Genomic DNA, 144,179 nt, shown 5'->3' with positions numbered 1-144,179 from the left:
AAATGTTGGGCATGGGACCCCAAAAACCTCCTGGTGTGGTACAGGGGATTGACTGTGAATTTGCTGGTTCCCATGGGTGTGAGGGAGAGGCTGAGAGCAGAGCAAGCGGATCCAGAGATGTCTTGCAGAACAAGAAGAACACTGAGTGACCACATACACTTGGTGAGCAGAGAATGGGAAGCAACAGCAGTCAGTGTGGCCAGAGACCAATGGACAAAGGCTAGATAAAGGGCATCCAAGACCAGTACTGGCAGTGGGCAGAGGCCACTAGAGGGAGAGGTAGGGATCCTTTCCTCTAATGCCTGCTGCTTCCATCTCTCCTCTGGGGATAAAGAAGGTGGAGAAAGGGAAGGAGCGCTGGATTGAATGGCAATTAACTGAGAAAGTCTGGTAGAGACTGGGTCTTCTATGAAATTAAGGTCAGCAGTGGACACAGGGTTTAAGAGCTAACCAAGGTGGGGAAATGAAGACACAAGTTTATCCACTGGGGTCTGGGTGTGAAAATTCACACCTCCTCTGCTGTGGGTTTAGCTTTACTGTTCTGAGGTAGATCTCCTCCTTACTCCAGACAGGGAGCTGAGGCACAGGGGAAGTTGCTTGGGGAAGTTGCTTACCCAAGGCCACAGCAAGTGGTTGGGCTTGGACTTGAGCTTACATCTCTGTGACTTCAAATTCCCTGTCCATTCCCTTGATCTCATTGTCTTTAGTCTGCTCTTTGGGGGATCCCAGGACGGCATATCCACTGTATCCCCAGAAAAAGACCCCCAGATCCAGAGAAGCACCCCTGGCCATGCCTGAGGCCTGGTTCCGCAGCTGCTCAGCACCATGGCCTGTGGACAGAGCTGGATAACATGGCTACAGGCAGCAAGAGGGCCTGAGCCCTTTCCTCCCCTTTCAGCCCAACACTGAGCACTGATTGGAGGATATTTCTGGAGGCTGCTCAAGGGCCAGGCTCCGTGCACAAAACACCCAAATGATTTGTCATCTGAAGACCTGAAAACATGATGGAGAAATCTTGATGAGCCGATCACGGAAGATGATGCAAATCCCCCAGCCTTTGGTGTAGACATCTTGAGCTGAAAGATACCACCTCCAGATGTGGTGCCCTCCAAAAATAGCAGGTAGAGTCATCTCCCCTGGCTAATTGTTCTAAGTGGTCCCTCAGTGCCATCTGGAACTGGGTCTTGTCAATGTACCAGGACGTCACCCCAATTATGTGTGCGACAGCTCTTCAACGCCAGCCCCACAACAGAGGGGCGGCAGCTGTCTCCACTCAGCCCCCTCTCCCGCCGGCACCCACTGTGCCTCCGATGTGCACTGCACACCCTCGCCCCACAGGTCCTGTCAGAAGAAGCCACTCCCCGCTGGAGGAAGATCCTAAGAGCCTCCAGAAGGCAAGATTCTGGCAGAATAAGGCAATTTCTCTCTCCCAGGCTGCAGGAAGGCAATTAGAGTGGGTGAGGATGGAGTCTGCTTTCTCTTTTCTTCACTCCCGGGGAAATGTGGGCCAGGTCACGCCACTGGCAGATGCTGCCGCTCTGAGTGCAGCATCCGCTCTGGATGGCTTTCCTGCCAACACCTCTGGCAGCCAGGATAGGAGATGTGTGTGTGGGCCCAACTCTCCCATGGGTTGTAGGCCTCTTAAGGGTAATGCCTACTGCAGGCAGGTCTGGGAGAGGCACTTGTCTGGGTACCTAGGCCTAGCTGGTTTAGGACTTTGGACAGGTTCTCCCCCTCTGAGCCAATTAGCTGGTCTCCTTGCCCTGTCCCCTGGTCAGAGGAAGGAAAGATGACAAAGTCCTCAGAGGTTACCTGGCTCATGAGGAAGTGCTGGGGGTATAAGTGCATTCTTGGAAGGGACATGGTCAGAAGAGGTTGGATCCAAGTGATGACTTTGAACAGCATGGAAGAGAAGAGGGGGAGAGGGAGCCCAAGCCCTGGCTTGGGGCCCTTTAGCTCTCTGCCTACCTGCCCAGCAGGTAGGGAACATGCAGTCTGGTGGGGTGGGTAGGAGCCGGGCTGATAGGGCCCCCAGATAGTGGCTGGTGACCATCACAGATGGTTCTAAATGTCAGAGCAGCCCAAGTAGGGAGAGCTGGTGGTGGCTATTGGGCTTGTATTCCAGAGGAAGGGGCATTAGTAGAGTTTCAACAGGCTGACGAAAGGCAAGGGTAATCCAAATCCTTCCTTAGAACAGCAGGGTCAGAGGCAGAGAAGCAGGAGCCTGCAGGGCACATTAAGGTCAGCGAAGTTGTGTTTAGGAAACCCAGCCATATGATTCCAGAGCCAGCTGAGTAGAGAAAGATAAAGAGGGAAGCCTGGTAAGCATGGTCCCTTGCATCCAGACTGTCCTCTGTGGAGGGGGACATGGGCCAGAGAGGCTAGCATGCCTGCCAGGAGCTTGGGCCAGACTGAGGGTGCTTGGAGTATCCCCATCCAACAAGCTTAAGCCCGACCCATGGGACAGTAGGCACCTTCCTGCAGGGCTGGAGTCCAGGCTGGACAAGCAGGAAAGCAGGTCCCCAGTACAATTCCACCTCAAGCTGACATCTGTGAGTGAACTTACCACAGAACTTGGATTCCTAGATAGCCTCTACAACCTTGAAAAAAGAATTTTCTGGGAGCTTTATGTACTGACATGGAACTCTTCCTAAGAAATGTTAAGTGAAAAAAGCAAGTCATAGAAGAACAACATATGTAGCGTGAAACATTTCTGTAAAAAACAACACACAGAAAACAAGTGTAGAGGTTCTTGTAGGCTTCTGTAAGTGCACAGAAAAGCTCTGGAAAGAGCCACAAGCCATCCAAGGACAATGGTTACCTCCTGGGAGGGAGTGGAATTGCGGGGGGCAGGGGGCAGGAACATGCTATCTTATGCTGTATGATGCACAATGAAGTTTGCAATGTATTTAGAATAATGTTGGCTGACACCCTTGGGACGAAAGCATGCTTCCCACCCTACCTTCTCACATCTCGGCACATGCGGATCCAGGGCACTGTGCACTGGAGCTGGGCTCCTGGCCCAGCTAATCCACTTGCCCATGGGGCCAAGCTAGGGAGGGCAGCTCCCTGAACCACCTTCTCCATCTGGAAATGGGAGCAATGGTGACGACAAGCTCTCCTCACTGGTTCATCTTGGCCATGAGGTCACATGTGAGCTTTGTGGGTGCCCAGAGATCTAGAGTCCCGTGTGACATGCCAATGACAAAGAACAGGCATGCTGCCACCCGCAGCAGCTCTTCTGTTGCTGTGGGACCACAACAGAGGCTGGTGGGGACACTGAGGCTTTGGGGTCAGATCTGGCTTCCGTTCCTGACACTGTTGCTTCCCAGTCACAGCATGTTGGGTCCCACACAGCCTCATGTTCCTCTTTATGAATGGGGAGGGCAACACCTCTCTCGACAGAAGGCTTTGTAGGGTAAGTAAGATAATAAATGTACATGTGCTTAGCACACAGTGGTGTCAATACATGGTTGTTTGATGGTTGAGGGCAGGCCTACATCTCCTGATACCCTGACTCAGCAGGCCCCCAAGTCATCGTCACACATGCTGGTCTGGGGGGAAAGCACTAACATGTTCTCCCCCATGCCACCCACTGTGCCCCTGCTCTAGTATAGAATGGAGCTCACCGACCTCATCACCACTCATGTGCTCCTGAGGAGCACCCCTGTGGCATAAATGGGAGGGGGCCTGGAGACTAGGCATGCCATGACCACTCAGGGGACTTATGGAATGCTCAGGGAATGCAAATGCTGACCTCTCCTGAAGCCCAGGAGGGCAAGCAGTGGCACAGACAGCCCCACGCTCTATGATGGACACCTGGGGCCCATCTGGACTCTGTTCTACTCCTATCTAGCTGTGTTACCTCCACCGAGTTGCCCATAGGTCAAAGTTAAACACTGGCCCAGCTCTGACTGCAGGTGACTCTTGAGAGGAAATGCAAGAGTTCAGACAGAACAGATGTAGAGCAAACTCTGCAGGGGTGGGTGGGATGAGATCTAAGGCCATACCTCCCTCAGGTTGCCTAACCAAAGTATGGGGCTAAGCCATGGGAAGGGTGTCTCCAGAAGTGTCTGCAGAAACAAGCTGCTGTCCCCTCTCCTTCCCTGGCATTCCAAGCAGCCTCCCCCCCGACATACACACACATTTTCTGGCCAAATTGTTCCTTGGTTTATCTCTGACCTCCACTGCAAACCAGGCTTACTCTGACAAGGCTTTGAAGTCTGATCTCTCCCTCTGAGGCTGTGCCTAGCCCAGCTGGACACAGGCTGAGCACAGGGCAGAGGTTGGGGTACACGTGGCTGGAAGCAGGAGCAGGGAAGACCCCAGGATGTGGGCTGTGGAAGTGGGTGGGTAAGGGAAGTGCTAGGAGAAAGGGGAACAGGGCTGGGGTCCACAGGATGGGGGCAGACGTGGTGAGTTCAGATGGCTGCAGGTTGTCAGACTGGGAGCTGGTGCTCAGGGCCTACCCCCAGAACTGAGTGGTGGGTATTTCTAGGCAGCCATGATAAAAGGCCACCACAAGACAAGTATTGGATTTATCCTGCCTAAGTGCCCTGTGCGGACCTTCCTCAGGGTTCTCAAACTCTGAGCCTGTTTCAGAATCGCCTGAAAGGCCTGATAAGCACATAATCCCGAAACCCCTCCCCACCAAGTATCTGATTCAGTGGGGCTCAGGATGGACATTTCTAATAGTTCCCAGGTGACGCTGCTAGTCTCGGGACCATCCTCTAGAACCACTGCCTGAAGTCCTTGGCCTCCCCACTCTCTGGGGAAGAGGAAGAGCCAGAGCCAGGCTGCATACATGAAAGGAAGCAAAGGGGGCCTCGAGATTCATTTTATCCAAGTTAACCATAGGAGTAGTAGCATTTGTTGAGGTTTTATTGGGTCTCAGTCTACCTGTATTATCTTATTGAATACTTACAAGGACCTTGCCAAATGGGATTAGCACTCCCATTTTAGAGGATAAACTGAGACAAAGTTGAGTCATCTCTGACCAGCAGCAGAATTAGGATTTGAAGACAGGCGGTCTGTCCCCAGAGGCTATGTGCTGTGTTATAACACTTGGCCCCTCAAGACTGGTCAACAGCCAAGACTAGGGGGATCCATTAGGAGCCTAGAGAAACCCCTGTTCATGGAAGGGTCAGGGTAAGCCTGGGTATGCCCTGGGGCAGTGCTGCCTTTTCCCACTGATGCAGCTGACCCAGGCCGGGGGCCTCCCTGAGGCCAGACAAACTGGCCTGAACTGGGGGTTCGACTAGTGCAGGGAAGAGGAAGAGTGAGCAGTGAAAAGGCCTGGATCACCCTCAGAGCTGCTCCTGGCCTGCTGGGCTCCTCTGACAGGCCCTGCCCCTCTCTGGGCTAGCCTCTGCATTTGTCTAATGAGGGAACTGGAGAGGGCCCCGTCTTGCCCTAACACCTAAAGGGCCTTTACACAGAGGGTAGCCACCTTACACCTGGCCAGGTTCCCGTCCCCTATGGGTCTCCTTCTGAAGTCAGGTCCACTCCACTCATGCTCAGGGGACCCATGCCTTAAAGGAACTGGGGACAGAAACCAGGCAGGCCCTAACTTTCACAGCAAGCCCCCTGCACCCCCCACATGGCTGGGCCCTGCTAGAGAAGAGGGCCAGTGTACCTCTGGAGAGAACAGCTCTCTGAGGAACAGGGCTGAGCCCCTTGTGAGCTCAGTCCTATCTGATAGCATCAGGAGTACTAAGATGTTGGCTTAGCTCCTTCCTTTTTTTTCTTCTTTTAAAGCTGTTTCAGAACCTCCTTAGCCTATATTTTATTTTTCAGTTGAAAGCAGTCCTTCCTCCTCCTCCAGTCCTCTTGGCCGTATAATGCCTGGACTGAACACGTTTTCAATGATGCGGGAATACGTGTGCATATCTGGGTGTGCGCAGGGACCTGTGGACGCATGTGGGGGGACTGTCTCTGAAGGGGGAGGGTGCCGTCGTGGTGTCTGGGTGCACACGCATGAGGTTCTGAGTGCACACCGCCCCCCTGCGCTTCCTGGATGGGCACTGGTTCCTAACTTGGAACACATGTGCCTCGCAGGGCCAGGCAGGGATCGCAGCTGTTTGGCTGCCAGAAGACAGCTAGTTCTGGGGGCCTAGGAAGGAGCCTGGAGCACCTTGACCCAGCAGAGGAACACCTTACCCTTGGTGCTGCTGCTGGCTAGGAGGCTTCCTCTCTCAGCCTGGGCTGCAGAGCATCGTGTGGGGGAGACAAGGCCGCCAAGCTATTTATCAACCCCTTTGAAATGATTGGGGGCTGCCGGCCAGGCCAGCAGCTGGGGCTGGGGGGTAAAGCACTGCTTTCTGGGCCTGCCTTCATGGTGACCTGGCCTCTTGCTCCTCATAGTCTTCTCTGGCCATTCAGCTTTCTATCCCCATGATGCAGTTGCCTGAGAAAGGGGCTTCCCTCCTCCCCACTCATTCCCCTACCTTTGGGGGAAGGAATAGCTGCTGGAGGATGGAGAGGGGTTAGGGAGGGCCTCTGTGTCCCAGGGCAGGCGTGAGAGGGAGGAAAGGATGGTCTTTCAAAGGCCTGGATTGGCTGCTCCTCTCTGTGGTTATGAGGCCGACCCGATCTCCCTCTAAGTCCAAGAAAGACCCCTAAAGGAAGAGTGGGAGGTTCTAGTGGATACTAGAACACCCCCGTGTCTGCCCACCGTTCCATGCCCAGTGCCGTTCCATGGCATAGCCCTTGATACATAGCATGCACTTACAAAATATTTATGGACTATTTCATAAGTATTGCAGAATGAAGAAAAGAGCTAGAAGCTTGTGGGTCAGGACTGGTAGAGAAAAAGAAGATGAAGAAGCCACCAGAGAAATGCCAAAGAGAGAAATAGAGAGCCCAGCTGGCTGTGAGGTGCCACCCAGGGAGGTCAGCAATGAGAAGAGAGAGAGGGAGAGGAGGGGGGAGGGGTAGAGGAAGCAGCCAGCCGTGAGGGCAGGGAGGGAAGATCGGCCCCCACGTTCCCCAGCTGCAAAGCCTGGGAAGCCATGGCCCACTCCCACACATGCCCAGGGGCCCCCGCCAGCAGGATCACCCCAGGCCAGCAGGCTTTATCTCTGTTTTCCTTCAGCACTGGGCAGCTTGAGAATGGGTGATGGGAACTTCAAGGCTGGTCTGGAGGTCTGGATTCTTTTTGCCGTGGAGGAGGTGCGGCTTCCTCCTCTGTAGCTTCAGAGAACGGCATCAGAATCTGACCTGGTCGGGTGAAGGTGAGGTGGGACGTGGGGCAGAGTGACCTTCTGGACGTGAAGGCTGTGCCTGCTTTTAGAAGGGAAATGCTTTCTTGAACCAGGTGCCTGTCACTCTGTCACCTCATCATTGTCACCACACGTCTGCTCTGGAGGATCTGTCCCTCCATTCTGCAGCTGAAGAAACTAAGTCTCAGAGAAACTAAAAGGTTTGTGGTAGGGGAGAGCAAGCAGAGGTTGGGAAGGCAGGGACCCAGATGTGCCTGATGCCAGAGCCCAGGGGTCAGGACAGGGCAGGAAAGCTGTTCGGAGGAGGTGGAATTTGATCAGCTGAGACTTCAGCGACAGTAAATTGCATTATCTGTAAGAACCAGTTGGAGAGAAGAAACCCCCTGTGTTTTCTCAGTCAGGAGAGATGTCCTGTCTTGGGCGGCCACGGCTGCCACCCTGCATTAGGCTGCCCCCGGGGGCCCCCCTGCTTGGAGTAGGGGAAATTAGAGCCAATCAAGGCGATTTCAAGGCAGCAGCTTCCTTCCCAGCAGCCCATGGCCATGCCTGTTAACCAGCCTGCAGCCCCACTAGCCTGATACCACAAGCAAATGGCCCCTAATGGGGACCAGACCTCCTTGCCCTCCCACCTGCCTGCCTGTGTGCAGAGCTGAGAAAGTTGCCCTGGGGGAGGCGTGGGAGAATGGTCCCGGCTGCAGGCCCTACTGGGCTAGCATGGGACAGGGCAAGGAGGGGCCTGGAGCCCTGCACGTGGCCCCTCCTCTGCAAGGGTCAGGGCCACTCCAGCCTGTGGGGAGGGCGTGGCCTGGCTCATCTCCCCCTCAGGCATTTGTAATGGGGTCATCTGGCAAGTCCAACCCCGAGGCCTTCCTCTGCCCAGCAGACGGTCCAGGAATGCTATCCCCACTCTTTATTAATGGGAACACGGAGAGGCTGGTGCCAGGCTGCTGGATAGATTCTATAGTATATGTTGCTTCTATCCATGTCCTCCTTGCAGACCCTGTATCCCTAGACTTGGTTTGAGTCCTTATAAGCCCTGACCTGGGCTTCCTGGACTCATCTTTATAGGTCTTCCTGCTTCTGATCCCTCTGCCTCCTGACTCCCTTCCCTCCCTCCTCTTGTTGAGAGATTTTCTAAAATCTATTCAATGGCATTACTTCCTCCATGGCTCCCTACTGCCTTCAGGGGGAGAGACAAAGTTCTGAGCTGAGAGGCTCACTCCTGGGTCCCCTGTCTTGCCTACTCCCCAAGCCTCCCCTCTTGAATGAGTTGGGACTATGGTGAGGAGAGTGAGAAGCTCATCTTCAGTGCAAAATATGAGGGGGTGCCCCAAAGCTCAGTAATCGAGATAAATATATTGTTTAAGTAAGTGTGGAGCCCTATGCAGGGCTCGAACTCACAACCCTGAGATTAAGACTTGAGCTGAGATCAAGAGTCGGATGTTTAACCGACTGAGCCACCCAAGCACCCCAAGATAAGTAATATTTTAATGCAGTCTGTTTGGGGATCAAAATTAATGCAAAAAAATCCGTGATAAAATATCAAAATTTTGAACAAAGACCTGGACCAACAGGGCCAGGGTTAGTGAGGGAAGCAGGGAGTTGCGCAAGGCAGGGTCAGATGCTGCCTTTATGGGGGACTTGCGCTGGCCGTGTCTGGATGTACCCACCTCATTCTCCACCATTCAGCTGGCTCGCATAATTGCTCGCCATCCCCCAAGAATCACTTTGCAGTGCTGTCCCCTCCTGGAATTCTCTCCCAGCTTCCTTCTCCATTCTTCTCCTGGATCCTTTAGAATGCCTCTGAAACTCAGCTCAGGCAGTCCCTCCCCTATCCCTGGGCCAGGTGAGGAGAACTTCTGTGTCTCCCCCACCCACACTGCCTGTCCTTTGGCCTCTGCTCCTTCAAAGTGGAATGTTGACTTGTTCATCTCTGCATTCTTAAAGTCCACGGTGGGGGCTGACGCAGATGAGGCTTTGATCGGCTCTGGCTTACCGATGAATGAATGGACAAATGAAAGAATAACAGGGCTATGGGTCATATGCCATTTCAACTAAAACTTTAATGACCAAAACCAAACAAGAGCCCTGAAGTCCCTCTGACCTAGATGGGGCCACATCTATGCTGCCAGCACCATAGACCACTGCAGTGTTTTGGCCCCATAAAGAGATTCTAGCAGTTTCTGAAATGCTCAGCGATGGAATCTGACCTATACTTCTTAAAAACACTTTTTTCTTTTTCGTGAATAAAGCTCTTCAGCTAAAAGATAACATAAGAAGAGGGAGACTGTGCTGGCCAATCCTCTCCAAATAAGGCAAAATCCAACTTTGCTTTATTTTTAGCAGTGATTTTCTCAGCTGCAAGAAGGCATGGTTCCATGAACCAGCCTTGCATTTTGGCCCAACAAACCCACCAACTTCCAGAAAAGTTTCAACAACTCATAAAGATTTGAATGTCCATGATAACCCATGATAACCCTCTTGGAGAGATGGGACCACCAGACAGAGCCTGAAAGATGAGCTGGGGCCCAGTCGCCCTGTCCCCAGGACAAGTCCCCAACCAGACTGGTTGGTGACACCCCCTGAGCAAGCCTCCTCACACTCCTGCAGAAATTCAGTTTTGCATTTCCTTCAAGTTTGGTGGAACTGACAGCAGAACACCCCTGGTGACCCCTGGAGAGCCCAGCCCCCAGCAGAGGAGGTGGAGGTAGTTAAAACACCTCACAATTACTACCTATACCCTCATTGTCCTCATCTCCACAGACTGGCCTGGTCCCCTGTAACCTGAGCAGGGGACACCTAGCACCAGGATGGCCAGAGGGAGATGCCTGGACCCTCCTCCTATCAAGCCAGGGACACCCAATAAGGGCCTGTGGACTCATCTGGAAAATGGGGATAACGTCAGGATGAGCTAATCGATATGAAAGCCAGAAAGCCTGCTGTCTTGCCATTTCTGTTTCCAATATGATTTTTATGGCCTCCAAGATGGTGCCTCCTTGTATTCTTCCTCTGCCACGGGCTCCTTTTTCTCCTCAAATTCCTCCGTGTTTGGCTAAGAACAATGTGTTTTTCCTACATTTATCAAGTGGCTCGAAATTCCTAATTCTCATTCATGTTCTTCCCAAGGATTAGCAGAACACCCCTTGCTCATCTTTCACCATACTCCCTCCGCATGTGGGCTAGAAACTCTCCTTGAGTAGAACCCTGGCTATCGATGCCCATAAAATGGAGACTTTGGCGCGACTCACTTGCATGGGGCAAAGTGGAAATGAGGCTGAAAAGCAGGCCTGAGTATCTTTAATGATGTGCAGAAAGAGAGGGGCCCCTGCCTGCCCGGGCAGATGTGCACAGCTGTTAATGGAGAAGCCCCTAATACTACAACCAGCGCAGAGTAACGGATACCCTCAAATGCTTCCTAGCGGAGTTAAGAATTTTTTGTTGATCGTGCCTTTGAACTAAGGTCATTTAAGTATACAACAGATGTTCCTCTGAGGGAAACAGACTTATAAAGTCAGGAACACAGAAGGGACCTAATGGTTTACTGGGGGTGGCGCATTAAGTTCATAGCAGTTTAACTCCTTTCAATGTTAAACAAAACAATGACGCAATTTTATGCACAATAAAAACCTGTCAAAACAATCATCCTGGGCAGTGGAGGTCCTTTCAGTCATTCTTCTTCTAAAGCTGAACTGAGGGCACAAGTGACGGACATTTCTGGCTTCTCTGTGTGGTGAAGGCAATCCATGTGTCAGCCTTAGCAATTCAAGGCTGAATCGTCGGAGATGGTCAGAGTCTGAAGCTTGGGGTGGAGGGAGGGAGGGGCAGGCATAGCATTCAAAGGCAGAAAATTCATGGTCTGTGTGGTTTATATGCCTTGCTAGCCTTCCACAGGTAGAATCCACAGTCACCTGGGAGGCGAAGTTGGCGGGGAGCTCAGCAAATCCTGTTCCCGTAGCTGCCTCCGTATGTCACACTCCATCATTAGAGCTTTATCAGTCTGACCCCAAATAGTTTTTGAGTGCTTGCTAAACATTAGGCACCAACACAGGGGTTCATCATTGACCCTTCAGGGTCCTCAATGGAAATGTGCTTTTCTCTGGGAGAGGTCCTAGAGCAGAGTGAGAGACGACTAGATTTGAATTCAGATCAGAGGCTAAAACCTAGTCCTGGCCTTTATTAGCTGTGTGACTTTGGGCAAGTTGCTTAACCTCTCTGAGTCTTTATATCGCATTTATGAAACGGAAGTGGTCATATGTCACAAGATTATTGTCAGGCTTGAGTAAAAGAAATGGATGAAAATTCTCAGTATGGTTCCTGGAACAGAGTGGAGGTTTCACTTCCCTTCTCAAGGAAGAGCCAGGTAGCATCCTGTCTTCGGGGAGCTTAGAGTTTCTATGAGCACACAAACTCCATGTGCAGAAGGCACTGATTCTGCTGGGCCTTAAGAAGCCTGGTGCTTTCAAAGTTGAGCAGAAGGCAGGGGGACCGGGGATGGTCTATAGGACCTGGAGCCTATGCCTCCAGGGACCAGGGATGGGTCGCTGGAGGCATAGGCCTTGAGCTGGGGCTGGTAGCCTGTGGAAAGAAGAAGAGTGGGCCTTTCAGTCAGGCAGAGACCAGCAAGTACAGGTGCACTGGGAACCCTGAAGGCATGTTGGAGGTCCACGGTGAGGCGGCCGGTCTGGTGGAAGCATATGGTTCAGTAAATACTGGTGGGAATTAGGGATGTGAGGTACAGATTGAGAAGCGCTTTGAATGCCAGCCTTGGCATATTCTGAAGCAGCCCAGACCACTGTGGCTCTTTGAACTAATGGACACTAATAACATTTATATTCCAAGATGTGTCTAGTTCATGAATAGGTGAAACCTGGCACACTCTCCTCTCTCCTGTGTCCATAGCAGACATTGCTAATCAATCTCAGCCCAGAGGCCAGGAGACACTTTGGGAGCTGCTGTAATTGTCTGTGTCTGTGGGGATGGAGGTGTATGCTGTGTGGATTTGTTCAGTTTCTTGGGAACACGGGGAGAAAAGACTCGCTGTGAGTGTAATGATCTTCATCTCTGCTGCTCCTGGGACGGACTCTGGCTCTGGAACCTTCTCAGCAGTCTCCTGGCTGTACCTCGTTCACCATGCTGAGCAGTCTCTGGTGCCCCCTGTTGGATCCCCAGCCCGGAGTCGGACAGCTGCCACTGCAGCTGGCGCCCAGCCACAGAGCCTGGCCGCAGGGAGAGGGGCTGGGGCTGGCAGCCTGGCCCAGGCACCCCGGGTCCGGGTCCGGGTCCGAGGTTCAGCAGTAAGCGGTGAGTTGTGGTTTCCCATCTGCGCCCTCTTTGGCAAAGACCCACATCTGAAATGTCTGACTGTTTGGGCAGGAGCTTGGCAGGCTTGGCCCAACTTTGGAAGGGGGGTGGAATTTTCCCAATGGCAAACCATTTAAATCTTTCAGGACTTTCTACAGTTACCGAGGTGCCAGAAATAGAAGGCAAGTCTGCTTCACATTGTTGTAATTTCCTTCTTGATTTGCATTTCGAGCCAATTTTGATCTACGGAGATGGCAGCTCCCAGAGCTGAGTCCTGCCTCGGCAGGAACGGGAGAAGTGTGGAGGCCGCTGGAGAGGAGAGGCCACCCTTCAGCCAGCCAGTGCACCCCCCACCTGCCCCCAGCATCTGTGTGGGCCTGCTGCATCCCACCCAGCCCCTTCAGAAGGGAAGGGCAGCTACTTTCTGCTACCTGGAGAAGCCTGAGCAGCCTGGGGAGTGGGAATGGCTGGTTTCAGTCCTCCCTGAGCATGGCAGCTCTGGCCACACTGCAGCCACTCTCTTCACCTCTCTGGTCACTGTCATGTCTCCTGGAAGACGAGAATGGCCTCCTCCATGGTCTCTCTGTCTCCTCTCTTGGTCTCCTGCCTCCCTGCACTGCCATTTCAGACAGCAGCCATGGTGGTCTATTTAAGAGCGATGCTAGTAATAGCAGAGACTGGATGGTGCTCTAGGTGCTTTGCACACAGCAACCTGGGGGGGGGGGCGGGTGGCATTATCACTTTCCTCATGCCCATTTCATAGAGCAGGAAACTGAGGCACGGGTATTTAATAACTCCCTCGAGACTACACAGCAGTGGAAGAGCCAGGACCGAAACCCAGCTTCTCTGGTTCCGGAGTCCATGCACCGTGTCCTCCTGGCTCTGATGATGCCTCAACTCTGCTTAAAGCTGATCTCTGGCTTCCTGTTGCACTTAGAATAACAGCTGTCCCTTGCCAGGCCCTGCAGGATCTGACCGGAGGCCCACCTTTGATCTCTCTCAGGCCATTTAGTCTCACTCCTTCAGCTCAAGTGAGCCTGGAAGAAGGTTCCTAGATAAAATAGAGAATGCCCAGTTAAATATGGACTTCAGAGAAACCATGAATACTTTTTCAGTAGCTGTATGTCTCATGCAAGGTTTGGGATATACTTATACTAAAGAAGTATTTGTTGCTCTCTGAAATTCAGATTTAGCTTTTGTGAGTGTGCGTGCGCGCGCACGCGCGTGTGTGTGCGCGTGTATGCGCACATGCTGTTAAATCTTGCAGCTCTGGCTTATTTTCCGTTCCTCCAGTTGCTGAGTGTGTGTCCCCTCAGGGCCTTTTCTGCACTTTCCCTCCTGCCTGTAGGGCTCTTCCATCACTCTGCCTAGCTGGTTCCTCTGTGTCAGATTGGGTGTCACCTCCTCTAGGACGCCTTCCCTGACCACCAATCTAAAGCAGGACTCCCTCATCTTCCACTACAGAGTGTCTTCTCTCCCCACGATTTGGAGTTACATGGATAACCTGCATTAAGCCCGCCTTCCCACCTGGGCTGTGAGCTCCCCAGGGAAGGGCTAATGCCCAGTCCCAGCAGCAGCCAGGGCCATGACACTTGCTATGTCAATAAATAGCTCTGCTTGTACCCATGCCAGTCCCTCCTCTGGAAGCCCTCTCCCCTCTCCTCACCCCACTCTCTATGTATTCGTACTCTCCTTTAAATTTGGTTGATTCAGTGTTACTGATGCACCTAGGTGTGTCTGGAGCCAAACTTGATAGGTCCTCGGGAGCTCAGTTCTTGTCCACAGGGAGTTCTTGTGAGTAAAGGGGACACATGGGAACAGTGAGCCTGGTGCATTGTGCTAAGTGCAGAGCTGAAGGCCTGGGTGATGTGTCGTCAGGGGCGTGCCCTCCTGGCAGGCTCCTGTGCCGCCTGCCTTCACCCTCATGCTGGGAAGTGCCAGTTCTCCTGGCCCTGTCTCAGGAGAGCTTTGTATAGACCTCAGGGGGTGGAGGGCAACCTGTTGACTCCCCTGCCCCTGCCTGCTGGAGGGTGGAATTCCTGCTCTCTCTGCTTCCTCCCTCCAGCTCCTGGTAATAGCCAACCACCACAAGTTGATTTATAGGTTAGAATGCTTTGGGCTGCAAGTGACAGAATGTATGACTCAGACTACTTAAGTCAATAAGAAAATGCAGTGTTTCACACTATGCGGAAGCCCAGAGGCAGGGCACACACACCCAACAGCTCGATAATGGCTGCAGGCACCCGGGAGTCCCTGTCTCTCGGCTCTGTTGTCCTCAGCATGGGTGCCACACTGGGGGCAGTTCCCTGAGATCAAGGTGGTCCTCAGGTCTGCGTGCCACTCTGTGGTCAGCCAGCAGGAGAATGAGACAGTCAACCAACCATGGCATGTCTGTGCCTAACCTCAGTTTCACAGGGACAGTGGCACACTCGGGACCACAGACAGGTTTCAGGGAAGTTCCTTGTTCTTATTTGCTTAGGGTGGAGGTTTCCAAACTGCCTCAGTGAAGGCACTGTCCTCCCAGAGAAGATTGGGTAACAGGTGCCTCAGGAATTTTCATGGCATCTTAGGCCAAAAAAATATCGTAACAGTTCTCTTTATTAAGTACTTAGGTACAAACTAATTAGGGGCAAAATTCATAGTAATTAAAAAATAATGCACATAAATTGAAAAAATCATCTTTTTATAGCATTCTTAATTAACCATAGTTCTTTACTAAAGGGATTCTCTGTCTTTGGGCCCTACACAACTTCTCCAATCCGGTAGACTGGACCCCACCATTCTTTTTTCCTATTTCCGTTGGTTTTTATGCACTACTTGATTCTTACGATGGCAACCCTGAAACCTGACTTTACCAAGATATGGGGTCATTAATGTTAAAATCATGAAGTACCTTGATCATGTGGTTTTTGTGATTCTGATAGATGTCACTGTGCTTCTCTTGAAAAACCAAAATATCACTTAGTGCTACAGTGAATTCAGGGATGCACCTTGGGGCACCTCACTGTGTGGTTTGGGAACCACGGGCTTAGGGTAATTATTGTGCCTCCCTGAAGTTGGCCTGAGGGAGATCAGTAACTGAACAAAATTAGGGCTGTGTTTTGAAAGAGACAGAGAGGGAGTGGGTGCCGGATAGGTAACAGAATCCACTGAGGTGGACATTACGACTGTCACCTGAATGTTGAATTTCAAGCCTTCAAGGAAAGGGAACTACCTTCTGGCAGCTACTTCCTGACACATCCACTGCTGTTGTATCATTCCTGTTACATGGCGTCATTTCACCTGGTTTCGTTGGGTGACTCTGTTCAACACATCAGTAATGGGCTTGGGGATTCTTCATCTATTTTGTGAGGGGCTGGGGAAGCCTCTGAGCCCTTCCCAGAAAAATGAGAAGGAGTAGACTTATGTTCACATGCTGCTTAACCCCTAACTCACTTTTGTCATTTTAGGCACATTTTCTGACCACTCTCAACCTCGATTTCTGGTTGAGATCTATGAAATGCCAATGGGCTATCCCACGTGGTCTCCTCCAGGACAACATCCTGCCCTGGCATCAGGGGCTAGCTGGGGTGCTGAGGATGCCTGTTCACTAGAGCCGTGACCCCACCCTCCCGAGAGCTGAAGTGTCCCCTGTGGCAGCCACCCATTCATCCTGGGTGGTTCTGGCTTGGCCCAGTGGCTGGCATCTGGTCACAGGGCCACATTTCTGATCATGGCCTCTTCTCTCCAACCTCAACCCCGAGAGAGGATTCTGTCCTGATCTCACTACCAGGCTCCACCACCTGCAGCCAGGGATTGGGCTCCGGCCTCACCAGTGCCCCGGAGGAAATGTCTGCACGCTGAGTCAGCGAGGCCCGCAGGTACAGTTTCTCTTGGCTGCTACACAGGCTTATCAGAGTGCAGTGTCCTTGTTCCCCAGCGAGTGAGTTCAGACAATCTTTTTCCGGAGATTATGTTCCCAAGCCTCTGTGCAGCCCGGGGCTTTGATAGCCACCTGGTGAAGTGGCCTTCAACTCCCCTCCCGGGGAAGCTTCGTGTCATGTTTCGGAGCTGCCTGCCTGAGGGGCGCTGTGGGGCCAGAGCTGGGGGTCAGATGTCAGATGAGCAAGGGATGGTTACCGCCTGGGCCAGACAGAGACAGGGTAAGGCTGCGGCTGGATGACTGGTACCCCCGTGGGCCGGGAGCATCTGCTCTCTCCTTGCAGTTGTGTCTGCCTTCTAGTCTGTCCTCTGCTTGTGATGGTGTTTATGCTCTACAGCAAGCAAAAGTGACCATCAGATCCATCAGATCTTCTGTGTCAGGCAACCTTTTTCAAATGTTTCAATGTGTAATTACATTTAATCCTCATCATAACTTATAGGGGTAACTTAATTTCCTTCTTTCCCAATTTGTAGATTACAAGATCTAGATGAGCCAGTTAGGTAACTTCCCAGGAGCATACTATTGGCAAGTGGGAAGGCTGGGATAGGTGCTGACGTGATTGGACACCCTGGTCCGGATCCCTGCTTCCTATACTGCCAGCCTCTGCCCTGGGCTGGGGGCCTTTGTATTGAGGTCCAGTGCCCTGCCTGACCAGTGAAGACCTGAGTTCACCCCACTCACTGACGGCAGAGAGTCTGAGACCTGCACTTCTAATCTCCTGGGCCCAGAGCTCTTTCCAAAGATGTTTAAGGTTTGTTGTTGTTGGTTTTTTTTTTTTTTTTAATTTTGTGGGGAAGATGGCCTTTGAGGGGTGGGGGAGACAGAGGAATGTTTGGTGCTTGGAAACCCCAGAACTGATAGTGGTGGCAAGATAACTGGATTCAGAGCAGCGAGGTCTGTGGTCGAGGGCTCCTCTCTCACTCGCCCCGAGCACAATGTGGTGAATTCTCTGTTTATCAAGTGTAAACTGGTTCTGTCCTCCCAGAGAAGATTGGGTAACAGAGACCAAGAACCCTAAAAATGTTCCTACACTTTACTCAACAGGGCCATTTCTAGGAATCTGTCCCAGGGAAGTCTTTTGAAATACAGGCAAAGCTTTTCAGGTCATTACTTTTGCAATACCACAAGACAAACAAACTCAGGGGAATGCTCACATAAACCCTGGTTCAGTCAAGGGAAGGAAGACCACGCAGCCTTAATAAATGGTGTTTAGGAAGGATGAAAGGAGAGAAATCCTGCTGATTTGAGGTTAAGCGAAAGGTGCGGGTAGGGGAAGGTGGGCACAGAATGACAGTGTTAAATACTTTAGCATCTCAGTTATTTTGAAAGAAAAAAATGAACAAAGGGAAACAAAACTGGAAGGAAAATCCTATAATATTGATTGCTCCTCTCAGCAATTTACTGTTTGTAGGGTTTCTACAGATTTAGCTTTACTCATGTAGCTGGAAAAAATAACCGACCAACCAGCCATAACAATAAATAGAAATGAACATTCTGGGGGGTTGATGCCTTTCTGGATCCGGAGGGCAAGGGCAGCCCCAGCCTTCTCTGTTCCTATAGTGCCCAAGGGAGGGCAGGGCTCAGGGACCATCAGAAGCACCATGCTGAAATGGCCCAGAAGCCTCACTGCCCCATTGTTGGGGGGAAGGGGTAGCTCCAGCTCACCCTCACTGGAGGGAGGAGTGTGCGCACCTGTGTGGGTTGGGGTGGCTCCTTCATACAGCCCAGTGAGCTGACTTTGCCTGTTGCTTGGGGAGGGCCCAGGAAGGAGCAGGCCCACTGAGGGGAGCCCCAGATGGCTGGCCAAGAGTTGATCTGTAGTTTGGCTTCCTTTCATCCCTTCTGCAAAGCTGAACAAAATCTGTGTTGCCATGGAAAGTGCTGCACATTGAGTGGGTGGGAAGAAGCAGGGCCTCCAGGCCAGAAGCGGTCTGAGTTCGGGTCTGGTTAAAAGTCCAGAGAGATGGCTGGAGAGTCAGGGGAAACCTCCTGCATGGTCCAGGACGCCCAGCAGAGTCCAAAGCTCTGGGCCGGGGTGGGTCCACCAAAACCAAACCACAGCTCCCCCTGCACACCCACCTCCTGTGGAACTGAGGGTCCAAATGCCTTGCCACTGGCTTGGGGAGTGAGTGGATAGAGCCTACTCATAGGAGACTGTGGCCCTCAGCAGAATGTATTCCAAAAGATCCCGCTGCCTCATTAACACTGTCACCCATCTTTCGAGCGCTTGTCTTGCCGTGGTGTGCCCTGCCCCGGCTACTCAGATGTGTACCCAGGCGTCAGTTGGATGAAAGCTGGAGCAGCCTGGGACCTGCCCCAACCCTTGGTCTGCTGCCTTGGGGAATCAACCATGAAGAGCGGGCCAGGGTCGAGGAGGAGGAGGTGGCCTCCAGAAGAGCCACAGGGTGCTGAGGAAGGCCCCTAAAAGGCCAGTGGAGTGATTCTCCGCGTGGCAGCGTTGACAGTGAGGCTCCCCTGGTTGGAAGCCTGAGCTCTCTGTGGCTCTCCCCTGTTCATGTGATTCCTGTGTTCTATTCATTCCTGAGCCTTTTCTCCCCCCACCAACAGACTCACCGCCAGAGTGGTGTCTCTGGCCCATGCGCTGTGCAGATGTGCACATGGGCCCCACGCTGCCCCCTGTTGGCCTTGGCTGCCTCGGTCTCCACTCTGGAGTCTGACTGACCCCCCCACCCCACCCCACACCCCACACCCCAGAAGTTGTCTCAGGTTTCCTTTGCTGGATCTTGTCGGGACTTCTCTCTTCGTGGTGGCTGGACTGGCCCGCTCAGCTATGCCTGGCATGTGTGTGGTCACAGGACAGTCACGGAGAAACTTGGTGCTAGTTATTTTGGTTTTGTGTTTTGTTTGTTACTGTTTCTTAATACTGCTTAGAGGAGACAGAGATGTGGTTATGTAAGAAGAGTAGGGACTTCTGGCTGTTGGTGGCAAGGAAACTCACAGTGCAGGGCTTCAGTCTTCCCACCTACTTTGTCATAGTAGCTGTTGTTTATTGAGTGCTTACTGTGTACTCCGTACACCCTCATCGTATTTCCCCTAATTCTCGAAACAATCCTACAAAATAGATGTTTTGGGATCACTCATTCACACCGCAACTCTTGGACTAGTCTTCACTGTCCTCTAGGCATTCTTACCACCCCTGTTGTAAGATGCAGTGACTTAGACTGAGCCTCTGGTTCAGTGACTCTCTGAAGCACTCAGGGCAAGGAATGAAGGGAGGTGAGGGAGGCCTGGTGGGAGCGGACCCAGATCTAGGGAGGCCTGTGTGTGCATCAGACTGGTGAGTTTGGGGATTGCTGCTGAGAATGGGACCCTCAGGAACATGACTTAGAACCAGCAGGTGTGTGTGTGTGTGTGTGTGTGTGTGTGTGTGTGTGTGTGATGATTTATTGAGAAGGAGTGTGGCTCTGGAAGATGATACAAGCACTGATTGATGAGCCTGGGGTCTGCTGGAGATGAGCCCACTTCATTTAACAGGGTCCCCAGACTTTCATTGAACAGAACGAACACAAAAGGAAGAGATGAGAACACAGGAACAACTGAGACTGAATTTGAAGTCATGACATTTGTTTTATTAGATTTGACTTTCTTAAAAGCTCCCTGTAAGGCTCAGATTACTCCCAGCCCCCACTTCCATTCAAAGGTCTTAGTGGACGCTTACCAGGTGCTTGGGCCTCTGCCTGCTGCTTTGGGGAGGGAGGGAGAGATTGAGTGAGCAAGTGTGGAGCCTGCACACAGGGGGTTACAGCCTAGGCGGAGGTGACAAAACCAATGTGTGTTTCCATGCACCACGGGCTGGAGGGGCCATGAAGGAGGTGGCCCCTGAGTTGGGCCTTAAAAGTAGGGTAGGAGTGGGTACCTGGGTGGCTCAGTTGCTTGAGCGACTGCCTTCAGTTCAGATCATGATCCTGGAGTCCCTGGATTGAGTCCCTCATCGGGCTTCCTGCTCAACAGGGGATCTACTTCTCCCTCTGACCTTCCCCCTCTCATGCTTGCTCTCTCTCATTCTCTCTCTCTTTGAAATAAATAAACAAAATCTTGAAAAAAAAAAGTAGGGCAGAAGGTAGATTGTTGAGACAGAGGTAAGGACACATGGGGAGAAACCACACCATGAGAAAGGAGGGGACCATTTTAAGCATGATTGTTGGGGGCCAGGGTCTAGCTTGAACAGAGTGGAGGAGGGCGTGTGTGCTTTTTACCTTTCCAGTAATTAAGATGTAATTGACATATAGCCCTGTGTAAGTTTAAGGTGTATAGTGTGATGACTTGGCTTACATATGTTGTGAAATTATTACAGTAAATTTAATGTTCATGGTCTCATACAGATGCAAAAAAAAAAAAAAAGTAGAAGAAAAAAATTCTTTTCTTTGTGACGAGAACTCTTAACAACTTTCCAGTATATCATATAGCATATAGTCATCTGTAGTCATCTTGTGCATTACCACCCTGGGACTTACTTATCTTCCAACTGGGAGTTTCTCCATTTTGCCCACCTTCCTGCACTGCCCCGCCCAGTGCTCCTGCCTCCTTCCAAGTCTGATCTCCTTTTCTATGATTTTGATTTTTCCTTTTTTGAGATTGCACATGTGAGATTGTATAGTGTTTGTCTTTTTCTGTCTGTCTTATTTCAGTAAGCCTAATGCCCTCAGAGTCCCTTCATGTTCTTGTTTATGGCTGAATAATATTCCGTTGTATGTATCTACCTCAGCTTCGTCATCCATTTGTCCATGGGCATCTAGTGGTTTCCATAGCTTAGCTGTTGTAAATAATCCTGCTGTGAGCATGGGGATGCAGATTTCTCCTTGACAGAGTGATTTCCTTTCCTTCAGATATATTTCCAGAAGTGGAATTGTTGGATCCTACAGTGGTTCTCTTTGTAAATTTTTGAGAAGCCACTATCCTGTTTTCCATAGTGGCTGCACAAGTTTGCACTCCATCAGCAGTGCACGAGGGTTCCCTTTTTCCCACATCCTCACTGACACTTTTATCTCTTGTCTTTTTCATGGAAGCCATTCTCACAGGCATGAGGTTTTGATTTACATTTTCCTGATAATTAGTGGTGTTGAGCACCTTTTCATGTACCAGTTGGCCATTCATATATCCTTTTTTGAGGGGAAATATCTACTTAGTTCTTCCTCCTTTAAAAAATTTGATTATTTGGGTTCTGTGTTCTTTGAAAGCTTTAATCTAAGATGTTCCTGCTGAGAAGGAAAAGCAGAGTCCTAGGTCTAATCCAAAGAGTAGAAAAAAACCTGTCTTGAATTTCTTGCCTCCCATTCCCACCTGGAAAATCAGAGCTGAAATCCTTTCTGGTGAACAGCCCCTGCTCATGCAATTACCTACAAAGTTTAAGAGGCATAATGACAGGGGCGCCTGGGTGGCTCAGTGGATTAAGCGTCTGCCTTCAGCTCACGTCATGATCTCAGGGTCCTGGGATCAAACCCCACATCGGGCTCCCTGCCCAGTGGGGCATTTGCTTCTCCCTCCCCCTCTGCCTGCTGCTCCTCCTGCTCGTGTTCTCTCTCAAATAAATTAATAAAATCTTTAAAACAAACAAAAAAGAGGTAGTATGACATAGTGGCTATGAGGTTAGCCTCCAGAGCAGAGACACTTGGGTTCTAGTCCTGGCTGAGCTACTTCTCAGTGCTGGGCCTCAGACATAAGATATTACATTGTTTAGACTCTCTGCATATTATTTTACTCAGCTGTTTAAAGGAGATGATGAGAATGTCTATTTCACCCAGTTGTGAGAATCAAATGAGCTATCATGCTAGATGTTTCAGGGTCTCTGTGGCTCAGACCGTGCAGAGTCACATTTGAGGAAGCCCAGTCTGAGAGCCAAAAGTAACTTTAAAAGTGTTTCAGTCTTCATGCATGTCCTGAAGAACCTCATAGGAGAGCCATTCTGCAACTCTCTAAAGCAATTCCCAAAGTCTCTCTCCTTTTCCCTCAATTTTCCCACACCTGCCACAAAAATCCTCACTCACCAAAAGGGCTTTTCTGTTCTTTTCCTAGTGATTAGCTGAATTGCATCATGACATGGCAAATGGAGGGAGTTTGTGAGTGCTCATACATAGTTTTTATTTTTTGCATCGTTACAGAAATAGTGTAGCACTTAACAAAGCACTTAGCACAGAGCCTGGCTCTTTAAGACCTCAGTGCATTCTGTTATTAATAGGAAACACTGTGGGGGTGTGTGGGGGGTTCAGGTGGTTAAGCTTCTGCCTCTGCTCAGATCATGATCCCAGGGTCTGGGTTAGAGCCCGGTGTGGGGCTCCCTGCTCAGCAGGGAGTCTGTTTCTCCCTCTCCCTCTGCCTGCTGCTCCCCCTGCTTGTGCACTCCTTCTCTGCCCAATAAATAAATAAATTCTTTTTTTAAAAAAAGGAAACAGTGTGAAAGCACATACTAATGGTTCAAAAATTGGAGCTCAAAAATATAATCAGCTAATACAAATAGTACTTTTTCTCCTAAAAATATTAAATAACTGAAAACTATTATGTAAACTTCCAAAAGTTCTTGAAAGTAATGCCCCTAATGCTTTAGTTCCACTGATGTGCTTCCTGAAATGGGGTCTGGATCAGTAAGGGAAATTCTTTCCCCCGGCCAGCTCCGGCAGCCTTTCCAGTTCCCCTTGCCACTCCTTGTCCCTGAAACCACAGTGGCACCACTGGAACTCCAGGGCGAGTTCAGGGAGCTCTGAAGCTGGAAGGGATTTGGGGGCTTCTTGGCCTCCAGAACAAGAGGGACCACCAGAAAGGAATTCTAGGTGGGAGTGGGCAGGCAAGGAGTCCGAGTGATTTGCTGCTTGTATTTATTGGAGTTGGTTGGAGTCTTAACTGAGAAGAACTGTGTGAGGATGGAGGAGAGATGGACAATACAGAACAAGAGCCATTTGTTCCTTCATTCATTCACCAGCCCTTCTCTGAGTAGCTGTTCATAACTGATTGCGGCAGACCATCTTTTCCAAAGATAGCGACATATCTATATATCTACCCCACCCTACATGTTTTCCTTACAGGGTGACTGTCTCTCCTTCCACTGAGAAGTGGCCACCTGTTTATTCCCCTTCAGTTTGGAAGAGTGTGTGTGGCTACCTTGATCAACAGAGTACAGCAGAGGTAATGTTGTATGACTTACAATTTTAGGTCATAAAAATGATACTGATTCCTCTTGTGTTTGTCTGTCTGACTCTCTGTCTCTTCTTGGATGCTTGCCCTTGGCACCCAACCACCCAGAGGAAGGCACGTGGAGGGGCCCAGCCAGTGCTTGATCAGTAGGCAGCATCAACCTCCAGCCATGGCTGGTTCTATATGCCAGCAAAGGCACCAGATGCTATGGGTACAATGTCCCTGCGTTGGTAAATTAGTGATGTCTGGAAATGTTGGACAGAAGAAACAACTGTTGCTATTTTGAGTCCCTGATTTTCGGGACAGTTTGTTTTGTGGCAATAGATTGCTAATACATAAGATGTGTAGGGAGGCTGGGCCCACAGAATGGGAGCGCTGTCAGGGTCTCTGGGAAGATTGCTAAGTTAACAGACAGCAGTCCTCTTGCTTGATAAGGCAGGATAGAGAGACACGCTGAGGGTGTTTGTCAAACCCCACTGGGGCTAGGGGTCAGGGCTCGGAAAGGCTTTTAGGAAGAGGTGACACTTCAGCTTCATCTGGAAAGGCAGGTAAGAGTTAGCCAGGGGGAGGATGGAAAGTGGGGGAAGAGTGTGGGGAGAAATTCCTGGGAAATGGCTGTCAGGGAGTTATCTGGCTTTTCTCAGTCAGTACATGCGTGACTGCTCTCTTGAAGAACTGACCATAGTGTGGGGCCTTGGACCAGGCACAGGGCCTGGCATCTGCCAGGGCACATCAGGGCGGCAGCTCCAAAACCCTGTCCCCAGACAGGCTCTGCACCCTGGCAAGATGCCAGGCAGTGGTCCTGCTAACAACAGTGGGGACTCCTCCTGGATTCTGAAGGGCCAGCTTCTGAAGGGACTGGAAACCAGCATCACGGGGGAGGGTCAACAACCACAGCCAATGCGGTGGGCTAGCATTGGGAAATTTCTAAATGGTACCCTGATCCTAGGTTGAGGGGGGGTGTTTATGAATCACAGCAGGATGAATGACTGGCTTCCTTCAGATGTTCCCGGCCACTCCTCGTGGTCCAGCCACACTGCATGAACTACCCTTCTCAGAACATCGTTTCTCCCCAATTTTCTTGGGTTTTGTTTCTCCTGCCATTTTCACCTCATCCTCACCTCAGGTGTTCCTCTGGGAGGAACTCGGAGATGCCCGCAGGCTCCTTAAGACTGCATGGCCCCCTCTGTTGCAGCCCTGAGATGTGATACCCTGGCCTGCTTACTCATGGGCCTCCCTGACTAGGCTTAGGACTGTGGGGTATTAGAGTAGGTGGGCTTGGTGTGTCTGTTAGTGTTCTGTGGTTTGGGTCTGTGTGTCCTGTCTAGGTATGGGTGCTGGCAAATGTCTCTGAGTGTCCATGTGTGTCTAATCCTGGCCGTGTCTGTATGTATCTCTGGGACTGCGTGCCTGTGTGTGTTGCGTGCCTGTGTGGGGATGCTCCCTCTGGGCTGAGAGCGGGGGGTAGAGACAGTCACCAGTCAGGAGCCAGCCAGCTCTGTCTTCACGGACTCTTTCGCCTGCCAGCCTCCCAGGACAGCCAGCCCAGCCCAGCGAGACACTCTGTGCCCTCTCTTCCAAGTTAGGAGGACATGTGACACAGACACAGCCTTGGACCTGCCCACCCTCCAACCCCCCCTTATCCCCGCTGGGTGGTGTGCGTGTAGACATGGCCAGCATCTCCCTGGTCTCTGTGCTGCTCAGTAAGGAACGGATTATAATTCCTGGGCAGGCTGCATCTGCAACCAACTTGAGGGAAATAATTGTTGAGCGAGTTGAAAGAAAAAAATCGTAGCAAGGAACTTCAATCCAGCCAGCCATCCGTGTCATTAAATTAGGCTAATCTAAATCCTCAGAGCCTAATTTAGCAGCCTCCAAGGCCAACTGAAGTCTTACCCTACATGGCTCTCTGGAGTTCCCACTGCAGTGTGTCCAGCAGAGGGGAGCTCCAGGGGATGGGTGGGAAGTGACCTCACGGCCCCAGGACATGCAAAGCCATGATGGACACCAGCTGCTCCTCGGGGACCTGCTATGCAGGAGGAGGCCTGGGCTGGGGGTGTGGGTGGGGTGCCTGTGCTGGCCCTGCCCCTGTGCCAGTGTCCAGGCACCCCAGGACTCATCTGCGCTTGCCCAGCTCACAGGGGCCACTAGCAACATGAACAGGGAGGGGTTGGCTTGGGGCTGAGGCCAAATTCCCTCAAAGTTACCTTAGTGTTGCTTCTCTGAGCTGAGAGCTGGGTCTTGTCAACACCACCCAGTCGCTGAATGGAAGAGAGAATACAAGATGAATCTGTGCTATCCAACACAGCTTTCGTAATGACTGCTGTGAATCATTAATTCCTTCACCCATTCAGACACGTGGGGACTCATTAATTCAACCATTGCTCCCCTCCATTATTCATTTTTTCCTAGACCCTCCCCCCTCCTCATTCTCTCTGGAGTACCCATTCATTCACTGACTCTTCCTGTCCTCCCCCCCTCCCTCCTTCCTTCTCTCCCTGCCTCCTTCCCTTCTTACTTCCCTCACTCCTTCCTTTTATTCCTACCTTTGAGGAATTGCCTGAGAGATGCTCATCCCAGTGGCTGGCCAGAAATGAAAAGCACTTGAGGCCTCTTGCCTCAAGGATCCATGTCTAGGCCAGGGTCCTGAACTTGCTCCTCTTCCTGGATCCTTGCCCGTGGCTCTCCACTGCCCCCTTACTGGCATTTGGGGAGAGGGGAATGGTGGGAGCTGATGGTGGGCTGTTGGGTGCGCCTTTGCCAGGGGCACTCAGGAGAAAAGGTGCCGAACTGACCCGATAAATGAACCAACAGGGATGTGTGGCCTGGCCCCCCTCACCCTTTGATCAAAAGCCTCTGAACCCCTGATGACATCCCATGGCGTATTCCTCTATTAATCAGAAAAGCCTTGACAGATGTAAGCAATTTGTCTTTGGAGAGGACTGGAAGGGGGGGGTGGTGTGTGGGAAGGGAGCCCGCTCCAGCCCCGTAAGCGTGGAGAAGATGCTGAGGGTAAGTCTTGAAATGGGGGCTGAATTCATGCATACTAAGAAGGCAGGAGAAGCAAGAGCCAGGCAGATCAGAAAGGGAAGAGTTTTCATTTCAAAGCATATTTCTTCCTTGATTGAATAGGGCCCCCCCCCACTACTACCACCAAACCAGGATGCTGGAATGAGGCTCGATCCAGGGGTTAATCCCACCCAGACCCCTTCAGGACTCAGATGCTTCCAGTGACAGGGACTGGCAGGTGGGTTTCAGGTGTGGATTTTCTGACAGAGCAGCAGTCAGCGTTTTCCTGGTGTCCCATGGTTGCTCCGGTTCCTGCCTGCCGCTGCCAGTGAAGCGCAGCCCCAAATCACAAGCAAACACCTGCCGAAGCCACTGTGCGGCAGGTCCAGCGCTGGCACTGGAGATGCGGAGAGAAGTAATGTCCACGTTCCAAAACACCCAGCCTAGACCACCAGACAGACACACAACCCAGGAAATGAGTCTTGAGATGCAGGTGGAGAAAGGAGGGAGTGAGTGTACCTGGTACAGTGTGGACAGAGAGGGGATCACGAGCTCGACAAGGTGGGGACACTTCCCAGAGGAGGAAACATAAGCTGGGTCTTCAAGGATGAGGAGATGTGCTCACATAAGGGCTTTCCCTTCTTTGTCAGGTTGGAGAACTTCTCCTCATCCTTCAAGACCCAGCTGGGCCTCCATTTATCTTCTCCTCTTTTCCTAATTCTTGAGTTCAGAAACTATGTCTGACTTATCTCTGTGTCCTAGTGCCCATCCCAGGGCCTGGCATAGAGTAACAACAAATGATCTCTGAAGTGAGTGGAACAGAGTTGCAGACAGTGGGAACAGCATGTACCAAGGCTCAGAAGGTAGGCAGGAATCAACATGGGGGTATAAGAGAACTACAGCCTGTGTTTAATTGGTGGGGCTGTGTCCACACAGGGTTCTGTATCAGTAGGAAACTAAACACTGATTTGCATTTCTCAGTTTTTATTTGGATGTCTGGCACCCTACAAAGGCAGCCCAGATATTCGGCTGCAACTGAGGAGTATATACAATCTTATTTTCACTGTGGTTAAAAAAAAAAAAAAAAAAAAAAAAAGAGTGCTCCATGAATCTGTTTAGACGCTTCAAACATAGATTTTAAAACTCACTTTTGCAAATTTCAGAGACCAGAGCCACAGCCAGTGTTTTGATCATTTGCCTCCTTCCCTTTCCAATAAACACCTAACATACTTTGCCAAGCTTTCTGTGGTCGGGATTTACAGATCTGTGACTCACCCAAGTGAGCCAGGGAACATGAAAAGATGTCGCTGGGGAGAAATATGTGGGAAGGATGGGAGAGGTCAGTGCCTCCACCAAGCAGGACAGACTCCCACAGCTTTTCCTAATAAACAAGTTTCCAGGGCCCTTTGAATTCTTCCGGAGAGGAGAGGAACGTTAGCATTCACATGGAGGGGAGGAACATCACGGACAGTGACCACGTGGGCCTGGATCCCGAGAGAGGAGGTGTAAGCTCGGGTTGGGCCAGAAACAGAACTGGGAGGTGGGTTGGTACCGGAGTCGTGGTAGCTGATAACTGTCATTGAGCACCCGCTGTTTGCCCATCCCACAGAGAAGGTGGATTGTCTTGTCTGAGATCTTGTGGCCTGTAAGCAGGGAGCTGGGATCAAACCTGGGTTTGTTGGTTCCAAAGACCCTGTTGTTGTGTATTCCACTGTGATCTGGGCAGTGTCAGGCCTCTCAATAGGGCTGGGACCCAGAGTCTGGGCCTGAACTGCCTCACCGGCAGATTGCTGCTCATTGAAACAAGTCTGAGGACGCTCAGTGATACTGAGGCTCTCAAGCGAGTTCCAAGGGAGCTTGGGGTAAGAGGATTTTAGTTAGGATTCACCCTAGGCTTAGGGTGTCCTCTGAATGCCCTCCAACCTGCAGGACTGGAACTGGAACTGTGCATGTGTACATTCTGTTCCCTGTGCTCACACTGTTCCCTCCAACAGCCTGACCCCCTCCGAGGCCAGTGCAGCATCCCCCTGCCTCCCCCGCCACCCCCCACACACAGCCCGCTTTGCCTCCTCTGGTCTCCATTTATGTCCTGGTCTCTAAGCACCTGACTGTGGTAATAAAAAGCTGTCCTGCTTACTCAGCACCTCTGGTTTAACTCCCCAACCCTGCCAAGAGGTAGGTCCCGCTGTCTTCCTTTTTCTGATGAAATAGCAAAAACTCTGGGAGGTTAAGGAACTGGCCAGAGGCCATCCAGCTAGGAAGTGATAATAGCCATCTGAATGTCTCATCTGTGTGACTGGGGAGCCGGCGTCCCCAGTGCCAGTGCTCTTCTGTCTGCAGGCCGCCTCACACACAGTCACTGCCTTCCTCTGGGCTGTCCCCGGCTCGGGCCCATCTCATCAACTTGGCTTCCCAGGTGAGGGGACTGGCCTCTTCCTCTCCTAGTGCCATTTAAACCCAGCTTTTCATTGTGTGTGTAAGGTGTCTTAGCACGTGGCTTCTGGAGGATCATTCTTTGCATGGGTAGCTTGTGGTCATGTGCATCTGTGCATGTGTATGAGACCACGTGTACATGTGATTCTGTGTGTGAGCATATGTGTGCATGTGAGTGTGTTGGTGGGCAAAGATGGGAGATAAGAACAGAGAGGAGTGGGAAGGAACTTAGGACATAACAGGTATATAGGAGATGAGAGGGGCCTCATCTTCCCAGGGCTCTCCGCTGCACGCTGCAGGGGACAAGAGCAGATTGAGTCTGGGGAGCCTAGCAGGGGTGCAGAGCCTGGAGCCCTAGGATGCACAAGGCCTCTGTGAGGCAGACACATTCCTCTATGATCTATGGCTTCCAGGCAGCCTGGCACAAACTTGTTTAGACCCATAGGGGAAAACAACAAGCTTCCTACAAAAGATGACCTGCCTTAATGATGAGGTATGAAGAAATAGAGTAATAAATGTCATTAGCTGAGCGCATCTTGTGTGTGAAGTGTGTTATGTGCATGAATGTATGTACCTCAGATCCTTGCAAGGGGTACATTATGAGTGAAGAAACTGCCCCAGAGAGGTAAAGAGGCTTGCCAAGTCCACACAGCAGTCTGATGAATATGGAAACATGAATCAGGACAAGGATGGGTCTGACTTCTAGTGACTGAAGCTGAGGGCCCTCCTGGGGGGCTGCCGGGTCTAAGCTGGTGGGGGTGCCCGGTGATCAAGGAGGACCCATGTGTTTCCCACCATTGGTGCAGAGCATGTGTCAGCAGTATGGACAGAACTTTGGAGAGCTTTGTTAACTGAGTCTCAAAGGTCAAGTAAGGCTCACCAGGGAGACCCCAGAGCAAGCACATGTTCTCACCAAGCTCATCCTGCCTCTGAGCCACTGAGCTGGCCTTCTCCTTCCTTTTCTCAGTCTGATTCTTATGTACTTACTGGGGCTGAGTTCCAGGCCCACCTCCTCCAGGAAGCCTGGCTTATCCCCAGGGCGGCCCCACACTGGCCTGTGTGCAGGATGGCTATGAGCCAGGTTGGGTGCTCCAATGTGGTGGAAACACCACAGCCTGGAGGCCCAGCAGAAGGCTGGCTGGCCGAAATGGAGAGGGAAGGAAGGCAATGAGCCATTGTCATCTGCTGAACAAACGCAGCGTTGGGGAGCTATCAATGGCCTCTCGTGTGGAAATAAATTCTAGTCAAAGAGCTGCGACTAAGAAAGTCCTTAAAGAGTATGGAGATGTGAGTATAACCAGCATACTATTTTTAAAATGCCTCTGAACATACACTCTAAAATGAATAAGCTGGCTTTTTTCTCTGAAATCCCACCTACCCACTGAGGCAAAGCCATGGGGTTTCAGGGGAGGAGCCTAGAAGACTGTGCTCCCTAGGGCAGGGAAGGAGGAAATGCTGAGAGGAATCTTTCAAACTTCAAGGGTGGGGGGTGGGGTGGAGGAAAACCTCTCATAGTCCTGGAAGGGAGAAGTAAAGAGAAAGAAGGCAGGGGATGTGGTCCTATGTCCTCCAGCTTTCCCTACAAGCCCTCCCCACCAAGAAACCTGAGAAATGTGATATAAGAAGATGCATAGAAGTCTGGGGGTATTTCTGATTTCAGGACTTATTTTATGGTTCTCATGGAGGTAGACAGAACATTTTGGTTCCTGCATCCAACATGGTGCCGCTGCCCAGAGGACAGAGTCAGCAATGGCTGGACAGGGAACTGTGCGAATAGTGGACAGTCTTCTTTGGTCTTCTATAGGAATCTGGAGTTGTTCACAGGTTCCCACTGGGAGATATAGGAAGAAGGGAGCAGAACATCTGGGTGACCGCCATGGTGAGGGTCAAGGGGTCCCAGAATAGAGACCGGGACGGGGAGTCTGAAATACAGGATGTGCAAGTGTCACTGAGGATGGGGCTGGGTGCTGAGGTGGGGAGCCCAGTGGGCACAGGCCATGCTGAAGGAAAGACCATGCGTTCTCAGCCCAGAGCTCCATCAGAGGACATCAGGAGTGGGTTGAGAGAATAATTCCAAGGCTCATCTCACTTTCCCGAGACCCCTCTCCCACCACAAAGGGCCACATAAGCTTCCCCTACTCTTAGAAGCTGTTTGGTAAGAAAAAGAGGAAAGCGGGAGAAAGAATATTTACCTGAAAGGCACTAGGATTCTTTCATTGTTAAGCTCAGTGGCCGCTGGCTTGCCTCTGCTATTCTGACAGAGGAGATCATTTATAGAAAATAAAAAGTCTCAGTCTGGGGCTTAGTCCAGTGTGTGAAATTTTTTTTATCATGAAACAAGATGATTCTCAGGTTTGGCCATAACTTTATGCTGAGGGCACAGTATCTCACATGTGAGAAATCTTTTCTCTCTCTTAGGTAATTTACCATTTATCATCTTGAGTACTATTATCATTTATTATTTGAAATACGTAGAACCAGAGGCCTTGGAAGACCATTATACCCCATTTCTTCCTCCCTTCAAATGGGAAAGTTCTTGCTATACTCCCTTCCTCTTCCATCCTAGTTCCTGTGTACCCTCCAGGGTGCATCCCTTCTGTGGGGGAGATGAACAAGGGTGCGTAAGTGTTCTCTAGCTCCCCAGCTTCGCTGGTATCCCACAGGGAGGAGGCCTGGCCAGCTGGAGTGCATATTGCCAGAAGGAGTGACAGATCTAAACTTTGTAGCCTGATAGTAAATGAAACCGCATTTACTATCAGCTTTTAGCTGCAAGTAGCAACTCAACTAAGGGTGACTTAGAAAATACAGATACTTAACAGAAAGACTGAAGAGAGGTGGCTCCAGAGTTAGTTCAGTGGCTTGAAGATGTCATCAAGTACCAAGGCTCTTTCCAGCTATTTTCCTATCCTTAGCACATCAGCATTTTGGCCCCCATGCATGTTGCCTCACAGTCACAATATAGCTGCCCTAACTCCAGACATCACATTCTCATACAAGTATACTCAAATTTAGCTCATATGCCTGTCTTTTCTGGTCAGAGAACTTCCTGACCAGGGAAGGGAGCTCATGTGCCTACTCCTCATACTAGGCTCTATACCCACCTGCCCTAGATCAAGATGTCTATTATTATCAGATAATCAAGGGTCTCTTAGCAGAGCGAAAGGTTGGGATGTGTTTAGGCTGGAAAGCCAGCCGTGTTTACTGGTGGTTCAAGTAAGGCCAGGCAAGGGGCAGAGCCAGGGCAGGAAACCTCATGAGGCAAAAGCTAAGAGGAGACAAAAAAGAGGATTTAGATTGGGTCACAGCTGAGTTGCCGTGTAGATGATGATGATTTGGTAGGGATGGAGCTACAAGTTCCAGAGCCTTACCATGTGTCACACTTGCTCTGCACTGTGCAGTCCATGCTTAATCCTCACAGCAATGCCATTGTTTTACTCAGAGGGGAACTGGGGTCCCCTCTGTGTGCTAGTGGTTGGGGGAGATGTCATTACTGCATGCCACCATGGCTGCTGGTGTGGGATGCTGGAAGCATTTCAAAGCAGCTGCTGTGTGTATATTCCTTCTTCCCTCTCCTATCACGTATTTAAAAATACCTCATGAGTCTCCTCCATTAGGCTCCTCAAAGGTCCTCACATTCTGGGATACACTGGAGAACAAGATTGACAAGGTTCCTGCTCTCACGGAGCTGCATTCCTGTGGGAAGCACGGGAGAGTGTCAGTCAGTCAACAAAAAAGATGCTGTGGTAAGGAAATTGTGACAAGTAGTTGCCACCAGGAGTTCCTGGAGAGAGAGCCCTGTATATACTGGTAGTTTAGGAAGGGCTTTCTGAGAGAGAGGAGGAGGTGGTTGGGTTGAAACTTCAGTGTGAGATGGTGCAGCCGCCTGACAAGCCTGACAATCTGCGGGAAGGGAATTCTAGTCAAAGGAACAGCAAGGGACCAGGCTTGGGCGTTGTTGGTAGCATTTGAGGAACAAAAGCAAATCACCCTGGCTGGAGCCTGGCTGGGCAGGGGTGAGAGTGGAGGGGAGTCTGGATTTTTTCCCCAGGTGATAGGGGACACAGTAGAGCATCATCAACAGGGCAATGTCTAATTTGAGTTACGCTTTTGGACATGTACTCCTGCGCACAGAGCTCTCCCTTTCCTGTGGGACGCTTTGAGCCTCCTTGGCCCGTGGGGATTGGTCATGTCTCCCTCAGAGGGCTGCAAGCTCTTGGAGATGATGACAGAACGATGCCACCTCCTGCACCTGCATGAAGCCATCAGCAGTGAACTTGTGACAGAGAAGCCGATGTTCCTATCTTCATCTGAGGGGACCTGACGGCAGCTGTCCTGGGTGGAGAGTGAGCAAGAAGGTCTCTGCTTCTCTGAAGTGTTGGGGTCCCCCCACTTCACCCAGCACAACAGGCTTGGTTGGGAATCTCTTTCCTCCCTGGGAGATGTTTCTTTAGGGTGCTGGGGGTTCTCCTTGATCTGGCCTTCCAGCACAAGCTTGGAAGCAGCCCTGGGTCTCATTAAGAGGAGGCTGTCAAATGATCTCAGCGTCCGGCAGATCATTCCCACAATGAGATCTGATAGGTAGCAGACATGTGTGCTGGGGTGACCTGGTGAGCAGCTACCCCTCCGCCCCCACCCGCCAGCCGGGGGCCTCCCCGGCCCTTGCAAGGTGCTCTCAGAACTCGACTCTGAATACACGAAACATGAGGCCATCCCCCTTAATCAGAGCTGACTTATGGGAAAATTAAACACAGAAGGACATGCCAGCTCCAGGGAAGGTTCCTTCCCTCCCTTCCTGGAGGCTCAGCCTGACTCTGAGCACCTTAAGGGGGAAAGGCTGACCCTGCTGTCAGCCAGAGAGCTGTGACCCCATGGTGGCAGTTGCATTGAGATGATGTGTTCCTATTATGGGAACAGGGAGGCTAGTAACAAAAGATGAGTAAAACGCAGAAATCTTTTGTTCAGAATGTTCTGTTACTCTCTAAGTCCTCGTGGCTGGATATCATTGATCTTTCAGAATTACTGAACTGAAGTCTCTTTAAGGTTTTCCAGAAGTGTCAGGTACAAATTATCTAACTCCTTCTGCAGCCGTTAGAAGGAATGCAGGTTCTGCGTGAGGCAGTTCACAATAGAGAGCCAAGGGGCCAGGGCAGAGGGACGGTCGGTGGGCCAGAACTGGGAAACCTGGAGAAATGGTTCAGGATGCTGAGCTCTGTGGAGGGGAGACAGATTTGGTTGTGACTCGACTTTACTGTCACTGTTTGGATGGAAGGACAGGCTCAGAGTCTTCTCCTTTGAGCCACGTTGAACTTGCACATGGGGCAACAGGGTGATCCAGAGCCAGGGGTCTTCTTCATGCACCCTAATTTGTCCAGAGAGCCCTTTGAAGGCTGCTGTGGGCTCCCTCTCCACTTAAAAAGACCCTTTCTCATGAGGATTTAAAGCATATGCTTGCTTGGCCAAGGCTGTCAAAATGCATCACAGAGATGGTCCCAAACCAACCGCTGAGCACCCCCCTGTCCTGATCAAAGCAGAAAAGGCAGACGTCCCGCTGCCCGTGGATGCTGGAGCAGAGCGCGGGGAGAGCCAGCTGGGACTGCAGGCTGACAGCCCTGCTAGTCATGGGTTTGGGAGTGGGGGAGTTGCTGTCCATGTGCTGCTGACAGGTTAGGAAGCCGGACGGCCCCTGGACCCAAGTTTCTGAGATGGATCAGTGGCTACTCATGTCCAAAGCCAGATCAGGGCAGCTAGGGTTAGACCAGGGAATCAGAGCCTGGCAGGGCTGGATGGGGAGGGGCCAGCCCCTACAGGAGCTGGTGGGAAAAAAAAAAATACAGATGGTGCTTGTTCCCTGGAGGTGGGCAGAGGACCAGAGGAGATGCCCCAAATCTGAAGCTAACTCTACAACAGCCACCTTGCATGAGCACCCGCTGTGCGCCTGGCATCATGCCAGAGCTATCACACCAATCCTCGCGCAGTCCTCCTACAAGGCCTTGGGGGTGGACATACTAGTGCCTCCCAGTTTGATAGATAACACAATGAAGGGCACAGAGACTCAGCGCTGTGACCAACTTCACCCAGCTAGCTTGTGGCACAGTTAGGATTTGAACCCATGGCTGTGTGAACCCAAAGTTGGAGCTCCTAATCCCCAGCTGTATCACTGCCCAGAGATCAGACAGGACATAGCCTCATCACAGAGGAAAGGTGATGGTCAGGGGGCTGAGAGCTTGGGGGTACAAGGGCTTCTCAGTGGGAGGCTGGCACAGAGGAATTCCATGGGTGGAGAACCCTAGCTCAGCAGTTGGGGAAGATAGAAAGAGGAAGATAAGAGAGATTTTGGGGGGACCAGGGGCATGAGTCCCAGCCTAGATCTGCCTGGGGATGGCTGGGGTGCGGGGGTGGGGTGGGAGGTTGCAGGGCTAGGTAAAAGCAGCCCATATTCTCCATCTCATCACTGTTCCTGACATCCTTGAGTCTGGGACATGGCCCCATTCTCTGCAAACTTCTGAGAAAAGGGAACTCAGAGGTGAAGTAAGTGTTGCCTGGTTTATGGTCATTACAACAAAGAGGCTAGTTCAGAAGAAAGCTGCAAATCAGCTTGGGAATGAACCTTCTGGGATCCTAATGGCCTTGCCTTGGCAAGACTTTAGGTGAAGAAGAGGTAATGTGTGTAGGAGAGAGACAAGACTGCATGGCTTCCTAGACTCTGCTTTTCTGGTTCCCCGGCTCAGATGTCTCAGGACATCAGGCCATTCTGGTCCTGTATTTTCTCAAATGGTCTATTGAAACCATTTGCCTATTTGAAAGAACTGAATTGCTTCCTTACTATTGAGTTGTAAACGTTCTCCACATATTCCTGCTGTGACTACCTCTGTGGTATCTCAGGGCTCCCTGTTGCCTTTCCAGTTCTATAATTCCTGGTTAGCAGTGCTTCTGTGAAACAGGCTCTGCCGAAAAGATTCTTTCCCTTTCCTGATGGAGACACTTGTTCTACCTGATGCCTCACGGGTCCAAAGCAGAGAATGACTCCATGTCCAAGTCATTGCAAGTACTCAGTGAGGAGGTGCCTGTGAAGAGCGTTGTGGTCAGAGACCTGGCACCCAGGGAGGACTCGGGCAGGGGAGCCCCAGCCAGGGGTCCCCAGTGCAGTGCCTTGTGTCTGTTTTAAGCTGAGGAAGAAGCAGAGTGGTTGAGTTTAAGAGGGCCTTAATGAGAAATCAAAAACTTCTGACCTCCCAAATGCGTTGTTAAGAAGCAGAAAGGTGAACTGGATGATAGGGGCAACTAATGAATGGTTGAAGACTACATCAAAAACTACTGATGTGCTGTATGTTGGCTAACTGAACATATTAATAATAATAAAAAGAAGCAGAAAGGCGAGGCCTAGCCTGGCAGATACTATATTCAATAATAAGGATACTAACAACTAAAAAAGGGCAAAAAATTTGAATAGCTACTTCACAAAAGAAGACATCTGAATGACCAGCAGGCACATGAAAAAATGCTGAGTGTCATTTGTCATAGAGAAATTCAAATTAAACCACAGTGAGTTATCACTACACCCCCACTGGGTTGGCTGAAGTTAAAAAGACTGACAATACCAAGTGTTGGTGAGGATATGGAGTAAGCAAAGTGCAGCTGCTTGGCTGGTGGGCTGCAAAAACACAGAGGCACTTTAGAAAACAGTCTGTCAGGTTGTTCTAAAGGGAGACAACACCTGCACAATGATCCAGCCATGCCACCCACAGCTGTTTACCTGAAACAAAGGCATCTCCACAAAGACTTGTATGCAAATCCTCGTAGAAGCTTTATTCATAAGAGCAAAAGCCTAAAAACAACCTCAATGCCCATCAGCAAGTGAAGGAAGGAAAACATTGTGACATTAGTGCAGTGGGATACTAACTCAGCAGTGAAATTAGCAAACACCTGGTGTGCACAGAGCACCGATAAAGGTCAAAATCGTGTAGAGGGAAAGAAATCAGGCACAAAAGAGTACCTACTGTATTTTTCCATGTGTATGAATCTCAGGAAAAGCCAAGTGGAATATATAATGATGGAAAACAGACTGGTGGTTGCTTATGAGCCAGAGGTGGAAGGGAGTCTCGGCCAGGAAGGGGCCCAGAGTCCTTCAGAGAGATTAGAATCTTCTCTATGTTGATTGTGGCAGTGGCTACATGGGTATATACATTGTCAAGACTCATCAAAACATAGACTTAACATGGGTGTATTTTGCTGAGTGGTGTTATGCCTCAATAAAGTTGGCTTCAGGGATATCAGACACGAGGCAGAGAGTCTTGATAAGACCGACCCTCAGATATGAGGCAGGGACCCATCACCAGAGAGAACCCCCACGTGGATCCCCCTTCAGATTATACCCCTTTCACAGCCCCCTGTGCTGTGTATCTGAGTTTGCTCCCCCACCCTCCATCTTGCTCTGTGTCCAAGAGGCTGACTGGAGTGGACTGCATGGAGGGCGCCCTGCCAGTGGTCTTTCTGTTAGATCTGCCAGGAGCAGGCATCAGCAGGAGCTCCAAGGGCGGAGGACCAGGAGTTGCTGCAGGCCTCCTGTGCCCCTGGACTGAAGGACATAGCTCCCTTATCCATGTCTGGATGGCTCTCCCTTCTGGGTTCTCGTAACTTTCTCATGCTTCTACCCTTTCTGAGCCATCCATTGATCAAACTGACTTTAAGTTCTCCTAATTCGAATGTGCCATCTCTTGCTTGAGGATGGACAATCCAATGGACAGAGCACATAATCTTTTTGGTAAAACAAAACAGAGGCTCTGAATCTAGCAGGAGAATTTGGGGTGCAGGTGGAGCCAGGGGGCCCCACATTTCCCATGAATGTGTGAGCTTTTGCTCCCTCGCCTATGGGAGCTGGCTGCGGGGACACTGTCCTCTTCCAAAGCCTTGGCCCAGGCCTGGACAGATTTTTTCCCTTGGTTCCCTACAGGGGTTAAGACTTCTTCAAATTAGTCCATTCCAAGGGACTGTAGCAGGCACAGAGACAGAGGGGAGGGTATAAGAGGCCTGCAGCACACAAGTGGCACAGAGGGTCCCCAGCAGCCCCCTACATGTGGTGCCTTGCACAGCTGAGTGTGGCCCGGTGGGCGGAGTTGCCATGCAGACCACCGCTCAGCCGGTGCTACGGCACGCTCTTAGCATGGCTGCCGTTCTCACCTAACTGCATCTTCTCATGCCAGCTCTGTGTTGGAGACACTACCGCTTCCATTTTTTACACAAGATCAAACGGATCTTCAACAAAACCAGGTAATCCATCCAGGGTCTTACCAATTACAGCTGGGAAGTCTGGCTTCGAACTCAGGCTCCCTCCTTGGTCTGACTCCTAGGCCACCTTGCTGCTGCCTCTGTGGTGGCTCGCAGATGGTAGCAGAGGCTCACAGCCTCTGTGGTGCTTTTCCCACCTGTAAACTCCAAGGACCAAAAGGATCAATATTCTGGCACCCTCCAACATGCCACAGAGAAGCCCAGGGCCCCAGGCCTTGCTGAGCAGAGAGGAGGAGAGGCAGGCCATCTCTCCATCTGCCCCCGCCCCACACCAGGGCCCTGTCAGAACCCACAGTGGAACAGAGCCCAGGACTCACCTCACTGCACAGGGCCCTTGTCCTTGGCAGCGGGAGCTCCTCCATGTCCCGATGTCACGGAGGAGCATTGATGGCATGTCTCTGAAATGCCTTGTGAGCCTGCCCCAGCCACCGTGCTGGTCCCCGGGCTCTCTTTGTGGTTGGAGGCCAAGGCTGACCTCGTCTGGTGGGCCTCCCCACTGAACCCCCAAACACCCAGCTGCACACTCTATGCTTATTTTTGGAGTTATAACACATGTATTTAGAGTTTACTATATAGATATCACTCTTGTACATTCCCAAGATCTGAGAAGCCCTATGTGAGCAGCTACCCCTCCTCCCTGGGACTAGGGTGTCTTAAGAGCAGCACTAGGACCCTTGGGAAATATAATTCCCAGGGAATGTGTTGGGGGCTGTCTTGTGCATTGTGGGATGTTCAGCAGCATCGCTGGCCAGTAGCACACTCCTACCCCCCACATTTGTGACAATCACATAGTTCTCCAGACATGTCAAATATCTTGGTGGGGGGCAAAATCACCCCAGTGGTAAAGCTCTCCCGTGGAGAAAACCATTGTGACTTGGTGACAGTTGGGACTTTGATTTTTAGAGTTGTAACACCCATGTGCACATCCCTAAAGCAACATGGTTTTGTTTTGCTCGTTCTAAACTTTGTTGGAAATGGAGTCACACGTAGGTGCTCTCAAGTCTGGCTGGGCTGCTTTCTGCCACTTCGCGTAGGCGCGTGCTGTGTGTTTTCATCACCGCGCAGTTTTGTCGTGTGAACATGCCACACTTGGCTCTTCCGCGTTCTAGCTCTGCCAGCCCTGGGCCGCTCCAGTCTGGGGCTGTGCTGAGCGGGGCCTCTGAGTGCATGCACCTGCCGCTTTCCTGGTGCACACGTGTGTTGCTTCTCCAGAGCACATACCTGGGAGTGGGATTCCTCTGAGGGGTCACAGAGTGGACGTTGTGTTTTGCGTAGTTGTAGTCAATCAGCCTCCCACTGGCAGGGTGTGAACATTCCTATTGTTTCACATCGCTGACAACAGTTGGGATGACCGTTTTTTAAACATTCATTAACTGAAGCACGCGTACATGTTATGTTCTTCTTTGCACCCCATTGGTCTGCACACCATTGGGAGCCTGCTCTTGCATGCTGTCCCAAGTGATCGGAGCCTTCCTCTGACTTAGCTCTCCCTGCCTGCATTGTCACTGCCTCATTTCAATCCCGTTTCTCTTGCCTGGGAGCCCCACAAAAGCAGAGATGTGTTTCCCAACGCCCCCAGCAGACTGTGTGTTGGATGAATGAATGAATAATTCTGTTGCAGGGGGGATCCACATATGTGTTAGCCTCTCCTTCTGACAAGAGGGGAAACTGCAGCCCAGCCCCGTGGGGAGAGGCAGGGGCCCAGAGCTCCATGGGGGAGGCAGGCAGAGGCTTTGGACTCTTAACCCCATGTTTCCCAGTGTGACCCATGTCCCAGCCCTCCACCACCCCCAGCTGCTACTTGGGCTGAAGGAACAAAAAGACCCTAGAGTCACCCTTCTTCTTATTGTTCTCTACCCATCCACATTCCCAAATACACTTTGTCCTGAAAGCCTCTTGGGGTCCCAACAGGGAGGCAGCAGGCAGGTTGGGGAGAACTGCCCTGCTTCCCTGAGGTGGCTGGATTTCTGGAAGGTGTTGGTTGGGGAGGGAGGGCATATGCCCATGGTGTGACTGAGGCACAGCTGTAGGGCAGCCTGTCTTTGTCTGTTTCTCTACTGCATTTGGGGAACAGTGACATTGTCATTTCCCATCCAGGAAGGTTCGGGAGAGGCAGATGGATGGACACTAGGGAGACAGAAGCTACTGAGGCCGGCAACCTAAAATCCTGAGAGTGTGGGAACAAGGAGAGAGGCAGTGAGGGAGAGCCTTCCTGAAGACAGAATGCAGGATTGATGGCGGGGGGGGGGGGGCTGCCAGACCTGGTGGATGGTGTGGCCAGCAGATGGTAGTGGTAACTAGCAGGTGCACTTACTCAGTACCTACTGTATGCCTGGCTCCCTATTAGGTACTTTACTGGCATCATCCTGTTTTCCTGTCTTAAAGCTAGGGTTGGCATCATGTCCGTTACACAGATGAGGACCCCGAGGCTTGGAGACTAGGAGCAGCTTGTCTGCAGGCTCTGCTTCTGCAACAGTTACACACTCCAGCCAGGGCTGTTGAGTGGACTTAAGACCCTCCCACTATAACATGTTCCTTGGAGGCAAAGCCACAACAAACCTAAGCCACATGAACCACAGAGAGCAGGACCCAGAACAGAGAGTGACTTCAGCAGCTTCCAAGAACCAAGCGAACCTCTCCAGAGTCTGGAGGTAGGTGGGTGGGGGGAGAAGGGCAGGTGTGACAGAAGCCGGGAGTGGGTGTTGGTTGGAAGAGCAGAGGAGCCCTTGAGAGATGAAGAGATCTCACTGGAGGGGGGGCATCCGGGGGGTTCAAAGTGAAAGACCATTTTGGTTGCTAAGGTTACTGTCTACCATCTTTCTAGAGTACCTTCCAGTGTGCATTTTCAAAGTGCGGACAGTTTTGAAGCCCTTTCACCCAGATGACCCCTCATAAAGTCTGAGGGAGTAGAGTTGCCAGATAAAACACAAGATGCCCAGTTAAATTTGAATTTCAGATAAACATCAAGTAATGTTTTAGTAGAAGTATGTCCCAAGTATTGCTTAGAATATACTTGTAGGAAAAGATTATTTGTTGATTATCTGAAATTCAAATCAATCTGGACATCTTATATTTTCATTTTTCCAAATTTGGCAACCCTAAGAAGGCGGCCTGGACTGGTGTCCCCACTTTACCTGGAAAGGAACGGAGGCACAGATAAGTTTTGTGGGGCATGGCTGGCACTGGCACCATGCACCCCGATCCCAAGCCTGGGCCCTTTTCACTCCACACAGCTGCCACCTCTGAGAGCTAATTGATGCACAGAGTTGCAACCTGACATCTGGGGCATGTGTCAGACCACAACAGAGCCTGTCTTCCCTTTCATCAGGCCCGGCCGGGGGAGCTGCCGGAGCCCTTGGAGGGAGGGAGAGCTGTAACTTCAAAGGCCGTGTTGCTGAGAATTCCAGCTACAGCCTTCCAGGTTTGCTTTTGGCTTCATTTCTTGGACTCACTTGGCTCTGGAGACTGAGGTTTTACTTATATGTACTGAGAAGATATTGTTCCTTTTTTTCCACTGGGGGGAAAATACTACCTTCACTAAATGGTGCATGGCCATTTTCCAAATTCTTTTACAGGGATCCATTCATTCTCACATCAACCCCATGAAATGCCTTCATGTACTGTTGTCCCCATATTGCAGATGGTATCATGGAACCTGAAGCACTCGGGGCTGTCCAGGGCGCACAGAACAGGGCTGGCTCTAGTCTAAAGGTTTCCCCGGGCCGCCACAGTGAGGGGAAAATTATGTGATATGGGAGTGGCTCCCAGATCTCAGAACTTAAATCTCACCAAGCCAGAACCCAACAAACCAAGTCATCCGAGATTCTGCCTTCTTTTCTGTGAAGGAGGCAGTTTTAGGAGGCATGGAAATAAACTAAGATTTGAACTTCTCTTCCAAAGAAGTGGTCCCCATATATGTCTTCAGGACAGGTGAACCCCTCCTGATGTCTTGCTCTTCTCCTCCTTCTGTGGGCTTTCTGTGGGGTTCAGAGTTAACATTCAAAGCCACCGGCATTGATGAGAACTGTGTACACTGATACTTCAGAAAGATTATCAGCCATCTTTCAAAACTGAAAGCAATTTTGAGTGTGACTTTACTCCCTAACAGAAGAGTCCCTGCCCCAGCCCTCTGGCCAGCCCAAGTGTCCCAGTTGACAGTCTCAAGGCTTGGTGATAGGGTTGCCTTTGGGGTGGATGCCATGCTGCATGGAATAGACCTCCCAGTGGCAGCACCTTCTCTTCTGGTGGGCAGCAGAGGGGATCAACCCTGCCAGCACACCACATGACCGGTTTGTACCACTTTTCTTCAGAGCAGAGGTGGTCCTGGCCTCCCCACATTTCATTTCTTAAGTGTATCTGCGTGTGTGTGTATGTATTAGGAGATGGTGCTGCCATGGATGCCCTAACCAGCTTCTCTCCTGTAAGCAGCTCAGACGGGCCTCGGCTGGGCTCCCTGCCTTGCTGGGAAGCGGGAGGTGAAGCCTCAGAAACACAATTTGTGGTATCGGTGCAGATGGGAACACATCTGTGTGTGTGCATGTGTGTGTACGCACCCACATGTTGTGACCTGGACAGTCCTGTCCTCCTGAGACAGAAAGGACAAGCGAATCTCCACTCTCAAGCCCATTTCAGCAGTCAGGACAAGTCAGAGAAAGAGCAGCCTTCCACAGTCACGGTCAAGAACGGGGTGAACCGCCACAATGACAAGGCTGCAAGTAGGTGTGTTGATGGAAGGCTATGCCCAGCTGCCTGGCCATCACCTCCAAGATTCCATCATGTTAAGTAAAGTCATCTTGTGTCCATCAGACCCAGCTTAAGCACCAGCTAGCTGAATACCACAAGGAATCTCAGCTGATGCCATACAGAATAGAAGGATCACCCAGCTGAACCCTACTTGAATTCCTAACTTACAAAATTGTGAGAAGCAATAAAACAGTTGCTGCTGTTTAAACATCTTAAAAAAAAAAAAAAACCAGGCTAAAATGCACACTGATTAAAGAAGCCTGTCGGCTGGCTTCTCACTATTCCATTTTCACTGCTGCCAGAGGGATCTCTCCAAGGGCTGCCCCTTGTGGGTGGAAGTTCCCTAACGGCTGGGGTTCTGGGTCTGGATGCAGCAGCCAGGCACTTAAGCACCACCACTGCCCTCCCACCCTCCCTCCCCCGAACCCAACCCCATCTGCCTCTGTCCTCTCTTCCAGCCTGTGTCCCAGGTTCCACTCACCTCACACTTTCCAGTCCCTGTGCTCCTGTGAACCCACTCCCCCTCCACCCTTAACCCTGCTGGCCTGGCTCAAGGTCTGTCTCTCCCTTCCACCCTCGGCTGGGCTCCATGGCCTTGCCCACACCCGCCATTTTGTAGATGTCCCAAGGCTGTCCAAGTTTGTTATCTTTTTGTGATAATCACATCTCACAGGTGCCTAGAACTTTCCAACAGACAAAGCACATTCACAAGATACACTCATGTATTCCTCATGGCATGTAATCCTACAAAGCCGGGATCACTCAGTCCACTTCGCTGATGAGCCTTAGAGAAGTTACCTGTGGATTCTGATTCTAAAGCCCCCTGTTCGTGAAAGCTGGGCTTGCTTTCCAGGTCTGACGTTTCCTGAGTCAGGATCTCTTTTCTACCCACACTGGAAATTGCACAGCAAAGACTTGCAAGCAAGGGTGAGGTTCCTAAGTACCAGATGGGAGGGGGACTTGGCATTCTGGCTCTGCTAAGCCCTTTTAGAAAAGCAAGTCTCCCCATAGGGTATGCAGAGCTTTATCATCAATTCCAGAATTAGAAAGAGGGGTTTGCATGCCTGGATCTGGGCTGTTGGCTTTTAGGAGGTAGATGGGGTCTTTGCAGCAAGGTCACTATCTCTCTCCCTATTGTCTGCCGTCTGCTCCCCACTACCCCTGCGTCCTGGGAGATCCCCTGCCTCTTTAGCTTTCTGTCCAAGGGGCGGGTGGGGAAGGAACCAAAGGCTGCATGAGAGGGACACGCTGTGCCTTTCCAGAGATGCTGACCACGGAAAGGCCAACGAGGGAGGTGAAAGGCACCTTCTGGGCTGTGTCGCTGGGCAGGACCAGACACGCTGCGGTCTGGGTCCTGACGGCGATCCCACATCGCCATCTTGTGGCAGCAGGAAGAACACGCGTGTCTTCACGTGGAGCGGCGCTCTGCGCAGGAACCCAGAGCACCTCCTAAGGACCAGAACCTGGGCCAGGAACTCCTGCACATTAAGTGGCTGGATCACCTCGTCAATCTTCCCACCAGCTCTGCCTGGCAGGATAAAGGGATCAGGCTCAGAGAGAGTAGGTGGCCCTAGAAGAACTTGGTTCCTTGCTGGGACAAGTCAGAACTGCTTCCAGCTGTGGTTCCTCATGTCCCTCTCTAGTGCCTTTAGCCCACAACCACCTGTGTCCTCTGCCACTTGCCTCCTGGATGATTATCTGCGCTATTCCCCTGTCAAGTCATTTCAGGGACAAATATAAAATCCCTTATAAAAGTAATAAGTGTCACTCACTGGGTACCTGCTCTGTGCCTGAGGCTGCTTAGAACTTTTTGTGTATTCTCACTAAACCCACAGTAACACTGAAAGGCAGGGGTTATCAATCCCATTTTATAGAAGAGAGACTGAGTCTCAAAGAGGTGGAGTAACGCATACAAATTCACCCAGCTGTATGAAACAGAACTGGGATTCACACCCTAAAGCCTCTAGGTCCCTGGTTTCCTGGGAGGACCTCTTGCTCTTATCATCATTGTCTTAGAGGAGCCTCTGCTGTGGTGGAAGAAAAAAATTTGCAACAAGAAAAAAAAAACAGTAAGTTTTCTACCAAATTCATAACCATTTTCTCTTCATGGCTTAAATGAAAATGGGCATCATTATTGTCACCATCATCAACATCACATATTCCACAAACATACAATGAACCCTGTCACTGTCACTGTCACTGCAGGAGTCCAGCATGAATGATGGCCCCATCTGCCCTCAAGGTCATCATCACTGCCATTCTCTGGCTCTGATTAGGGTGGGCTCTTCTCATCTCTGCCTGGACATCTGGACTCTTCTAATTCTGCTTATTATATGTACTCATGTGTTTTTTTACTCATATATTTAATGGGTGTTTATTGAGCTCCTATTATGTGTCAGGTACTGTGATGAATACTAAAGATACAGTGCCAAAAGGCCCTGACCTCACAGAGCCTATGGTCTGGAAGATAAATAGGTAATAACCAAGTAAACTAACAAATATTTGATGACAATCTTCATAAGCACTCTGAAGGCAGGACTGAGATACTACAACAGCATGTCATGGGATCCTACCTTAGTCTGGAGGCTCCCCTCTCTGCCTCACATCCTGCAGCCTACACTAATTGTGCCCTAGAGGAAATTATGCAGCCACAGGACACTCCATCTTGGATACTCAGTGACAATTCCGGTTTCCTGGGATTTCACTTGCTTTTTTTTTTTTTAAGTTGCCTCATACTTTGTATTAATTTGTGAGTCTTCATGAACTATAGTTTTTAAATCAGAAGAAAAACAACCCTTGACAGTCTAGGTTCAGAAAACTCATGTTCTACAATCTTGAATCACTCCCTAATAGTATCCTATAGGTGTTTGTGTCCTTCAGACTCCATTTAGAAGGACTCCACTTCCACTCAAGATAGAGGAACAGGGACTAGATTTACCTGAAAGAAACAAAAAAAAAATACAAGAATATACAAAAAATATACAAAATAAACAAAAAATATATAATTTGTTTATATAAATAAAAAATATATAAGGAATACCAAAAAATGCAATATATACACAAAATATATAAAATGATGGTTTTCAAAATACTAAACACAAGAAGGGGTGAGTCCTACAATTTTCACATCTTACTGACTTGAAAAGTTCTCCAGGCTACGATGTAGAGAAGGGGAACCCAGCGAGAGCCCACAAAACTCCCTGAGTTCAGGAGATGGACCTGAGAGGCTAGGGAGACCAAAGTGGCCAAAGTTTGTCAAATATCGTACCAAAGATGCAGAGAACACATAGAACTTTGAAGATCCACAAGCAGCTCCCTTCAAGTGTTCAGCAGAGTACTGGCATATGAAGTACACGTGTATGAAAATATTATCTGAAGTGGGGGCAGGCAGGGAGAGACATCAGAAAGGAATAGAGAACAGTGGGCAGTGCACTCAAAGGGCTGGAAATAGTAGCTGTTCTGACCAGCAAGAAAAAGTCACACATTTTGGGGCATTGGGTAGAATATTTGCAAAGGTCTTGTCTGAGTAATGTGAAATAATTAGCACTATGTGGAGCACTGTTCTAGACCCACCTAACAAATCATAAAAGAATATTCAGAAATATCAGATGTTTTCAATTCATTTAATTGAATCCCAAACCAAGGTACAAGAATATGTATAGGAATACTGAAATATTTGGCTCCCGACAAGATGAAGTTCACAAAGTGGGGCAATCAAATTACCGGGCATAAAAAGAAGCATGAAAACATTATTAATAACAAGAATAATCAGTCTGAGCTGACCCAAATATTAGACCTGACACAAACAGTAGAATTAGCAGAAAAAGACATTAACAGTGATTACACCTGTATTTCATCTATTCAGAAAGTTAAGACATTGAAGATACCAAAAAAGGCCTAAATCAAACTTTTGGAGATGAAGACAATGTCTGAGATTAAAAGTACACTGGGTTAGTTTAAAAGCAGATTAGACTCAGCAGAAGAAATAAAATTAGTGAACTTGAAGTCATAGCAATAGGAATTATAATGAAACACACACATAGAAAAAAATTTTTTTTTTAAAGAATAGAGGATCAGTAAATTAAGGGACATCTTTAAGTGACCTTATATATATATATCTAATTGGCATCCCTGAAGGAGAATGAGGGGGGTGGTTAGGCAGTAGACAGAAATACATTTGTAAAAGTAATGAACAAATCTTTCCACATTCACTGAAAACTATACACCTTTTTTTTTAAAGATTTTATTTATTTATTTGACAGAGTTCACAAGTAGGCAGAGAGGCAGGCAGAGAGAGAGGAGGAAGCAGGCTCCCTGCTGAGCAGAGAGCCCAATGCGGGGCTCGATCCCAGGACCCTGGGATCATGACCTGAGCTGAAGGCAGAGGCTTTAACCCACTGAGCCACCCAGGCACCCCAATTATACACCTTCTAATCCAAGAAGCTCAGCAGATCTAAAGCACAAGACACGTGAATAAAGCTACACCAAGGTACATGATAATCAAAGTATTCAAAACCTGATAATGAGAAAAATCTTAGCTGCCAGAGAAAAAAAGACACATTATGTTCAGAGGAACAACAACAACAAAAATGAGTACAACAGATTTCTTGTCATTAAAATGTAATCAAGAATACATATCTTTAAAGAACTGAAAGAAAAAATTGACAATTTAGTATTTTACACCTAGCAAAAAAATATGTTCCAAAAAATGAAGGTGAAATAAAGATTTGTTTTTCAGACAAACAAAAGATGTAAAAATTTGGTATCAGGAGAAATGAAGAATGCCTTTGATGGGCTCCTTAGTAGTCTAGACATGACTAAGGAAAGACTTTTTGAGCATAGGAGGACACACATATATTAAAAGTAAATGGATGGAGAAAAATGCTTCATGCTATCACTAATCAAAAGAAAGAGAGTCAGTATATTCTCCAGGAAGACATAACAATCCTTATGTGTATGTACCTAACAAGCACATCAAATATGTGAAGCAAAACCTCTTGGAACTACAGGAAGACTAGATGAATCCACAATTGTAGTTGGAGAATGCAGCAGCCTTCTATCAGAAATGGACAGATACATCAGGCAGAAAATCAGTAAGGAGACAGTTGAACTCATTAGCACCATCAATCAGCTGGATATCGTTGACATCTGTCAACTACTTCATCCCACAACATCAGGATTATGTTCTTCTCAAACTCACATGGAACATTCACCAAGGTAGACCACACTCTGGGTCATAAAACACACCTTAGCAAATTTAAAAGAACAGAAATACTGTGCACTCAGATCACAGTAGAATTAAGCTAGAAATCAATAACAGGAAGATGGCCAGGTACACACTGAACATTTACTAAGGTAGACTATATTTTGGGCCATAATACAGGTCTCAGTCAATTTTAAAAGCTTCAAGTCATACAAAATATATTCTCTGACTGCAATGGAATTAGATTAGAGATTTATAACAAAGATATCTGGAAAATCCTCAAATATGGAGAAACTAAATAAGCCATGGGTTAAAAAAGGGATAACAAAGAAAATGTAAAAGTATTTGATCTGAATGAAAATAAAAGCAAAAACACAACATAAAATTTGTGGGATGCTGCGAAAACAATTTTAAGGGGAAATTTATAGCATTAAACACCTATATTGGAGGAAAAAAAAATCCCCAAACAATAACCTCCACTTCCACCTTAAGAAAGAAACTAGAAAAATAAACAGAATAAAGGGAATAAATAATAAAGATCAAACAGAAATCAATAGAAAACACAAAAACAAAGCAAAATATGAAAACAAAAACTGGTCTTTGAGATGATCAATAGAATTGATAAACCTCTATCTAGACCCATCAGAAAGAAAAAGGAATATACAAGTTATTAATATCAGGAATAAGAGTAGTGCTATCTTTATAAAATCTACAGATTTAAAAGACTAGTTAATACTATAAAAAGTGTTATGCCAATAAATTTGACAACTTAGATGAAATGGACAAATTCCTTCACAGATACAAACTACCAGAGCTCATTTAAAAAAATAAAAGTGAAAAGGTAATCGAAAATTGAACTTCAATTTAAAACCTTCCCACAGGGACGCCTGGGTGGCTCAGTCGGTTAAGCATCTGCTTAACGATTAAGCATCCTGTTCAGGTCAGGATCCCAGGGTCCTGGGATCAGTCCCACATCCGACTTCCTACTCAGCAGGGAGCCTGCTTCTCCCTCTGCCTGCTCTGCCTGCTGCTCCCTCTGCTTGTCATCTCTCTCTGACAAATAAATAAATAAAATCTTAAAAAATAAAAACCTTCCCACGGTGAAAACTAAAGGCTCAGATAGCTTGATGGGTGAATTCTTCCACACATTTATGGGAGAAGCAATAGCAATTCTACACAAACTCTTTCAGAAAATCGCAGAGGATGAAGATTTCCCAGCTGACTCTATGAAGCCAGTGATACCTGATACTAAAACCAGACAAAGATTACAAGAAAAAGTAACTACCAGTCCTTCATAAAATAGAGTAAAAATTCTAAAAATGTTATCAAATAAATCCAACAATATGTATTAAAAAGAGAAATCCTTATCAAATGTGGTTTATTCCAGGAATGTGGGGTTGGTTTAACATATGAAAAGCAATCAGTGTAATCCCCCATATTAAGGCACTATTTAAAAAAAAATGCTATCATCATCTCAACAGATTCTAAAAAATATTTGATGAGAATTAAACATCCATCCCTGAGAGAAACTCTCAGCAAACTAGGAATAAAATGAATTTCTGCAACCTGACAAAGGACAGCTATGAAAAACAGCATTACACTTAATGTGCAAGACTGAATGCCTCTCCTCTAAGATCAGGAATAGACAAGGATGTCTCTTCTCACCACTGCTCTCCAACATTGTCCTGGAGGTTCTAGCAAGTATAATTAGGCCAAAAAAAAATAAAAAATAAAAAAAAGTTGGCAGCGGGGTGGGGGAGTTATCCAGATTAAAGAAGTAAAAGCTATCTTTATTCACAATGTGATTGTTTATGTAAAACATCTGAAGGAATTTACAAAGAAGCTATTAGAACTAAAAAGGGAGTTTAGCAAGTTTTTAGGATACAAGAGCAATACAAAAAAATCAGTTGTATCTCTAGACTAACAATAATCACACATTGAAACTAAAATAACATTTACAATAACATCAAACATATGAAACAGCGATAAATCGGACCAAAGGTATGATGTGTACATTGAAAACTACCAAATATTGTTTAGAGAGACTAAAGAGGACCTAAATAAATGGACAGATAAGCATGGTTAATGGGTCAGAAGACTCAGGATTGTTAAGATCTCAATTCTTTCCAAATGGATTTATTTGGAGAGAATACATTTGATTTTGTTGGAGATCTTAGATTTGATCTAAGATCTGATATAATTTTAATCAAAACTGCAGCAGGATTTTTTTTAAAGATTTATTTATTTGAAAGAGAGAGAGAGCATGCACATACCAGTGCAGGGAGGGGCAGAGGGAGAGAATCCCTGCTGAGTGGGCAGCCCAACATCAGGCGGGTGGGGCCTCCACAGGCTGATCCCACAACTCCTGAGATCATGACCTGAACCAAAAATCAAGAGTTTGATGATTAACCGACTGAGCCACCGAGGCGCCCCTCCAGTAGGATTTTTGTTGAAACTGTAAACCGATTCTAAAATTTATGTGGAAATGCAAAAAGGACATAAAATAGCAAAAACAACTTTGGGGGGCAGAAAGGAAAGGAAAACAAAATTGGAGAGCTAACACTATCCAATTTCAAGATTTATTATAAAACCACAGTAATAGTAAAACCATATAGTATTCACATGAATATATAAAAATAGGCCACTGGATGGGGCGTCTGGGTGGCTCAGTCAGTTAAGCGTCTGCCTTTGGCTCAGATCATGATCCCAGGGTCCTGGGATTGAGTCCCACATTGAGGACTGGGATCAAGCCTGGAATTGGGCTCCCTGTTCCCTGGGAAGCCTGCTTCTCTCTCTCCCTCTGCCCCTCCCACCCACCTGTGTTCTCTCTCTCTCAAATAAATAAATAAAATCTTTAAAATAAATAAATAAAATCCAGTGACCAGGTGCCTGGGTGGCTCCGTGGGTTAAGCCTCTGCTTTCAGCTCAGGTCATTCTCAGGGTCCTGGGATCGAGCCCCGCATCAGGCTCTCTGCTTAGCGGGGAGCCTCCTTCCCCCTCTCTCTCTCTCTGCCTGCCTCTCTGCCTACTTGTGATATCTCTCTCTCTGTCAAATAAATAAAATCTTTTTAAAAAACCGGTCACTGGAATAGAATAGAGACTTCAAAAGTACACCCACACAACACAGATAAAGATGGCTAATTTTTTCTTTTTTTTTTTAAGATTTTATTTATTTATTTGACAGAGAGATCACAAGTAGGCAGAGAGGCAGTCAGAGAGAGAGGAGGAAGCAGGCTCCCCGCTGAGCAGAGAGCCCAACACGGGGCTCCATCCCAGAACTTTGGGATCATGACCTGAGCTGAAGGCCGAGGCTTTAACCTATTGAGCCACCCAGGCGCCCAAGATGGCTAATTTTTTAAAAAGGTCCAAAGGCAATTCTGTGCAGAAAGGGTAGTCTTTTCAGGAAATGATTCGGAACAATTGACATACATATGCAAAAATATACTTCAACCCATTCCTCACACTATATTTAAAAAATAACTCAAAATGTACCATACACTTAAATGTGCAATATAAAACCTTTGAACCTTCTAAAAGAGAACATAGGCAAACGCTTTGTTATTTTGGATTAGGCAAAGCAAGCCCTATGAAAAAACACGTTGATAAATTGAACTTCATCAAAATTAAAAACTTCTTTCTTAAAGATGTTGTTAGAAGAATACAAAGGCAAGCCAACTTTACTGAATAACAAGAATAACAACAAAACAACCCAACTTTAAAAATAGGCAAAAGAGTCAACTATCATATGGTTTCACTTACTTGTGGAGCAATAAGGAGTAACACGGAGGATACTGGGAGATGGAGAGGAGAAGTGAGTTGGGGGAAATTGGAGGGGGAGAAGAACCATGAGAGACTGTGGACTCTGGGAAACAAACTGAGGGTTTTGGAGGGGAGGGTAGTTTGGGGTGGGGGGAGCCTGGTGGAGGGTATTGTGGAGGGCACATATTGCATGGAGCACTGGGTGTGGTGCATAAACAATGAATCTTGGAACACTGAAAAAATTAAATAAATAAATAAACAAAAAAATAGGCAAAAGATTTGAATAGACACATCACCAGAGAAGATCCGTGAATGGCAAGTAAGCACATGAAAAGATGTTCAAAATCATTAGTCGTTAAGCTAATGAGATTAAGAACCACAATGAGATACACGACACATACTGGAATGACAAAAATTAAAAAGACTGACCAGCATCAAGAAGATACTGAGGAAATAAGTCTCATATGCTGCTAGAGGAGATTTAAAATGGCACCATGACCTTGGAAAACACTCTGGAAGTTTCTTGAAAAGTTCAATGTACCTATCATGTGATTCAGCCATTCCACTCCTATTTTCCCAAGAGAAATGGAAACATAAGTTCAAAAACTTGTACGTAAATGCTAACTGGAGTTTTAATTTTAACAACCAAGTACTGGAAAGAGCCCCAAAGTCCCTCAGCAGGTGAATGGGTAACAAATGTTGGTACATCCATATAATGGAATATTAGTCAGCAATAAAACGGTACAGGCTATTGATACACATGACAATATGGGTGAACCTTAAAATAATTACTCTGAGTGGGACGCCTGGGTGGCTCAGTTGGTTGGACGACTGCCTTCGGCTCAGGTCGTGATCCTGGAGTCCCGGGATCGAGTCCCGTGTCGGGCTCCCAGCTCCGCGGGGAGTCTGCTTCTCTCTCTGACCTTCTCCTCGCTCATGCTCTCTCTCACTGTCTCTCTCTCAAATAAATAAATAAAATCTTAAAAAAAAAATTACTCTGAGTGGAAGAAGCCAGACAGAAAAAGAATATGTACTTAGGATGCGTTTTTGTCAGACTCTAGGATATGCAAGGTGATGTGTAGGGGAGGAGAGCAGTGGTCTCACAGATTGAGTGGGAGGAGGGGAATCCCAAGGGGCATGAGGAAACTTTGGGGTGATGGGCACGTTTGTAATCTTGATATGGTGATGGTTACATGGTGTGTACACAGGTTAAAACATCATATGCTTTAAATATCTACCATTTATTGTATACCAATTATACCTGAATGAGCCTGTTTGTTTACTTGTTTATTTATTTTAAAAAATCAACTGGGGATGCAGAAGGTGGCCAGCCACCTTTGGATTACTTTCATTTCCACAAGACATACCAGCATAGAAAGAAAACTCATCGAGCAAAGCTGCTTACTGGTGTGATATACCTGATGGGGAAATTGTGATTTACTGATGTAGCAGAAGTCCGGGGGCAGGAGGGGATTCGGTTTGGTTAGTCATGTCTCTGAACTGCTAGTTCAGGTTAGTTCATGTCCATCTGAAATGTTTGCCACCCTGGATGGGTTTTAAAGGAGACAGAAGGGGGCGCCTGAATGGCTCAGTGGGTTAAGCCTCTGCCTTCAGCTCAGGTCATGATCTCAGGGTCCTGGGATGGAAACCCCCTTCACCCCGCTTTGGAGGGGGTGGGGGGAGTCTCTGCTCAGCAGGGAGCCTGCTTCCCCACCCCCCCTACTCTGCCTGCTTCTCTGCCTACTTGTGATCTCTCTCTCTGTGTCAAATAAATAAATAAAATCTAAAAAAAAAAAAAAAAAAAGGAGACAGAAGGAATCCTGCACAGCCATGGAACAAGATGAGATGAGACCAGAAAAATGCTGATCAGTATCAGTAATGGTAATAATGCTCTCTACCACTGGGTGGACACTGACTGTGAGCCAGAGCTCCAATTGCTTCATGTCTGTTAACCCTCACTCTCAACCTATGTAGAAGCTGCTATCATGTCACCTTAGAGAGGAGGAACTGAAGGTGGGGAGTAGCAAGGGTTCAGACAGCTAATGAGTTGTGGAGCTAGAATTTTAACCCATATCTTCTCTGATCCCCAAACTCTTACCTTGAAAGTGCCCCCATTCCCAGGCCAATATACACATGTGAACACATGCATGTTCACATGTACACAGACAAGACCACGCGTGCACGCGCGCACACACACACACACATGCTCACTTTATATATGTGTGTGTGTACATGCATACGTGGACTTACATGCATGTCCATACATATTTGAAACATATGCACATTCACATGCATACAAAATGGCCACCTGTGCATAAACACATGCACGCATATATGTCCCCTGAAGCCACACACATATACACACACACATTTGCACGACACATACATATAGGCACACACGCTTAGAATGTCCTAAATGTTTGTATTCTGCTCTTTTGGTTCAAGCTTCCCATCGTCAGCAACCACTACATCCTACTGCCAGCCTCTTCCAGTCCAGGGCCCAGGAATCTTCAGGATGTTGCAGTCCTGAGTCTAAAGTGAAATTATGCTCAGGCCCCTCATCTGGGGACTGCATGCAAGTCAGTCAATCAGACGCATCTCATTTTCTCATGAATCAGATGCATCCCATTTTCTCTTGAAAGAAATTTCTGACAGGCTTATTAACCTTTGAAAATACCAGCTCTCTGTCCAAAGGATTCCAGAGTCCAGATCGAACTGAAAAATAATCTTGTGACAGACCACCCGGTTCTGAGCTGAAGGGAATTACTTTCAACCCAGGCCAGCATGTCCCTCTGACAAAATGTTCCACATACCAAACCAGACAGCAGCCAGCTCTCAGGGAGCAAGGGAGCCAAGTGTCAGCTATTATAGCTCATATCCACGAAGCCTGTGATATAGGGTGATCGCTCTGGGCCTCCATCATTGTGGGGGCATCTGGGATAGCAGGAAGGAGCTGGTCTAAGTGCCTTTGACATTTATGTTCCTGTGCTATAGGACAGAGTGTCTGCCTGTCATCACGGACAGATGTAGCCTTGGTCTCTGGCAATCGTTTTCTCTTTTGAGTGTTCAGTTTGGGGTAGAATTATAGTTCGGTGGGTGCTATCAGAAGCATAGAGAGGTAAAGAGACAGAGTGTCATGTGGAAAATTGGAGATAAACAGATTAAAGTCAAGGTTGGAGGAAGTGACTCATCCATCCCCATTTTCTCATGGTGGAGGACAGTCTTCTTACCTGCTCTTTTTGGGCCACCTTCTGGGCTCAGAAGACAGTCTGTCATTTTTGGAAACCTCAGTGTTTTTCCTTACCCATGAAGCACATGTGAAACAGCTTTTACACCATAATAGCTGCTAGGGACCCCAAATGTAGCTTTGTCTTTGCCTTGAATAAATTGGATGGCCTTGGGCAACACCCATAACTTTTGAGCTTCAGCTTACATATATAGAAGATGCTCATATTGATGCCTGTCCTGTCTGCTTCACCAATTTGTCATGAAAACCAGCAGGACTGATGAAAAGAGTGCACTCCAGTGACAGGGACAGTGGCTGTGCTTTGTCACATCTTTCAGCATCCTCATCATTGCTCAGGGTGTTTCTGCTCCAATGTAGACTTGCACAGGTTTCCAGGAAAAATGTTTTCCATCTTTCTCTAGAACTATCTGGGGACCCTGGAGTTTCCATCCTTCAAGACATTCCTGTGGCTTCCTGTGGATTGGCTGTTCAGTTTTCCCTTGAACTCTGCGAGATATTCAACATCTTTCCCATCACTTCTATCTCTGTGTTAGACAAGAAAGATTTCTATTGCTCATAACCAGATAATCTTAACTGATGAACATGTAACTCTCTAAAACTTTCCCTCTGAAGATCTTCAGAGAGGCACTGACTTGCTGCCACCCAACTGTCTTGCACCCACCCCTCTTAGGAAATATCAGGCATCAAGTCCTGAAAGTCCTTTATCTTCAAGGTCTGAAAGGTAAGTGCTCTCATCACACCCATTTTGCAGGTGAGGAACAGACTCTGAAAGATGTGGACATCTGTCCAAGGTTACAGGTAGAACCAGGAATCTTGGTTGACACATGTCAGTAAAACTTAGTGTAGTCCCAAGTAAAGGTGATAATGAAAAGAACAGGGGAAGATCTCTGGCCAAGAAAAAGTCCAACCTTTCCCCATCTCTCTCTTTCTCAAAGCACATAGTATGACATCTCTGCTTCTGCTCTGTCTTCCTGTCTTTTTCTGTGGACTGGGTTTCTCTGCTCAATCATCAGGGAGTATATTGCTGAGAAAGGGAGCTCCAAACCTAACTCTAAATAGTAATTAATTTCAAGGTTCTGCCTTCAACTATAGTTTTTGTGTTTCTTGGTTTGAATATTAAGAGAAAACCTGTTCGGTGCTTGAACAGCTGGGGTAGGCTGAAAAATAGCCTTCTTTCCCCAAAGATATCTACCTAATTCTTAGAACTTGTGCCTTATCTTATATAGAAACAGTCTTTACAGAAGTGATTAAATTAAGGATTTTAAGATGGGGAGATTATCCTGGATTATCAAGGTATGTTCTAAAGGGAATCATACATATCTTTATCAGGGTGAGGCAAAGGGAGATTAAGCACAGACAGAAGAGGTTATGTGATGATAGAGGCAGAGCTTGGAGTGATGCAGCCATAAACCAAGCACTGCTTGCAGTTACCAGAAGCTGGAAGGGACAAGTAACAGATTCTCCCCTAGAGCTTTTGAAGGGAGTACAGTTCTGCTGATACTCTGCTTTTGGCACAGTTATACTGATTTCAAATTCCTGGTACCCGTGACTGTGAGAGAATAACCTCGCCGGAGCGGCATCATTCTGGGGAGAGGCCTCGTCCTGGGAGCGGCCTTGTCCAGAGTGGCCTCTTCTTGGGAGCGGCCCTGTCCGGGGAGTGGCCTCCTGTCCAGGGAGCGGCCCTGTCTGGGGAGCGACCTCATCAGCAATGGCCTCAGCCTGGGAGCGGCCTCGTCTGGAGTGGCCTCGTCTGCGGAGCGGCCTTGTCCAGAGCGGCCTCATCTGGAGCGGCCTTCTTGGGAGTGACCTTGTCGGGGTCGTCGTCGTCTCTTCGTAAGAGATGGCCCCTACCAGTCAGTTTGATTTTTGATGCTTGGCTCGAAATAAAGCTTTGTTTGATTTTCGCTTTGTGTCAGTCTTGTTCCTTTGATCACGGACCCTAACAACTACCACTCCCTGACACCTGCTATCATGTAGAGGTGAGAAGCAGCAGCCATGTCTAAATGCAGCACCAAGACAAGGGCTCTCTCCTTCCCCACCCAAACAGGGAGTGTGTTCAGAGTCACCTCTTAATGGGCAGCGGTGGAAAGAGGAAAGGTTAGTGAGTCTACCTTCCAATTAATTCAAACGAGTGTTAACATCCTCCTTTAGCTAGGCCTTGTGATGAGTTCTTAGCATAGGCATCAAACTATAGGGAAGAGAAAGACCTACACATCCTGGACAGCTGGTAAGAAAATAACAGGATCATTAAATCATTCGTTTAGTCATTTATTCAACCAATGTTTCCTGTGCATAGAGATGTACCAGGTTAGGTGACGCTACAGTAAAATATGTAGAGCGATCGTCTTCATGGGATAAGAAAAATAAGCAAAATAATCATAAACTGAGAAAAGGGCTATGAAGTAAAGAAGTAAGGTCCTGAGACAGAATGAGGTGTATGAGTGGGTGAAGATGAAGACGGTTTTGATAATCGGGCTTTGGAATCAGGAGTTACATCTGTAGTGCGGGAGGGTCGGTGGCAAGTTTCAATGGGTAAGTCGAATAGGCCGTTGGATTTAAGCCTGGGGCTGGGAGAAAAGCTGTGGGCAGGAAATGGAAATTTATTAGAGCCATGGAAACGAAGGAAAGGTCCAGGAAAAAGAGCATTTAAGGGAGATGATGTAAGTTTTACCTTTGTCTCTATGCATACAGAGGACACGGGCATCCTCCACGTGTAAAGAAGAGGTTTACAAAAAAATTGTGACGTTTCAGAGCCCTGTCTCCTCCTCCCTCAACCAGACTCCATTTCCCAGAATGCTGCGCGAACCTCGCGAGACCCGAAATACCTCACGGTCGCTTCCGGCGCCGGTGGCCCCCGGAAAATCATGGCGACTGTCCGAGTGTCTGTGTCGCTGTGGAGCCTCCTGACAGGTTCCCGGAGCGCGGACCAGGTCTGTTTCCGGGCCCGGAGTCGGCCCCAGTTCCGCGCCTTGCTCCAGCCACTGCCCGGGCCCTGCGGGGCGGGATTGCCATGCCGTCGGCTTGCCTCTGAGGCGGGTAAGTGACCTGTCGGACGTCCACTGGTACGTTCTCCTGGGAGACCTAGAGCCTGTTTCTGGCTGGCGAGAACGACGAGGACCCCATCCTGCACTACCGTCCCCGGCTCTCACTAGGCCAGTGCGCCCTAGGCCAGCCGGCTCCCTTCTGTACGTTGTACCTGCAGGGTCAGTCATCACCTGCCCTTGTCATTCCTTAACTCAATGAACCAGCAGTGCCTGAGCTCGGTTCCTTGCAAAGGACAGTGCTACGTTTAGGGGATACGGCCAACTGAACTGGCTTGCCTTTGAGGAACTCTCGGCCCAGTGGGGAACTGACAATGCAGTGTGACTCAGGTCGCGATAGGGGAACACACATAAGAGTGGCACTCAAACTTGGTGGGAAGGACAGGGAAGGGTTCCTGGAAATTAGGACCAGAGCTGAGACCTGGCTAACCATGCTAGAGAGAAAAACATTTAACGCACGAGAAACATTTAAAACAGAGGAAACAACATAAAAGTTCAGCAATGAGACTGAAAACATGTAGTTTGAAAACACATGTTTGAGATAGGATTGATAGGCTTGGTATGGCTTTGGCTTTAAATTTAAAAGGAGAAATCAGTGTTGCTTCTCAGGTTTCTGGCTTGAGCAGTTGAGTGGAGGAGAGTAGTCCCATTTATACCAAGACAGAGAAGATTAATTGTAGGAACAGTTTGGTTTTGTTTGTACAGTTTGTTTTTGTTTGTTTGTTTGGGCGGGGGCGTGGAGGAGGGGAGGTGAGGGAAGAAAAGGCAGGAGTGGATGAGATTGGAAGGGAGGCAGAAGTAAACGTCTATTTATACACATTAAATTTGAGTGCTTTTGAAATTTGAGTGTAGGTACCCAGTTCGCAGTCATATCTAAAGTGAGAAACATCTGATAAAAGTGGTAACTCAATCTGGGTGCCTGGGATGAGTATAAGAAGTAGAAGACTAGTTCTGGCCTTTGGGGTAGGACAGTGTTTAGTGGGAGACACAGTGAAGTAAGCAGACTACCTTAGTTCCTTTTCTAAATATGGAAGTCATTGGTGAGTTTTAAGCATGACTCTTGATTACATTTAAAATTTTTTTCAGTTTTATTGAGATATAATTAATATACGGTATTGAATAAATTTAAGGTGTGCAGCACAATGATTTGACTTCATATGTCATGAGATTATTACTACAGTAAATTTAGTTTACATCTCTCCTCTCATGCAGGTACAAAGAAAAGAAAAAAAAAATTATTCCCTGTGATGAGAACTCTTAGGATTTACTTTCTTAACAACCTTCATATATGCTATTCATCAGTGTTATATTATCCTGTAGTATATTATATCCCTAGTTCTTTTATCTTTTAACTGGAAGTTTGTACCTTTTGACCACCTTCATCCAGTGCCCCTTCCTCTGGTAACCATAAGACCACAAGCCTGATCTCTTTTTCTGTGAGTTCTTGTTTGTTTGTCTTAAGATTCCATATATAGTTGAGATCATACAGTATTTATCTTTCTCTGCTTGATTTATTTCACTTAACATAATGCCCTCATAGTCCATCCATGTTGTCCCAAATGGCACAATTTCCTCCTTTTTTATTCCATTACACGCACATACACACACCCCACAACTATATTATCCACTGATGGACACTTAGTTGTCTCCATGTCTTGGCTGTTTTAAATAATGCTGCTGAATTCCTTTTCCTCATCCCTCACAACACTTGTTTCTTATCTTTTTGAGTCTTGCCATTCTGATAAGTGTAAGGTGCTGTTTCTTGTCATTTTGAGTCTTGCCATTCTGACAGGTGTAAGGTGTTATCTCCGTGTGGTTTTGATTGGCATTTCCCTGATGATTAGTGATATTGAGCAGCTTATGTGTCTGTTTGCCATCTGTATGTCGTCTTTGGAAGAATGTCTGTTTAGGTCTTTGACCCATTTTTAATCAGACTGTTTTTTTGGCACGGATTTCTATTAAGTTCTTCATGTACTCTTTAGATATTATCTGATACATCTGATACATCATATGATGTATCTTGTCTGATACATCACATGCAAGTATCTTCTCCCATTTAGTAAGTTGCCTTTTTGTTTGTTGATGGTTTTCTTTGCTGTGCAAAAGCTTTTTATTTTGATGTAGTTCCAATGGTTTATGTTTGCTTTTGTTTTCCTTTCTTGAGGAGATAGATCTAGACAAATATTGCCATGACTGATGTCAGAGAAATTACTGCCTTTTTTTTTTTTTCCCTAGGAGTTTTATGGCTTCAGATCTCACATTTAGGTCTTCAATCCATTTTGAGTTTATTTTTGTGTATTGTGTAAGAAAGTGGTCCACTTTCATTCTCTTGCCTGTAGGTGTCCAGTTTTCCCAGCACTATTTATTAAAGAGACTGTTTTTTTCTTGGTGGTATATTCTTGCCTCCTTTGTATTAGATTAATTGATCATGTGAATGTGGGTTCATCAGGGATACTGGCCTGTGATTGGTTTGTTTTCTTTCTTTCTTTCTGTCTCTCTGTCTTTCTGGTTTTGGTATCAGGGTAATGCTGGCCTTACAGAATGTATTTGGAAGCTCTCCTTCCTCTTCTATTTTTTTGGAATAGTTTGAGGAGAACAGGTATTAGCTCTTCTTTACATGTTTGGTGGAATTTATCTGTGAATCCATCTAGTCTTTTGTTTGTTGGGAGGTTTTATTGTTTTTGTTTGGGGAGGGCAAGAAAAATGGCGCCACCATCACTTTTGTTCCCGAGGAGTTTCCTGCAGATTCCTGTTCTCTGGCAAATGTCCTCAGATTAGTTATTAATCTCTTTAACATATGCCCAGGCACTTTTCCAACTGCTGCTTCCGTGCTGTGTCTGGGGTGTTATTTAGCATGCTGGGTCTTTATGGACAGTGTCTCAGGTTTTTCACCTCTGGCTCTCCCAGAGTCTAAAATCAGTTCTATCCATTTTCAGAGCCAGACCTCCTTTTCCCAGTGTGGGTCTCAGGGCTGGAGGAATCTAGTCTAGGGGTCTGATTTTCTTGCTCCTTTCTGCTTGTGACGTCCTTCTTGTTTATGGTTAGTTGAGTCAAGGGTTTGGTTCCTGAATATGTTTCCGCCCAGCCAACTCTTTTTGATATGACCTCCATTCTATGGCTAGCTGCAGAAGATCTGTTCAGCTACTTCATTTCATTTTCAGAGTTAGTGGCCATATTTGTAATTGTTGCCTCAGTGTGCCATGGGATGAGGTGAACTCAGAATCCTCCCACCCCACCATCCTCCCTTCATTCCTCTTCTTTGATTTCTTTCATCAGTGTGTTTTAGTTTTCAGTATAGGGATCTTTCACCTCTTCGACTAAATTTATTCCTAAGCATTGTATTGTTTTTGATGCTGTTTTCAGTGGGATTTCTTTCTTTCTTTTTCATATAATTTGTTAGTATAGAAATGCTACCAGTTTTTATTTTATTTATTTATTTAAAAAAAGATTTTATTTATTTATTTGACAGACAGAGATCACAAGTAGGCAGAGAAGCAGGCAGAGAGAAAGGAGGAAGCAGGCTCCCCGCTGAGCAGAGAGTCCAATGCGGGGCTTGATTCCAGGACCCTGGGATCATGACCTGAGCTGAAGGCAGAGGCTTTAGCCCACTGAGCCACCCAGGAGCCCCAAAATGCTACCAGTTTTTAAAAGTTAATTTTGTATCCTGCAACTTTAACTAAATTTGTTCATTAGATCTAATAGTTTTTTGATGGAGTTTTTTAGGATTTTCTACATACAAAATCCTATGGTCTGCAACTAATCAAAAACAAGTTTACTTATTCCTTTCCAATTCTGGTACCTTCTTTTTCTTGCCTAATCAATTGGCTAGGACTTGCAGCATTATGTTGAATACGAGACAACCTTGTCTTATTCCTGAACTTAGAGGGAAGTCTTTTAGTCTTTTATGGTAGCGTGGGTTTGGCATATATTATGTTGAGGTATGTTCCTTCCATACCTCATTTCTTAATAACTTTTATCATAATGTTAAACTTTGTTAAATGCTTCTTCTGCATCTATTGAAATGATTATATGATTTTTTTCTGTCAGTCTGTTAATTGTGATGTATCACATTGATTTGTGTATGTCAGACTATCCTTGCATCCTAGGGATAAATTCCACTTGATCGTGAATGATCTTTTGATGTGCTGCTGAATTTACTTGCAAGTATTTTATTGAAATTTTTACGTCTATAATTATCAGGTATATTGGCCTGTAGTTTCCTGGCAGTGTCCTTTTCTAGCTTTGGTAAGGGACTAGATTGGGTGCATTCAGAATGGTATGGTTGTAGAGTCTGGCTTTGGTATTAGGAAATGCTGGTCTAGTAAAATGAGTTTGGGAGTGTTCCCTCCTGTTTGTTGGAGGAGTTTAAGAAGGCTTGTTTGGTAAAATTCACCTGTGAAGCCACCTGTTGCTGGGCTTTTCTTTGTTGAGAGATTTTATTATTGCAGATTGACTCTCCTTAGTAGTAATTGGTGTGTTCAGATTTTCTGTTTCTTCCTCAGTCTTCTTAGGTTGCATGTTTTTAAGAATTTTCCCATTTCTTATAGGCTGTCCAGCTTGTTGCCACATAGTTATTCACATTAGCCTCCTAGAATCCTTTGTATTTCTGTAGTGTGAGTTGCAATGTCTCTTTTTTCATTTATAATTTTTTCATTTATGTCTTCTCTTTTCCTTGCTTAGTCTATCTAGCCAAAGGTTTGTCAATTTTATTATCTTTTCAAAGAACCATCTCTTAGTTTTGTTAATCTTTTCTGTGGTTTTGACTACATTTTAAAGAGATTTACTCTGGTTCTTCTATGGAGAATGCTCTACAGTGGTGTCAGAATAGAGCCAGGGAGACTGGTTAGGAGGTTAAGGCAAGAGATGAGAATGGCCTTGATCAGGGTAGTGGCAGTGGGAAATGGAGAATTAAAGAGAGATTTATGAGGTATAATAGACATATATAGTGTTTTAGTGTCCTTTCTTTGTAAAATGGGGATAATTGTATTTCTGGGGTGGTTGTAAGGATTAAGTGTGCTAAATATGTAAGGTACTTGGCTCAGTAAGTACTGGCATAGAGTAAATATCTAACAAATGTTAGTTGTTATTGTTGCTGTTATTGTTATAACTGCTGTTGGCTAGATGTGGAAGGTAAAGGAGAAGTCAGTAATGACTAAGAAGTTTCTGGCCCACATGGCCTGTTGGATGCTACTAAGATAAGGAACCATAGGAAAAGCAGGTTTGAGACAGGAGAAAGTTGATGTGTTCTGGTTTGGCAATACTGAAGTGCATGTGAGATGTACATGGGATAGGTGGATGGAAGAGAATGTTGACTGAAGATTCAGATTTTAGAGTCTCCAGCATATAGAAATAATTAAAGTCACAGGTTGGTAGGATATCATCCCAGAATGTAAGAAGGGAGAAAAGAAGGCTATAGTTCAGAATTTTTAGGGCCACCAGCATTTATAGGACTAGCAGAAGAAGAGGTGGTGGGGAAGGAATGGTACTTTTTTTTTCCTCCCTTTCCTAATGGAAGTGGAAATAGAGGAAGTTAGGCAAAGAGATGGGCAAACTGTGTTAGGCAGAGGTGATATCTGGGTGTCCTCACCTGTCCAAGGCTCTTCCATGACACCACATGGCCTTTTCAGTCTCACATTATGATCCAAGCCTGTGTTTCCTAGTTGCAGCCCCGTAGCCTGGAATTTTCTTTTTTTCCTCTGTCCTTTTCAGGCCCCATGGGAAGCCTTCCAGACCCTGCTGTTTTCGCTTTCTCTGCTCCAAGAGTAGTGTAGCACTTGCACTGGGGAGGACCAGGAAAGATTAGAGTTGATCTAGTATCTAGAAATAAACTTTGGCTTGTTTATTTTTAAGATTTTATTTATTTATTTGACAGAGAGATCACAAATAGGCAGAGAGGCAAGCAGAGAGAGGGGGGGAAGCAGGCTCCCTGCTGAGAAGAGAGCCCGATGCAGGGCTCGATCCCAGGACCCTGAGACCATGACCTGAGCTGAAGGCAGAGGCTTCTGCTTTCACCTGCCACCCATGTGCCCCTAGAAACAAACTTTGGTTTAAATCTTGACTCTGTCACTTAACAGCTAGTAGGTCTTTAGGCAGGCTCCAGTATCCTCATATATAAAATTGAGATATCAATATCTATTTTGTGGATTGTTATAAACATTCCTAAAAATGTATGTAATGTCTGGCATCTAAGAGACAACTCTGTAAATTATTATTATTATTAATGCTATTACATTAGTTATTTATTTTAAAAATATATTTATTTGTGAGAGAGAGTACACAAGCATGCATGTGTGCATGTGTGAGTAGGGTGAGGGGCAGAGGGAGATAATCCTCAACAGACTCCCTGCCAAGATCAGAGCCCTGTGGCGGGGCTTGAGCCCATGACCCAGAGGATCATGACCTGAGCTGAAATGAAGAGTCAGATGCTTGACCGACTGAACCACCCAGGCACCCCTTATTTATGTTTAAGATTTTAAGTACTCTCTATACCCAACATGGGGCTCAAACTTACAACCTCGAGATCAAGAGTCACATGCTCTACTGACTGAGCCAGCCAGGCACTCCACATTAATTACTTAAAAAAAAAAAATTATTGCGGCTGCCTGGGTGGCTCAGTGGGTTAAGCCTCTGCCTTCAGCTCAGGTCATGATCTCAGGATCCTGGGATCGAGTCCCACATCAGGCTCTCTGCTAGGCGGGGAGCCTGCTTCCTCCTCTCTCTCTCTGCTTGTGATCTCTGTCAAATAAATAAAATCTTAAAAAAAAAATAAAAATTAAAAATTATTTTAGAGAGGGAGAGAGCAAGAGCAGGAGGGGCAGAGGGAGAGAGCGTCTCAAGCTGACTCTGTGTGGAGCCAGATGCAGGGCTTGATCTCACGACCCTGAGTTTGCTTCCTGAGCCAAAACCAAGAGTTGGACAGTTAACTGAGCCACCCAGGTGCCTCTTAATTACCTTTTTATTTTTATTTATTTATTTGAGAGAGAGAACGAGCAGGGAGAGGGACAGAGAGGGAGAAGTAGGCTCCCTACTGAGCATGGAGCTGGGTGTGGGGCTCGATCCTAGCACCCCGGGATCATGACCTGAACTGAAGGCAGACCCTTAACCAACTGAGCCACCCAAACACTGCTTACTTACTTTTTTAGAATTTAATTTTATTTTTTTAGTGTTCCAAGATTCATTGTTTATGCCCACACCCAGTGTGGTGCAGTACGTGCCCTCCTTAATACCCATCACCAGGCACACCCATCCGTCCACTCCCACAACCCTCCAAAACCCTCAGTTTGTTTCTTAGAGTCCATAGTCTCTCATGGTTCGTCTCCCCCTCTGATTTCCCCCAATTCACTTTTCCTTTGCTTTTCCTAATGTCCTCCATGTTATTCCTTATGCTCCACAAGTGAGTGAAACCATATGATAATTGACTTTCTCTGCTTGACTTATTTTACTCAGCATAATCTCCTCCAGTCCTGTCCATGCTGATACAAAAGTTGGGTATTCATTCTTTCTGATGGCTGCGTAATATTCCATTGCATATATGGACTGTATCTTCTTTATCCATTCATCTGTTGAAGGGCATCTTGGCTCTTTCCACAGTTTGGCGATTGTGGCCATTGCTGCTATGAACATTGTGGTACATATGGCCCTTCTTTTCACTACATCTATATCTTTGGGGTAAATACCCAGTAGTGCAACTGCAGGGTCATAGGGCAGCTCTGTTTTTAATTTCCTAAGGAATCTCCACACTGTTTTCCAAAGTGGCTGCACCAACGTGGATATCCACCAACAGTGTAAGAGGGTTCCCCTTTCTCCACATCCTCTCCAACATTTGTTGTTTACTGTCTTGTTAATTTTGGCCATTCTAACTGGTGTAAGGTGGTATCTCAATGTGGTTTTGATTTGAATCTCCCTGATGGCTAGTGATGATGAACATTTTTTCATGTGTCTGTTAGCCATTTGTATGTCTTCCTTGGAGAAGTGTCTGTTCATGTCTTCTACCCATTTTTTGACGTGATTATCTGTTTTGTGTGTGTTGAGTTTGAGGAGTTCTTTATAGATCCTGGATATCAGCCTTTTGTATGTACTGTCATTTGTGAATATCTTCTCCCATTCTGTGGGGTGCCTCTTTGTTTTGTTGACTGTTTCCTTTGCTGTGCAGAAGCTTGTTATCTTGATGAAGTCCCTAAATTTTGCTTTTGTTTCCTTTGCCTTTGGAGACAGGTCTTGAAAGAAGTTGCTGAGGCTCATGTTGAAGAGGTTACTGCCTATGTTCTCCTCTGGGATTTTGATAGATTCCTGTCTCATATTGAGGTCTTTTATCCATTTTGAGTGTATCTTTGTGTATGGTGTAAGAGAATGGTCAAGGTTCATTCTTCTATACATAGCTGTCCAATTTTCCCAGCACCATTTATTGAAGAGACTGTCTTTTTTCCCACTGGATATTTTTCCTGCTTTGTCAAAGATTATTTGACGATAGAGTTAATGGTCCATATATGGTCCGTCTTCTCTGTTCCATTGGTCTATGTGTCTGTTTTTGTGCCAGTACCATGTTGTTTTAGTGATCACAGCTTTGTAGTAAAGCTTGAAATCAAGCAACATGATGTCCCCAGCTTTGTTTTTCTTTTTCAACATTTCCTTAGCAATTTGGGGTCTCTTCTGATTCCATACAAATTTTAGGATTGTTTGCTCCAGCTCTTTGAAAAATGCCAGTGGAATTTTGATCAGAATGGCATTGAAAGTATAGATTGCTCTAGGCAGTATAGACATTTTAACAATGTTTATTCTTCCAATCCATGAGCATGGAATGGTCTTCCATCTTTTTGTGTCTTCTTCAGTTTCCTGCATGAGTGTTCGGTAGTTACTTGAGTACAGATCCTTTATCTCTTTGCTTAGGTTTATTCCAGGGTATGTTATGGTTCTTGGTGCTATAGTAAATGGAATCGATTCTCTAATTGCCCTTTCTATAGTTTCATTCTTAGTGTATAAGAAAGCAACTGATTTCTGTGCATTGATTTTGTATCCTGCCACATTACTGAATTGCTGTATGATTGGAGTCTTTGGGTTTTCCATATAAAGAATCATGTCATCTGTGAAGAGAGTTTGACTTCTTTGCCAATTTCAATACCTTTTATTTCTTTTCGTTGTCCGATTGCTATTGCTAGAATTTCTAGTACTATGTTGAACAACTGTGGCAAGAGTGGGCATCCTTATCATGTTCCTGATCTCAAAGGGAAGGCTGTCAGCTTTTCTCCATTGAGAATGATATTCGCTGTGAGTTTTTCACAGATACATTTTATGAAGTTGAAGAATGTTCCCTCTATCCCTGTACTTTGAAGAGTTTCAATCTGGAAAGGATGCTGTATTTTGACAAATGCTTTCTGCATCAATTGAGAGGACCATATGGTTCTTCTCTCTCCTCTTATTAATGTGTTCTGTCACATTGATTGATTTGCAAATGTTGAACCTCCCTCGCATCCCAGGGTTAAATTTATCTGATATGAGAATCGCTACTTCAGTTTTCTTTTGAGGCCCATTGGCATGAAAGATGGTTCTCCATCCCTTCACTTTCAGTCTGGATGTATCTTTAGGTTCAAAATGTGTCTCTTGTAGATAGCGTATGGACAGGTCCTGTTGTTTTATCCAGTCTGCAACTCTGTGCCATTTTATGGGAGCATTTAAGTCGTTCATGTTGAGAGTGGTTATTGAATGATAAGTTTTTCTTGACATCATGTTTCCTCTGAAGTCCTTGTTTCTATAGATTGTCTCTGTAAATTTCTGTTCTGTGTCACTCTTGGGTTCTTTCTTCTTTTATAGAACCCACCCCTTAATATTTCTTATAGTGTCAGCTTGGTGGTCACATAATCTTTTAAACCTTGCCAGTCTTGGAAGCTCTTTATCTCTCCATCCATTCTGAATGTCATCCTTGCTGGATAAAGTATTCTTGGCTCTATGTTCTTCTCATTTAGTGCCCTGAACGTGTCTTGTCAGCCCTTTCTGGCTTGCCAGGTTTCTGTGGACAGGTCTGATGTTATTCTGATGGTCCTCCCTCTGTACATAAGGAATCTCTTCCCCCTAGCTGCCCTTAAGACATCTTCTCTGAATTTATGAGTCGTGAATTTCACAATTATGTGCCTGGAGGTCTTTCTACCCTTGTTGATCCCTTGTTGATCTTGGGGTTTGTTCTTTCTGCCTCTAGAACATGAACCCTTGTTCTGTTCCCCAGATTAGGGAAATTTTCATCCAGGATTTGTTCAACTATATCTTCTAGTCTTCTCTCTCTCCACCCCCTCAGGAATCCCAATAATTCTGACATTGGAATATCTAATGGCATCATTTATTTCCCTAATTCTGTTTTCATGGCTTCTGAGCTGTTTCTTCCAGGCCCCCTCCTGATCCTCCTTTTCTATCAGTTTGTCTTCTAGATCACTAATTCGATCTTCTGCCTCATTTACTGTAGCTCTTGGAGTATTTAGATTGGATCTTATTGATAGCATTTTTAAGTTCTGCCCAGATCAGCTCTCACTTCTGCCCATAGAGATTCTATGTTGCCACTAATGGTCTTCTCCCACCTGGCTATTGCCTGGATGATTGTTACCCTGAATTCTGTTTCTGACATATTGTTTATGTCCATATCCAGTAGTTCTGTGGCAGAGGTCACAGTCTGAATTTTTCCTCTGTTGGGTGTTCCTCCTCCTAGTCATTTTGGTGAGGGGTGGTCGAGGGGATGTATAATTGAATATATCAACCATGATCCTGGCAAGGTGCATCTCTTCACTGATGATTTTCTCCCCACTCCCCCACCCCCCAGATCCAGAAGTGTATAGTCTTACATCTCAGGCTGATTTCATGGGTGTTCAGAGTGTTCTGGTAGATATTTAGCTCAATTCAGGAGACTGGTTGAAACAGAGTCTCCTACTTCTCCACCGTCTTGCCCCCCTATTACTTTTTTATGTTTCTTTCTCTACTAGGTTTTGAGTGCCCTTTTGGCAATAGTCTCATCATTGTAAATGCTCAGTAAATTTTATCAAGGAATGAATGAATGGATTTCATAGATACTAACTTTATACATTTTGAGGTAGACACTTTGTTAATTTCCTTTGTTAATTTTTTTGTTTAGAGATCTTGTTGGCTTGTCATTTTTACCATCTTACTTACTGAAACCCATTTTAGCAGAATCTGGTAGCTCACAGAACAAGAAACCTACGTTTATGGATGAGGAGGTCCAAAACATACTCATCAAGATGACAGGCTTGGATTTGCAGAAGGTTTTTAAGCCATCTATACAAGAACTGAAACCACCAACCTATAAGCTGATGACTCAGGCACAGTTGGAGGAGGTACGTGAATACAAAAATACTGGTAGAATACCTTTCTTTAAAGGGTTAAACAAGATTTCCAAAGGTCCCTCAAGATACCAGTAGCTGCTTTTCCGTTGGCACTCATGGTGGAGAGTTCCAGGCACAGACTAAGAAATGGGAACAGGCAGGCAGAGTGAAACAGGGAGCATGGCCAGAATTAGACGGACTGGGGCCAATGGGTCAGGCCTCTGTGTCCAAGCAGAGCCTCCTCTGCTCCCAAACCTGCCTGAGTATCCATTCTTTGTCCTGCCTGGTTCAGGTTCCTTCCTTGAAAAAAGCTGCTTTGAGGATGATGTTTTGGTGGGATTATGGATCCTGCTGAACCACAGACTACTCTAGGCATCAGTCCTCCTGGAGTCATGGGTATGAGCGCTTTGTGGAAAATGCTCTAATGTATGAATAGGTAAAGCATTATTGCTCCTTTTTCTAATTCAAAGTAAATTACAGTCATAGCAAAACATTCAGATATACAGTAGTATATCACGTGAGGAGTAAAAATACCATTTTTACTTCTCAGAGGTAATCACTGCTAACAGTATGGCTTGGAGCAGTGTGGTCAGTGGTTAAGAGCATGGGCTCTGGAGTTGAGTGGCCAGGGTTCAAATCCCAGTGCTACAACTTCTTAGCAATTTACTTCACATGTGTGTGCTCCTATTTTCTCTTCCATGAAATGAAATAACAGGGTCACTAGCTCGTAAGGTAGTTTGTGGATATTAAATGAGCCAAATACATTCCAAGTATTTGAACGATATGTGGTGCATAGTACACGCACAGTAGATGAAATCCTTTATTGTATTTCAAGCAGCGGCCTGGCTCTGTCTCAAAGCATTCCTTTGCCATGGTGAGAATGATTGAGCCTGTAGGTGGTGCTCTCAGCCACACCACAGAGTTGGCAAAGGCCAGGGCCCAGGAGACTTTTCACTCACGGATTTGGGGCTAGAGCTTTTTCTCTTTCTAGTTCTTGGCATTTTTTATCAGTATCTGCTTTTGTCAGATGATCCTTCTGGCTTGCAACCTTGCAGCTTTCCTTAAGAAATATTTTATTTCATTAGGCTACAAGGAAGGCAGTTGAGGCAGCTAAAGTACGATTAAAAATGCCACCGGTTCTGGAAGAACGAGCACCAATAAATGACGTGTTAGCTGAAGATAAGATTTTGGAAGGAACAGAAACAGCCAAATACGTATTTACTGATATATCATATAGCATACCACATCGGGTGAGTATATGTCTAATTGCAAAATGATCTTTATTTGAAATATGTGGAGATGGGTCTGAGGGACAAGGGTCAACATTATTGTGACCCACCTGTCTCTGAATCTTTCAAACCAGAATTCCTGTGGCTGGGTGAGACCCTCTGGAAAATCCAGCCCAGCATAAGGAAGAAGAGAAATGCAGATCAATCCATCATCATGTTACCATTTCCCTACAGATTATGGACACATTTTATTCCAGATCAAGAAAGAGACAGGTGTGCTGAGACAGTAGTAGTTTACAGACAAACCCACCCCCAAACCACAAATAGGCAGAAATCTTCAAGGCAGTGAGAGAAGGGGATTCTTTCTGCCGGTTAGACTAACTCCCTTAGCTGAAACATTTTGAGAAAATGGTTTCTTTCTTGTAAATTCTTGAGGATACCAAAAAACCCAGACTTTCCAAAGGATTTTCACTTTTCAGAATTTGCAGAAAGAATGACAGTTTCCGGAGGTACCTTTCAGACATCACTTGCTTCTTCTGTTGTGGTTTTTATCCTCTAGCTCCTCTTCCCTTGATGGCCAATTCCAAAAGAACACTCTGGTACTTGTAAAATATATCAGTTTTGTGTTTGAATCTTTTCAATTAAGAGTGGAACAAGTGACTTACAATTCAGCCCACAGAATGCAGTAAAATACTATGTAACACTACAGTTGGGAGAAAGACCACCCCACATTAATCTTTTTATCATCTATGATTATGGTCAGAAGACATGATTTGAGCCATGTCCATGTCTGTACATCAACCACCTCTACACCTGACATGATAAACAGGGATCACAGTTTCATTTTAATTAAAATTTTTTGCTCTGGGGTGCTTTACTGTATGTTTGGAGTGCTTTGAAGGGTGTTTATGGGAGCATTTTATAACCTGAAAGGGAGAAAGGAACTTAGAATTCAAATTGCCAGTCCTTTTGAGGAATAACTGTGGTATTTAGACATCGTTATTTTTTTCTATTTGCAGTACTTGATGAAAGTTTTAATTATATTGTCCTCAGAACAATTCAATGACTCTTACACCTCTGAAAAGTAGAAAATTAGTACCATCTGGTTAATTTATACAGTAACCAAATGTGTATCAATTACCTGCTACGTGCAAAATTCTATGTAAGTCAATGGGTATCTCAAAGAATTATAATTAGCAGTTCCTGCCCTTTTTCAGTTCTCTGACAGTATCTGAGCAGTGTCAAGAATCTAGCTTATGATAAATTGCCAGTTGAATGGAATATACAGTAGGTGGAATTCAGAGCAAAGGGATCTCACCACCTAGGATTTGGTAGTTGGAAGAGTGAGGAGACCAGAGGCAGGTGGACAGTCTCTTTGACACATTTATGTCTCATCCCAGTTTGGGGAATTATAGAGATGTGGAATTAAGACTCCATATTCCTTGGTTTGTTTCTTTTACTCCAGGGACTTTAGAAGTAGATCACAAAGTAGTAAAGTCTGTTTCTGTGAGACTTTGTGATGTGGAAGTGAAGCAGTTTGAAAGGTCTCATAACATTTCTTTGCTCTGAAATGGATTTAGACAAATCTCTGACCAGTTTTTTTCAGTTGAACCATTTTATGTATTAAACCCACTTTAGGACCGTAGTTGGCACTTAGCAAATACTTTCATTTTAGATTTGTCAGAGCCACAGCAGTGATTAGTGAAGGAAGTATCCAATCTTGCAAAGTGTTTGAGGTTTAAAATTATCATTGAAATCATATACAATTGCATTTTGCATCTCCCAGTTGCATTTTGTATTTTGATTGCAAATTATTCTTATAGTGGTGCTTAGTGGAACATGGGAACTAGAAATAAGTCTTCACACACCCACCCTTGATTTTGTTTTCTATTTCAGGAGCGTTTTATTGTTGTCAGAGAACCAAGTGGGAGGCTACGCAAAGCCTCTTGGGAAGAACGGGACAGGATGATACAAGTTTATTTCCCAAAAGAAGGCCGTAGAGTTTTAACACCAATAATTTTCAAGGAAGAAAATCTCAAGGTAAGGTGACTTTGGTTTCCTACAGTCAGTGGTGATGGTTTCTTTGTGGAATAAGTTGGCTCTGGTACTGCAGGGCTTCTGCTTTGATAAACACAGATAAATTTTTCTGATGATGACTCCTCTACTGTTCTCTATCTTGCAATTGGCTTAGTTGGGGTTTGAATCTAGGTGTGACAGTTCTGAAGCCTGTGTTTTTTCTGCCTCACACTTACTGGGCACAGAAGTGGATGAGCACGTCTGTCACGGCAGCAGGACAGGTATTGAACTTTGATGTTTTTCTCATCTAATTCCATCTGTGCTGTGTGGTTTTAGACCATGTTCAGCCAGGACCGGCACGTTGATGTCCTCAATCTCTGCATTGCCCAGTTTGAGCCAGATTCCACTGAATATATCAAAGTGAGTATATTTTACAGTTTCTAAGTATGAACTTAAGTATGGTTATGAGTAAGATTTTTATAGGGGGAAGAGAAGAGAAATACCTGAACATCTATTAAGCACCTGATATACATCAGGTTTTATCCTCACAGCAGCCCTTGAGTGAAGGATTGGAGAATTTAAGCTTGGAGCATTCTATAGCTTGCTGTAAGTTGCACAGCTAGTAAGTGGTAGCGGTAGGGACCCAAACTTGATGGCAGAGCTGCTTCTCTTTTATCATACAGGAACAGAGTCATTTACTAAAATTTGCCAAGATGTAATATATGTGTCTTACAATTCAGTTTAGTAAGCAATCACGTAGTGCTTTCTTCATACGATATTGCAGATAGTACAGTGACGACATGAACTAGGGTAGGGTGTGCTGTGTCAAAGCTTGCAGTCCAGAAGTGATTGTGGGGAAAGATGCCAGATAAGTATGCAGATAATTATCACCTTAGGTTTAAGATGTTAGGTGCTAAGAGAAGATTACAGAGCCCTTTCAGGAAAGGTTTCATAGGGGTCTTGGACAGGGTTCTAGAAGGGCAGGGAACATCATGAAGTTGGATGAGAAGAGGTGTTCCAGGCAGCGAGAGGGAACAGTGTGCTTGCAAATGGTCAGTCATCTGGTTTGCTTATATATGCAGTGTATATGTATGGGAGGTTAAACTGGAAAAGTAAATAGAGGCATGTCACGGGTGACCTCAGATGCTAGGCTCAAGGATCTGGACTTCATTCAGCAGGACTTTGAAAGTCTTTTGAACACAGGAATGCCCTTATTGTAGTCCTTAGTTGGCATGATCAGTCTGGAAGAGCTGAAGGAGCATTAGTTAAGGTGGAAAGGGGTAGTTGATTGAATTGGGGAAAAACAGAGAAGTGAAAAAATATGCTTGATTTTATTTTATTTTTTAATCTTCTAGTGACCAAGATAATGGTGGTCCATTATTTTCTAGTGGTCTACATATATATATAAAATAGGTGCTTCATAAATAGTGTTTGGCTGCTGAAAAGTACTGCAATATGGCTACACTTCTACAGTGCAGAGTTGATCTAAACCATACCTACTGGTTATTCAGAGTAGAGGCAGATGTAAACAGGCCTGGTTTACTGGTCCTTTCTTGGGCAACACTCATGCAAGTAAATGTGTATCCAGTAATGCTCACTTTCACTTTTAATGTTTCTGAAAAAAACTGCATTTTATGTGAATAGATTCATCATCAGACCTATGAAGACATAGATAAACATGGAAAGTATGACCTTTTACGTTCAACAAGACACTTCGGCGGAATGGCTTGGCATCTTGTAAATAAGAAAAAGATTGATGGTTTACTGATTGACCAGATTCAGAGAGATTTGTAAGTACGAGCTTAGTAAGTAAAAGAAATTCTTACAGTAAATAAATACAGTAAATCTGTATTTGAGCTATTTTTTCCTCAGTGATGACAGTGTATTGTCCAGTGAAACACTTTTCACTTACCTCCTTTATTTATGGGTTGGTTCTTCCATCACAACCCACTTTTCTGTCTTTGCTTTCGTGTTATTTAAATAGGGCTAGATTCTCTGAAAGAGTAAGTGGCTGTGGATCTGTATTACATACCTTGGATACTGACTTATCCTGGGCCTTACCAGTGTTCCTGGGTTATCAGTGAACTTTCCAGACACTCAAAGGGGATTAAATGGGAAATATAAAGACATAATCTTCGGCAGGTGCTTGTTTTGTGGTGGAACTGGGGCTTTTCAGTAAAAGTAATCATTTAATTTATGAAAATATTATTGCTTTTGATATCCCTTGCTTTTGCAAGATTTTTAAGGCACTAAAAAAAATTATATTTTTTCCCAGAGTTACATGAAACAAGGAATGTCTACTGTATTTTAACATGTAGGTATTTTAACTGATGAACTCCCAGGTTTCTAGCTGAAACACTGTACTTTACAACTTGTGATGAAACTAAAAAAATTGTTCCTGAGTATCTATCAGTTGGATTAGAACTACCAAAATGACAAGAAAAAGAAACCAGTGTGGCTCTAAGAAAGTCAACTTTCTACAAAAAGTCATTGACTGACTCAAAAGTCTGAACTGCAAGAGGGTTTAGTGATTCCTGCCACCTTCAGACTTTAAGGCCCTGTGACTCAGCATATCCTCCGTATCATCTGATCTAAGCCATTCACAGAAAGGTCCTAAGGCTTTCGGAAATAGAAAGTTCCACAGATACTATCTAAGAAATACATTCCATATTTGGAAAAAGAGCACCATTTCTCACAGAAGCAGCATTCCTAATGATAGATGTCTTCAGGCCAGCTCACTTCACCAGCAAGTGTAGTGTAATCCAGTTCAGAGGACAGATATATATCTACCTTCATCCCATGTAAGTAGGGGGCTGGTTGATCGTCATGAGGATACTCAAAAAATGGGACCTATTTTCAGGTGATTTAGCAATGACATCTCCTGTGAGTGAATTTTCTTATAAAGTTTTTTAGATGGACTCATTCTGAAATGATTTTATTATAAACACATCTAACATTTTCTAAACAATTAGAGTAAGAAATGTGTAACTGAACATTAAAGTTCTTTATCAAAGTGTACTAATTTATATTATAGTAATACTCATTACCACATGCAAGTTTTACATCCAAAGCAGTTTACTTGTATACTGGGAGGGAGTTTTGAGTACTTAATTTTCCTGCTCTGCATTAAGTAAAACCATTCTTGTGGGATTTCTGACCAGGACAGCGTGCTGCAAATCCCAGACTAGACAATAGAGGGTGCATGTCCTCACTGAATAGAACCCAAGGCAGAATTGAGATTCTGCTTGTTTATTTCAGACTTAAGTCTCACTGTTGGTTTTTGTAATTGAGACTCTTTTAAAATCTTTTTGAACATGTAAATTTATTTGCTCTTATTTTCAAATATGGGCTGGGTGTTGAACTAACTTGTTCAATAAGATGCAGGCATTATACTGTAGCATGAATGTAATGAAGCCCTAACCAGAAATCTAAATATAGAAGCCCAGTTGAGCTCTTTACAGGACCACATGCTTCTGAGCTCCAAAGGGGATTTTATTATTTGGGGAATTTTTGTTGCCATGTTTACTGGACTTTGTTAGATTATATAACAAGCACATACATTTGTAATGAACATGTCTCAATATTTTTCCCTGAAAAATTTTACTGTAAGAACAGCCCTAGTTTCTCAGTTCTCCCAGAAGATGGCCTTGAGAGTGAATGGGCCTTGGGATAAGCCTAGAGCATTTCTCTGAGTTCACTATGGCTTGAGAAGTTCTTTACTCGCACAGGCCAGGTTTAATAGGAAAACAGGAAAATTAGTGAGATAGCTGGGGAAACACTGAATTATGGTGTCTTTATCCCTCTACCCCCACAGCTGGAAAGCAGTAACTCACAACCTCAAAAGCACAAGCATTTTAGAAAGGGTATTTACCCCCTCAGCTTTGAGGTGGCAAATGGTAGGCAGGTGTTGGCTATGTGAGAAGATAGTGACTGATTGGTTTGGGGAAGGCCAAGGTTGTTTTTATGCTGATAAAAGTTGTTTAGAGGTTTCTAAAAAGTAAGTACACACCAGAAGAACTGAATTCTAGATTGTTAAAGTAGAACCTGACATTCCTTCTGACTGAGGAGCATAATTTCAGATTTACTCCGCTAGGATGCTCATTTTTAACTAATGGGTTCTTGTGAATAGACTGGTGGCCTGGGAGTCTTTCCTTGGACTCCTAGGAGGCCTCCTGTGGAGGCATTTATTCACTAATTCAGAGTCTTAATGAAAATCTGTTAGCAGAAAATGTCACTGCTAATGAACTTGAAGGCAAGTGGCTTTGAGCATCCCCTGACCACCAGCCTCCAGCTTATGTGGGATGAAGGTAATATTCCTGCCCTGAGTTGGATTACATTATTATCTGCCTGTGAAGTGAGCTGGCCTACCAGCCATCTTACATTAAGAATGCTATTTCTATGAGAAGTGATTCTGTTTCCAAAAAGAATACAGTCACATTTAGAATATATTCACCTTCATAAACTGGGTATTGCCTGTACTGATTGCTGCCCTGCCTACTGCAGAGTGGATATGAAGCTTAAATTAGCTGATTTTCTAAAAATGCCTTTGAAAATACAAAACTAAAGGCTTAAAAAATGTCTGGCCCAAGGAAAGTTTAAAGTGTAATTTAGTTTTAAGTTGGGACACATTTTTATAAATGCAGAAAACCCACTGATGGCAGTAAATCCTTTCCCTCTAGAGTTGATGATGCCACCAGCTTGATCCAGCTGTATCACCTCCTCCATCCAGATGGCCAGTCAGCTCAGGAGGCCAAGGAGCTGGCTGCTGAGGGAGTACATTTAATTAAGGTAAAGGGACTTTTCCCACACTGTCTGTTGTATTGTGATAAAACTGAGTTGGGAAGAATTCTGAAATGGGGCATATCTAATGATAACTAAACAGATTCACATATATAGGAGATGTGTGATTTTGAAATAGATTTGAATAGTTTTTTTTTTTTTAAAGAAACAAATGCACTTTTAATAGGTCTATGGATAAAAACTACTCAGCGCAGGTCAGGAAACCAGAGCAGCCTCTACTTCTGTTGGAGCCATGCCCTGCACAGTCTTTGGGTCTGAGGTTATCAGGCTATTTGCATTATTTCATGTGATCCACAGTATTAGAAAAAAGAGGCATTAGATAGTTTTGATGAACTAGAGCCCCCCCTGTATTTCTTCATCTGATAACAGAAACACATGGGATGGGGTTCGGGGGGAGCTACAGCTGGAGTCCAAGTAGTTCAGATAGTAGGGCAGCAGCCCCCTTGTTCTTTGAAGTGATCAAGTCACCAGCAAGATAGGAGGATGAGGCAGACACATGTTCCCAGTGCACCTTTTTGTACTAGAGTGTGGTCACATTCCTGTCCAGACAGGGGAAGGTGGTGCTTATATATTACTCAGCCTTAGTTGCATTATCATTTTGGAAGTGCATGGTTCTCAAAACCTTAGACGTATACAGATTTCTCTGTCACTGTATATTTTCAGCTCTTCTAAGGTGCAGAACAGACATGGTTTTGTTGGTCTGGCTTCTCTCCCAATCTTATTTTAGGCATACTACAGAGCAGTTCTAAGGATAAATATGACCAGCGATTACCCCCTAGGAGGAGTAGAGAGAAACTACGGTACCAATTTTGGTTTTCTATGATAGGCCAGATAAAGCAAACTGCTTTTGGGGAAAATATTTTTTAGCTTAAAACCCAATGATATACATTTTGATCTAGCAGGAGGTGCAATGTCAGGTTTTATTTTTCTGGAAATAAGCTAAGAGAGCCATATTAGGATTCCTAGGAATCCTAACATGGCAGCCATATTAGGATTCTTCTGATGTTTAGAATAACTGGCTTGAACTGTGTCAGATACTATTTTTTGGTCCATGTAGTATGCTTATTGTTTTATAATCAGAAAAAAAAATTGTTAACCTTGGAAGACTTTTTAAACTGGACTTTGCTAATGCAGAAATGGAAAACTTTATAAATAGTATATGTCTATTGCTTAAAAGAGTTTCTTTTTTTAAACAGATCTTTGCAAAAACAGAAGCACAGAAGGGAGCATATATAGAATTAACACTACAAGCTTACCAAGAAACATTCATTAGCCATTCTGCAGCTTCCTGAAAACATTTTTAAAATAAACTTCATTTTACTAAATTATAACTTGCTTTCTCTGTTAATGTTGAGCTGAATGTTTAAGCATGTCAAAATTGAAAGTATGATGGGAGTTCCCTATATAAAATTGTTTTTTTTAACAGTGCCTCTAACAGAAATACAAAGAAAACCTTGTTACTCCACTCATTTTCCTAGGCTTAAAGGGGATAACTGAGTAATATATTTGAGTGCCTGGTTATGAATTTCTCTAATCAGACAGGTACAGTGTTGAAGACCAAAAAAGTACTTGTATCTTTCTGTATTACCAAACAGGTAGTTTAAACAGAGCCCAGCTTAACGAGGTTAGAAGAGCTGGGTTTCAGATTCTGATTCAAGAAGCAAGTATACAAAATCGGGGTGAGGCATAAAAACCCAAGTATGTAGACTTGGGGATGGGGGAACATCAAGAAAAAGGGTTAGGAGAATGTGAGCTGATCTCTAGATGAGGTGTAGTTTGGCTCAGCCTTCTAAAACTAGAAGTTTATTTTCCTAATTTAGAGAGGAAACTTTCAAGTATTTTCATTAATTCAAAAGATTTTATGAGATATGGTCTAATGACAGTATGAAAAAAAGCCCACATTTGTTTTACTTAACAAGGAAACAGTGATTTAGATGCTGCACATAAACCACTCCTAAGATGAGAAGAGCACTGTGCTTCCAGTGAGCCACACACAGCCTTTTCATATAAAAATCTAAGGAATTTCTCAGAGTCCAAAGCACTGTGGTCAGGTTGGCAATCAATACCTGTCCATAGTAATGATCTATGAGTTGGGTTCTCAAGAAACATTACACTCAATCATCCAAAATGTCTTCATCCAGGTTGATGTCTGTTGTGTCAATATCTTCTAATTCCAAATTATCCAGGTCTACTTCCAGTTCGAGTAAACTCTGCAAAGAAAAGAGTCATATAGCACTTGGTTATCTCTGATAACCTTTTGAAGTTACCTCTGATTCATGATCCAAAGAGAACCACAGCAATAGTCAAAAGGGGCATTTTCTCATTGCAAGGCCCCTGTTCTGAAAGTGATTACATCACTTGAAATGCAGAGGCCTGCCCATCCTGCAACCATACATGGGGAGGGAAGGAGGAGTGAGCATGGGGTTCCCCTGGAATATCTGGGTATGATGTCTGTACCTTTTCTTCTTTGTTGGCTGTGTGGGAGGCCACAATAACTGGAGAAGGAGAAGGAGGTTTCCCATCAAGTTCCTGAAAGCCCAAGTGGAGACACAGACAAAGATGAAGGAATTTGTTCAGATAATTTTCCCCCAAGGGAAGCTGTTAGGATTAGGAAGTGGGAGAAGGTACTTAAAATGAACAAATCTTAACCAGATTATCTCATGCAGTATTCTACTGACCTGGTGAGCTGCAGATCTTGAGGGCTGAAAGCCTTTTGCCTCTTCCATAACATTTCTTTCTTCATTTGGCTATCAGAATAAAGCAATGATGAAATATTCTGAAGTCAGTTCATCTCTGAACTTGACCCAAATCCCAGATATTAGCTCTCAGTCCAACAATAATATATGGTAAAGTTTGATGCACTTCTACACTTTAGTCACAATAAATGAGGTCTGGCTGCCTGGAGACTCACCGTGACAAGTGGGTATTGCTTGGCTGGCCACAGATCAGCATGTGTTTCTTTCACCCATTCTTCCACAACAAAGGCTTCTTTTAATCCAGGAAAAAGGTTTTCATACTCTGTTGGATCAGCAAGGGATTCTGCGGCTTTCTGATTGACTTTTGAGAGATTTTCTCTCCAGAGTTTCACCACCCTATTGTAGGGATCATGGAACCAGAGGGAGACTGAGTAAGTGTGCTCTAGTTTTTATCTGAAACATTTGTTCCTAAAACTAAAAGTCTGTACCTTGAAACCTGACTGGGTAAGTAAGTCCGGGCCAGGAAGGCAGCTTCTGGCAGTCGGCCAGTTCTAATCAAGAGTTCCAGGCAAGCATCAAGCCTAAAGATTCAAAAGGAGAGGCACTATTACCAAGAATAGACAAAGAAATGCAGATTAAGCAATGCAAAGTCAATATGCTTTCCCCAACTTCCACATATACACCTCGTTTCTGTCACTGAGCCATTTACTTGTCATCACCAGTGTGTTTACATCCTCAATGGACTCCATAAGCATGAAGGACAGAGCAGGTTTGTGACCATTTTCAATCTGATAACTTACTTTAAACAACTCCTAAGAAGAAGCTAACGGGGCTTTTTAAGACCAGCTAAGGCAGCTTAGATAAGCAGATTTTAAAGGCTTTCAGGAGCAGAAACTTAGTTTTACAAGTGGGGTCAACGAGGGCAATTCTCCAATGTGGGCTGTGCTGGACAATCCAGTGACGCCCAGCCAGAAAATGTCCTGGTCCCTGTTTTCTTAATTTGTTTCTTTTTTTTTCTAAGTTTGATAAAGTATATAATGTGCTTTAGAATTCACAGGGTTTTGGCGAAAAAAACAGGGTTTTGGGTTTTAGAAAGGTAATATAGTACATATACTATAGATCACCTAACATCCTCAGCATCAATTTTAGTAAATGTGCTGCTGAAGTGAGCACGCATCCTCAGCATCAAATAAAAGTCATAAACGTTAATATTCTGCAATAACACATGCATACTGGATGTGCTAAAAAACGACTGGCATAAAAGCAACTAATAAGTACTTCAGAGTTCAGGTTTTGCCATCAAGTTTTAAGGAACTATTTTCAGGACACTTTTTGGCTTTTAAATTATGGGCCTATTCCTACAAGTATACAAATTTATAAATACATAGATTATGATACACATTGGGGTGCACTAAGTTTTTATAATAAAGTGTGAGGTTTAGAAAAGTCACTAGAGCAAGGATTAAACACTTTTGTGTTTGATTTCTTAATATGGTCAACTAATGCTGAGATGATTTAATTTGCACTAACCGCTAGACTTTCAGAAGTATATGATCTTTTTATGCTTTACAATTAGACGCAATTCTAAAAGCATCTGACATCCTCAACCCCCTTTATTCTTGCCATGCACAGGTCAGAACTATCCAATTAGGGTAAAGCTACTGCCATCTGGGTACTATGGAAGCAGCAGAATAGCTTCCTGCTGTGGTGAAATAAAATGGCTCAGCCAGGGAGAGGCAAGGCTTTTAAAAAGTGTTTTAACATTTATCTCAGTCCATGCCCTCCCTAAACAGCTCATTTTGCTCAAATATTTAGATCAAATATGTGAAAAGCATCCCTTACTGAAGGTGAACGCCACCAAGATAGCACTGTCCTCCATAGCCAGAAGCAAGGCCAGAATTCTCTCCATTCTCTTTCCAGGTTCATTCTTCCTCTCTAAAGCAACCTCAAAGTCAGTGCAGAAATTAGTGTTTTAAATTACCGCCTCTCTTAGACCTTGGATAAAATACTTACTTGCTCTGTAAAAAGTAGCTCATGAATGCCACGTTATTCTTGCCATCTCTCTCCGCACCTTCTGCTAGTTTGTTCACCATACTAGCATTTCCGGAGGCAGTGGCCAAGAGCAGCAGACCCCCGTAATCCTGTGCGTGGTGCAGGCACTCCTGGGCAAGGCCAAACTGACATTTACTGATGGCAAGTTCGGCAAGTTGTTTCCACTTTTGTTCTGACTGTAAGAAAGAGTTTACAAGTTAAAACATCTATGGAAATAAACATTTGAATTTTCAACATCAACAATCTTTTGTAACCTGAGTATTACTATGCTGACAATGGGAGATATTTCATACATATACTGAGCTGTGCCTAATAAGAATGGAATGACAAAATGTGTAATGAGAAAATGGAAGTTATTCGTGTATACAAAATTAATTCAAACACAAATCAATTTTAATGATGCATGAATAATCATCAACCCATTATATTTTTATTTTGTAATTACACGGTAAAACTAAAAGTAACACTATCTAATTGGAGTTTTAAGGTAATCAGATTGCAGTTATTTTAATGAGTGATTTAATACCATTTTTTAAAAGAGCAGAAGATTGTTTTTTATATCCTTAAATATTCAACAATATCATCTATCATTTGTAGCTTCTCAAAAATCAAATGCTACAAATTTGGATGATCTTAACATAGCTGAAATTTATTTAGCACATCTGAAATGAACTTACCAATAAATGCTAGCCTTAAACCAGAGCTGGGGGGCCCTCAATAGATAATAGTTTATTAAAATGTCACTGAATTATGTCAAAATATTAAAATCTTTATTTAAAACCAACAACTTTCTCAATAGTTTGGGATACTGGCAAATTACTGCTTTGTCTGTACTCTTTAAAAAGAGTTCTCAGACTACTGTATCTTATATCTTATCTTACAAAATAGATCTCATATAAACTATTGAAAACACTTTTTCTTAAATAAGAATACTAAGAATATATCTCCAATATAAACCATTTAATTTATGTAAAGACTAACAAAACGCATTTTTAAGTGATCAAAGAGTGGCATTAATCTCACAGAGTTACTAATTTGCATTTCCGAGAACTTCAATGAAAACTTACACTAAACACAAAGAAGTACCTCCTAATCTTTACATCAGTTATGAAAAATCCTGACTTATTACATACCTCTGCTTCTACTGCTAACTGGTATGCAATGTTCAATTCTCCAAGCTGAAGAGCAAGTTCAAAGCGATGCTCTGGATCTGTGGATACTGTGAGAGCTTGCTGCTTGAAGCCCTAAACAGAGAACAAATGTGTGTGCACTCTGTATGCATATATATCCGGTGTGCGCACACAGCAAATCATCCATTTATTTATCTCTCTCAAACCAAGAATACTCTGCTGACACACAGCCTCACTGCCCAAACAAAAGTAATAGATAACAAAATACTCTAATAAGAAGACAGAAAAATTAAGGAGTCACTCACTAAATTAATTGGTAAGAACCAACCAGCAGACAAAATTCAGTCCCACAGTGCTGTTTTCTAAGCAGCAGGAGGTAACTGATGCTGAACAAACTCATGTAAAACTAGTAAAATTAAAAAAGAAAAAAATAAAACTAGCAAAATCAATAATGCAAAAGCAAACCAATGTCAAAAAGAAAAGGATTTTGGAAAGTTGAGAGAACAAGAGCCATTTCAAAAAAAGAAAGGCACAGTGGTATAGACCTAGCTGTTCATAATCTACTCACTAAGCTGGGCTTAGAGATTATCTAGTCCAGTCCCTCAAAGAAAAGCAAGTCAAATGTGAAAGCTTTCTTCCAACTTTCCCTGATCTGTAGGTCATTCAGCAAACATTTTGCTTGCAGGTCCTGACATGGATAGGGTACTATTACCTAGACTTTACTGTTGGTCTTATGTCCAGTTTATTCATTAGCAAGCACTCCAGGGGGCAGAAAATCTAAAACGGTCTTCCACATTCCACAGAGTCATCAAAACTGGCTTTTATTTAGAGACACAGAATTCAACACCAAGAGAATCAACCAAAAGAATAAAAGTGATTACCTCTAGGAAGTAGGTGTGAGAAAGGAAAAGAAGTGCAGTTGTTTTTCTTAAGCTCTGCAGAACTTTACACTTTGTGCACATACAAATTTGATTTAAAAACACTCCATTCAGAAAGGGGCATATCACTGGTGGTAAATTTTATGCTATGTGTATTTTACCATAGTAAAAAAAGAAAAAAGAAAAAAAGGCCTGCTAGCATAGAGAGGGAAAATATACGATGGAAATGAAAATATTGATAGAATGGAAAAGAAGTCTCCAGAAAGAGAAGACTGATAATCGCTTTAAACATTTTTCTTTCTTTCTTTCTTTTTTTTTTTGCTTTAAACATTTAAAGAAGGCACCAAGAGTTACCGCACTTGGTGGCTCAGTCAGTTGAGTATCTGGCTCTTGGTTTTGGCTCAGATCATGGTCTCAGGGATGTAGGATTGAGCCCTGCATCAGGCTCTGGCTAAGTACAGAGTTTGCTTAGGATTTTCTCTCTCCTTCTCCCTCTATGTGTGTGCATTCTCTCTGTCTCCTCTCTCTCTCAATAAGTAAATAATAAAATCTCAAAAAAAAAAAAGTTACTGGGGCATTAAGAAAGGACAAAGAAGAGGCTAGTAAGTAACTTAAGTTTACAGGAGAAGTTCCATTGCCATTAAGTGGCAATAAAGAAATAGTTTTCAAATCTATACTAACATTCTTTTCAAGTGGTTTAGGGGAAAAAAAAACACCCAAAAAGAAAACAAACCAAAAAACTCTTACCTGCTTTTCTAGAAAGTGTGCAACTCTGGTCCTCTGTTCTTTTGGAATGGTAGGCAGAACCTTATCAGCCATGCTAAAGTCCCTTCTCATGACAGCTGTCTGGTATTCCAGCACTGAAACCAGCAGAGAATAGCTAACAATGTTCAGTTCTTTATCCCCCAGATAAAGCCTGTTGTCTTTAGGAATATAGCCCAGGAGATACATTGTCCTATAACAGAAATAGAAATTAATTTAGGAGTAGGCCCACATCAGTAGGTAAACACATACACACACACTCTCTCTCTCTCTCTCTCTCTCACACACACACACACACACACACACAAAACCTGCCTCTTGCTCAAAATCTTCTCACTTTGATTGAAGCAGTTTTGATCAACAACAGCCAATGTACTAAAACTATACACTGAAAAATCAAGGCTCTTGCTGCTACAAGCCAGCAATAGATTTTGTTTAAAAAGCACAATTCTAAATTTAGGATGCTGAGACAAAAGCAAAACAATACTCAGTTACCTATCCAAGTGGGCAATGGTGACTATTTCTCCTCCAACATAATAATTTAATCTGTTCACAGAACTTGTGTAAATGAAGCAATCGCCTACCCACAGCCCTGTTTTCACAATTTCCTGAATCTCACCAAGAACCTGCAAAGAAAAAAAGTCTATTATGAACTTACAAGTATTAGAAATCCTGTCAGTAACAAAAACTGAATATGACTGGGGGTGATAAGGTAGAATAAGGAATACAACGTAAAATCCTACTTCAAGAAAGAAAATATTTCCTTGGAATTTCTATCTTCTTTCTCCATGTAAAAACAGATTCCTGGCTGAGTATATTTGTAATGTAGAATCTCACTGCTGCATCAGAGCTGTGATCCAAAAAGTGGTGATCTAAACTCACACACATGAAATTGGAGAAGTATTTCATAAAATCTTCCAGGACCATCTCCACAACAGATGATTTAACTTAACCATTTGAGAGCTCATTTAAATCACTCTGTGTAAACTGTCTTAAGACCAAAACACCTTCTAATTTCCTTACTAAAAGATACCAAAGTGAATCTAAAAACTTCCTAAAATCAAAGTACAAATTTCTTTTAAACATACATACTTTCAAACTCTGATCTTTCAGATAAGACTTTAATTTTTGCATTTCACTGTAATTAGTTAAATGTTACTTTCCCCAAACCTAACTTAATAAAATATTAAAATCAGTGAAGTTCTATTATATGAATATAAATCATGTAAAAACAAAGCTAAAATTGTGTTGGCCAATTACCTCAAAGGCATCTTCAATGCCATCTTCAGTAACTCCCTCATGTGTTTCCTGTGCAGCCAAGACTTTTTCCGACAGATACTTCAGGATAAAAAATGACTCCTCAGTGGCAATACAAACCAGCTCTCCAGAGTCAGACCAGAAAATCTACAACATGGCAAACAAAACAGTTTGGGATTTCTAAGCGGTATGACAAACTGCATACACTCTGTTTCTAACAAGACTTGTCTTCTTATATTAGGGTAGTAAGTATGCTTAAATCAATTTTGTGTGGTACATACAATGTATATATAGATATATATTTACACACATATGTACCTATATATATGTATTTATTTGGAGGGTGGACAGGGCAGTGCCTCACTCTTTAGTCTAGAAATGGAAAGACTCAAAGGAGACAGGAAGGAAAGCTGTCAGTAGACACTGAACGTGCTATAATTTAGCAGCAGTAGCCTAGTCCCTATTGCTCTAGGAAAGTGTTTTTCAGCTTTTTTTTTTTTCCATTATCACCCCCACCCACACCCAGTAAACTTTTTAGACATTTTTTACCCTCATCTCACCTATAAAGTTGTAATACCATGGATACTATATATATATGCTTATACATACATAACACATACACATAACATATATACATACATATAAATATGCTTTATAGATAAAGAGTGAATTTTCTTTACTCTCAGTAACCAATTTTTGTCCTGTGGGGCCAAACTCAGATTGCATGCTGTAAAAGACACAACCAGGACCCTAGGGAGGTAGATTTGTCTCCGGAGAATTTTGTGACAATGATAAGTGTGGTCAAAGAAGCAGGCAGTTCCAAAGGTAGAAAGCTCTGTCACTAGAGGCATTTACCTGAAGTTTCAACAGCCATCATCAGGTAAAGCATGAAAAGGCTTTCTGAATGGTATGGGGCTCCTAGGCCTTTCCAATTCAAGAGCTCCCTGACTTCCTGTCTTGAAAGTATACTTTTTATATTCTGTCAGATGCCATTTAAAATATGAATAACACAGGCACCTGGATGGCTCAGTTGGTTGAGCAACTGCCTTCGGCTCAGGTCATGATCCTGGACTTCCAGGATCGAGTCCCGCATCGGGCTCCCAGCTCCTTAGGGAGTCTGCTTCTCCCTCTGACCTCCTCTCTCATGCTCTCTCTCACTCATTCTCTCTCAAATAAATAAAATCTTTAAAAAAATAAAATAAAATAAAATATGAATAACACTTGGCATTTGTATAACCTTTGGTGCTTTTCAAAATACCCAATGTCTACTGCCTCATTCATATACTACAATTCTGATTTTCTAAGCAATCTTAAAGTAAATGGTACTGTGTCCAACACAAATGGAACCAGGAGAGCTGGGTACAAAGACACTTCTTTGCCTCGGGGGACCGACGGTTCCTCACAAAGGTGCACACTCCAGAAGTAACAATGGAGGGAAAAACTCACGTGTTTGGGCTGAATTTCAATTCTGCGTATGAGTTCGGTATTGTCCCAGTCATAGAAAGCTAAGCCATTTACAGATCTGACTCCCAGTAAGAAGCCTCCATAGATACCTAAAAGGAAAAAGGATTTTGGTTTAGATGTTTCTGAGCCATTGCAAAGCTTCTAATATTGTGTCATAAATAAATAGCACTCACTTTCTGCTCCAAAATCTGGTTTAAATGATTTTTTTTCCTTAAAGTTCTTAAATATCTTTACAACACTGTTGCTCTCTCTTATTGCATATCTGGCGGGAAGGAAGGAAAACATGCATATTATATACCAAACCATACTTTCATAAAATGTTAGAAATATTTTCAAATATATCTGAGTAATGAATTATGGGTTTTACACTATTACACACATTATTAGGGTTTACAACTATTTCAGAAACTGAGAAAGACCCACCATCCCTCAAAAAGTGAGTGATTAAACCAAGTATGATATATTCATACAATGGCGTATTACTCTGCAGAACAGGGGACCAATTACTGATTTATGCAACAATATGGATGAATCTCAAAAATATTACGCTAAGCAAAAAAAGCCAGACACAAGAGTGGATACTGTAGGACTCCATTTATATTAAACTCTAAGGACAAATCTAATCCACATCGTGACAAAAAGCACATCAGTGTTTGGGGCCACAGGAAAGACGGTTAAGGGAAAACAAAGGGATTTTCCAGGGATGACAGAAATGTTCTATGTCTTTATTGTGCTGGTGGTTACAGACTATATCTATCTGCCAAAATTCACTGAAACATACATTTAAAGTAGTGCATTTAATTTTGTATAAATTACAGCTCAATAGAGATGATTTAAAAATAAAAACTTTAACAAGCGGCTCAGCCATTTCTGGCAACTATTTAGAACATTGTGTATATTCAGGCCTCTTGAAAAGAGGGGCTGTGGCTGTTGCTGGATAATCAAGAGTATTTAAGGAAGTGATCTGATGAGTGTTCCTATCAAGACAGGAAAGATGCTGAAAGGGCCTTAGCTAGATAAAGATTAAGAAAAAAAAAAGCAAATTATCAAAACAGAGAGGTATGTTAAGAGTGGTAAGGCAATCCATGAACTGTAATTGTTTTTAAGATGATATCAAAGTACATTTTAGTATTTGGAACAGTGCATGTATGAATGTATTTAGGAAATTTATGAAAAGATCAAAACAAATTCTCAGTATATCTTACTGTTAAAAAACTTAAAAACATGCACCTTATATGCAAAACCGAGGCTCACTGTTGAGGGCAGGGGCAATACAAAATATGGAGGAAACAAAACTAAGAAAATGGAAGATGTAATTCAGTTGTGTGGTCAGAAAAAACCAGCCCTAATATTTCTTACATGCACCAAAAAGGAATCAAAAGGAACCACTCAGTAACCAGTATCTAGTACAAATAATGATAATTAATTAGCACCTGGTATGATAATTCAGAGTTAAATGATTTTTCCTGTTTTCAATGAGAATATTTTGTGAATACTCAAAATTTAGACAGAATTTAAGAATGGGGGTTGGGTAACATCACAGAAAATGAGTTTTAAAAAAGATTCAATGAAGTTCTCATCAAGATGACATCAGACTACACTCTCTCCCCACTAGCTCAGGACCTAGCAACACTTCAGGACACCAGGGCATGGAGGAGCCTCCTTTGTCTTGAGCCCATCTATAAGCACCAGGCCCTGCCAAGGGCTCCATCAAGGAAATGGGTGCTGGGCCCCCAATTTAATGGGATTATTAGATGAGCCTGAGTGAGCTTGCTGAATAATGAATACAGACAGGGCAAAGGCAGCACTGGTGAGAACTGTTCTTGAACACAAAGAAGCACAGCCAACACTGAGCCTTTGGAACATGTTTCATACAGCTGCACACAGATCACCTATCTGCAGTCGGGGCCAGCTGGAGAGCACAAACCAAAACTTACTCTGAAGAATCGTGGGCCCATGCAAACTCCTGGGCAGACCCAAAGCTTTTGTTTCTCAATGCCATTGCTGTATAGATGATATATTCACCATCACCACACACCACAACAAACCTGGAAATTATGGAAGCCAGGGAGAGAAGTAGGATCAATAACATGTGGAAGTTATGAAACAATGCTCATCTTCATAATAAAATACTTCTAATAACAAATGCTATTTTAGTTGACTGTTATAATTGAATCTAGTATCTTTTAAAGTTATACATTTCTTCAAATACAGAGCTAGACATAAATATTCTACACAACAATTCCAAAAACATAAAGATAGGGTTTTGCTGAAAATCTGGTTGCAGTGGCCTTCTCTTATAAACAAAGGAGACTTGGGACAGGAAGAGAAGAATGGCTGGAGATGAACAAGGGCCAAGATTCTAATAATTCAACTAATTTTCAAGGGGGGGAGGAGCAGTGATAGACTCTTAAGCAGACTCTACACCCACCCTGGAGCCCAGTGTGGGGCTCTGTCTCACAACCCTGAGATCATGACCTAAGCCAAAATCAAGAGTCAGACACTTAACTGACTGAGCCACCCAGGCGCCCCTCAACTGATATTTATTGAGAATCAAAATGCCTAGCATTTAGCTCATTACAATTATACCATAAGAAAGTATATTTATACAAATATATATAAATATATTATAATATATATTACTTATAATATATATTATACATATAAATACATTATATTTATATACATAAATATAAATATATTACATTTATACCATAAGAAGACATAAGAAGGTGCTACTCTGGGGTGCCTGGGTGGCTCGGTTGGTTAAGCATCTGCCTTCGGCTCAGGTCATAATCCCAAGGTTCTGGGATCCTGCACTGGACTCCTTGCTCAGCAGGGAACCTGCTTCTTCCTCTTCCTTTGCCTACCTCTCCCCCTGCTTGTGCTCTCTCCCTCTCTGTCAAATAAATAATTAAAACCTTTTTAAAAAAATTGTACTGGTTGCTGTTGGACTACCAATGGTAAGATTAAAAAAAAAAAGTTTTATGATATTAAGGGAAAAAATATAAAATGAATTCTTAATTTTCCTAAGGAAATTATATTACAAGTAACTATGGATATCATTTACTAAACAAGTCATATACTTGGTTTACAAAGCTTGTCTTTTTCAATACTCAGAACAGAATTTTAAGATGCCCAGATCTACTGTAAAGTAACTTTTAAAGATGTACAGGTTTAAACTCATGCTTGAAACTCAGGATGTCTGGTGCTTTCTAAATCTTAAGAAACAAAATGATGGTTCAAATTATAGATAAGAAGCAGAATTATTATCAATCCCCCAATGTTTTCAAAAGACATACTTCAGAGTCACCTATTCTTAAGTTAATTAGCAAGTATTTAGAGCACCTAGTCTCAGGATAAGACATGATACCTGCCCTCAAAGCAGCACAAGAACACAAACCCAGCACATTTAAAATGAATAAATAGAAAACTATTTAACTGTTCAAAGTTGTACAGTGGGACAAAGCCAGAAAGGCAAATATGCTTTTAGCTTGCATGCCAACTCAACTGGCTGGCATGTTGGCAGCTGTGTTGAGGAATCCAGGGCAAAAGCTCATGAGGAATGCCCACCACAGTGTAGGGTGGTATATGCTGTGGATATGCAAGCTCTGCTCTAACATACTCAGAAGCCCAGGAGAGATTCTGGTGATGGCTTACCGCCCATTAGGATTGTGTTGAATAGTCTGGGGGTATATTTCACAACTTCCCATATCCTTGACGGCTAGTGGCAGTCTTTCTCCATCTTTAATTTCAGCATCTCCCATTGCTTTTAGGTTGGCCTGCTGTACTTCTGAATGCTTGGCCCAAATTATCTTTCCATTGGCATCCATGGACATGGCAGGTTCCTCCCGACCAAGCTGGAAAAATGACAAATGGCTTTTAGCAATAAAAGAAACCAAATAAAACCACAAAATAAACATCTTCTATTTTCATTTAACAGAGGGCTCCTTTCTTCCACTTTAATCCAGTGCTTAATCTCTTGTGCTTAATGAAAGAAGAGCCAGTTTAATAAAACTGGTAACTTAGAAGATGACTGTACTAAAAAATAAGGAAAACTGCTTCCACTGTGTTCATTTTATTCAGAAAGAGTATAATTAGAGATTACCTTAACAATAATGCTCCCTTCGTCATAGCCCAAAGCGACGTTGTTGGACCCTCTCAGACTGGCCACACACCACACCCTCTCCATTCCATAATTCAATGTGCTCTCAAGGCGATACGTGCTTGAATGCCAAATACGCACAGTTCCTAAAGAGAACAATGTGAGTATTCCCTTCTAATGAATATCTAATGATGAACTGTGTCAGGTGAACCGACCAAAGGGAAGTCTTTTTTTATTAGTTTCCTGGTAGCTTAATTTTTTGATCTATAATTTATACAGGTGATTTTATAATACAACATAAATACAACAGAAAATTGTAAGAAACCAAGAAATGTGATTTTCCATATAAAATAATGAATTTTCTCAGCACGGTACCTACTATGAACCTGCAGGTGCTTTACACACATGATCTTTTCTTTTCACTAGAATCCTATCAGGTGGATATGTCTGTTCCCATTTCATAATCTGCCCAAACCACATATGCATGAAGTGGCAGCACCTGAATATGACCCCAGGTTTTTGGACTCCAAACCACCGACCGTTTTTTTCACAGTTTTTCTCTATATAACTTAAATAAGAGGACTTCTGGGTCCTCTTATTTAAGTTATAGTCAAAATGCATTAGAATGATGATGACGGGGGCGCCTGGGTGGCTCAGTGTGTTAAAGCCTCTGCCTTCGGCTCAGGTCATGATCCCAGTGTTCTGGGATCGAGCCCCACATTCGGCTCTCTGCTCAGCAGGGAGCCTGCTTCCTCTTCTCTCTGCCTGCCTCTCTTCCTACTTGTGATCTCTGTCTGTCCAATAAATAAATAAAAAAAATCTTAAAAAAAAAAAAAAAAAAGGAATGATGATGAAGAAGAAGATAACAATGCCCCTTCGCTCTGTTATAGCACAAATATTCTACTCTAATAAAAAGAGCAAAATTCTCAGAAACCTCCAATTACAATGCAAGGCACTACCTGACTTAAGTAACTATTTAGTAATTACAAGCACAGGAATAAACATACATTTCGAACTTACCATCTTCTGAACCTGTGATGATGATTGGCAACTCAGGATGAAAACTGGCACAAGACACATTTTGGGCATGTCCCTCCAGTGTCTGTACACATGTCTTATTCTGTAATCAAGACACAGAAAATATTTTTAGTGAAAAACAAGTAACTCATCCTTAATTTTTCCAGTTTGCAGATACATAAAAATGAGAGCTGTTATTTTAATCTAAATAATTTTTGATACAGAAATTTTGAAACACAATTATCTGCATAATTTCTCTAATTCTTTGACAACACAGGGAAATAGAATTTTAACTATCACATTTAAAGAAGAAAACACACACACCTCAAAAGATCTGGTTTTCGTATGAATATTTTCTCTCCCAAACATCTAAGATAATATCTTTAATAAATTTATCCTATACTTAAACACAAATCTGAATAAGGTTCTAAGTAACAGTGATTTTCTAGGCCTCATTTTATTAACTGTTTATGGAAATTTTGATGTGAGAAACATAACAGAAATTTAATCTGTCTCTGAGAGATAAAAAGCATAGTAATAAGAAGTAATAACTAGGTTTACAAAGTCTATGTGGCAAAACGTCTGTAACATGGGGATGTCATGGTATTATTCATTTATCTGCTAGTTTTCAAATATGGACAGAAGTCTACCAGTGAGGATACTAGAGGGTGTAATAACTTCATTTTAGTCAAAATATTTAAATTCCTTTAATTTCTACTATTAAGTAAAAAATAAACATAATGGTGTTTTATTTTAAAATCTCAATAGGCATTTCTTTCATTTTTATGGAGAACTCTAGGACAACCGTTTAGAGGCAAATACTGAAGACTTAAGTTATTATGCTCTCAACAGAGTTCAATAACCCAAGTCTTAAACAGTGAAATCCATGTCTAACATATGATAAAGTAAGATTATGAAAAAATTGTACCTGATAGTCCCATATTTTAACAAGACGGTCATCTGCACCTGAAATGAGGTATGGTTTGTCGCCACCACTGTAGTAATCGATGCAATTCACACCTTTCTCATGTCCCTCCAGAGTGAAGTTTGGTGAGGAAGAACCCAACTGCCATACCTTTAAAGAGCAAGAGCATCTGCCAGTCAATAAGGGGCCTTGCTTTTCAGAAGGCAGCTCCATCACACTTCTGACATATTATATAAAGTGCCAAAGCCCAGGACAGGAAAACTAAAGAATGTACATTTCTTTCACCCATTTATTTCTGTCCTTTCTCACTTTACTTGACTTTCCAGGGGGCAGAATAACTATAGTATTCTCCAAAAATGCCAATTTCCAGGCTTTATCTCTAGAGATTTCTCTTTATCCCTATAGTTCCCCAGGAATCTAGATTTTTAACAGACATCCCAGTGATCCACAGGTTATAGTCTAAAGAACAGTAAGAAATGATTTTACGAGAATTTTAATATAAAGATAATGAAAGTGGATTTAGTAAGGTATATTAAAAAGAGAAAATGACCACATAACAAAACATTTAAAACATTTAAAGTATGGAAAAGTAGTCAAAGTTACCATAGCGTAGTATTGAGCTTTATCTTTACAAATAATTATTGAGTGCCTCCTACAAAGGAGGCCCTCTGGGAAGTATAAAGATGCATAAACAAATGTTTACCACTGACTGTATACAACAAACTTTAATTGAGCCAAAGGTAAGACAATATATGTTCTCAAGATACACCTTTTAGTGAAGAAAGTTCGAAACTAATTTCAAAGTTTTCAACCTATGTCAAAAGCAAGGACAATCCAGCAAAAGGGAAAAAAAAAAGTAAGGTCAAAACCCTAAGATATTTAGACAGATATCATTTAATACTCAATTACCAGACAAGTAACATAACATTTTATGTAAGTTAAAGGAATGTTATATAGATGTAAGCATACACACGTAAGTAAAAGTTAGTGCAATATAGCATTTTAAACCTATGCATATAGAGACATTTTAAATAGCGTAATGGAAAAGGGAGTATGACTACCACTCATGCGACAAGTATTAAGCGTTTAGTACAAGCAAGGCACTGTGTTGCTTGCTACCGAGTGTCTGTTTGAGGGAGTGGGGGTGACACCCAGTTCCTGCCCAAACGTCAACATTTTGGGGGACAAAGATTTCTGGAGACATATTAGATAGCGCTCAAAACGAAGGGCATAATAAAGACAAAAAGGAATGGAAGGAATGGGATGAGCATGATTGGCTCTGTCTAGAGGTGAAATGGATGTCTGAAGAGAGCCTCTCAGAGTAAGTAATTGTGCTGAGCCTTGAAAGATGAGTAGTTCTCCAGAGGAAAAAAAAAGTAAAAAAGGGAGAATAAAGAGCATTGCAAGCAGAGGTAACAGTTGAATGAGGGTCTGTGTACATGCATGGCATTTCTGGAGAATGGTGGATAGACCAGGATTATAGGAGATATAATATTAGCTGTGGCTAGTCTTGCAAACCCTCATATTCAACAGTAAGGTAGTGGAACTTTACTCTTACACTGGGAATGGAAAGGTGAAATCCATATTTTAGAAAGACACCTGGCAGTAGTACAGAGAAATGCAGTAAGGAAAAGAGAATGGAGGCAGAGGAAATTTTAATGTAAAACAGATTAATAATAGGCAGATGTCAACAATGAATACACTAAAAGGAAACAGGAAATAGAGGAAATACACAAAAAGGAGAGGAAACAGAAGTAAGAGGACATACTGGCATCTTTCTTATTCTGGGTTTGCAGTAGTTTAAAAGTCTTAGAATATATTGCTTTGACACAGAAAAACACTCTTCCTGTTAAGAGCATCAAGTTACCACAAGTCCTATTTTGATTTCAATATGAGCTTTTAAGAGAAACTTCTAAGCAGGAATAAATTCCACGGGCAGCCAGTAGTAAAATATCTCGAACAACTACATTTCACCATCATAATGGATACAAAGAGCAGGCACCCTACCTTGATGGTCCTGTCCAAAGACGCACTGGCAAACTGATTGTTATCTTTAGGATTGATCACAATCTGCATAACATAATGGGTGTGTCCTTCAAACACTTGTGAGCAGGACCATTTTTTATCCCAGTCCCAGAGCTTAATAAGCATGTCGTCTAGACCAAAAGAAAGTCTCAAGTTAGTTGCCATTTATATTTCTTTCATTTAGAACTAAGATGCAGTCTTTGTGCCTTTTAAGGCAGCAAATCTAAGAGAAATCATACATTCCAAGGCTTAAAGAAACAGAATCAGAACTGAACAGATTTTTCAAAATCCTTATTTATCCTAAGAATAAACTTAACTCCCTACAGAACAGGTGAGATAAGATAGAGAAATTACTACTAGTAGACACAAAAATTTCATGAAAAATTTTAAGAAAGACTCAAGTGGGCTTTACAGAATGACAGAAGAGTAACACACGTCTGATCAGAATCTAAGTATGGCTGAATAATGACGGCAGTGACTAGGGAATAAGCATTTCTCTTATAAGAATGGTGGGAAAAAAAGCTTTGAATTACTTCTCAATTTTAACTTAAAAATGTTTCAAAGAGCTATTACCAAATCAGTTCAACTTGTTTTAATTCCCTGCAAAAGTTCACTGTTCTAGATACAACGCCACGGAGCAAACTAGCCTGAATATAAAGAAAAAAGTGATGAGGGTATGTAGCAATCTGGCAAAAACTCACCCACCAGCATGTAAATTAGCTTTGTGTTCGGCAGATGTTTAATCATCTAGACCTTCAGGCCTTCCCTGACAGAAACTGGAGCAATTGCTACACGGATCCTAAGTAGAGTTGATATTTCATTAAATACGAAAGCAAGCAGCACTGATAGCAGGGTAATGGATTTAAACAGTTTAAAGGCTGCTTGGAATTAGAACTCCACACGTAACAGCAGTGAAAGAATTGCAAGTCTCACTGAGTGCAAACGAATTACTGAAAGAGATACGCATGACCAAAAGGAGTCATTTCTTACCACTGCTCGTCAGAATGAAAGGCTGCGTTGGATGAACAGCAATACAGCGAATGTAGTCTGAGTGCGCTTCAAACATATGAACTCTCTCCAGAGTGTTGTAATTGAACACTCTTATCTGCATGTCATCCTAGAAATGGAAATTTCCAAAGTAGTATTGTTATAAAGTAAACTGTGCAAAATGGTGCAGGGGCGCACGGGTGGCTCCGTCGGTTAGGTGTCCTGACTTTTGATTTCAGCTCAGGTAGTAAGTAAACTCAGGGTCCTGGGATGGAGTCCCACATCGGCCTCTGCACTCAGCTGGGAATCTGCCTCTCTGTCTCTACCCCCTCCCTCGCTTTCTCTAAAAATAAATAAATAAACCTTGAAAAAGAAAGTGTACCATAGGCTCAAGTTATAAAGTCCATGCTTCAAAACGTTAGACTAATTAATAATCAAGAATCCAAAGCATTTGCATAATCACTGACCAATTAAGAAACTGAAGGAATTCGAAATTCATATAATTACTTACCGCTCCTGTCACAACCCAATTCTTTCTTGCAACAAACTTTGCAGCCCGAACAGGAAGATCACACACTTCAAATGTTTTCACCAATGTCTTTAAAATTTAATAAGAATATATACTTTGAGTTACGAGAAAATAACTGAAAAAACTACTATGTTACATTTAAAATATCCAATTATTTAGATCATTCCTAATTTAAAAATATTTTCAGGCTAAAACACAAAAACTCAACAATCAAATGAAAAAAACAGACCTATCATCTTTCCTTTAACAGTTTCAAAATTAAAATACTTATAAAGGATAAAAGAAAGCAAATCTCCACAAGATGGAATTCCAGATCCTCTGTGCTCCAGCCTGTCCTTCCCTATCTCCTTAGCCTTACCTTTGGCTACTCCCACCGTTACCTTTACTCCTCCTGTGCCCTCTGCCTGAAAAACCACAAACAGAACCTTATACTCCCCATTCATAACACAGCACCTTCATAATTATGTGTCTCATGTTAATCTTTTCTACTAAGCTCCCCAAGGGCAAGAATCCTGTTCACCACTGTATTCCCAGAGCCTAGAACAGTGGCTGGCAAACAACCAGTGTGCAGTAACTATTTGTTGAATGAATTGGCTCCTAGTTTTTCTTTTTAAAATTAAACCTATCAACTCACAAAATAAACTCATAAACAAGATCCAATTCTTTTGAACGCTTTAGCAATATGTTTCCGTATAAATGCTATTTACCTCTTTTTAGTGAAGCATGAAAACACAGTGATTTAGATGTCTCTTCAAGCTGCTCAAAATGGAATAATATATATAGAATAAAAGCAGAAAACTGAAAAAGCCTCTTAGAAAGAACAGGGATAAATGCATGTCTTTGTCCTCCCACTATGATGCCTTATTTTTTAAGATTCTGAGATTCAAACTATCATTTTGCAATCTCTCTTTTTTGTACCAGAGAGTAATGAAAAACAGTACAATCTTACTGATTAACCATGTACACTAAATAAAAAGAATCAAAACTAGTACACCTGAAACTAATGTTATATTGTATGTCAACTATACTTTCAAAAAAAAGTTGTAAGAAAAAAGAAACAATAGAGACTGGTTCATAAGAACTGTTGAGCCTACTCTGGCCTTCTGAAGCCAGACTTCACAGATTCTTCACACAAACACAATAAATGGGAGTGTCAGCTCTAACCTGTACAACTATCAGCTGACTACCATACAGAGAGCAGACACAACATACAATCTGTAAGATGACAGAAAAATCCACAAAAGCTCATAAGGAGCCAACAAATCCAGGGATCTGCTGAGCAGTACAAATAAAGCAGCTGCAGAACAGTCACGGTTAAGGTCCATGTTAAGTGCTGTGGCTGATACAAATGACACGAGAGATGGTCTCCGCATTATAGAAGCTAAACAATCTATAAAGAGGAAGAAACGCTACACACTCAATTTAACTTAATGTAAGTTAGGGAAATAATGACTAACACTTGTATGGGACTTTACACAATATTATCTAGTTTGATTTAATCCTTTTGACAATCCTGTGATATAGGGAAGGCAACAATATCCTCTTCATTTTAGATAAGTAACTGAGCCTTAACATGTTTAAGAGGTTTGCCCACATCATTTATTGAAGCAGGATGGCTTCAAACTGTAACATACTGATTTTTAACCACTGCACTCACCACCTCAAAGACTTATTTGAAATTCAAGTACATTTGAATTTACTTCCAAAAACGTTTTGCCTCTTTGAGGAATTTTGCTCTTAATATACATGAGTGGCAAGTAACTTCTGTTGGTTATAGAGGGAAAAAAAGAGGTAGAACCAAAAATAGACCAACCATTAAACAAAGACTTACTCAGTATCTACTATAAGTCTCACTGTCAAATAGGCACTTGTATGTAGTAACAGTGGAAAGTAAGACTAGTATAATCCCTACCCATCCCAGGACTGCATCCTTGAAGGAAAGAAGGAAATCAGAAGAAGTTACCAACAAGATGAATTCTGAAAGTGGAAGCAGGTGGCCCTGCCAGAGGGCACAAAAGAAAAAAAGAGGCAAACTGGATGAACCAGAGAGAGTTATGTTACAGTAAAACCGAGAGAAAGTTAAGGGAAGTACAGCTGGGATTTAGAACATACCACAATGAAATGACAGATCTGAGAAATGGCTAAATGGAGTTGCCAGAAGGTATCCCTAGGAAGAATTAGGATGTGTGGTGGGGTTTAGGGGAGGCACCAACATATCTGTTAAGCATAAAATCACAAAGATATTAAGTCTGTGAAAACAGAAGTGGATCAAAAAAAGCAGTTAGCATATATACTATCTACATTAAGACAAATGGATTCACAAAATGAAGAACTGAAATTGTAGAGGTTAGAAATCCTGATATAGTCAAATAGTGATAAATGGAATACTGATTATTCATTAGCTCAAAAAACAATTATTGAATACTTACTATGTGTCAGACAATGTTATCAGCACTGGCATAAAGCAGGGAACAAAGTGTTAATGTTTATAAAATGTCATTGATGGGGTCCTGCTTTAGTGTGCAGTCATTCTGTGCCACTATAGGGACGTAAGACTGTAAGGGTGATTTTAGATTTATTACTGACCTTGGTTCCTAAGCCTATTTTTCCATTTTAAATTACTCAATGTGAATTTTGTCTGGCTATTAAGAACTTAACCTTACATGTTGAAAATAATGATTGTGTAAGTAGACACATAACTGTATGGGCTGGTGCTCACTATATGTTCTGTATTTTGAAGGGAAACGATTAAGAACCATCAACAAAGACTGGAAAATAAGAGATAAACCAATTTGAAGGATAAATGATTTACTCAGATGATAAAGAGCAAAATAAGCATTTAAGGCAGATAATCTGTATAACGCATATTCTCATATGTGTAATCAAAAGCTGACTACAAATACTTCTCTAACACTCTATAATTTGAATAGTTGATTGAAAGTTACCTGCATATCATTATATCAATTATTTGGGAAAAAATAAAATTAAAAATCCCATTCTTAAGATCATTAAAATATTGACTGAATAGAAAATTAAGTACTATTCAATCTTTATCTATAGCAAGTGACCTTATATTGGTGGCAGTTTCCTTCATTTCAAAAAGATAATACTAACTTACATCAGAATATAACATTTAAGTATTGTATATAACAAGACTGAAACGGTTTCTTCCATGAGCGATAACCCCGTAACTGTTAGTTCCTCTTTCCTGAAAATACTTTGTACTAATTTATTTGAGAAAGCAATCTGCACACCTACTGGACTCTCTGTCTTCTCTTGCATTATAAACACAGTCTAATACACTGTTTCTAAAAAGTCCTTAAAAATTCCTACCTGTGTTTCATGATTCCAAACGCACACACTGCCATTGTAAAGACTTGCCAACATCCATGGCTCTGTAGGATGCAAATCCACGCTCTTAACTCGATCAGACCGAGCAGTTAGCTTTCTCTTTATATCAAGTCGCAGAGGCTAAGAAGAAACAACATAAAAAGCACTCAAAACATTAAATTGCTATGCCAAATAAATCATGTTTGAGATCTTAACTAAAAACAGTGCATTAACAGGCCTTCAAAAAAATTCAGTTTTTACTTTGCTGAACTGTAGACACAGTTTCAAGTCTACAGCACCCACTTCTTCACTCATACTAACATAAGAGTATTTAAATTTTTTTAATTTATAGTAGTGGTTGTCAAACTTTTTGGTCTCAGGACCCCTTTCCACTCAAAAAAATTTCCTAAAAAGCTTTTGCTTACATAGGTTGTATTTATTGATATTTACCAAATTGAAACATTAAAACCAAAACAAGTTAAAAATATTTATGTATTAATTCATTTTCTTTTTAAAAAGATTTTATTTATTTACTATTATTTAATTTATTGTTTATTTATTTAAATTATTTCATTATTTAAATTATTTATTTAAACTATTTAAATAAAGAGTAGGCAAAGAGGCAGGCAGAGAGAGAGGGAGAGGCAGGCTCTCTGCTGAGCAGAGAACCTTGATGTGGGGTTTGATTCCAGGACCCTGGGAACATGACTTGAGCTGAAGGCAGAGGCTTCAACCCACTGAGCCACCCAGGTGCTCCTATTAATTCATTTTCAAATAAAAATAAACTCATTACATGTTGACTTAACTATTTTAATGAAAATAACTATATTTTCAAAAGAAATTTAGTGAGAAGAGTGGCAATTTTTTTTTTTCACATTCTTGCAAAACTCTTTAACATTCTGTCTTAATAGGAGACAGCTGGTTTCTTGTATCTGCTTTGGCCTTCAATATGTTGTGATATGCTGTTTTGGCTGATGCATATGAAAAAAAAAAACTTGGCCTCACAAAGATACGTAGTTGGAAAAAGAGAACAATTTTATTTTTTTAAAGATTTTTAAAAATTTATTTGTGAGAGAGAGAGAAAATGCACAAAGAGTGGGAGCATCAGGCAGAAGGAGAAGCAGGCTCCCCAATGAGCATGGAGCCTGATGAGGGACTCATCCCAGGACCCTGGGATCATGACCTGAGCTGAAAGCAGAAGCTTAACTGACTGAGCCACCCAGGTGACCGAAGATAAATATTTTAATAACTTTTAAACATTTTTATAAAGATTTTATTTATTTATTTATTTATTAAAGAGAGAGCGAGAGAATGAATGAGCATGGAGGGGCAGAGGGAGAAGTAGGCGCACTGCTGAGCAGGGAGCAGATTAGGGGCTTTGATCCCAGGACTCTGGTATCATGACCTAAGCTGAAGGCAGACGCTTAACCGACTGAGCCATCCAGGCACTCTAATAACTTTTTTAAAATAGTTGTGAATAGAATATCCTTCACTTTTCAAAACTTGAAAAGTGGTAGCTCCTTAAAGGTTAGTTGCAACGTGAAATCTGAAAGCACATAAATGAACCTTTTATGAACTTTTTATACTTTGTCACATGAAATCTCTTGGCCTATTATGTATTTTGAATGGATCTCTAACCCATGCATCTTTTGTAACATCATGCATTGGTTATTTGGAAAATTCTGAATCAACGAATTATGCAAATCTTCCAAATTTTGACACATTTCATTATATAGTAACAAAAAGTCACATTCATTAATATCACCATCTACCACAATGGATAAATCTTCAAGTATTAGAAATCTAAACAGTTTAATGATAGAATTTTTCTAAAATTCTAATTTTCAATTCAAAGCACCAATTTTATCACTGGGAACAAATAATGTCAAGGACCAGCAAACGTCTTTCAGATTTTAGAAAATGTCTGCCAAATAATCAAGTCTGAACAAACATAGTATGTCAGTCACTGCTTCAAGCAAGCTTGTAACTTAACAGTATGCAACAGAAGTATCTTGTGCATACTTCTCATGTCATTACACAATATTTAAAAGATGTAGGCTCGAGTATCAAGATGTAATAAAACTAGCGTTTTTTCCTGCTTCCTCAGTGACATTCTTAAGTGAAACTGGATTAAAAAAAAATTGTGTGGTAATGAGGAATGTACTGTTAGTTCAATTTGATGACATTATACCAGCAGTTCAGTTTTATCTTCCATTTGTTTTACAGCAATAGTGCAAATTATCAACATAGGGAACCTCCTGGAAGACTATAGGGGACTCCTAGGAGACTACAGATCACACTTTGAGAATCTCTGGTTTACAGAGAATCTAGTAAGTAAATGTAAAATATCTACTAAATCACAAGGTTGTGCCCATGTCATTAGTGTCCTATCAGAAAATATTCTGAAGAAGTGTTATTCATGAAGTCTTAGTAATCCTAACACTATAATATCAATCAAAACAGTATAGCATTGGCATAAAAACACAAAGATCAATGGAACAGAATAGAGTCCAGAAATAAACCGATGCATATATGGTCAATTACCCCACAAAAAAAGGAGCCCAGAATATACAATGGGCAAAGGATGGTCTCTTCAATAAATGGTTTTGGGTAAACCGGACAACAATATGCTAATGAATGAAACAGAGGAGTGCCTGGGTGGCTCAGTTGGTTAAGTGTCTTGACTCTTGCTATCAGCTCAGGTCATTATCTCAGGGTTGTGAGTTTAAGCCCCCTCCCCTGTCAGTCCCTACACTGGGTGTGGAGCCTGCTTAAGATTCTCTCTCTCCCTCTGCCCCTCTCTGTGCTCCCTCTCTCTCTTAAAAAAAAAAAAAAAAAGAAGAAAGAAAGAAAGAGAAGAGACAGAATGAAACTGGACCATTATACCAAAAATTAATTCAAAATGGATTAAAGACTTAAATGTAAAACTTGAAACCATAAAACTCCTAGAGGAAAACATAGGCAGTAAGTTCCTTGACATTGGTGATGATCTTTTTGGATCTGACACCAAAGCAAAGGCAATAAAAGCAAAAATCACCACGTGGGACTACATCAAGTAAAAAGTTTCTGCAGAGCAAACTTATTAATAAAATGGAAAGGCAACATAGTGAATGGGAGAAAATAACTGGAAAACATACACCTGGATAAGTGATTAATATTCAAAATATACAAAGAACCCATACAACCTAATAGCAAAAAAATTAACCAAGTAAAAAATAGGAAGAGGTTCTGAATAGACATTTTCCCAAAGAAGATTACAGATGACCAACAGGTACACGAAAAATGTTCAATGTCACTAAACATCACAAATCAAAACCACAATAAGATATCACCCTTCACCTGTTAGAATGGCTATTATCAAAAAGACAAGAAATAACAAATGTCAGTGTGGATATGGAGAAAAGGAAACCTCTATGCACTATTGTTTGGAATGTAAACTGGTGCAGCCACTGCAGAAAACAGTGTGGAGGTCCCCTCAAAATTAAAAATAGAACTGGCTATATGACCTAGCATTTCCACTTCTGGGTATTTACCTGAAGAAAAATGAAAGCATCAAGTTGAAAAGACATGTGCACCGGGGTGCCTGGGTGGCTCAGAGGGTTAAACCTCTGCCTTTGGCTCAGGTCATGACCTCAGGATCCTGGGATGGAGCCCCAAATCGGGCTCTCTGCTCAGCAAGGAGCCTGCTTCCTTCTCTCTCTGCCTACCTGTGACCCAGCTCTCTGTCAAGTAAAAAAAAAAAAAAAAAAAAAAAAAAGACACGTGCACCCCCATGTTCACTGCTGCATTAGTTACAATAGCCAAGACATGAAAACAACCTAAGTGTCCACTGATAGATGAATGGATAAAGAAAATGTATGTAATATATGCATATTATACATAATATTTCATTGTATATATGTATATATTTATATATGTGTGTAATAATACTTATTTTTTGCATATGTATTATTATATATACATTGGAAGTAGTTGAATAAAAGCCTTGTGAGGTGTTTGCTTTGTCTCAGGAAATGATCTACACTGAAATTATCTAGTGATCTTCATTTTGTGTTGAAAAGTAACCTTACATTTCTATTCCATTCATGATCATTGTGGAAGATCATAAAAATAAAGATTCACACACACACACCCACACGAATATTATTCAGATATAAAAAAGAATGAAACCTTGCTATTTGTGACAACATGGATGGACCCTAAGGGTATTATGCTAAGTAAGATAAGTTGGGAAAAGACAAATACCGTATGATCTCACTTATATGTATAATCTTAAAACAAAAAATAAAACAGCTCAAGCTCATACACGCACAGAACAGACTGGTGGTTGCCAGAGCAGGGGGTGGGTATAGGCAAAATGGATGAAGGAGGTCAAAGAGTACAAACTTCCAGTAATAAAATAATTAAGTCATGGGAATATAAGGTATAGTTAAAAATACTGTGTTGCATACTTGAAAGTTGCTAAGAGTAGATCTTAAAAGTTATCATAAGAAAAAAATTATTGTAACCACATACGGTGATAGATATTAACTAGACTTACTCTTGTGATCATTTCACAATATATACAAATAGTAAATCATTATGTTGTACACATGAAATTACTATAACATTATGTCAATTATACCTCAATTAAAAAAACTGATTTCTTTGGAGAAAAGTATTTTGGCAATAATATTAATAAATGGTAGGTGAATGTGATGTGTGATCAATACAGGTTATACCCATATCCATGAGGGCCTTTGGAGACAAACAGGAATGTTTATAGCATTTTAATGGATTTTAGTCATAGGAACCTAATGTAACTTCATTGGGAACCTAACTAGTGAGTTACTTAGTAATCTAATAAAAGAACCTAATTCTAACTTAATTAGAACCATTTTAAACAAAAATTAAAATACTTTCCAGTCAGAAAATGCTACTAGTTTAAAACTGCTTTTTTCCAATCTAGATTCAACTAAACAGACAAGAAAATGATGTGAATAAGTATTTTCTCAATTCTCCCAAGGATACCATTCTAAGAGAAAAGTTAATTCATTATAAACAATGATGCCGAGGTTAGTAATCTTAATTTTCTCTTGAACACAGATGAGGGAAGACTGATTTAAAATATGTTTCCCCTTCAAAAGGTTTTAAACACACCTAAAAGTTTACTTGGCAAGTTACCACTGAATCTTCTTGTGATCTTCCACGATGGTCATGAATGGAATAGAAATTTAGGGTTACTTTTCAACACAAAATGAAGATCACTAGATAATTTCGGCATAGATCATTTCCTGAGACAAAGCAAACACCTCACAAGGCTTTTACTCATCTACTACTTCCAACCTTATTATTTCTTCTACAAATGCCTCCCCCACTTTTAGCAATACCCTAGATTTCTTTATTTGAAAAGATCGGAATTCTCTGGCTCTTCTCTACAATCACCAAAAAAATGTTTCCCCTGCCATGCCTTCCTCTTCATCTCAAACTTTCTACTTTCAAACCACCATCCTCACAGTTCTTGGTCATTCAGGGAAGCAGGACCTTTTACTTCATCCTTTTCTTAATTTTGCCTCATTTATTAGCATGACAAATTTCAACTCTGGTCTCTTTACAGTGAACAAACATGAAGTGTCTTCTGTGTGCCAGGAACAACAATGGGGGCTTTCATGGAAGCCAGCACGTCTCATACTTTTCCTGTAGCAAATGAGGAAATCCATCACTTATAAATTGTGTATATTTTACCATATGGGTGTTTAATGATTACTGAGTAAAAGTGATGCTCTGGAAAGGTGGGCTGAGGGACTAAGCAACCCTAGTGCACCTCCAAATACCCTCCAATTCACAAATCCCAGTTAAAAAAGCAGAGCCACGATCTTTTGCTATAATTTTGCCCGACATTTAAGTGACTACTTTCAATAAGACATTCTATTAGATATTCCAAAATACAAAGATATTTATACTGTACCCTTAATTCTAAATGTCTCCCTCCATTTTCCAAAAGCTGGATGCATTTGAGACTCAGCTTAAATTACTGCCACCAAAATAATCTTTTGGATTACCCTTGCCAGAACTATTCTTTCTTAAGGGATTTTAAGAAACCAATTTAAGAAGCTAATTTAGCTTTAAGAAGCTAAATATACAAGTCTCTTTTTGCTTTATAGAGTAGATGCTCTTCAGGGGTCTTTACCTCCACAGCATCTTATATATTTGGATATGGGGGTTTAAGGACAGATGGTATAATCGAGGTCTAGAGAATTATGCTGAATTCAAATTTCGGTTCCACCACTCATTTCAAATATGCAATACTGAACAAGTTTACTTAACTTCTCTGAGGTCTGACATACGTAAAAGAGGATTAATACTTTTATCTACGACTGAGTGTTATGAGAATTAAATTCAATGTTAAGCAGTTAGAATACTGCCTGGCCTATCATAACCACTCCATAAACATTATTTATAACTCATTCTCCCAGCTGCTGTAAGAATTAGGAGGCAAATGTTTAGCAAAGTGGATGGGCACATAGTAAACGCTCTATGGAAAACGAATAAATAAATCCACATTTTGTATCTCATACAAAAAATTTTAAATGCCTTAAAGAATGAAGGATATTTAACTATAAAATGTCCATTCCTGAAAGTACAGCACACTCCAGACCAGATCACTGGTTAACAGGAGGCAGAATAATTAAGAGACCTGAGATCTTGCTATAAGAGCTCTTAACCTGAGGACCCACAGAAGTTCACAGGTAAGAATGGGGGAGACGTGGTGTCTGAGTGAACCCACTGAAGTTTTTGCAACACTGTGTGCTTCTCAATCCATTTTTCTAGGAGGATCCATAACTTTCACCAGTTTCCCTAAGGATTCAGCCTCTGTTGTAATTCCAACTCTGCTTCAATTAGCCTTACACAAACTTAAAAGTTTTAAACTACAAGATACAGAATTTAGACTTATTAATCTCCAACGTCTCCAAGCCCTAGTTAAAAGAAGAGTGGGCAGGAAAACGTTTAAATATAAAATACTGACTTTTTAATATTTTTTTCAGAAAAGATATTCTTACACTATTGTAGTTTTTTCCTTCTTATTACAACACTCTTGAGCCAAAGTACTTTAGGGTATTTTGGGGGGTGAGACGGACAATATAAAAGTGCTGTCTGTCACAACTGCCATTCTTACCAGCCACTGTATTTGCAAATGCAGAAAACCACGTCAAACAGTTTTAGAAGCAACGTCCTAACCCTTCCTTGCCCCCTAGAAACTTAAAGTGGGATCCCAAAGCATTCTAAATTCTTTTGACATATACACTTTACCTAATTTCTGAAGGAGTGCTTTTCTGCTTAAGACCGTAGTTTGTGGTTAGCACCCACTACTATAGCATGAGTGTAAGACCTGCTACCGCCCTTTTAAGTGCCGAATGAGTAGGTTTGGCAAAGCCCCGGCATTGCCTCTCCACACCACCTCCGATTTCTGGGCCTCACCGCCGCATCCCTCACAGAACTCAACCTATACCAGGACCCCACAAGGCCTGAGGCAGCGGCCACAACGAGAGCCCAGGCCGCTGCTTACCGCAGCCCCCAGTCAAGAAGCCCAAGAACTCAGACAAAGAGGCCCCGCTCCTTCCTGCAGGGTCTGGACCTACCATCGCTCCGTTGGTCCGAGCCCGGGAGCCCTCACTTGCCACCAGCGACGCAGTCCCTTAGAGACTCACCGACCCGCGGACCAGAGGACTGACTGACGTGGAACTTCCGGGAGGCAATTCTCGCGATAGTGGAGGACAGGCTCTTAGCACCTGCGCAAACGCGCCGCGGGGGCTGACGTTTTCCAACACCCTCTCCAGTTTCCTAGGCAACGCGGCCCTCTTCTTGTCCCGAGCGGACTTGGAGCAGCTAGAGAGGGCGGGGTGTGGTCTTTAAGCCGGGCGAAATCATCGGAGGTTCCTGTAAGAAGACGAGAACTAGAAAACAAAGACGGGGGGGGGGGGGTATATATCATATATATATATATCATATATATATATCATATATAAATATATATATATCATATATATATATATCATATATAAATATATATATATCATATATATATATCATATATAAATATATATATATATGAAAAACGAGATGCTTAGTCCCTTTGGATGCTAACGGCAGGGGGAGCTCCCCTTCGGTGGAGCTGTGCCTTGAGAAGGGCTCTTGGCGTCCTTCCGACTCTGAGGGGAGGGATGGGGGAGAGAAGGTGAAGCAAGGCTCCAAGGCCTCGAGGCTAGAGTACGAGGCCCAGCGAGTTCTCTGCAAGCCCCGGACCGAGTGCCGAGTGAGGCTGGGAAGCAATAGCCAGACTCGGGCCGAGCTTCAGACTCGTGAGGTTGGGAGGAGGCCCGAGGAGATGGGGACTACTCCACCATGCATGATCGCCCTTTACTGAGCATACACTGTGTTATTCATTTATTTAACAAATACTTATCGATCTTCGGCTGTGTGCCAGGAGTACTTTCCTCTCAAATCCTCATATCGAATCTGAAGTAGCTCCAAGAAGTGCCTTGGCCGAGGCAGGCAGTAAGTGCTGGAGCCAGGGTTTCATCCCGGATTCTTAGCCCCCTAAGTCCCATGCTCCATGTACTACGTCAGAGTACCTTTTCGATAAGGTAGTTGAACTCTGGAAGGAGGACCTGAGCCACAGGGATCGAAAAAACTGCAACATATGAACGAGTACCTCTGTCCTGAGAGAAGCCTTGGCTTTTTTAGACCTCTGTATTTTCAGAAAGGCTAAAATTGGGTCTCTGTAGAAACCCAAATTGCACACGCTGTAAAATTGGGTCTCTGTGTAGAAACTGATATTCAGAGGGAGCCATGGACTCTGTATCAGGTAATTTGGCTTTTAGTGAGAGCTTTGCTGCTAATGTGATCTCTTTATGGGCCTCAGAGTTCCTCATATTAAAAAAAAAAAATAGGTTGGGGTGCCTGGGTGGCTCAGTTAAGCGTCTGCTTGGGCTCAGGTCAGGATTTCAGATTCCTGGGATCCAGCCCTGTCCAAGGCTCTCTTCTCAGCGGGAAGCCTGCTTCTCCTTCTCCCTCCCGCTCTGCTCTCTTTCGGTCAAATAAATTAAAAAAAAAAAAATTATGTTGAATAATTTCTAAAGATCTTTCCATTTCTACTATTCTGTTTCTGTGATATTTAATAGTAGAAAAGCGGGTCTGGAACTGGATTTAAATGCCAGCAGTTTTATCTTATGAAATGTAAATTGAGACTAATAATTGAATGTTTACTCTGTGAAGTGATTGAGGATCAGAAGAGTTAGTTGAAAGTTTTACAAATGCAAGCTATATCTAATTTACTTGATAGTGGAGCTGCCAATATTTCTGTCTCTCAGATACGCTTGCATTTGAGAAAGTATCTTCAGACTTGGCACACTACCAAGTAATACAAAATAAAATGACATCATCTCTATTCTCAAGGCACTCATTTGGGAATACTTAAATCTTTATGTACCATGGGGCACCCAAGGATTTATTTAGCTAGTATTGATGAGAGCTGAGCCCTCAATTGTCACACTCACTTTGACTATATCTTTTCTCATTTTGTCCCACGGCAGTTAACCAACATTAAGTCCTGCAGTTGTATCCTATAAATTCATTTTTCTTTCAACCATTACATATTGAATGTGTATTATATCTAAAGCACTATACGAGGTGCTGCCTGAAAAATAAACCTATAAAAATTTAGTCCTGGATTTGGCTGAGAGAAATTCCATTTTAAAGAAATAAGATTCTCACATATGAACAAATACATAAAATAACATTAAATATATGTGTATATTCCTATATTTTCAACTGTGGGTTTAAATCTTTTGTTTACTCTGGTTTAGAAGAGATTGGAAGGTTAGGAAAATAGCTCTGGGGAAAAACAAATATGGATAAGCTTAGCAAATTAGTAAAGGGTTTCCCAAGAGGTTGATTGCAATTGATCAACAGATCTTAAAGCCTTACCTGGTCAGTTTCTAGGATGACTCTTTCAACCCAGCCTTTTTTCTGCTGCTGGGGGAATTCCAAATGGAAGTTCAGCCAGCAATGCCTCTATCAGTACTCTGTATACACACCGTGCTCTCCCCATTCCATTCCCACCCCTTCATAAAAACTTGAAGTGAAAATAATTCCTTGAAGAAAAGTCTAGTTGGTATTTTGAAAAAATAAAACTTTCTCTTCCTTACTCTTCCTCTTCTTCCCTCTACCTCTGTGCACACACATGTATGTGTGTGTATGAGATCACTTAGCAAAGTGGTGAGTAGGCACACGAATAATAACCTGGCTTCACTCTTCAAAAGGAGGTCAGTTATGTACAAATAATGAAATAATATGCAAAATCTGAGTACCCCGAGAAGTACCAGTAAAGTATTCTGGAAATAAAATATCTAACTTGGGGTATCCGTTTCATAAAGGAGGCATAATTGGAGCAGGACTTTGAGGTAAAGAGTATGTGGTATGTTTGAGAACCACAAAAAGTCCAGTTTGCTTGGTATTTATTTAGAAAGGCATTGAGGGAGAAGACTGGAGAGGAAGGATGGAGCTAAAACCTGAAGATTCTTAAATAGGGAAGAATTGGGCTTTGATTCAATAAACAATTTGGAATCATTTGGCCAGAAAAGAAACCTGTTCATATCTGCACTCTCTAAGATTTACCTTTTGTTCATGTATATGAAGGAAGGGATTGAGACAGTGAAATACTGCACATGTTTAAGAGAAGTGTGAAAATAACAGTAACTATGAATAAATTTTATTGAGTGCCCACAGTGTACCCAGCATTGGAATATGCACTTTGCTTACTGTGATTCATACAGTAATATTAAAAGACATTATTTTCTCCCAACTTCTAGATGAGAGACTGAGGTCCAATTGGTTAAGTAATATCCTCCATTCCACACTGTTCAAGAATGAGTGACAGACTTGAAATATGAATCCAAGAGTATCTCCAAAATGAGTGCTCTTTTTACTGGACTGGTATTTCTTCCCTTTTCACCAAGAAGCTAGAATCAATGAGATACACAAATGATTTGCATTTGTTATGAATTAGTGTTGGGAGGCATCCTAATACTAATGTTTTGAGTCTAATGAACCTGGAGAACATATTTAATTAGAGAAATGGAGCCCGTAAATGACACAAAGAAGAAACAGAATAAGACATATAGGAAAACTGTATGCCACAAAAAGAAAAGAGAGGGAGGACATAATAGGTTGACCAGCACTCTAGATGACTTTAGAAAACTTAAGGAGGTTTGGTATTTGGGGGGAAAAAACTATTGACAATAAATTAAATGATTATGAGGACACTAGTAGTCTTCAAAAAAGTGTTTTCAGTTAAGTAATGCTAAGGGAAGCAGGTTTGCGAGAGGTTAAGATATGCTTGGATGGTAAGGAAGTGGAGGTAGTGAATATAATGTATTTTGCCAAAAGAGTAGTGTGAAAAGGGGTGCCTGGTGGCTCAGTTGGTTAAGTGACTGTCTTCAGCTCAGGTCATGATCCTGGAGTCCTGGGACTGGGTCCCACATCAGGCTCCCTGCTTGGCAGGGAGTCTGCTTCTCCCACTGACCTCTCTCCTCTCATGCGCTCTCTCTCTCATTCTCTCTCTCTCAAATAAATAAATAGATAAAATAAAATTTTAAAAAAATTTAAAAAATTTTTAAAAGAAAGAGTAGTGTGAAAAGGCAAATGTTGATGTCTCACTGATAGTGCATTGATTGTTTCTGTATTTAGGGTGTAGTTGACATTCCTTCATAGTAACACTCCAAATAGATGTATGCAAGTAAACAGACCTTTGCAGCATGAGTAGGAACTAGCCAGACAAATGTCAAGAGGGTATATACAGAGCATTTTAAGTGGAGGGAAGAGAGAGTTTAATTTTTCCAGAGAACTAAAAGTAGTTTAGCATGTCTGAGCCAGATAGTAAGAAGGGGGAGGATTGAGAAATGGGACTAGAAAGAGAGATGAAGCTCAGATCTTGAATGTCCATGATTGCCAGTTTAAGGAGACTGGACTTTATCGAGAAGGCTCTAGGGAACCATTGGAGAAGGTTAAGTAGGGTAATCTTCATGCTCCATTACTGATTCATCATTGCATGTCAGTTACTTTCCCTATTAAAGGAAATGTTAAGGTTATCAGCTGGATTTCTGCATGAAGTGAATAAAAGAGTTTTGACCACATAATCACATACCAACCATCGGCAGACTAAATTGAACTGAAGAACCACTGAGCTGTATTCTAGGAATGAAGCTTGTGGATGCCCAATACTAGAGGCAAAATCTTTGATTGCAAAAGCATCAATTAACTACAATGTGCTGTGCATTTCATATGATTACCTTCTAACAATTTATAAGTTGTTAAAACAAATTTGCTCCATGTGATGTGGGCTTGGGGATAAAGGAATGCTCACTTTTGTCTACCTGAAAGCATAAAAATCTAAATTTTTAGTCCTGTTTTTGCTGTGGATATAAATGTTACCTTTTAAGAGAATGCATACATTCATGTTTAATAAAAACTTTTAGAGGAGACAGAGTTTAAAATGAGCTTGGAATGAAATGAAGGAGGGGACTGTATAGATTGGAATTGCTAGACATTGTAAGTATAGTAGTAGAATTTTGGGAGTTTGTTGTTTAGTGACCTCCACAGTGTTCCACATGCCAGAACATTCTCTACTCCACTCTTCACACTCAGAACACTAAGACCACCAATGTTAAGTCTTGACCAACAGACTCTGGAGATCTCTGTCTCAAGGTTGTCTTGTGGGGAGACCTTTCCTGGTCTTGGTTACATTACCTGCAAATAGTGTTGGACAAAATGAACTCCAAAATTCCTTCCCACTCCAAGGTTCTTCCAATTTTTTAGTGTGATTCTGTGTTCTTTTCAAATAAGGAGGGCAAAAGGATGTAGGATGTATTAGAGACCTGTGTTTTTACTTCATGCATCAGTGCAGTAATCCCACATATTTCACAGCACGTATCACTTTTTCTCTGGAAGCCATATTTGATCAGCAAATTTTGGATGAGGGTTCATTATCCTTTGAATAATACTGTACACACCTGAGGGTCATAGGGCTTAGGGCAAGGAGCCTGATGGATGTGATGGGACTTGGAGCAGAGACCCAATCGTGCATGCTATGCCGAGGTCCTTGGTGAACATTTTTGGAAAACCAATACTTAAACTTTCTTTCCAGAGAAAAGATTTTACAAAGTTTTACATAAGCAAGTTGATAGGTTTAGAGCAATTATGTTTCCTTAAGAATTATGTCCCTGTAAATGACAGTGCTGCATATAAATAAATGAATAATAATGACAAGTAGCCTGGATATCTGGCATGTAGCAGTTACCTTTAAATTAATTGAAAAAAAATTTAAAGTAAAAGTGAAATATCTGGAGTGACAAGGCACTGCACAGTATAATTTCCATCAAATTGCCTTATTCCACTTTCTTCTAAAGAATTTGTCAGCTCAAGTTGATCTAAGGGCATTACTGAATTTGAATTCAAATGTAGTTCAAGCCCAAGGTTTAAAAAAATGAAGTCCTTGGGCTCTGAGCTCCTGATATGCTTTTGTACCTGAAGATGATAATCCAAATCATATTGAGCTGCACTACTACAGGACTTTTCATCTGATGTCAAAACAACTTCTCATTGATAGTGCTTGATCCATCACTAAAATCCAAATAAAGGTACTAGTGCTAGGAAGAAGAAATTGTTTCTTTTGCTAAATATGGCTATACTTTGGCATATTGTACATTGACAAAGAATGCAGATATAACTTTATCTTTAGAAAGTTTATATATAAAGCAGATGTTAGCTAACTGGATCATATATACATTTTATTTACACACATATATTACAGGTGCTTTTATTTGTATTTTCTAACTTTTCTCATAAACTTACTGTGTAAAAATTTTTTATGCAAATATATAGCAAAGGAGCTTGTCATTAGTGGGAAGCCTATTCTGAATCTGACTATAAAACAAATAAATACCTCTTATTTTCTGCATAAACCTGGATTTTCATTTTATAAAGCCCATTTAAGGTGCAACAAAATGATATATCAGGAATGAACAGTTTGCCAAAAGAGAATATGCAATCCCCGAGCGTTCCAGGGGATGTATGAAACAGGTTTTGCAAAAAGAAGTTCTCCATGGGGCACCTGGGTGGCTCAGTTGGTTAACCGTCTGCCTTTGGCTCAGGTCATGCTCCCTGCTCAGCAGGGAGCCTGCTTCTCCCTCTCCTGCTTCCCCCTTGCTTGTGTTTCCTCTCTCGCTATTTCTCTCTGTCATAAATAAATAAAATCTTAAAAAAAAAAAAGTTCTCCTATGGATTTTTTTAAGGTATATTCCTGATAAAACTAGACAAGGAAGCAGCTGTGCTGGAAGATTTAAACGTGCAGAGGCGGAATCGGTGCTGGGTGGCTCAGTCAAGCATTTGACTTCAGTTTGGGTCATAATCTCGGGGTTCTGTGATTGAACCCTACATCGGGCTCCCCACTCAGAGGGGAGTCTGCTTGTCCCTCCGTTCTTCCCCCTGCTCGTGCTCTCTCTCAAATAAAACTTTTTTTTTTTCAAATAAAATCTTTAAAAACAAATAAACATGCAAGAGGGAAAGGTTGAGACAGGGATCAAGAAGGAGGAAGGATGAGAGATGCTTAAGGTAGCCCAGAGTTTTTATTCAGCTGCCACGTATTAGTACTGCCAACACCTGTGTTGAAATACCAGCACTAGATGACAGCTACTTTGAATGTCTCCACCACCCTAACTGATCAGGTCCCTCCCCTGGGCTTCTCCAGATTCTAGCCACTAAAGAGGTAACAAGTTACACAAGGGGCCCCAGGACCCTGGTCTTGTACAACAGCCGGCATCTGGTCTGATACCAGGAATCTTTTCTGTTTGATGAGTGCAGTGCTTTTGAGTACTGTCAAATATTTTGAGCATCAGTCCTGCGTATAAGGTAAGGATAAGGAACTGGTCCTCGATGCATCAATAAATGAAGAATCACTGAAAGGAGAAAGCAGGTGTTTTCCACCAACAAGTATCATATTCATGGTTGGGCAGATTATAAGGCAGGCTTGGTTCATCTTTGACAGCCACTTTCAACTTCTCAGGTATCCTTATCACTCTTTCCCACCAACTCTGTGTGCCACTACAGATCTTGTTCTGTAACTTTCTCAAATACTCTTCTGATGAACGTCTCTCCTAGTCCATCATTTTAAAGATTTTGTTTATTTGACAGAGATCACAAGTAGGCAGAGAGGCAGGCATAGAGAGAGGAAGGGAAGCAGCCTCCCCATTGAGCAGAGCGTCTGACTCGGGGCTCAATCCCAGGACTCTGGGATCATGACCTGAACCAAAGGCAGAGGCTTTAACCCACTGAGCCACCCAGGTGCCCCCCTAGTCCATCATTTTAAAGTGCAATCAATCAACACTGGTTTTTCATGCCTCTCTCAGAGTGTCCAGAATTTTCGAGTGGGGCCATCCCACTAAGAAAAGGATCAAATTCATTTTTGAATGGCAGTTGTGTGTAGAATTCCAGGTTAGCACTAATTTTCTTTGAGCATGTCAAAGCTGTATCAGTCTACCCTTTTCCCATGTGCTGTTAAAGGTCCGTTATCAGTTGCTCCTTTGAAGATAACTTTTTTCTCTGGTTGCTTTCCTAGATTTTCTTTATGTCTTAGTTTTCTGCAGTTTCATTATGAGCTGTCTTTCATTATGAGCTGTCTAGGCATGGGTTTCACTCTCTTCTGCTTAGAATCCAGCGAGTTTCTTAAATCTGTGAATAGATGTCTCTCATCAGTGCTGAGAAATTCTCAATCTCTCTGCTAGTTTCTCTTTCCTGGCACGGCAACGGTAGAACTTTGTACCATAGCCTCCACATCTCCTACTCAATTTTGTGTATCTTTTTTTCATTCTCTCTGTACTGCATTCTGTATAAGGTCTTCTGCCCCACCTTTCAGTTCATTATTTCTCCCTTGTATTGTCAATGTGTCACAAATACGATCACTGAGTTTCTATTTCAACTACTGTCTTTTTTTTTTTTAAGTTTGGTTCTTTTTCAGATATGGGGTATAACTTTTTATAGCCTCCTTTTAGTTGTTTCTAACATTGTCATTTATTTCCACAAACACATAGGCATAGTTGTGTTTTAAACCTGAGCCTAATAGCTGAAGTCGGTATGGGTTTACTACTTCTCTCTTGTTTTGCTGATTCTTATTCCCTTGATGCTTGCTTATCTTTGATTGAAGAATTAAGTGTCCACTTTCCTTAAATTATTTATGGGGGTACTCCAAAGCCTTGTTTGGGTGTGCCCTCCTCTACCCCCAGATCCTTTATTTTGGTTTTGCCAGGCAACTGTGAGCAATACCAATTGAGATCTCTTCACACCAAATTTATGGCTTACAAGTTTCTGACTCACCCAGGTTAAGTGTATACATAGTACAAGCCCACAAGAGGGTGGTCTGTGGCCACAACTTCTCAGAGACTTTTTCCCTTTCTTTTTAATTCTCTTGCCTTACTAATTGCCAAGGCAAGCTCTCTGGCAGCCCCCTGAGGTTGAGGGGTAGGGGAGGCAGACTGAGGTCTGGTTTATCCTTAATCTGCATGCATATTAATGTGGAGAAGTTGTTCTGTAATACTCATCAGTTTCTGTGGGTCCCAGGTCTTACTTGGTATCCACCCAGCCCCTAGGGGCCATAGCAGTGTTGACAGACAACATGGGTTTGGATCATCCAGGAGTCTTCTTACCATTTGGTAGCATCCACATATTGACCTGAAAATTCTTTATTGTGTTTTCAGGTCTTTGGTTATTATAAAGTAGTAGTGTTTATTTAAATCCATTTGAACAGCATTTTTTGTTTGTGTTTTTAGCAAGAGTGTTGATCTGAATAATCTAGCTCACTGTTACCTGAAACATGTATAACAGTAACATCAAAGCTACATTTTTATTTTTATATTTTTTTAAGGGAGAGAACATGTGTGTGAGTGGGGGTGGGGGGCAGCAGGAGAGGAGAGAGAGAGAGAATCCTAAGCAGGCTCCCTGGTCAGTGTGGAACCCAATGTGTTAGGATCTCCACGACCCTGAGATCATGACCTGAGTGGAAATCAAGAGTCAGATGCTCAACAAACTGAGCCACCTAAGTGCCCCCCAAAGCTATGTTTTTAAAGGAGGTAAGACAGAGCCCTTCCCAGTGTCCCTGAAAATTGACCTCATCTATGGGTGATGTGGCAGGGTAACATTTTGACACATCTGGCAAGACTTTTCCCTATATTTCTTCATATGCTATTTTCTTTCAGCATACCTCATCTTTGACTCTCCCACAGCCTCTACTGAATCATCTGTTTCAAATTCTCCCTCCATTTCCTCTGCCACTGCCGCCTCCCTCACCTGGATCAAAATACGAGGGAAAGGTTAACAGCAGTTACCAGTATTCCCAGATTAGAGCAGGATCTTCCCCCAAGGACAAAAAATGTACATACAGATACACTTTTTCATATAATTTCAACACTTTATGGAATCCATGTTAAAAACCCAAGCTCCACATCTATGATGTAGACATCACAATTAAATTCAACAAACATTCCTGAAGACCTCTTACATGCCAGAAATCATGAAGAGTTTTAGGGCTAGATAAAAAAGACACCATTCTTATCCTAGAGGTGCTTGAGCTTCTTATGATAATAAACTAAAAACATTGTCCTCACAAACATATCCAGGGTGATTACTCCTCAAAGGGATTTTATAAAATTATTTTGCCTGCTTAAAAAAAGCAGGAAGATTGGATGCACTCTAAATTCCATTTGCAGCAAAAGGAGTGGAAGCCTAGCTACAGGTTTTAGTGGCCTGTAGCCACATGGTCAAACAAGTGAAGAATGAATGACACAATATAATGACCACTCTGCAAGTGTCAGCAGCACTTACACAGAACCCCTGTACCCTGGACATGGAAGGCCATGTTGCCATAAGAAGTTGGGACCAATGACGGTGGAAGAAAGCATCCATGGGACACCAAAGGGAAATGCAAACTGCGCATTGCTACCAGGCATATTGTCTGCCTAAGACGGAATGTAAATTTTGCTTTGGGCATTAGGAAAGTAGGCATTACAAGTGTAGCCGCATCTTCCAACAGTCAAGAGTATTGTGAATAGGGCTCTTAATGTCTTATTGCAGCACTAGAACATTTTCCACAGATTGGAAAGATTCTCTCATCCCCTAATGATCTCATTTGCAATTCACTGAAAAGCTAGGATGTACAGTACCACCCTGAATGAGATTCACCAGTGAGCTAAGTTGGGGTAAGTTCCTTAGCCTGTGACTACATAGCGGAATTGCATCATACACTTTAATTTACGCAAATTCAGCTATTTGAGCTCAGAAATAAAGATAGCTTAAATAATATTAGCAGCACCTCTCTCTTTCTCTTGGAATGAACACAACTAGAAGTGAATCTGCTAGTCCTTCAAAACATCTCAGTTCGTCTGTATCTCCCACAATGACAACTGTTCCCTCAGTGAATGAGCGTCTAGGTAATTTTCCTATCCTACCTCAATAAATGCGATCCATCTGTTACCTAGAACTAACCCAGGAAGCAGTGATCAAGGGGGAAAAAGTGTTGTGTTTTTAGGTGCTGCTATGGATACAGTGAAGATCCCTGCTGTCCAATAAACTTCACTACCTATATTGAGCTCCATGAAAAAGGTGAAAACCAAAGACAAAAGGAATACCTAAGACAAAAGAAGGAGGGTGGCATACCATTAGCCTTGGGAAATTAAAAGACTTTCTTGAAGGAGGAGACACTTAAGAATGTGCCAGATTATCTCACAGTTGACCATCTGTCACAGAGTTTGGTGCTTTTCATCCAATAACTCTGAGAGCATCTCCATTTTATAGATGAAAAATCTACACAAAGGTTAAATAACTTGCTTAAGGTCACCCAATATGTGGTAGAGCTGGGCCTCAAACCAGGTGGGTACTGTAAGGTAATATTCCTACCTATTATAAGGATAATGCTAAGTTAACTAGGTTATTAGAACTTAATAATAAATGAGCACTCAGTAAATATTAATTATCTTCCCTTCTGCTTATATTGTATCCCTCTATAGCTCCTAGCTTGGAAGCAAATGTTTAATAAAAGGGCCACGAAAAAGTGTGGTAGGGGATGGGTTGAGCTGTGTAGGGAAGCAAAAATGGTACTATCACTGGGACTTGTCAGCGGACTCAAAGCAAATCCCATATAAAGATTTCTGAGAATATAATAAAATCAATATACACAAATCTGTTGCATTTCTATACATTTACAACAAATTATCAAAAGAGAAATTAAGAAAATAATCTCATTTACAATTGCATCAACAAGAATAAAGTTCCTAGGGATAAATTTAATCAAGAAAGTGGAAGACCTGCACACTGAAAACTATAAGACATTGGTGAAAGAAATTGAAGAAACACAAATAAACGGAAAGATATTTTGTGTTCATGGTTTGGAATAATTGATATTGATAAAATGTCCAAGCTACCTGAAACAAACTACAGGTTCAATGCAATCCCTAGCAAAATTCCAGTGGCATTTTTCACAGAAATAGAACAAATAATCCTAAAATTTTCATGGAACTACAAAAGACCCATATTAAGAAAGAAGAACAAAGCTGAGGCATCACATTTCTTAATTTCAAGCTATATTACAAAGCTATAGTAATCAAAATAGTATGGTATTGGCATAAAAACAGACCCATACATCAATGGAACAAAATAGCCCAGAAATAAACCCACACATTAATTTATGAAAAAGGAACCAGAAACATACAATGAAGAAAAGACAATCTCCTTAATAAATGCTGTTGAACAAACTTGACAGCCACGTGCAAAAGAATGAAACTGGACTACTGTCTTGCACCACACACAAAATGTGAGTCAAAATGAATTTAAGACTTGAATGTAAGACCTGAAACCATGAAACTTCTGGAAGAAAACATAGGCTGTAACATTTTTTAGATTGGTCTTGGTGATAATTTTTTGGATTTGATCCCCAAAGCAAAGGTAACAAAAACAAAAAACCAAACCAAACCAAAACAAAACAGACAAAAAAAAAAACAAGTGGGACTATATCATACTAAAAAGCTTCTTCACAACAAAGTAAACCATAAAAAAACTGAAGAGTTAACCTACCAAATGGGAGAAAATATTTGCAAATCATATATCTGATAAGAGGTTAATATTCAAAACACAGAAACAAGCCATGAAACTTAATAGCAAAATAAAAACAAAAAGCAAACAAAAAACCAATCCAATTAAAAATGGGCAGAGGATCTGAATAACCATTTTTCCAAAGATGACATGCAGATGACCACAGGTACATGAAAAGAGGCTCAGCATCACTAGTTATCACAAAACTGTCGTGAGATGCCACCTCATACCTATTAGAACGGCTATTATTAAACTATCATCAAGTGTTGGCAAGGAAGTGGAGAAAAAGAAACCCTTGTGCACTATTGGTGGGAATGTAGTTTGGTGCAGCCATTATAGAAAACAGTATGAAGGTTCCTCAAAAAATTAAAAATATATCTACCATATGATCCAGCAATTCCACTGGTGAGTATTTACCAAAGAAAATGGAAACACTAACTCAAAAAGTTGATGCATCCCCATGTTCATGGCAGCATTATTTACAAGAGCCAAGATATGGAAACAACCCAAGTGTCCAATAGTAAATGAATGGATAAAGAGACTGTGGTGGTAGTGGTGGTGGTGGTGGTGGTGGTGGGGTGTGTGTGTGTGTGTGTGTGTGTGTGTGTGTGTGTAAAGGAATATTATTCAGCCATAAAAAAGAAAATCTTGCCATTTACAATAATATGGATGCATGGATGCACCTTGAGAGCATTATGCTAAGTGAAATTAGTCTAAGGAGAAAGACAAATACCATGTGATCTCACTTATAGGTTGAATCTTTAAAACAAACAAACAAGCAAACAAACAAGTTCAACCTCATAGATACAGAAAAGAGATTGGTGGTTGCCAGAGGCAGGGAATGGGGTGGAGGGTAGAATTAATGAAGGGGATCAAAAGGTACAAACTTACAACTATAAAATAAGTAAGTCCTGGGAATGTAATGTGCATCATCATGGCTATAGTTAATAATACTGTCTTGTATACTGTCTTGAAAGTTGCTAAGAAATTAGATCTTAAAAGTTCTTATCACAAGAAAAAGAACTCTGTAACTATGTATGGAAATAGATGTTAACTAGACTTACTGTGGTGATCATTTCACAGTATATACAAATATCAAATCATTATGTTGTACACCTGAACTAATATAATGTTGTGTGATGATCATACCTCAATAAAAAGGAGTAAAAATTTGAAAAAAAAAAAGATTTCTGAAGAGTTGAATATAAGATCTTCACTGGGACATCCAAACCTACTATATATAAATGTTTGTTGATTGATTTCCAAAAAATACTTATACATGCATGTGGTATTATATTATATAGTATATATTAGTATATGTGTATATATAAATATATATTTTTAAATTTGGCTATCACGTGTGAGGAGTTACTTTTATTTTTTTTTCTGATTCATGTACAGTGGGTATTGTTGTTTTGGCTGTCTGTATACCCTTCCTATTTGAGGGAATTCCCCATCATCTGGCAGCTTGAGTTCAAGCATGGCCATGTGACCTCAGTACAACTCACAATGTGCTCCTGTCTATGCTGAATCTTGAGAGGCTGGTCAGCTGGTGATAATTCATGGTTAAGTCCCGTAACATAGAGGGCATGCACCTGTGCCGCAGAGTCTACCAACAAGATGCAGAAGCCTGATGCTCATGGCGCCTGCAGAGGCCATAGTACTGTGTTGAAAAAACAGATTCTGTGGTAGGTTAGGCCTTCTTCCCCAGCCCCTGTGCTTCATCAATGCTAGAATTGATGTCTGTTATTTTGAACCAAGAACCCTGCTTAGTGTGGTGTCCAATAGCCACCCACAAACATAATAATAATAATAATTATGAATAGAACAATAAACATGAATAAATATGAATAGAACAAAAACATGGAGGAAAAGATGGTATGATGGGCTCAACAGTAATTTTGAAACCTGAAGGAAAGACCCAAATATCACACTGATTTTGACAATAGCTAAAGCAAGTTTGGGAAGCAAGTAACCACTCCAAATTGGCCTTGGGTTAGGTCACCATTTATGGAAATAACACTTCTTTCTCTCTAGATGTATGGTCGGCAAGAAAACAACCAGAGTCAATCATAAAACCAGGCCTGACCCTTGGCTCTGTGTGGTTCAGTTGGTTTCTTGTTTCATTTCTTATTTTATCCAAAGCCAGGTCAGACTGCCCGGGTGGAATGTTCATAAAAACCAAAACCTTAGTGTGAACATTTTCTTTAAGGTCAGTGTAATTTACAATCTGTCCAGAGAAGCTTTTAGAGATGTAGAATGTGATGTGGAATGTGACTGTAATCCACAATGCACTCTCATTACCCTTCCCTCGTATTAGAAATTGATTCTGGCACAGCTCCTTCAGGTGGAAAGTGACTCTGTCAGCAACTACTGTTTCGTTTTTCACACATTTGGGTTCCCCCTACCAGAGTATTAAAGCCTCCTTAATGTTCCTTTAGGAAAGGTTAAAAACAGTTATCACCAACATTTGGAGTTTCATATCTCCCTGTTATTTCTACTGTGCTTTGCTCCTTGGGCAATTAGCAATCATGTGGAGTGGAAGATCTTTTCCTCAAATTACCTGAGCTTGACTACTCTGTATGCCAAGTGACCCTGAAGGAAAACATGCCCGAACAAGTCAGCCAGCTCTGGCTGTGGTTGGCAGCATTTATTTCCCTTTTCCTACCCTTATGGATCTCCCTTGTACTTTAGGAAAAGATAACACTGTCACCAAATTATTGACACCTTGCAACTTGACTCTCGGCAGATCCAGAGAACAAACTGGACTTCTTCCCTAGATGAGTTGAAGCTGACAGAGAGGATGGTCAGCTCATCTCTGTAGGTGGTCATTAACATTCTGATAACTTTCAGGATATTGAGTAGTGTGATGATTAATTTTATTTGTCAGTTTGATGAGATCACAGATGTCCAGCTATTTGGCTAAACATTATATCTGGGGTGTCTCCTGACAAGAGTGTTTCCGTATAAGATTAGCATTTGAATCGCACTGAGTAAAATAGATTTCCCTTCCTAACATGGGTGGGCATCATCCAGTCTGTTGAGGGTCTGAATAGAACAAAAACGTGGAGTAAAAGAAAATTTGCTCTCTGCCTGACTGCTCGAGCAGAGACATTTATCTTCTCCTCCCTCAGGCTGAGACTTACACCATGGTCTTAGGCCTTTGGACACAGATTAAATTACACCACTGGCTTTCTTGGGTCTCTGGCTTGCAGATGGCAGATCATGGGACTTTTCAGCTTCCATAATCAAATAAGCCAATTCTCCACAAAAAAAAAAAAAATATTAGGAGATACTATCTGTATATATATATAAATATATAAAAAACAGAATATATATATAATATATATATACATATATGTGTATATATACACATATATGTATATATATATCTCCTGTTGGTTCTGTCTCTCAAAAGAACCTCAGTGGATACAGATAGTATCTCCTAATAGTACCCATGATGCTTACTTCCTGATGCCATGCTTTTCAAGCTGTTTAAATTCAAGTATACCCCCTTTGTTTAAATATGAAACATTCTTTCACCCCCTATATTGAGCATTCCATCTTTCAGAAGTAGATGTTAAGTTTAATTTTCTTTAAACTTACTCATTTTTAAAGTTTCCAAATATGGAAACATATTGAACATGAATTTTAAAAATGAAGTAGATTCCTTGGAGCTTTGTGTCAGCCTCTATGGTGAGAAAGTACCTGGTTAACAGTCACAGATTATGACAAACATAATGGGTGGGCCTAACAACCATCTCAACCTTCTTAACGTCCTCCACTTTGAACACCAAGAAACTTTTCCAGCTTTTCCTGTAGTGAAGAATGCCCCTGTGCCATGCTATCACAGCAGCGATATGTAAGTAGATGTCTGCTGCTTTGCTTTCCCAATAAAGGGACAGACATAGCAACCTCAGTCTTTTTAATGTAAAATGATAATAGCATCTAGTTCAGGGATTGCTATAAGAGTTATAAACATATCATAATTGAAGATAACTTTTAAAAAATATTAACCAATTTTTGTACTTCATATTTCCTTTAACACTCATGCTACAATTTCCCCACTCCCTAATACATTTATTCATGGTCAACTCTTTTATAGTTACTACCCTAGGGATAGATGTACTGGTGAAACAGATATACAAGGAGTCCCTTCTAGACACTGAGTTGGTAGGAGTGAGAAAAGGAAGGACTCAGGACACAGACTAGAGAATTCAACAATTTCAGATGTTTTAAAATGTGTAAACATTAGTACTTGACTAATACTTCCAGAAAATTGAAGTAAATGTACTTTTCTTTATTCCTCTCCCTAAGTATAACAGACCAGCTAGGGACCTCAGGACCCAAATAATGACACAATGGCGAGTTCCTTGAATTGTCTTTTTATACTATATATCCCAGATTTGGAGCTGAAGAGACAGCAACTGGGAAACACTAATGGCCACAAACAATCAATCAATACACCAGGAAGAGGCAGCATAGAAAGGTAGAAAACTTTTAGATGATAACCTCTTCCCTCCAGCCAAACACCATAGAAAAAAACTGCTCCTCCACCCCAACTCATGTTAATAAACACTAAGTAGTGAGCCTAGACATCCACCTTCATCAAGCTGCAATGAGATGTCCCAACCCTCTTGCTGCAGTGGTGTCAGAGGTCAGTAGAGAGCTGGAATATTTATCCTCACTGGATGATAAAGAGGCCCACCCCTCCACAGTGTCAGCAAAGACCATATGGAAGCCTAGTCTTCCACTTTGATCTGTCAGTAATGAGGTACCCCTCCTTCCCACTGGGGTGGTAGCAGAGGAGGCCTAGTAGAAAGGCAGCAATAAAGAAAGCCACCCTCTCCTTCACCGTCATGATATTATTGGAGGCCATGTGGGGTACACCAATGAGACACTTCTACCCTCCCCAGCTAGAGAGGTATCAGTAGAGGCCTAGTGGCAAACTAGAACTCCTATCTCCACCTAACGGTAGCAAGGATTTTCTCCCACCCTGCTCTCAGATATCAGTGGAAGCTAAATGGGGAGTCTGGGCTTCCACCTATATCTGGCAATAATGATTCCCTTCTCCTTTCTGACCCTCAACCACAAGTACTATCAGAGGAAGTCAGCTAAAACAGAAGGTTCAAATAAGATCAGGGGTCAAATGTAATACCCAAATGCCCAGATTTTAAGTGAAAATTGCTCATCAATTTTCTGTCAGGGTGGAATGAACCAGGAACATTTCAGAGTGAATGGAAAAATACAATAGATGTCAAAATCAAGATGCTTGAAATGTTAGAATTATGTGACAAAGCATTTAAAGCAGCCATGATAGAAATGTTTCGTGAACAATTATGAATATGCTTGAAACAAATGAAAAATAAAAAGAAAGTCTCAGCAAAGAGACAAAAGAAGAACATTTATATCATTATAGTTCTGGAAGGAGAGGGAAAACAGAATGAGGCTGATAAGGTATTTAGAGAAATGATGGCTGGAAACATCCCAAATTTACCAAAAGACATAAACCATGAACAAATTTGAGATACTAAGAGAACTCCCAACATGATAGACCCAAAGAAATCCACACCAAGAGTACATCATAGTCAAAATTTGGAAAATTAAAGACAAAGAAAAAAATCTTGAGTACAGTAAGAGAGAAATGACATTTTTGGGGAAAGACAATTTGAATGACAGATTTCTTATCAGATACCATGGAGGCAATGAAAACAGGACATTTTTCATATGCTGAAAGAAAGAACTATCAACCCAAAATCCTATGTCCAGCAAAAATAACCTTCAGGATTGAAGAGAAGAATCAAGACATTCTCCAGTGAAGGAAAATTAAGAAAATTTGTCATCGGCAGACCTACTCTAAAAGAATGGCTAAAGGAATTTCTCGCAACAGAAAGTAAATGATAAAAGTAGGAAAGGTGAATCATCAGGAAAAGAAAAAAAGAGACACACTGATCGTTGGAACAGAAAGGAGAGTCATGCTTATTTGTTCAATTAATCTATGATAAGAAGGTCTGAATATACAATGGAGAAAATGTCTCTTCGATATATGGTGCTGGGAAAACTGGACAGCTACATGCAGAAGAATGAAAGTGGACCATTTTCTTATATCATACACAAAAATAAGCTCAAAATGAATTAGAGACATAATGTGAAAACATAAAAGTCCTAGAAGAAAGCACAGGCAGTAATCTCTTTGAAATCAACCATACCAACATTTTTCTAGATATGTCTCCTTACTCAAGGAAAAGAAAAGTAAAAATAAACTATTGGGATTACACCAAAATTAAAACAACAACAACAACAAACTTTTGCACATCAAAGGAAACCATCAATAAGATGAAAAAGCAAACTACTCAATGGGAGAAGATACTTGCAAATGATATATCTGATAAAAGGCTAATATCCAAAATGCATAAAGAACTTACACAATTCAACACCAAAGAAACAAATAATCTAATTAAAAATTGGTAGAGGACCTGAATAGACATTTTTTCAAAGACATACAGATGGTCAACAGGCACATGAAAAGATGCTCAACGTCACAAATCATCAGGAAAATACAAATCAAAACCATCATGAGATATCACTTCACACCTGTCAGAATATCTATTATCATAAAGACAAGAAATAACAAACGTTGGTGAGGATCTGGAGGAAAAGGAACACTTGTGTACTGTTGGTAGAAATGTAGATTGATGCAATCACTATGGAAACCAGTATGAAGTTTCCTCAAAAATTAAAAATAGAAATGCCATATAATCCAGTAATCCACTAATAGATATTTACCCAAACAAAATGAAAAGATATATTCACCCTTATGTTTATTGCAGTATTATTTATAATAGCCAATATATGGAAGTAACCCAAGTGTCCACTAACAGATGACTGAATAAAGAAGATGTGACATATATGCAATAAAATATTACTCAACCATAAAAAGAATGTAACCTTGCCATTTGTCATGACATGGATGGATCTAAAAGGGGGTTGTGCTAAGTGAAATAAGTCAGACAGAGAAAGACAAACACCATATCATTTCACTTATATGCAGAACCTAAAAAACAAGACAAATGAACAAACAAAAAACAAACAGATTCTTAAATACAGAGAATAAACTGGTAGTTTTCAGAGGAAAGGGAAGTGAGGCACTGGCAAAATTGGTGAAGGGTAGTGGGAGGTACAAGCTTGCAGCACGAAATGTTCAAGTCATTAGAATGAAAGGTACAGTATAGGGAATATAGTCAATGGTACTGTAATAGTGTTGTATGGTGACAGATGGTAGCCACACTTGTGGTGAACATATCTTAATGTACGGAGTTGTGGAATCACTATTTTGTACACCTAAAACTAATATAACATCATGTGTCTGCTATACTTCAATAATAAAAAAAAAAACTTTCCACAAAGATAAGTCCTGAGCCAAGCACTTTAACTGTAAATTTTACCAAATATCTAGTGAGAAAATAATATCAAAATTTCACTGATGCTTTGAAAAAAAAATAGAAAAGGAGACAATTGCCAATTCATTCAATTTGGCCAGTTATTACCTTAATATCAAAACCAGAGAAAACTATCACAATTAAAGAAGATTATGAATCTCTCTGCTTGACTTATTTCACTCAGCATAATCTCTTCCAGTCCCGTCCATGTTGCTACAAAAGTTGGGTATTCATCCTTTCTGATGGAGGCATAATACTCCATAGTGTATATGGACCACATCTTCAGATTATGCTGAGTGAAATAAGTCAAGCAGAGAGAGTCAATTATCATATGGTTTTCACTTATTTGTGGAGCATAACAAATAGCATGGAGGACATGGGGAGTTAGGAGAAGGGAGTTGGGGGAAATTGGAAGGGGAGATGAGAGACAATGAGAGACTCTGAAAAACAATCTGAAGGGTTTGAAGAGGTGGGGGGGTGGGAGGTTGGGGGAACCAGGTGATGGGTATTAGAGAGGGCACGGATTGCATGGAGCACTGGGTGTGGTACAAAAACAATGAATACTGTTATGCTGAAAATAAATTTAAAAAATTATTAAAAAAAAAAGATTAAAAAAAAAAAAGAAATCTAAGGCTGGGATTTTCTGTAGGTAGCTCATTAAAACCCAGTTAGCAAAACGCTGATGTTGTGGCCAACGAAGAGGGTAAGATGACCCTGTTAGTTGCAAAGAGACATTTTAATAAAATTTTATATTTGGAAAAAAAAAGAAGAAGATTATTAATCAAAATAACTAATGAATATAGATACAAAACCCCTCAAAATATACTAGCAAACTGAATTGAACAACATATAAAAATGATTAGACTATGACCAATTGGGATTATTTCATAAAGACAATGTTTGCTTATACATCTAAAATCAATCAATGCAATACACAATAGAATAAAGAACAAAAAATATCATTTCTATAGACCCAGAAAAGCATTTGTCAAACCCAAAACCCATTTGTGATAAAAACCTAAACAAGTTTTTAGTAAACAAAAATTTCTGAGACCTACAAAAGTGCACCTATGAAAAACCCATAACTAACTTCACACTTAATGGTGAAGACTGGATGTTTAGGAACAAGATAAACATATTTAATTTGCACTCCACTCAACATTATACAGGGGGTATTAGCCAGTGAAATTCTCAAGAAAAGAAATAAAATTGTACAGTTTGGAAATGAAAAAAAAAAAAAACCATTATGGCTAAATCAAGATGGAATTCCTTTTTTTTTTTTTTTTAAAGTAAGTTCCATGCCCAGTGTGGGTCTTGAACTCACAACCCCGGGATCAAGAGTTGCAGGCTCTACTGACTGAGCCAGCCAGGCACCCCCAAAATGGAATTCTTTAAAAAGTTCAAGTAACCCACATGAAGGCAGGAAAAAAGAAACAGTAAAGTGAAAAGCAGAGCAAACAGAAAACAAAAAATAAAATTGCAAACTTAAATTTTGACAGAACAATAATCACATCAAATATAAATGATCTAAATACACTAATTACAAGACAGGGATTGGCAGAGTGGATTAAAAACTGACCCAACTATATGATCTACAAGAAATTCATTTCAAATATGATATAAGCAGATTGAAAGTAAAAGGATGGAATAAGATATATGATACACACATTAATCAAAAGAAAGAGGTAGTTGAATTATTTCAAATAAAATAGACTTCAGAACAAAGAAAATTTCCAGAGGCAGAGGGACATTATATAATGATAACAAGATCAATCCACCAAAAGGACAGAGAAGTCCTCAATTAATTGCAACAAACAATAGAGCCACAAAATATGGAAAGCAAAAAGTGATACAACTGAAAGGAGAATAAGACAAATCCACAATTATAGTTGGAGACTTCAACACCCCTTTCTCAACAATTGATGAAGCAACTAAACAGAATGTCATCAAGGACATAGAAGAGCTCTGGACTCAACACCACCATCAACAAACAGGATTCAATTACATATACAAACCATGCCATGAAACAATTCCAGAATATACATTCTTTCCAAATGGCCACAGAATATGTACCAAGACAGACCATATCTTGGGCCATAGAATAAAAAAAAATTAAAAAAATTTGAAATAATACATTCTGTTCTCTGACAACTGAATTGAAATAGATATCAGTAACTGAAAGCGAACAGGGAAATCGCCAAACACTTGAAAACTAAATAATACACATCTAAATAATGAGTCATAGAAGAAGTTTCAAGGGAAAAGAAATGCACTGAATGGAATGAAAATAAAAATAAAAATAAAGTGTATCAAAAATTTGGAAGGATTGCTGACAGGGAAATTTACAGCACCAAATGTCTACATTAGCAAAGGGGAAAGGTCTCAGATGAATAATAGAAGCTTTCATCTCAAGAACCTAGAAAATGAAAGTGAAATAAATCCAAAACAAGCAGAAGGGGAAAAACAAAACAAAACAAAGCAAACCTGTTCTGTAAGAACAGAAATCAGTGAATTTGAAACAGAAAAATAATAGAGAAAAATTAATAAAATAAAGAGCTAATTCTTAGAAAAGATCAATAAGATAGACAAATCTCTAGTAACCTGACAGAAAAGAGAGGGGACACAAATTACCAATGTTGGAAATGAGCGGGGGCTATTATTATAGACTTTTCAGAAATCAGAAAGATAATAAAGGAATACTACAAACAACTCTGCGTAAATATGACCATATAGATGAAATGGATCAATTTCTAAAAGAAGCACAAATTATCACAACTCACAATTAATATGAAATAGATAATTTGGAAAGCTTTATGACTATAAAGGAAATTGAGCTCATAATTTTGAAACTCCCAGAAAGGAAATTTCCAGGCCCAAATGGTTTCACTGGAAAATTTTACTGAATGTTTAAAGAGGAATTAATATTAATTTTAGATAATCTCTTCTAGGATAAAGAAGAGAAAACTACTTCACTTTATACTTCACTTTATGAAGCTAGTATTACCCTAATACAAAACTAGACAAAAACAATACCAAAAGACTCCACCCTACAGACTAATGTCCCTCATGAATTTAGAGACTCAAAAATCCTCATTATAATTATATATTATGGCACATATAATTCAGCCATACCTAAGATAATTACATGGTGTATTCACTGTATAGCTATAGTACTAAAGACTATGTGGAATTGGGGGACACCTGGGTGGCTCAATCATTAAGCATCTGCCTTCAGCTCAGGTCATGATCCCAGGGTCCTGGGATTGAGTACCCCATTGGGCTCTCTGCTCAGAAGGAAGCCTGCTTCTCCTTCTCCCACTCCCTCTGCTTGTGTTGCCTCTCTCACTGGGTCTCGCTCTGTCAAATAAATAAATAAAATCTTAAAAAAAAAGACTATGTGGTATTGGAAGAGGGATATCCACATAGATCAGTGGGACAGAATAGAGAACCCAGAAATAGATGCGCATAAATATGTCTGATTTTAACAAGAGTGCAAAAATAATTCAGTGGAAGAAATGCAGCACTTTCAACAAATGATACTGGAGCAGTTGGGTATTTATGGGAGAAAAGAAGAAAACCTCACTCTAAGTCTCATTCTTTCTATAAAAATAAAGTCAAAATGTATCATGGAGTTAAAGGTAAAACATAAAGTTGTAGAGCTTTCACAGAAAAAAATTGGAGAAAACCTTCATATCTAGAGGTAGGCAAAGAGTTCTTAGACTTGAACCAACAGCAAATTCCATTTTAAAAAATTGACAAATTGGATTTCAAAACTGAAAACTTGGGTGCCCGGGTGGCTCAGTTGATTAAGCGACTGCCTTTGGCTCAGGTCATGATACTAGAGTCCCGGGATCAAGTCCCACATGGGGCTCCCTGCTCTGCAGGGAGTCTGCTTCTCCCTCTGACCCTCCCTCCTCTCATGGTCTCTCTCTCTCTCTCTCTCTCTCAAATAAATAAATAAATAAAATCTTAAGAAAAAAAAAAGAAAACTGAAAACTTTTGCCCTGTGAAAGATCCTGTGAAGAGGATAAAAAAGACAAACTACAAACTGGGAGAAATATTCATATATCACATACCTGACAAAGGACTAGTATCTAGGATACACAAAGAATGCTCAAAACTCAACAGTGAAACAAGCAAATAGCTCAATTATTAAACGGGAAACAACATGAAGATTTCACCAAAGAGAATATAGAGAAGGCAAATAAACATGTAAGAAGATGTTCATCATTAACCGTTAGGGAAATGTAACTTAAAACCCCTTGAGTTCACTATGCCCTAATCAGAATGGCCAAAATGCTAATGAGAATGCAGAGCAAATAAACCATTCATGCATTGCTGGTGGGAATGTAAAGTAGAAAGACCACTCAGGAAAATGATTTGGCAGTTTCTTAAGAAAAAAACAAGACATGCATTTACTATACAATTTAGTCATTGTATTAGGTTTCTATCCTAGAGAATGAAACTTACATTCACACAAAAACCTGTACACAAACATTTATAGCAGCTGTATTTGTAATAGCCTAAACTGGAAACAATGCAGCTGTCCTCCAACAGGTGAATGACTGAACAATCTGTGGCACATACACACCATGGCTTACCAGTCAACACTGAGAAAGGATGAACGATTGAAACATGTGACAACCTGGATGAATGTCCCGGGAATGAGGCTGAGTGAAAAATGCCAATTCCAAAAGGTTACATAGTGTATGACTTCATGGATGAAATGACAAGATTATAAAAATGGAGAACAGACTAGTAGTTGCCAGGGGTTAAGAATGCCAAGGATGAGAGGGAAATAGGTGTGGCTAAAAGGGTAGCATTAGGAATGCTGTGTATGGTGAAGTCCTGTATATTGACAGTATCAATGCTAATATCCTAGTTGTGATATTATACTACAGTTTTACAAGATGTTACCATTAAGAAAACGGTTGAAGTGTACATGACATCTCTGTATTCTTTCTTACAACTGCATGTGAATTTATAATGATCTCATAATTAAAATTTTAATTAAAAATATCAATGCTTTGCTCAAATAATGTATTTTATTATTTATAAGACAACTTAGATTGTGAATTACTGCCCTAGAAGTTTAAATAAGTATTTTTATTGAACTTTAAATTTTGAACTACTTTTAGACTTACAGAAAAATTGCAAAATGGCACAGATTTTTCATGTATCCTTCACATATATGCTCTCAATTGTTAACATCATACATAAACATAATATCAGAACTAGGAAATTTATGCTGATACAATATCATTAGCCAAATTCAAGACTCCAAACTTCACTAGTTTTTCCATTAATGTTCTTTTTTTTGTTGTTCCAGTGTCCCATTCAGGATCCTACATTGCATTTAGTTATCATTTCTCCATGTTCTGTGACTAGTCCCAATTGTTACTCAGTCTTTCCTTGTCTTTCACAACCTTGACATTACCAGAGATCAGTTGTTTTGCTGAATGTTTCTCATTACCAACCTGTCTGGTGTCTTCTTGTAACTGGACTGAATTCTTGTGCTATGAAGCCATCTGAAAGCTTCTAGCTTCTAAAATTAGGAAGGATTCCTAGGGAAAGGGAGGGGTTGGGAGGAAATTCACAGCTACTTCTGAGTCCTATAGAAAAAGATCCTTCCTCTTCTGAACTTTCAGATGTGTCACTGGGAGAAAGGCCACAGAAGTCTTAAATAGACTTGTACAACTCAAGAGTGAAAGGAACCCATGTCCCTTTCCTGGACAGACAGGTTGGGGGGCCTCTCAGTCAACATGAACAGGCAATATCAAAGGTATCACATACATCCCCTTCATGCTGTCACAGCATCTGGATGCAATCAAGAGGCTGGACAGACCCTCCAAATTGGCTATTCACTTAGCAGAATAGGGGCTCAGACTAGAATTTATTTTAAAGTGTAGAAAAATGAAGGTTACATTTCTTTTTAAAAAAAATATTTTATTTATTTATTTGACAGAGAGAGACAGAGATCACAAGCAGGTAGCTGAGACAGAGAGAGGGGGAAGCAGGCTCCCCGCAGAGCAGAGATCCCGATGTGGGGCTCGATCCCAGGACCCCGGGATCATGACCCGAGCTGAAGGCAGAGGCTTTAACCCACTGAGCCACCCAGGTGCCCCTGAAGGTTACATTTCTTAAGCCCCTGAGATGTGGCTTGGTATTTATAACCATTGGTAAGAACTGAAAAAATGACAGTGAATATTGTGAATAAAGGTATAAATGCACAGAAGTGTGTGGATGAGTATGAGTGTGTTTTTTCTGAGCAGAAAGAGCAGCATGTTCAAAGGCATGGAAATGGAAGTTGGCATGTGTGCTTTGGGGACACAGACCATTCATGGCAAAGTAACCAATTGGCTCTACTTGTAGGTGGGGGGTGGGTCTCCTATCCATATTGTGTTTTGTTCCTTCTAGTACACAGTGATGTGTGTGATGCGCCAAGTTATGATGCCATAAAAACATCTTTTTGTGGAATATATGAAATGCCATAGCCACCCTCTGGGTAATGGTGCTATGTGCCTTTGGTTCTCCAGACCACCCTAGAGGGTGTGCTGTCTTTTACCATGAAGGGGAGCCCTTGGCATGTTTACAAGTGTAGATGGGAAGACTTGCCTCTTCTAGGTGATAAGCAGATGAAGTGAGAGCTCAGCCATTCTGCCACCAATAAAACTCCCCAAAACTTGGCTGTCCTTTCGGAACTGAATCTCTTCACATTTCCAGACTTAAGGAATGATAGGATTTTAGACCAATGAGGTTCTTAGAGGGCCCAGCACCCTGAATTTACCAATGAAGAGACTGAGTACAGAAAGGGAAGTGTAGCTTGCTTTAAGTATGCCCAGCTGGCCAGTGACTGAGTCTTTGGGCTCCAGGTTCCTAGCCCAGGGTTTGCGGCTACTTTGCCATGTTCATACCCCTGGCCTCCTCCCAGAAAAGCACTACCTGCCCCTCCAACCCACCTAAATCCTATCTAGCTTCCAAAACCCACCTCATATATCTCATAAACTGACCTCTACTCGTGGCAATTCTTGTCAATACTATTAGCTGGCAATTAAACAAGTATTATCTTAATGTAATCTTCTAAGGTTGTTCTGACAGCTTAGATTTTTTTTTTTTTGCTGTTACTTAACTTTTAAGCCTTTATGCATTACCTTATCCAACGAAACTGTTTCATTCTTGAGCAGAGGCCTGTGTGTGTGCCTGTGTGTGTTCCAGTAACAAACAGTACGAACACCGTACTGCGCGTCAGGCGGATATGTAATAAGCTTTGGTTGATTTGATGCTGCTGGCACAAACTTACTGTTGTGTACTATGTGACACAGAGGAGTGTATTATGAGGGCTAATAATATGGGTTCAAGGGTCAGTAGCCCAGCTTTGGTTGTGTGTGAACTTGGGCAAGTTGCTTCCGGTTTTTTTTTTTTTTTGAGGGGGTGCTTTTTAAGTTTTCATTTAAATTTCACTTAGTTAACATACAGTGTCATATCAGTGTAAGGTGTACAATACAGTGATTCAACACTTCCATACGACACCCAGTGCTCATCACATGTGCCCTCCTTAATCCTCATCATCCCCAGCCCCGTCCCCTCTGTTTTGTTCTCTAAGTTGCTTCGGTTTTGAGCCTCGGTTTTCTTTTCTGTAATATGGAATGATGATAATTCTCCTGGGACCAAGAGGATTAAATCAATCAATCTCTCTCTGGCATGTAACATACTTATATATACCCGTAGTCACAGCCATAAACCTTCGGTTGTTGGCAGCTGTTACTACCACCAACGTCATGTCATGGGTTGGAAATCAATGAAGGGCTATTCACTTCATGGAGCTCTATGGCCTTAAAGTAATCCTTCCGCAGTCATTTCGACATCTCATAGAAGGGTTACAACGTCCAGGCAGGGGCACGTCCCCATAACGGTCACCCATTCTCATCCTTACCCTACTCTGATCCCCATAAAAAGAGTGGTGTGTATTTTAGACATACATATACATATGTATGTATATATATTGTGCACACACAGCACACATATGCAGGGCACCCCTTCCAAAACACCCTTCAGCTGGTAGCCGGAGTCTCTCCTTGCCTAAATGTTTTCAGCCACTAGGCGGTGCCTCAATTCTTCTCAGGGCGGCATTTTTGCTCGTTCCCACTGGGGAGTCTGCTCTAAAAGTCTAAGCGAATCTTTCTTTCTCCACCTACTGCAGAGTGCGCAAATCATTTCCTCAGCTGATTCAGATGTATTATGATGTGCTGGGAAACCTGAGCATTCTCTCACCCTGTGGAGATTAATTACCTTGAAATATTCATTGGATTAAATGTATTTAAACATGCACTGTTTAAAGCTCAGTGCTGCAAAATGCCATACTCAAGATATATATTATGGGCATTAAATAATTAACTTGAGTGTGTGAGAGAAAGGGAGACAGGGAGAGAGGGAGAGAGAGGGGGAAGAAAGAGTGGGAGGATGGGGGAGACCTTGTTTTGTGCTAAGCCGGGGGTGAGACTAACAGTAGCTAAGTCTAAAGCTTCCACAAATCAGCTCAATACCGGTTTCACTATTACTAGACTGATGTGACCTTGGGCAAAATTCTAAGCCTCCCCAAGTCTCAGCTTCCTCATCTTTAAAAGGGAATGATAATACCTCAGAAGTAGAAATTTTATGGGCTAAGACATGTAAAGAAGTGGGTATCCTGTCTAACTCAGAGTAGGCACTCATACAAAACAAGATTCTGTGTTGTTTTTGTTTCTTTGGACCCAGAGATGGCCTTGATCCCGGCCCTCTCCTTCCTTCCCCATGCCAAGGTGCTCTCATTTAGCTCTGGGAGAAGCTCAAGAGTGGGGCTATTGGGTGCACAGACTCAGGATCTGGCTGCCCTGGTCCATGGCCCAGCTCTAGTGCATACCAGCTGTGCAAACTTAGGCAAGTCTCTTACACACTCTTGCCTCCTTGGGGTGTCTGGGTGGCTCAGTCCATTGAGCATCTGACTCAGGTCATGATATCAGGGTCGTGAGTTCAAGCTCTGGGTCTGGCTCCATGCTGAGTGCCTGGAGCCTGTTTGAAATTCTCTCTCCTTTTCCCTCTGCCCTCCCGCTTGCGCGCTCTTTCTTTCTGTAAATAAATAAATCCTTAAAAAAAAACCCTTTCAGTGCCTCAGTTTCTTTATCTGTAAAAGGGGATAATAAAAGTACCTTACCTGATAGGGTTGCTGTAAGGGGCAAATGAGTCACCACCTAGGGAGCGATGAGAGCAGTACACCGGTACAGTCTGTGCTCTGCAGGTGTTGGTTATTATGATCGTTTCAGGTTCAATTCAGACCCTGCCTGAGTTTAATTCTGAGCCAGGCTTCACACCCAGTGTAGGGACTCAGCTTCCTCCTAGTGCCCTATCCTGCTTGGCTTGGTACCATGCTGAGACCTTGGACCTTCTAGAAGCCCCTATGTGGACCTGACCTTCACCAAGTGTTACCTGCTCCATGCTCTAAACCTAGCCTCCCCTCTGTTACTCATTCAAATCTACCCCTTCTTAGTCCCTGATGTGTGGCTGCTATAGGAAATGGAGCAACCCAACTAATTCATAGTAAGATCCTAATGACTGAATACAAGTTCCAAGGGGACAGAAGTCTTGTCTGTTTTATTCACTACTTATCCCTAGTAGCTAGTAGGTTCCTGAACATAGGAAATGCTCTATAAATATCTGTTGCATTACTCTTTGGAACTGTGGGAACATAAAACCTTTGTTGAAAGTAATGCATCTTGAATGGTAGGACTTGAGACGTCTTGACAGCTGAAGAGGAAAATGTTGAAGGCAGGGACTCCCACATGTGTCCTTGAGACAGCAGTGACTAGGGGACCTTCTACTTCATTTACATATACAGCTGATTTTTTTCTTTTAATTTTTATTTTGAAATTAATTTTGACTTACAAAAAAATTGCAAAAAAAAAGCACCCCTCTCTCAGCTTATTCTAAATGTTAATGTTAACCTATTCTACAGCACAGTGACAGAAACCATGAAGTTGGCATCGGTACCCTTCATGTTACTCTCTGTGCTATGAATTAGCATTAACTAAATCCCAGGCCTAACCTGAGTTTTACTGGTCCTTCCACTGACGTGGCTCTCACATTGCACTTACTTGCTACTCTCTGTGGTCTCCTCCAAGCTGTGACGGTTCCTCAGTCTTTCCCTGTCTTTAGTGACTTTTGCTTTGCAAAAATACTGGTCAGTTATATTGTAGAATATGTCAGCTGGGGGTTTGTTGGGTGTTTTTCACTACTAGATTGAGGTTATGGATTTTTGGCAGGAATACCAAAGAGGGATGTGGCCTTCTCAGCATGTATATTAGGGGATACATTATGTCAATATGTCTTATTACTGGTGATAATTAACCTTGATCACTTTGTTAAGGTGGTGTCTGCTGAATTTTTCCACCATAAAATTGCCATTTTTCTCTTTAAAAAATGTCTTGAGGGAGATACTTTGAAACTATGCAAATACTCTCTTTCTCCTCAAACTTTCCCACACTAATTTGAGCATCCGTTGGTAGATTTGCCCATAATAATTATCATTGCAGTGTTTGCCTCATGGTGATTTTTTTTAATCTTTCTCATTTCTTTTGCATTTACATATTGGAATACTTCTGTAAGGAAGAACTGTCCCTTCTTCCCCATTTATTTATTTATGCAATTAAAATGTATATCAGTTGGAATCATGGAGATTTATTTTATTTTATGGATAATAATCCAATATTTCTTTATCAGTTTGTCCCAGTTTTGGCCAATGAGGGTTGCCTTCAGTTTGCCCGTGTGTCTTGTCATGTCCACATCCTTTTCTGAACCTTTCAGTGAGGTCATATCTGGTAACTGTAGAGACCACCTGGGCATATCCGCCATTGTATTCTGGGGGATAAGGTTCAAGGAGCAAAGCGTTGTCAGGGGTAGATGCCTGTCCTGCTCTCTGCCAAGGTACCAGGCTGTCTGTCCACACTTCTCAGTCTTTGTTTACCATGAAATTCCCATAACCGCACATTCCCTTCCCCCTCTGATTCCTGGGGGTCAGCCAGTCACTGGGAGGCTGGGGGAGGATCAGGAGGCCAGGCTGTCTCCACACTCTGCCAGGTGTCATAGAGGGGTGTCCTTCTCTGTCATTTCTTTGCCACTAACACCCAGGCAGGCAGTCAGGGTTAGTTTGGGAAAGCAGATCTTTAGGTTATTATTATTGCTGTAGTTTTATACCTGTAAGAAGTAAAGCATCTCACTTTTCAGCTCGCGCGGTCACCCAGAGCTTTTTAAAAAAGTGTAGGTACAACTTATTTCTCCTTTCTGCAGTAATGAATGTAAATGAGGCTTGTTAAAAGGTACCGGGACACTTAAGTAGGAAACAGTTTCCTCTACAGAGAGAGGAATAAATGAAAGGATATCATTAGGAAACATCGAGACATATCCAGAATGTGGGTGTTCTACCAGAAAATTGGCCTGGGCTCTACAAAATCAGTGTCATAACACTAAAGTGGTGGAGGTTTTATAGATTGAAATAAGATAAAGAGACATAACAACCAAATACAATGCATCGATCTCTGATGGGGTCCTAATTTTCGTGAAAGTCATTTGAAGACACTTGAAATTTGAATTTGGACTGGGTATTAGACTCCAGGAAATTATTAATTTTCTTAGGTGTGATAATGGTATTAACATTCTGTAGGAGAACGTTCTTGCTTTTAGGATATACATGCTGAAGTATTCTGGGCGAAGTGTCTTGATATCTGTAAATTTCAAATAATTCTGAAAATAAGTTTGTAGAGTAAAGCAAATGTGGCAAAATGTTAACAGTTGTCAAATGCAGGTGTATAATAGAACAGTGTTTCTCTTTCAGTGTTCTGTATGCTTGAAATTTTTCAAAATAAAGTCTGAAAAAAAAACTATTTATAATCTTGTTTTACATCCTCTATTTATTAAGGAAATAACCCTTCCCTTTTTATTCCCATTAAAATGACAAAAGTCAGTTCCATCCTGCTGAAATGATCACGTGACCAGGTGTTCAGAAACTCCCATTAACACAATCAAGTATCCAGCCTGAATCTGTGGAGAGATGGTTGGGATGGGGAGTAGAGCTCTGGTCTCTGCATATCCCATCTTAAATCCCAGCCACTCTGTTGTTTGATCACTGACCATGGCTAAGGAACATAACATTTCTGGGCCTCAGTTTCCACAACTGTAAAATGAGAAGAGTAACATGTTATTTGTTTTGAGAACCAAGTGTTCCATTTGTACATGCCATATAATATGGATACGGGTGTCACCACCAAAGATGGAGAGTATAGACCCACCACAAACAGTTGTTGATGTGTTAGGTACTAAGGGCCATCTTGTGATGGACTGTTGGCCATCCAGTCCTCCTGGAGTGTGCAGGGATTATAGAAATGATAGCTCAGGCCCTGGGAGCTAGAAGTTGGCTGATGGAAGCAACAGTGGGGGGACAGATGGGAATGGGATCTGTCTTTAGGGATCTCAAGATCCTTTTAGTAAATGAGATTATATCCACAATCACCATACCTTCAAAACTTTTGGGCTAGGAGAATTAGCTTATTAAATGTGAACATTTAAAAATAGCTGACAATATTTTAAAATTCTGGTTCTACATAGCTGCTGCTGCTTCTTTTTTTAAATACAGAAACCTCAATAGTAGGAGAGTTGACAAATGAATATCTTTATGCAAAAACATGATCCTTGTCTGTTATGTGACACTACATGAAAAAGATTAACATGGAATAGATCATAGACTTAAATTTAAGAGCCAACTAAAAAACTTCAAGAAGAAAATATAAAATAAAACCTTAGTGATCTTGGGTTAGGCAAAAATTTCTTATATAGGGCACAAAAAAGCATGAGTCATAAAAGAAAAAGTATTAAATTGGACTGCATCAAAAGACAGTGTCTTCAAAAGCTACCATTAAGAAAGTGAAACAGCATGCCCCTGACTGTTAGAAAATGTTCGTAAAACATGTACCTAACAAAGGACTGTCTCTAGAATACATGGCAGATTTCTTATAACTCAATAATGAGAAGATAAACAACCCAGTTAACAAATGGGCAAAAGAGGGGTACCTTGGTGGCTTTTCAGTTGTTGGTTTCCGCTCAGGTCATGATCTCAGGATCATAATATCAGGTCATGATCTCAGGATCATGGGATGGAACCTCATGTCAGCAGGGTGTCTGCTTGAGATTCTCTCCCTCTGCCCCTTCCCCTGCTCTCTCTCTCTCTCTCTCTCTCTGAAATAAATAAATGAATCTTTAAAAAAATGACTCGATTGGACACTTCAGTAAGGAACATGTGCAGATGGCAAATAAGCACATGAAAATATGCTCAACATCATCAGTCAAAAACACAGAGAGATGCCATCACACACTCACTAGGTAACTCAAATTAAAGAGACAGTACCTAGAGTTGGTTGGTGAGGATATGGAGCAACTAAAACTTTCATACACTGCTGGTGTAAATGCAAAATGGGAAGGTTACTTCAAAAAACTTTGGCAATTTCTTATAAAATTAAATATACATTTAATAGAATTCCTGGAAATTTTACCTCTAAGTATTACCCAAGAGAAATGAAAGCATATGTTCCCACAGAGACTTGTATATGAATGTTCATTGAGCTTTACTCATAATAGCCTCAAACTAGCAGCAATTCAAATGTCTATCAGCTGGTGAGTGGAAGAAATATGGTACGTCCACATAATGCAATGGTATGCAACAATTAAAAAAAGGAATGGACATGCAGAACATGGATGAATACCAAAAACATGTTGAGAGAAAGAAGGCAGACACATAATTACGTAATTTCACTTATGTGGCCTTCTGGCACTTTTAAACAGAGGTGTTCTGGGAAAAATAATCTAGTGGGGATATAGAGGTGACTTGACTTGCAGAGATTCCCCAGGGTGGTGGACATGCTAGGAGGTGGGTGCTGCAGCCTTGAGCTGACTTTGGGGGACCATGGGCTGGGGGATTAGAGAGAAAGCATGAACATCAAGGGCATTACACAGAGACGTGGTTTCTCATCTTGGCTCTGCTAAGGTTGAACTGTGTGCCACAGAGCAAGTCATTTAACCTCTCTGGGCCTCAGTTTTCTCACCCATAAAACAGGGATTAAAGTTCTGCACCCAAGGAAAGTTAGAGGTTAATTAGTTATAGGTAAAATGTCTTACACCCAGAATAGAAGTATGGCTCTTTGAAGATTAATTCCTCCCCTGTTGGTTTCTTTCCCTTTGCCCCTCATTGATATGTATCTTGCCCCTTCTCTCTGCTTCTTTTCTGTAAGAAATGTAAGCACAAAATGTGTCTAAACTGGGTCAAAATGTATATTCTGGTGAGCTTTTCCCCAGTGCCAGCCCTCAGTTGGGTCTTTCTCCAGCCACCTTGTCCACTGACATCCTATGTGACCTGGGCAAGTCACCTTCATTCTCTGGGCATCTTCTTCAAAATGAAGGGCTTGGCCCAGACTATTGTTCTGGGCTCCAATTTTAACTCCTTCACTGTAGGAGTCTAGTCCAGGACTGAAGAAATGGCAGAACTCAAGAAGCATTTGCTTATGAAAGTCTAAGGAAACAGCTGGATCCTCTGGGTGCTGGGCCTGGGCCTCAGGTCCAGATGAGAGTGGAGAGGGGGGCTTTAGGAAGCGTAAGTCTAGAGTCTAGAGGAGAAGGATGGTAAATTCAGACTGGTTCCTATTTCCCTTCCTGCTCAGCTCCCTACCCATAAAACTGTTGCGAGGTGGTTGGAGGCACTGTCCTTTCTTGAAGGAATCATTTCTCTGGATAGGGGTCCTGAGTGTTCTGAATCAGAGGTACTGCCTGGCTCTCTTCCCCGACACAGCAGACTCATCAGTACCTTCCAGAAACTGGTCCCTGCAATGAAAAATGAGGTGCCAGCCCTTGCTCCTGTGGCAATGAGGGTAAGGCAAGGTCGGAGTACTTGGGCGTGTCACTGGTTGTGCAGGCTCAGCACAAGCCCCCCACTGCTCGGCAGCCCCCACTGCAAGGAGAGGAAGTGGCAGATTGCAGCCATTGGGCTTGTGATCTTGGCCTCCGAGAGGATCCTCCAAGTAGGGTGCCGAACAGCCTTGGAGAAAAGAGACAAACAAGAGCCATTAACTTCCCTGGTCTGAGGGGTGATTGATCCCACCCAGACAAGCCCCTTTTCTTCAAGTCATTCTTTTTTCTTTTTAAGATTTTATTTATTTATTTGACAGACAGAGATCACAAGTAGGCAGAGAGGCAGGCAGAGAGAGAGAGTGGGGGAAACAGGCTCCCTGCTGAGCAGAGAGCCCGATGCGATGCGGTGCTCAATCCCAGGACCCTGAGATCATGACCCAAGCCAAAGGCAGAGGCTCAACCCTCTGAGCCACCCAGGCACAGATTGGCCTGCAGTGTCAGCTCTGAGCTGTTTGTAAGGTAGGCCAGTATTTTGTCTCCAATGGACATGTACTTTGTTAAAAACATGTAGTCACACAGGACTGGGTTCAAACCCCAGTTCTTCTCCTTCAGACAAATGACTTAACTTCTGGGTGTATTACTTTCTCATCTGAATAATGAGATTAACAAATCTACCTGGAGGAGTTCTAGGGAGAAGGGATAAAAATGGATGCAAAATATGCAGTGCAGTGTGTTGTACATGGTAGACGTTCCATAAATGGGAATTATTCTTACAGTTGTTTTAGGACCTTGTGCAGAGGAAAAGATGGCATACCCC

General features: G+C 42.6%; 2 protein-coding genes across 5 annotated transcripts; one reads left to right on the top strand and one right to left on the bottom strand.

Annotated features, from left to right (window-relative positions):
* The first annotated feature begins 58,130 nt into the window (after window positions 1–58,130).
* On the top strand, window positions 58,131–79,003 carry MRPS22 (mitochondrial ribosomal protein S22). 3 transcript variants are annotated; one of them, XM_032869580.1, is made up of 8 exons: window positions 58,131–58,304; window positions 69,476–69,639; window positions 70,713–70,877; window positions 72,753–72,896; window positions 73,209–73,292; window positions 74,517–74,662; window positions 77,552–77,660; window positions 78,869–79,003. In XM_032869580.1, exons 1-8 carry the CDS (start codon window positions 58,133–58,135, stop codon window positions 78,962–78,964), a joined length of 1,080 nt encoding a protein of 359 aa, XP_032725471.1. In that variant the 5' UTR covers window positions 58,131–58,132; the 3' UTR covers window positions 78,965–79,003. The 3 variants fall into 3 exon arrangements, with proteins under 3 accessions (XP_032725471.1, XP_032725470.1, XP_032725472.1); XM_032869579.1 differs by having other exon boundaries at window positions 69,473–69,639; XM_032869581.1 differs by lacking the exon at window positions 70,713–70,877 and having other exon boundaries at window positions 69,473–69,639.
* COPB2 (COPI coat complex subunit beta 2) lies at window positions 73,975–108,553 on the bottom strand. Of its 2 annotated transcripts, XM_032869578.1 has the most exons (23): window positions 108,449–108,553; window positions 100,833–100,970; window positions 97,482–97,568; window positions 96,974–97,100; window positions 95,966–96,114; window positions 93,962–94,108; window positions 93,037–93,136; window positions 92,020–92,162; window positions 91,572–91,771; window positions 89,849–89,959; window positions 88,085–88,173; window positions 87,894–88,000; window positions 86,451–86,594; window positions 85,686–85,816; window positions 85,176–85,383; window positions 83,554–83,664; window positions 82,382–82,596; window positions 80,857–80,949; window positions 80,584–80,764; window positions 80,351–80,419; window positions 80,130–80,201; window positions 79,739–79,882; window positions 73,975–74,113 (listed from the first exon to the last, which is right to left on the bottom strand). In XM_032869578.1, the coding sequence occupies exons 1-22, from the start codon at window positions 108,449–108,451 to the stop codon at window positions 79,787–79,789; spliced, it is 2,721 nt and encodes a 906-aa protein (XP_032725469.1). In that variant the 5' UTR covers window positions 108,452–108,553; the 3' UTR covers window positions 73,975–74,113; window positions 79,739–79,786. The 2 variants fall into 2 exon arrangements, with proteins under 2 accessions (XP_032725469.1, XP_032725468.1); XM_032869577.1 differs by lacking the exon at window positions 73,975–74,113 and having other exon boundaries at window positions 79,517–79,882.
* Window positions 108,554–144,179: the final 35,626 nt, after the last annotated feature.

Source organism: Lontra canadensis, unplaced genomic scaffold (genome assembly GCF_010015895.1).
Source record: "Lontra canadensis isolate GAN:19392208 unplaced genomic scaffold, GSC_riverotter_1.0 scaffold38, whole genome shotgun sequence".
NCBI lineage: Eukaryota > Metazoa > Chordata > Mammalia > Carnivora > Mustelidae > Lontra > Lontra canadensis.
Note: the sequence above shows the minus strand (reverse complement) of the source record. Positions and strands in the feature narration are given on the sequence as shown.

Coding starts and splice junctions, on each gene's coding strand:
- MRPS22 (XM_032869579.1), top strand. CDS start 58,133: ATGGCGACTGTCCGAGTGTCTGTGTCGCTGTGGAGCCTCCTGACAGGT. Junction 69,640..70,712: donor CTCAGGCACAGTTGGAGGAG/GTACGTGAATAC, acceptor TTATTTCATTAG/GCTACAAGGAAGGCAGTTGA. Junction 72,897..73,208: donor TCAAGGAAGAAAATCTCAAG/GTAAGGTGACTT, acceptor GTGTGGTTTTAG/ACCATGTTCAGCCAGGACCG.
- COPB2 (XM_032869578.1), bottom strand. Junction 93,137..93,961: donor TTAAAATATGGGACTATCAG/GTACAATTTTTT, acceptor TCTTGATTACAG/AATAAGACATGTGTACAGAC. Junction 82,597..83,553: donor AGTTAGCAGTAGAAGCAGAG/GTATGTAATAAG, acceptor TCTTTCTTACAG/TCAGAACAAAAGTGGAAACA.